The sequence below is a fragment of the Ochotona curzoniae genome, unplaced genomic scaffold (assembly GCF_017591425.1).
Source record: "Ochotona curzoniae isolate NIBS_2020 unplaced genomic scaffold, NIBS_Ocur_1.0 scaffold_4701, whole genome shotgun sequence".
Lineage (NCBI taxonomy): Eukaryota > Metazoa > Chordata > Mammalia > Lagomorpha > Ochotonidae > Ochotona > Ochotona curzoniae.
Window position 1 is genome coordinate 54,480,546 of NW_024467122.1, and position 144,179 is coordinate 54,624,724.

Below are 144,179 nucleotides of genomic sequence, written 5' to 3' on the forward strand. Positions count from 1 at the left end.
CTTCAGCTTGGCCCATGCAAGGCCACTGTGGACACATAGGGTATTTCCATCTCCATTTGTCAAACACTTTTAAAAATTCACAATTCTAATACTTTAGTCTCGTTTTTACTTAGAGATGCTTTTGAGGCATTTTTGAACTTTATACTTCCCAGGGCTGTGAAGAAGCCTGATAGTTCAGACGGTGTCTTAATCCCTCTGGATTGTTACCCTAGGGCTCCATAGACAGCAGAACTCCAGGGTTCTGCAGGCTGTGAAGTACCATAAGACTCATTGAGTGGTGAGCCCATGCCAGTCCCCGGTAGGAACTTCCCACTGGGTCCTTGTTGCATGCTGAAGGGGTGAGGGTACTTTGTTTCTGAAGACCCTTTTGTAAGGACCTAAATTGCTTTTGGAATGGTGAAGCACCCATGATCTGTTCATCTTCAAAAGTCCAACCTCCAAAAATGATCTCACTGGGGATTAGGGCTCAACGTGAGTTTTGAGTGGTCACAAACACTCTGACTTTAAAATTTGAAGTGACAGGCCTGGCGTGGTAGCCTAGCGGCTAAAGTCCTCTCCTTGCACACACTAGGATCCCATATGAGTGCCGGTTCTAATCCCAGCAGCCCCGCTTCCCATCCAGCTCCCTAACTGTGATTTGGGAAAGCAGACAAGGACAGCCCAAAGCCTTGGGACCCTGCACGCATGCAGGAGACCCTGAAGAAGCTCCTGGCTGCTGGCTCCTGGTTCCTGGCTTCAGACCAGCACAACTCCAGCCATCGTGGCTGTTTTGGGAGTCAATCGATGGACAGAAGATCTTCCTCTCTGTTTCTCCTCCTGTCTATATATCTGACTTTCCAATAAGAAAAAAAATAAATCTTAAAAAAAAAAAAGAATTTGCAGTGATCCCTGACAGGCGACATCCCCATGGCCAAAACACTGGGAGGCTTCCACACATGGGCAGCTCCAAGAATGGAAGTGTTTTCTTTCTTTCTCCCCACAGGCTGATAGTCTATGCCTATTCTTCCAGGTAAACATTTGGTTTCCTTAAAGTTTTTAAAGCCAAATACAAGTAATTAAAAATTTCAGCAAGCTTGTTGTGGAGAATTGAGTCCATCATAGTTGTGTATTTCTTCCTAAAATTACTTCAAAATACCACCTGTACTGAACTCCACTGACTTGATTTCTTCTTTTATAAGCACATGTTCTGGAATTAGCTCTGCTAAAACAATAGTCTAAAATACTATGCAGCATTAATGACTTCCAAACAACTTGGATCAGTTTGTTCTTCGCTATATTATAAACAGCCAGCAGATCTCAGCCTGGAAAATATTAAGACTTAAAAACAGTTCTGATCTATTCCAGTCTGACTTAGACAATGAATTTTATAATGTATATACTATTCCAACATCCTGAGTATAAAGAGCTGGGTAATATATGGGCTGTATTCCGTTTCAGGCTGCTTGCTCTAGCTTCATACATCTCAGAAATTGCAAAATCAATGAGGTAAATGCCACCCAGCTGCCCATCCCCCTCTCTCCACACGCTCCTCTTCAAGATACCTACAGCTCACTTGAGCTTACAGAGTGAGACACTCTGGAGATTGGAAAGGAAGCATTTCCTTCAAAACATTCAGATTACAGTTCCATAACCTCCTGAGTCACTTCCTTTTACCACCTGGGGCCAGTCCCTCTCTGCCTCTTCCTCCCCAACACTGCGTCCTCCCCTTGCCTCACAGCTGTAATCATCCTGGCTTTTGTAGTTTGAGTTCTGCCCCAAGCCAAGTCTTGCCTGGATATGCTTGTCACGTCTCCTCACCAGGGGCCCTTCCCACCATCCAGTCATTCCTGCACTTGCAGTCCCTGTTTCCTAGCAGGAAATGACTTACAGTGCAGTTCTCATGGCAAGGTTCCTCCTTTTGTTCTCCACCATTTTTTATTTATTAAAATTCTGACTTACCAACAAGCAAACTAATTACATCAAATGCCTGTATAGATTTGCAATTCATTATTTTTGCAATGTTTGGCATTATCTGTATCTTTCTGTTTAGGCCAATTTGCTACTAAGAATGATTTTCCATCCCTATTTGGACAAGTAACAGCTGATAACATGAATGTTTATAAGTATCATCTTCTTGAAAGTCTTATTTAGTTTCTTGGTTTGAAAGGTAGACAGAGAAATAAAGATATATTCTACGTACTGGTTACTCCCCAAATGCCAGCAATATCCAGAACGGGACCAGGCTGAAGCCAGAAGCCCAGAACTTTCTTTGGTTCTCCCATGTGGATGACAAGAAACTAAATAAAGAACTGCATTTTGTAAGGTCTGCCCGGTGCCTTTTCTGTCCACACAAAGAAGCTCAAGGCAGGCATTTTGCCTAGTGTTTAGTCATTTGGGAAATTGATCATACATCGGAGTACCTAGATTCAAATCCAGCTTCCTGCTAATGTACACCCTGCTACAGTGGTTCAAGTTGGTGTATTCTTGCCACCCACATAATAGACCTCAGTTGAGTTCTCGATTCTCAGAATTAGCGCCAGTTCTAGCTTCAGCCATTGTAGACATTTGAGGCATCAACCAGCATGTGGGAGCGTTCTCTCTTTCTATCTCTTGGCTTCTCAAATAAAAAACAATTTATATAAAATTTATTATATAAAAATCTTCTTTTGAGCTTCCCACTCTACCTTTCTCACATATGTACCTGTATCTGAGAACCTCTAACCATTACCTGCCTGAAATTATTTCATGTCTGTGTCCTCTTGATCAATTGAGAACTCCTAAGGACCGGGCTTTCTTCTGTTTTTCTCAGTGTCTGGCATATGGCACATGCTGATTATCCTAACCAAATAAATGAATGGTGCAAGGATTGTCCTCTCTTCTTTTGGTCCTTTGGTTTTTCCATCTCAAAACTCCAAATCTCCCCTCCCTCTGGGCCCTTTACCATCTGCTATGTGTGCTTTGGTCATCCACTGGATTTTTTTATCATTCTCCATGGCTGCCAAACAACACTGCCATCATTCTCTTAGCCCAGACTTAGGACCCATTTACTCTCAAAAGATGACCCTACTTGATTCTACACACACACACACACACACACACACACACACACTAAATTTTTCTGTCAACATCCTTCTCTCCCATACCTACATCTGTCCTTTAAAAAAAATGTAGTATTTATTTTTATTTTTATTTAAAAGCAGATTTACAGAGAGAAGAGAAATTTCATTTTCTGGTTCACTCCCCAAATGGCCGTAATTGCTGAAGCTGAGTCGGTCCATGGCCAGAGGCCTGGACCTTCTTATGGGTGTCTCACATGGGTGCAGGGACCCAAAGACTTGTGTCTTCCTTTGTTGCCTTCCCAGACCGTCAGCAAGGAGTTGGATTGGAAGTGCAGCATTCAGGACTCAAACTGGTACCCAAAAAAGGTACTGGCACTACCGGCTGGGGCTTAACCTGCTATGCAATGTCACCACCCTCTATCATTTGTTTGTAGCTGTTTCTGAGAAAGAAGCATCCTTTACCCTTTGTTGATCAACACTCATATATGTGTTTGATCACATCTGGATCCATGTGGTACAAGCAGCTTTGCGGTCTAATCTGGATTTGAATCCTAGTTCTGACCCTTAGAAACTACACCAGTGTTCCTTCTTCTGAAAGATGCAGATGCAAGTACTGTTCTTGAAAATTATCTTTTTTCTCTTCCCTCCATTCCACCTTTCCTCCCTCTCTCCCTTCGTTCCTTCCTCACTCTTTCTTTAGTCCTCACTTTCCCCTCTTTCTATGTATCTCTGAATTATCTACATCTATCCTTTCTTATTTCTTTAAAAGGTGGAGGGGAGGAGAACAGGAGAGATCCTATCAGCTGATTCACTTCCAATGGCCCAGAACAACAGAGGCTGGGCCAAGCCAAGCTGGGAGCTGGGCTCTTTACCCTGTGTCCCATGGGAGTGGCAAGAACTCAACCACTGGAGCAAGCACCTGCTGCCTCCCATGGTGTTCATTAGCAGGAATTTGGACTCCAGGAGCCAGAGCCAGCCTTTGAACCCTGCCACTTCAATGTGCTATGCAAGCATTTTGAAAAAAAATCTTAGTATTTACTTTTCTTTTTTTTTTTAAGATTCATTTTATTTATTTGAAAGGTAGATTTCTGGGTATTGGAAAGATGATAGAGATCTCCCATTTATTGATTCACTCCCCCAAATTATTCCAATAAGGCTGAAAACAGAGGCTAGGGGCTTTATCTGGGTCTTCCACAAAGATCCACTGGCCCAAGAATTATACCAGCTTCTGCTGCTTTACCCAGCACATTAGCAGGAAGCTGCATCAGAACTGAAGCATCCTGTACTGGAACTGATGCCCATATGGGAATGTTGGCATCTCAAGCATCTGCTTAAATCCATCAGGCCACAATTCTGGTCACGTATTCAGGCATATTAACTGGCTGTTTAATTTCCTCATAAATTTTCAATGAATTTTGTGGAACAACTCCTTCCTTCCTTCTTTCCTTTCTACTTTCCTTTCTTCCCGAGAACATGTCAAACTCTTTGAATCAGTCTGCATCATTGTAGTCTGCCCAGATATATTTTATACTCCTGTAGCTAGCAAAACTCTATACCTCCTTCATGAGCTTGTTCAAATGGTACATTCATGGTGAAGCATATCTGAAAAATCACTGCCTCCTCTTGACAAAGGCATAACAGTGTCAGTCTATCCCTTCCCTATATTCCTTAACCTTCCCTGATCACCATTAGGAGATACTAGGATGCAATGTAGACATTTGTGGGGAATTTGTCATGTTCCACATGCTGTATGAACTGTGGAATCGCTTTAACTTGCATTTTATATATCCTAACTTGACCACCAAGAGTGGGAAACTGAAAAATAAACATTCCTCCTGAAAGTGAGAAGGGCATGATCTCAGTAAGTCCATCCTTGCCTTCTTAATGTGTCTGATTCCAGAACTACGTTGCAGACTCCCGGGGAACCCTGGTCAATGCAGAACAAATGGTAAGCAGGATGCAGGGAAAATGGCATCCAGTGAGGGCACTGAATTATGGACTCTCTCTTCACATGGTCAACTCCTTCAAAATAAATTCCAATAAGTATTCTTTCCTGTGGTGGGTACAAGGTAGTTTTTAAAGGGATAATAGTTAAGGAATTCAAGTTTGGAAAACAGAAGGGATATTCACACCACTATTCCTATCCACACACTTCCAAATGTCGTAAACCTACTTGCCTCCCTCTCTCCTCATTTGAAAAGGCTGCTGTTAAGCTCCCAAGTCCAGTGACTTTACTAATGGATATCCGCTCTTTCCTCTTTTCCTGGTAGTTACCAAGCATTAGCCAGTCCTGTTTTTTTTTTTTTTTTGTTTTAAGAAGTACTTTGCATTTGTGTTTTGTACAGATTTTTGTTTCCATTTAATTACTTTCAAGAAGTACATTTCCTAAACCATGTTTACATTGTTGGAAAAACAATGGTATTTTCAAGATGATAGCTTTGAATTTAGATTATATTTTGATAATAGAACTCAGAAAAATATCTGTTTTTTATTCCATTTTCAAAGAAATTGGTGGCAGACTTTTTCCTCCAATTTAAACATTTCCCTGCAGTGTTGATAACTCAGAAGAAAATCTCATTATATATAGTACATAAGAACCAGAAAATTATTCTGAATTGAGTTGGAAAAATGAAACAAAGTAGTTTTAGATAGATAAGATTGTTGTTCTAAGAATTGTTGAAATACCTACCAATTTGCGTGTCATCATGTGAGGCAACAAAGAGTACGTAAGAGAACTGTCAGCAGTCAGCAGAGGCCCAGGCCCTCAAGGGTATATTTAAAACCTAGACATGGTTAAAATATAAAATAATGCTCTACAGCATTTGTTCCTGTTGCCAAATATCTAAAAGGTTCACATGAGACCTGTAAGAATCAGCAAAATGAAAATTGTCTGAGGGCTTGAAAGGGAACCTTAAGTGGGAAATCAGGTGGAATTTAAACATTTAGAACTTCAGGCACAGGAAAAATGATCATGATGTAAGCTTTTTGGAAGCACTTGGAATGAAAGCATGAGGGGATGGAACATATTTGGGCCTCGAGATGAAATACTTAGAGTGACAAGGTAAAGGATGCAGGCGATGGAGATGCAAGCAGTCAATGGGCAGAGAAAAACATGTCTTTTAGTGCCACAGAGTACATATTGTTCAGGGAAAATTTTGGCATCAGGAATAGCAGTTTGGAGGCTATTATAATATTTTAAGTTCAAAAACCTGGTAGTGGTAGCAATAAAATGGGATCAAAATAAGTGAATGATGCAGCTATAAGACTAGTAAGCTGGATCAATAAAAGGCAAACAAAAAAAGAACTTGAATGACAGAGAGGAAGGAAGGACTAATATTTACAGTGAAACAGAAAGCAAGGACACTGCTTTGTGGACATACGTGAATGCCTCTGTTGGTAAAAATAACTACTACTGTTGAGCATTTGCTGTGTGCCAGATAGTCTGTTAATAATAAGAGCAAACATTTACCTTTCTAGGACCATGTGCCAAAAACTCTTCTAGACCCGTTACCTGTGTGTATTTACCAGACTTCCAACAGCCCTATGTGATGTGATGGTCAGCTATAATACTGATAACTTGCATGAAAACCTTCTGCTCATTTACACATGAAGAAATCACGGCAAAGAGAAGTTAAGCTTCTTGCCAAAGGTTGCAAAGAAAGCCAGGTGGCTTGGTTGGTTTGACTGGTAGTCTGAACTTGTGACTGCACTGTTTTATTGGCTACTGAACTTGGTACATGCATTAGATCATCTTCCGATGCCAAAGTCCAGCAATGAGAAACAGGCTTCCTGATTATCACCAATTTCCATGTCAAAAATGGACACTTAGAATGAAGCACTGGTGGGAATGCTTGATACTCCGTTGACCAAAAGCCACCAAAGTTTATGAAACAAGGGGAAACCAAAAGGGACACAGAAAAATCAATCACTTGGAGACAGAAACCCAAAGAGAGCACTGAGAGTGAGTAACACAGTGCTAAATTGTTTCAGGAAGAATATATGCCAATAATATTTTAATTAACTCAAAATGATTACATTATTGATGTGATTTATTCTATTACCAGGTTGTATTAAAACTTTTATTGGCAATCCCAAGTACAGGTATCAATGACATCAATAAAAACACTTGGACTGGGTTTTATTTTCCTAATCACATCCAGCTTCTCTTTCTGGTTCAGTAAGGATAATTATACAAACATCAATATGAAAATTCCCTTCAACTTGAAGTTCTCTCTTCTATTTTCCATTCAGGGCACTGTATTAATTATTGTCATAATAATTCAGTGTGACCTAACAAATATGTCCTAATAATATTTAACCACATTAATAATGTAAATGGCTAAAATTAAATGATATTCAGAAATGTCATGGAAATTTTAGCTAATTGGTTGGTTTATCAAAACAACAAGGGACTTTCTCAAATGAGACTTTTGTTGCAAGCTGACCGCTTCAGCCTCTGATGCCAAAGGCAGAAGGATCCCTCATGTCCCTAGGAGCTTTCTAAAATGCAAAGAGCCCCTATTGTGAGTTTCCTCAGGACTGGAATGGCATGTGCCCCTATCCTGGCAACTCATCTCCCACCCCCAGAGAAGTCCCCCAGTGTCCAGCTACCTGTTTGGGCCACATCCCTCCGCTTAATGTTTGCAAAGGCAGTGGAAGAGTAAATTATTTGCATGAGTGATATCTGTGCCCATCTAGAGTAGACCTAAGGCTAAATATCTGTTGTATACCTTTCTTCTTTCTGAAATAATATTAAGCTCAAGCATATATAATTATACAGGAACCACCAGGCTGTGAAGGATGAAAAAATATTACACAATTAACTCTTCACAAACATAAGCTGAAATCTGACAGAAATTAACAGAAATCACTTTCTCCCCGTTTCCCTCTCCAGCTTAACCCCTGCCTTCCAGTGGTTCCTACCAGAATCACAACTGGGAATGCTGCCTAGGCCCATCCAGGAAGCACTCAGTGGGAGATGCCATGTTCAATCCAGGAATCAGGTTCACACTTTGCTGTTTTGATGAAATGGAAACACCATGAGCTTTACCATCAATAGATAAACCCAGTCGGTCTAGGGGGCTAGGCTGCTCTGCTCAGCAAGGAAAGTGAAGGGGAGGGCCCGGCGCGGTGGCGCAAGTGGTTAAAGGTCCTCGCCTTGCACCCCCGGGATCCCATATGGGCGCCGGTTCTAATCCCGGCAGCCCCACTTCCCTTCCAGCTCCCTGCTTGTGGCCTGGGAAAGCAGTCGAGGACAGCCCAGAGCTTTGGGAACCTGCACCCGTGTGGGAGACCCGGAAGAGGCTCCTGGCTTCGGATCGGCATAGTATCGGCCCGTTGCGCTCACTTGGGGAGTGAATCATCGGACGGAAGATCTTCCTCTCTGTCTCTCCTCTCTGTATATCTGCCTTTCCAATGAAAAAATAATAAAAATAAATCTTTAAAAAAAAAAAAAAAAAGAAAGTGAAGGGGGGGGCACTGTCACCTACAATACAGGGAGGGAGGGGGAGAGTTAGCATTAGCATAAAGAGAAGAAAGGTAATGAAGAAGAGGTGGAAGAGTCATGCTTCCAGATCAGCCTCCTGCCTGCAAAACTGCCCACTGCTGGCGGAACTTGCCGACATTGGGTATGAAGGCCTTTGCTGGAGACAGAAGTCCAAGTGCTTCCGCTCCTTAGGATGAGTCCTCGGCCTGTGGCGTTAGTACAGTGCTTTCTCAAGCTGCTGTTTCCTTCTCATCTCATTGTCTCAGATGGGCTTTGTTCTTTGCATCCTCTCTTTTGGCAGTTTCAGCTAATGTTGTCTCCATTTGGTAGTTCTCCTTTCAACCTGTACAGCCTGTGGGACAGGATTATCTTAACACAGAGTCTGCACTGACTGCTGGAATCCCATCATGAGTCAAGAGCTCTATACACTCATTGGTCTGAGCCCATGTGAAGTGAAATAAGGAAAATACCCTATTGACAATAGAATTATTTCCAAATAAAAATTGAGTGTCTATTTTTAAAAGACTTATTTTAGGAAATTTTTCAAATTTCTGATATGTCCTCAAGTCTAGCGGGGTGAGTGACAAGGTTCAGTAGAAGGGAAAACATAGGTTGTGAGAACAGTTCCTGTTTCTACATCATCGTTGTCATCAGAAGTCACTTAAGCCATGTTAAACCCTCATAACTAATGTTGAATAAAACACAGTCTTTAGAAAGCTTGATTGATGTTTGAAAACATCATCTACAAACTGTTCTTTCATTAAGACGACAGCTTAAGGGCCTGGCATGATGGCTCAATGGCTAAATCCTCGTCTTGAAAGTGCCAGGATCCCACACCAATGCCAGCTTGTGTCCCAGCTTCTCCACTTCCCATCAACTCCCTGCTTTGGAAAGCCTGGTAAAGCAGTAGAAGATGGCCTATAGCCCTGGGACCCTGCACCTGTACAAGAGACCCAGAAGAAGCTCCTGGCTCCTGGCTTTGGGTTAGCTAAGCTCCAGCCATTGCAGCCACTTAGGGAGTGAACCAGCGGATGGAAAATCTTTTTCTCTTTGTCTCCTTTCCATAACTCTGATCTATCTTTCCAATAAAAATAAATAAATCTTAGAAGGAAGGAAAGAAGGAACGAGAGAGAGGGAGGGAGAGGGAGAGAGAGAGAGAGGAAGGAAGGAAGGGAGGAAGGAAGGGAGGAAGGAAGGGAGGGAGGGAGGGAGGAAGGGTCTGGCACTGTAGCCTAGTGGCTAAAGTCCATGCCTTAGGAGCACCACCAAGAACCCATATGGGCGCTGGTTCATATCCTGGTTACTCCACTTCCCATCCAGCTCCCTGTTTGTGGCCTAGGAAAGCAGTAGAAGAGGCCCCAAACCTTGGGACTTTGCACTTGCAAAGGAGACATGGAAGAGGCTCCTGGCTCCTGGATTCAGATCGATTCAGCTTCATCCATTATGGTCACTTGGGGAGCAAATCAGTGGATGGAAGATCTTTCTGTCTCCCCTTCTTTTTGTACATCTGCCTTTCCAATACAAATAAATAAATCTTGGACAAAAATAAAGAAATCTATATACTCTGAAATAGCATTGAGAATTAAAAAAGAGAAAAAGACGCCAGCTTGAACTGTCTATGTAGGAGATGCATTTTTTTACCTTGCTACTGCCTCTGCTTCCTCCTCTATTTGCAGCTATTTTTTTTTTTAACCAAAATGCCCAAGTGCATCTTCAGAAACAGAGTAATTCAGCCAAAAGCAAGGTCAGAGAGGAGAGATGGCAGCTGGGTAAGGTTGAGCCTCTTGCAGCCTCAGAAGGAATCATGTGCATAAGGATTGAGGTGGAGCTAATTATAGGAGCAACCTCTTGCAGCAACACTATTTGCAGCTGCCCCTTGGTTGAAGTTTCCCTGTGCCTCTGAATAGCTTCCCCACAGAAGTGGGAGTTCCTGTTAATGGAAGGATTATCAAATAATTAGCACCTGCCAAATTCTAGGCCTTTTGGAAGACCTCTTGGCCCAGTAATCCAGGTGAAAACTAGTGACAACCCTCAATGTGAGCAAATAAAAGACTAAGTTGCATAACAGCACATCCACAAGACAGTATTGAAAGCAAGACTGAGAGGAGTCTAATTAAAGAATGAGCACAGTTGTATAAAGCTGTATAAAAATATTTCTTAGATTATTGACACTTTGGTATTACAAGTACTATTTCCTCATTAGCATGCATAATGTAAGTTGATTTAGATCCCCAATTTTCTGGCACTTTTCTTTACCATTGTTATAGAGAGAATTCACCTAAAATCATCACCCACAGGGCCTGATAATGTGAGCATACTTGGAGTTAGAGCCTTAAAGAGATGATTGGATTAATTTGGCCCCTAATCCACTCTGTCAGATGCCCTCATAAGAACAGGGGATTTGGATGGACTGTAAGACATCAGGAATGTTCATACATGGAGGCAAGAGAGATCCTGCAGGACACAGAACATGTGGCCATCTGTAAGAAAAAGCATAAGGAGGCCTTCAAAGGTAGAAAGCTGCTGATACTTTGATCTTGGACTTCAGCCTCCAGAACTGCGAGAAGATAAATTTCTGTTTAAGTCACTCAGTCTGTAGTATTTTATCTAACCACATTCTATGCTATGTAAGAAAAAAACTTAAACAGAATGGCAACTTCAGAGTTGTATATGTATTTTGCGTGGAAGCTCCATGACCCTCAGATCTTAGTCTTTCCATCTTTGTTTGACCCATTCAGCACTGGCTTCTGTGATGGTCCTGAACTTCATGTTGGGTCTCAAGCCATTCTAGATACTTCCTTGAACTTCTGCGTACTGCAGGAAGACTGGAGTCTGTCGCTTGCTAATTTCGGATTTCTGACATAGCTGATTTCCTGCTGAGTGTAGTCAAGGGAGAAAGATAGAGGTTCCCTCCTCAGTGGACAGCAGGAGCTGAGTGTGAGCCAAGCCAATGCAAGGAATTAGGAACTCAATCTGGGTTTCCCACATGGAAGGCAAGAATCCAAATGCTTGAGTCATCACCACAATAGCTGGAAGCTAGGCTTTAGAAGCATAGCAGGGACTTATGGTACGTGATGTTGTTATCCCAAATCATTTTCTAACTGGTAAGCAAAATACTTGCCACCTGAAGTTTCTATCCTTGTGGTCCCCTCATTGCTCAAGCTAGTTGCTCCCATTATACCTAATTCTTGGAAAAGAGAGAGAACGTGAAGTTGAAATAAAAGGCCTTGCCTCTTGGCTAACTCAGTTCCTTTTCAGCAACCTTCCAGAAAATTATGCACAGTATTGCAATCACTTCATTAGCCAATATGCAGCATATGAATACCCCTAACAGTGAAAGATTGAAATTTCCCACACAAGCATAAGGTGGGAAGTAACATGTTAATGTAATCTGAGGAATTTTGACCTCCAGTGAATCTCAGGTTAATGACTGTCACTTTCAAATATGTGCAACAATGGACGTCAGAATACTAATAATACTCAGCTAATCCCTTTCTGAGTAAATAGCTTATTCAAAAACAAACAGCCAGCATGGAATCTGCTAGCTAGTGAACCATGGAGTTCTACGCAGATTACAAACCGTTAAAAAAACCCAGCACGTATCTTGAGATACATATCCATCATCCCTCCTGGGCCTGTGAGTGGATTGGACCCAGAAGGCGAGCTCTTTCCTGGGATGTCTCATAGAGTCATAGATGAGATCTGGAGCTTCAGTCTTCTGAAAGTCAGGAAAAACTTGAAAACTGGGTTTCTTTCTGCTGCTGTGAGAACATGTAAAGCATGAAAACTTATAAAGAAGGAGATTGATTCGGGTGCACAGTTCTAGAGGCTGGTAGTCCAAGTTTGGACATCAGTGTCTCGAGAGGATGATGTGCTGCTTCCTAGCATGGCAGAAAAGCAGAAGAGTAGGTGACTGCCTAAGAAAGTGAAAAGCGGGCTACATTCCCTCTACTAGCCTTTCCGAACAAAAAAAACACCATTCTTTTATGAGGTCTCTATCTTTATGACTCAAACACCTCCCACTAGCACCTACCTTCCGTCACTACCCCTCCAAGGAATAAAGGTCCCACTGCATGCATTTTGGAGCACATGCTCAAAACATCCAAGAAAACTCCCACTTTAGGAATAGATGCTAGTTTGGAGATGGGTGCTCAGAAGGGGCATCTTGCTTTCTTGCCTTTACAGGGCCTTTCAACATGGTTTGGGTTTGTCACATAATTGGGCATGGTGATGGCCTAGGCTGCTACTTATTCAGGCAGATTCAAGGAAATAGGAATTAGCTTCCATCTCGTAGTGAGAGAGTAGGGATATCACATACTAGACAAGCATGTCGAATGGAAGGTAGTGTTATAAACATATCTGAAAAATAAATTGTCCATGGTTACTAAGGACCAGAAAATCAACAGTCTATTCCAGCACCATCTTGTTTTAGCTATTTTCCCTCTCTGAGTCCTATAGGAATGCAGTAAAAATCTTGAACCGGATACTTTGTTTTACAGTTGATTCACCTAAGAATGTTCAGCGTTGGTCTCCATGTGGACAACAACATCTGTATCTGTCTTGCTATAAGTCCTAAAATCCAAGACATCTTATAAAAGGAAATACTTCCATTGCCTGTAGTTCTCATGATGTAGCTTTCAGCCAGAGAATGTAAGAAATCAAATGATTCAAGAGTTCTCACAAAAGCACACCCATGTTTGAGAACTGGAAAGCAGTGGAGAAGCATTATAATTCCACCCAATTAAAATGCTCAATAGAAAAAGGAAGTGTGGAAACAGGGAGTATCATTTCTCAACAAGCACCACCCTGTGAGCATTAATTCCCCCTACCAACTCCAGTCACTAGCCTAAAGATTTACCATTTTCTTTTTTTTGTTATTATTTTTGGACAGGCACCATTGGCACAGAGAGCATAATTTTATTGTAGAAGATTAGAACTGAAGGGAACTTCAAGGTTGCCTGAAGTCGATACAGTGACTCTGGGCAAAGGGGATAACATATGTATCCACTGAGATAGTCACCCAGGGATGAGCTGATTTCCCCAGCTTTGAACATGAATCTGACTGAGCTCTGGTAAAAAGGGAATGTTGTTGAATTTTCAGCAACAAACTAGCAGAGACACCCAAGTCAAACATGCTTTATGATTTCCTAACATTTTCGTATCACTGCCTCCTTTTCTTCTTCCCTTCCCTTATCCCAGCCCTTCCTTCCTTCCTTTCTTGTCCCTTCCTTCTCTCCTTCCAATAGATTTTGCAGATATAATACACATTAGGATACCCTAGTTCACTGATGGTTTTGTCAATCCTGAGTTACTTCTAAATGTTGTCTTCTACATTTTACAAGTGAGGTCAATGAAGTCCTTGTAAAGATGATTACCAAAGATCACATCTAGTAAGTAGCCCAGTGTGGTGGATGCAAAGGGAAAGCACTGCACTGATTCACACTCCTAGCCTAACTCCTAACTCTCTTTTCAGCACACCATCTCTTCCCAGTTGGTCATCATTGTTGTTTCAATAGATGGGAGTTACTGAGTTCTTTCTTTGTGGTGGGTTGTGTTAGATGGTCTGCATATATGCACTTATTTACATTATATCATTTAATATCTTTTGTATTTATTTGGTTCTCATAAAATTGTTATGGGGTAGTTGCTATTGCTTTTTAATTAAATTATCCATTTATTTATTTGAAAGGCAGGAATAGACAAGAAGATCTTTTCCGTTGGGCCTGGCACAATGGCTCAGTGGCTAAATCCTTGCCTTGAGTGTTCCGGGGTCCCGTATCAGCACCGGTTCATATCCTGGCTGCTCTGTTTTTCTTCCAGCTCCATGCTAATGGCCTGAAAAAGCAGTAGAGGATGACCCAAAACCTTGGGACCCTGCACCCAGATGGGAGACCTAGAAAAAATTCCTGGCCCCTGGCTTCAGATCAGCTCAGCTCTGTCTGTTGTGTCCACTTGGGGAGTTAACCAGTAGATGGTTCTTTCTCTCTGTCTCTCCTTCTCTCTGTAAATCTAATATGCCTTTCAAATAAAAATAAACAAATCTGTTCCATAAACTGGTTCTCTCACTCACCAAATGCCTTCAATAGTCAGTCTAGCCCAAGCCCAAGCCAAAGCCAAAGCCAAGAGCCGTGAACCCAAACTGAGTCTCCTGTGTGATTGGCAGGGATACAGGATTGACTCATCATCAACAGCTGCCTCCTAAGATGCCCGTAAGCAGGAGTGGAGCTTGGACTCAGACCCAGGCACTTCCATATAGGATGGGGCATCCTAGAGGATGTTATAACAAAATGCCCAATTGATATTATTATTATTAACTCTATTTCCAAATCAGTAAACTGGTGTTAGAGATCATTTGCATTTCCAAGTTCTTGAGCTTACTCAGCAGTAAAACAGGAATAAAAATCAGCATATCTGACTTCAAATTTCAGCTTTTCATAAGACATTTTCTAATCATTGTGAAAGCTGGTTATCTGAAAAGATTACACCTTGTACATCTCCCAGCTCTTGAAAGAATGAGGATGTTATGTTAAAATCCCATCTGATGTCATAGACTTGTGTATTGACGTGTGCAGGATTAGTTTACAGTTCCTACTGCTGCTGATGCAATTATGTGGTCAGAGTAGATGCTGTGTGGCAGAGTGTATTTTGTTTTACTATAAATTCAACTAATATGAAATGAAAACATTCAATGAAGAATTGGAAGGCCCAGAACTGGAACTAAGCTGTGCCACAGAAGAGCCATGTGACTGTCAGGGAGTTAACTGACCTCATAGGGCAGTTAGGCAATTGCCTTCTATATAAAATAAAGGGTTTGGGCTAAGTAGCGATGAAGATGACTCTGAAATCCGAAACCATGAGATTATTATCTATTCGTGTGTTCTGGTTGGAAAAAGCATTCACCGTTAGCCTTAGTTCTGTTTTTCCCAGCGGGTCTCTCCGGTTCTCACTGGGAGAAGAGATGAGTCTAGTTTCACAGCCATCCTCAGTCCCTTCTCCCACTGATGCAGCCTTGCCAGAGGGGCTGCATCCTGTTATGGTTTTGGCTGCACCACTTCCCTGTCTGCTTCCCAGAAAACATCTCAAAGGATATTTGTAAAAAGACATCTAACTAAATTCACTTGAGTACGAACAATTTGAAATCCATGGCTAGCTTTTTGATAATATGCATTTTCATGAACTTTTGAAAGACCTTTCATATACATGGTTTTCAAAAATTTTGCACTCACATAAACACAACTTTTAGTTCCATTTATTGGGTATTCTGAAATGCTTATGTATTATTTAAATTACTAGAAATTAAGATGAATTTATCTATGAGAAATTTGCAATGTGGTGACAAAGGAATAATAATTATAATAAGCATAAATAATATATCCATAACATTTTGTAGGGATCAAGTTGAGCTGTTTTTCCAAACCATGACATGTTTGACTCTCATGGCAATCCTGGTTTCCAATTATGAAAAAAATTGGGGATCTGGGTGATTTAAGTTATTTGCCTAAGTGATCACTTAGACTGAATTTATCTCCAAGCTGTGAAATATCAGAAATTAGTGCCAATAGTCACAGAATCCATCGTGAGTGTATATTTCAAGCTTCAAAGGGCGTAGAATGACCAGATCCTCCTTCCCATGAAGTCGCCCCATCTCCTGCAAGAGGTGATGGCGCACCCTGATAATACAGGACCGTCATGAAATAATTGGACAGACATGTGACCTCTGCATCCCAGAGTGAAAAATGGCAAAAGCTCACCCCTATCACTCATAGGCCCTGCTAATTTATATCTAGGTTTTTCATACTATTGTTTGTGGTTCAAAGGCCCTTTTTGAAATGCATACCCAAGTCCCAAAGCGTGTCCTCTGCCGTATACATTTTGCTCTTTAATTTTATTCTATAGTCTCCCTTCTTTATGTCCTATGGTTTCTAAATCTTGCTTTTAACTAAAAAACAGGATGAAAACTTGACCAATAATATTTTCATATTTATCTATTCATTTATTTGGAAGGAAGAGTAATAGAGAGAGGGAGAGATAGAGAGAAAAGTAGACATCCCATCTACTGGTTCATTTCTCAAATGCCTACGACAGCCAGGGCTGAATCGGGTGGAAATCATGAAACTATAACTGCAAACTTGAGTCCCACATGGCTGGAAGAGACTCAGGCACTTGGGTTGTCATCTGCTACCATACCAGGCCCATTAGCAGGGAGTTGAATTGGAAGAAGGGTAGCCAGGGTTTGAACCAGGACTCTAATATAGTAGTGGCCTAAGTGGCAGCTTAACCAGCTGTGCCATAATGCCCACCTTAATAAATTTACTGTGATACAACAGCATAGTTCCTAACTGGATCATCTATTTTCCTTTCAAGGCTTTGTGCCTTTACCCTCAAAAAACTGAGGCTAATGATATAGATGTAGACACCTGGGCATGTCAGAAAGTCAGACATCTTTTGACAAGAAAGAGCCTTGCCTCCTGCTCAATGACAAAGTGAACAGTTTCTAGATGCTATGATAGAAACAAAGAATATTTGCAACCCATGTATCTGATAAAGGACTAATATGTAGAATTCATGTGATTTGATAGTAAAAAATCTGATTTAAAATGAGCAGAAAAGCTAAATATATCTTTCTTCAAAGAAGACATACTAAAGGCCAATGATTATATGAAAAGATGCTCCGTATCAGTAATGTAAACTGCAGAGAATTATCACCTCACGCCTGTTAGGAATCTACCTGTTATCAAACTACAGAAAATTAGTGTTTTGCTGGTTTAGAGAAATTGGAACCTGTTTCACTGCTGGAAATGTAAAGTTGTGCTGCTGCTGTGCAAAATAGTCTTGCAATTTCTCAAAAAATAGAAGCAGTACTACCATAAAATTCCACAAACGCACTTCTGCACATTTATCCAGAGGAATTAGAATCAGTTTGCTGAATAAACATTTGCACTCGCATGTTCATTTCAATTGTTATTCCTACCAGCCAGGAGATAGAAACAATCTCAATTTCCACTGTCAGATCAGTAGATAAGGAAAATTGTAGTGGGCATTGGGATGCAGCAAAGTAAGCTGCTGCTGGGTGTGCACATCCCATATGGGAGTGCTGAGTTTGGAGAGGCGTCTCCACTTGTGATCCAGTTTCCTGTGCTCACTTCAACAACACATATACTAAAGTTGGAACGATCCAGTTCCCTGTTCTTGTATACCCTGAGTGGAAGAAAACAGTTTAAGAACTTGGGTCTCTGCCACCCGTGTAGGAGACCCAAATGGAATTCCAAGCAGCTGGCTTTGGTCTGGCCCAACCTCTATTGGGAAAATGTTAGAAGTGAATCAGTGAATGGACAACCAATCTGTTTTTCTCTTTTTCTCTCTCCATCCCTCTCGCTCTCTCTCCCGATCGCCCTTCTTCACCCCTTCCTTTCCTTTCTCCTTCTCTCCCTTTAAAATGAATAAAATTAATCCTTACAAAGGGAAAGCATTATACATGCATATACAATAGAATATTACTTAGCTACTAAAAAGAAAGAAAATCTGTCATATCTTACGACATGAATAAACCTTGAGGAGATGGTTAGGTAAAATAAACCAGCCAAAGAAAGGCAGATATCTAAAATGGACAATCTCATAAAAGTAGAAAGTAGAATGACAGTCACTAGGGACTAGGAAAACGGAAATCAACTGCTGTTTAGTTGGCCTAATTCATTAAATGTAAGATGAAAAATTGAATTAATGAAGAAGTTCTCAAATATTTTGCATACCATTATGCTTATAATTAACAATGTTTTTTGATAGGATAACAGGTGTCACATCATGTGTTGTTAACCACAATTTTTTAAAGAGGAAATGACTGATGAATAAATGGATGTTTACTTTAGACCAAGCATGTCTTCAATCACTAAATGACATTGGGCATGATATTCCCAGACAAAGGCATCTGCTATATAGTAGTCTTGTGAAATTGAAATGATTACTCCTACTATGATGCAGTAAGATGAAAAGAGACTCTATTATTGTCACCATATCGTGTACTAATATTTCTCCATCCAAAGGAGCGATCATTACAAAAATGTGGTTGATATTAGCAAAACTTTCCAAGTGCGAACAATAATGAAAGCACATTCATAATACAAATTACTCTAGAAGAAAAAGCTTGTAGGTCCAATGGCTTCATTGTTTCAAATAATATTCAGTTTTTATAAAACCAAGTTGCAGCACTATAACATTGATCTCACTAAATGTCACTGAGTAAGGCGTGAATTCAGAGCATACAGCAACCCCCAAGCACAAGCTCAGCCTTTGAGTCCCTTCACCAACAGTTATGTCAGGAGAGAAAAATATCATAACCTGATCCAAACACTGTCACTTTGCCCTACGTTTGGCCTTGACGCTCACACTGTTCTAAGATCATATCTTTGAAACACAATAGAAATTATGTTAAGAATTGGTGAACTCAACCAGGACTTCTCTCTTCATACCTGCATTTCCAGGACGTTTTTTCCCCTCCCTGCATGCCAAACGTTTGATGCTTCTATACTATAATGATATTTCCGAATCACTCAAGTTAAAGCCCAATTAAACTATCGCAAATCATCTTGATGCTTTACTCAGAACAATTTAACTTCAGTTAAACTGACAGTTAAATCGTGTTTTTTTTTCTTTTATGTGAGTGTATTTGTCTTGCGAAGTACATAAAACTTTCATCTCAAAGCCCACCGATACAGCTGCAGACAGGAGCCCTATCTGTTTCACACCCACAGTTGGAGAAAAGGCATACAGATTTCCCCAGCAAACGGGCTTGCGAAACACTGATGCTAAGCACAAAAGACTGTTGATTGATTTCCTGAATGCAGTAAACACACACAGGTTTAATTCCATGTCTGCATCAAGACTCAGAGGAGCAGAATGTGATAAGAAATGATTGGTCTGTCCTCCTGAAAGTCGTGATGTCCACATTTTTTTAAAGATTTATTTTACTTTTATTGGAAAGTCAGATATACAGAGGGGAAGATCTTCCATCTGATGATTCACTTCCCAAGTGGCCACAATGGCCAGAACTGAAAAAATCCAAAGCCAGGAGCCCACAGCCTCTTCTGGGTCTCCCACGTAGGTGCAGGGTCCCAAGGCTTTGGGCTGTCCCCAACTACTTTCCCAGGCCACAAGGAGAGAGCTGGATGGGAAGTGGGAACCAGCAAGCTTAGAACCTGTGCCCATATGGGATCCTGGGTGGTAAAAGGAGAGGATTTTAGCCACTAGGCTACCGGGCTAGACCCGATGTCTAAATTTTGAAGATAGAAAAGTGTAGTATAAGCTGCTTGGTGTGACAGACGGTGTTGGAGTCTGTACTAGCAAACTCACTCAAGAATCAGATCTGGGATCATCTCAGATGAAGTTTCTTTGGAGATCCCTCCAACTGAACTACTGATCTTGGAACCCCAACCATTAAGAGACTGTCAGCCAGTGGACTCTCTGAATAGGTTTCATTGCGATTGGAACTGGGAGATTGGCAGCAATCCAGAACTGATGAACTATCAAAACTGTTTGAGCAGGACCCTTGGTGCGCGCCTCACATTGGGGATCGGGGATGGGTGGGAGGTCGGGTGGGGCTTTTCCCTTTGTTACTCCCCCAACCCCAGATACAGGGAAAAATGATTATATTAGCGTGGAAACAATGGTATTACCCACTTTCACCCTGTAGCCCTTGACCCTTTGTACCCTAATCAACTAAGATTATTTAAAAAAAAAAAAAAGAAAACCTCAAAATTCTGAATTCGCATCCAATTATGAACTCCTACCTGGAAGGCACAGCACTGTTTTGTATTTTATATCTACTGTTAGACCTAAATTGGATGCTTTGTTATGGATCTTGCTTGCATTATTTTCAGATAAAAATCAGTTCTGCATATTTTATTTAATTTGTATTGATAGTTCCCATTTTCAAACACAGGCATCATAAATCACATGTTCAGAATAGCTGCTTATTACCAGTGGATGGTTGTACTTGCCCAGGAATGATTTATTCTTCCCTGAGTTTCCAGGCGTTGAGGCCATCCACGGCTGAGTGAAATATTGACTCCACAAAGGAGGAGCGTTGTCCTCATGGAGTGCATATTTTGTAATCTATTTCTACTCTTACTGTTTTGTCTCAATGAGCATTCAGTGGCCCTCTTAAAACAGTATTTCATGATGGCAAAACCCAAGTGCTGCTTAAGGCAAGCCCTGCTAAACAGGCAGCAACTTCACCAGGTTGTAATCAACTGTTGGGATTTAGCTTCAGGGTGGCAGATTCAGTGGCCTTCATCCTTATGCAGTTTGAACAGAATGAAAAGCATCATAGATCTCACTTCCCTCTCCCTGCAAGGTGCAGATGCGTTCCTAAGGCCACTCTAGACCCCCTACAGCAAATGGAGTGTTCGTGTTTGTGTTACCATCAAGGTGACTGGAATTTTATAGAATGTATTTCTGCCAACTTTGTTGCCAAAGACAGTAATGAAAAAGAATCAACAGTAACAATTGTAGGAATAACATTTATGGAATGCTAACTACATGCTTGATACTGTCTTAAAGCCATGAACATAAATTAACATTGATGCATACACACACATGCGCATGCACACATATTATGATATTGCAAAAGGTTCATGAAAAGTGAAATTAAAATAGGCGTTTACAAGCAGGTCTTTGGGCACAGCAGGTTAATCTGAAGTTTTGGATGCCCACTTGCCACATCAAAGTGCCTGATTTGAATGCTGGCTACTGCATGTTTCCAACCTAGCTTCCTGCTTATGTGCCTTGTGGGCAGCGGATGATGGCCCGCATTCTTGGATTTATGCTTTCGACATGGAAAACCTACAGAGGTCCTGGCTCCTGGCTTTGGCCCAGTCTAATTGACTATTGGAAGCATCTGGGGAGTGAACCTATAATGGAAAATCCACACCCTGCCCCCCGCCTCTGTTACTCTGTACAGCTGCAGGGGGCAGCATATCTGGATAGAGCAGAGATAGTGATAAGCCAGTCATTACTTTACCACTATTGGCTTGGGGATCATGGCTTTTGGAAATGTAATGTGTGTTACAATAAAAAAAAAAATTCACCTGGAAGAGAAAAGAAAAGAATTTGTTTTTTAAATCTGACCATGAAAGGCCCATTGAGATGGTTCAATGGCTAAATACCTTGCAAGCACCAGCATCCCACATGTATGCCAGTTTTTGTCCCAGCTGCTCTACATCCCATCCAGCTCCCTACTTGGGTCCTGGGAAAGCAGTAGAGGATGGCCCAAACACTTGGGAGGCTGCATCCACGTGGAAGACCTGGAGGAAACTTTTGGCTTCTAGTCTTAGATGTGCTCAGCTCTGGCTGTTGCGACCATTTGAGGAGTAAACCAGCTGGGTGGAAGATCTTTCTCTGTCTCTCCTTCTCTCTGTAAATGGTCTAAATCTGATCTGTGTTTTCAAGTTAAAAATAAATAGATTTTTAGAAAAAAACCTAATTGAAAATAATTCTATTTTGGTGCAAAAAAATGAACTCTGTACATGATTGATTTTTTAAATATCTGTTGTCTGTGCATTTTGAAAAAAGCACTAGCATGGACCCATACTTCCATTTCTGCTTTTCCATGAACTTCTGAAGTTCCTTCAGACAAACAAGTGTGCTATATACATGACTCTATTTTGCAGCGTCACTTTTTCTTGAAGAAATGCTGAGATAGGGGCTGTTCTCATTTTACGATTAAACTGAAGCTCAAAGACATGACATTGAGTACAAGCTCTATGAAACCAGGAATGCTTGACTACTTATTTAGTTAATAGTTATATTTTCTGTAATAGCTTTCATACAGTAAGGGTTCAATAATTATTGAATACATTAATGAATGAGCATCACTCATCTAAGACTACTGTGCTAGCAATTATCTAATGATATTTAGAAACTAAATATTTAGCAAATTATAAAAACATTTTAATATAGAAATTCTCGCTTTAAAAATTTGTGTGAATTGGCAGATCCCTTATAACTATCATCAGTTTCAATTATTCAGCATCTACTAGTCTTGATAGAAAAAAATTAAAGCTCCATTTATAAGTGAGTGAACAAATGTATTGATTTAAAAATACTCACCAGATGGATTCTATATTCCAAACTAATAAGACATAAGAATATGTACTGTTAAACTGGGGCAGAAAACATAAGTGATAAGTAAGGTAATATAATAACTGTAGTATAAAAGAAGAGAGAAGAGAAGGAAGAGTGAACTGAAGTTTAAGATTAAAATGGTATTGAAAACCATGCACTGTTGTCCAGATCTCCTCAAACATTTTGCTAAAATGTCTCTCAAAACAAATGAGAACAAACCTGTGACTCCTGAGATTCTGGTTTTTTTAATCTTTAAAAATACATACTTATTGGTTGATGTATTTATTTACTCGAAAACAGAATGACAAAGAGTGAGATAGTGAGCTGCCACAACCAGGACTGGTCCTGGCCGATGACATGAGCCAGCATCTCTAGCCTGGTCTGCCATATGAGTAGCAGTGGCCCAGGTATTTGAGCCATCATCCATTGCCATCCTCTAGGCACACTAACAGGTACATGAATCAGAAGCTGAGCAGCCAGGACTCAAGCTAGTACTCTGACATAGGATGTGGTCACTTAACTCATTGAGCCACACCACCAGCTTCTGGTTCCATATCTTGAAGAGGCCATTGTAAGTGCTAAATATCATTGAAGAGCTAGGTTCCATAATAAAATTTGTGTGGAAATGCTACTATTTCCCAGCATCCCTAGAAAACAGAATCTGAGATGCAGGAGGGAAAAGGGAGGAGTCAGAGAAGGAAGTAATGCGGGCACGAGGGTCATGGCTCAGTTAACTGTCCTTTTGTAGAAGTTAGTCTGTAGAGTCTGGCAGGAATTATTTGATGAGGCCACCTGAGGACTACTGGGATGCTGAACAATCCATCAAAGGGTTGAGATAAGAGGTGGGAGAAAATGTATCCACTGGTTTCCTTCCATATCTTTCAGAATTTGCCTTCAAAGGCAATTAACTACCCTGAGTTAATGGCCCCTTTAACAATCTGGAGCCACATCACCTATGGGTTGACACTGGTCTTTGATTCTAGAGAGGTGCGAGGTTCCTGAGCCCGAGTGGGAGTCCCACATCAAAGCACCTGAGGTTGAACATGTGCCCAAGAGTCTTAGAGACAGGAGTGATCCAAGGATCTGGTATTGAACATACAAGAAATCTAATAGAACCTGTGAGGAAAAGTGATCAGAGAGTTGTGCCATGCTGCAGCTGTGATTTTGAATCTCCTGTAGACCCTATTCAATACCTCCAAGAGGACCTGAGGCCAAGAGCAATGTGGCCCAAAAGCAGTGTATCTGAAGAATGAAGTCAGGGATGAATGTGATTACTGACTCACTGGAGAAAAGGTGGGATTATATTTGTCAAGAGCAGGTGACATTAAAATATTATGAGCATTTACTCTCACTACTATCCAGCTGGAAGAAATGGATAATTCATTCCTGCACAGTGGTATTCTTGTTGTCTGCACAGATATGTTATTAAGAAGACATCAAGCCACTGGCTCATATTTATAATGTACACTATTTGTGCTATGGTAAGACGCAATAAGAAACTCATTTGCAGCAGTTCACAAGTAAAATTGAAAGTCATGAATTGAGGTCAAAAAAGAAAAATGTAAGTTTTTAGATGTCTTACAGGGGTTATTTCACTTAATTACAACCTTCTGTAATGTCCTTAAAGTACTACAATGACATTCATCTCCAGACCTGAAGGGAGAGAAAGAAGAGAAAGACATATGAAGACATCATGTGAGATTCCTCAAAAAAATCCATCCACTCCTCAAAGGGTTCTTGAAAGTTCTCAATAATTGTGCATTAAGAATGAACAAAAGAGAGCACACAGATTCACTGCCAATAAACTTGAAGAGGCCTTCAGCGTAGGTCTGCTTTCCTTTTCCTCCTCTCTTCCTGGTTAACCATTCCACCACCCCTTCCAACTCTCCAGTCATAGCTATCTCTCAGCATATAATTTGATCACCACTTAAACATTTGTGTCAAATTCCCCAGATAGATACACGAGACAGTGTTATCACATTGTAGGTAAGCTAAGACTATAATGATGTTAATTATGACATATTACCCCCCAAAAGAACTTGAAAGACTTAGCCAATGTAAAATATCTAGAAATAGGAGCCTTTAAAGAGACCAAATGGAAATTCCTGTATTTGCTCCCTTCTATGAATAATTTTGAATACCTGTTATATGCCTGCCATTTCTGCCAAACATAGGGGATACAGAGATGGGTACAACTAATGTGTCTCTGCCCTCAAAGTACTTGGAGTTCAGCTGGGAGAGCAGGTTATTATCCCAGCAGAATTATAATGTGTGGCTAAGTGTGGTGTTAGTGGAGGTAGGGTGGGAGCACCTAACTTACCTTCAGGATGCCTCCTGTGTCCCCAAGCAACATGTAGGCATAAATCTAAAACAAACAAACAAAAAAGCTGATTTGGAATTAGCTAAATGAGGCAGAAAGGTAGAATGTTGCAGACAGAAGCAAAAAGGAAGTGGTATGGCTTAGTAAGGAATTGGAAAATGTAGCAAAAGACAGATCATGAGAGGCCTCTTAAGCCATATTAGGTGATTACATTTTATGATAAAAGTAAAGGGAGCCCACTGAACAATTTTAATCAGTAACATAATACTATCAGCTATGAGCCCTAGAAGTACCAATCTGGGAGTATGTGGAAACACGTGCAAGAAAAGTCCAAGCTGTAGAGGCCGAGGATGAGTTACAGTAAGAAAGGAGAGCAGTAGATGATGGCCTGTTGACAAAAGCAGCTGGATGTAGCATATTATTGGATATGAGATGGGAGGGGTTAGGGAAGACTGTTGGATAGCAGAGATTTCTACTATGAGTACCTTCATATATGATGGTACTGTTCAGTGCGTTGACAATATTGGGGCAACGGTGATTTAAGCAGGGAAAATTACAACAAAAAATTAGGGCATGTAGAATCTGATGTTCTTATATCTATCCAATTACAGATGACAAACATTCAGTTGGAAAGAAGAATCTTAGACTCACAAGCAAGGTCTAACAGCTTGTTGAATGAGGCCCCTATGTGAGAGTCAACGTATAGACATATGTAATAATGAAAGAAAGCCATGGGAGCAAAACAGACCAGAGAATTGGAGATGGAAAATTAGAAATATACACAAAATCAATAATCAACAAAGTGATGTGGCTTTAACAAAAAGATAAAGTGATATAGCAAAATACACTTTTGGTCCTGTTCTTGTTCAGACTATGTTGAACCTCTATTGATCAGATTATTGTGAGCTTCATGTTCAACAACCTGGAAGCAAGTTCAGAAGAAAGCATTCAGGTGAGGATGACTAAAATCCAAGATAAAACTCAAGAACTATTGAAGCAATAAGTAGAAGATGCTTCACCTCAAATGTTACAAAAGCAACAATAGAAAGCTGAATTAATATAATAAATATAATAGTCAGCAGTGATCATTAAGAGCATAGAGGTATTAGGTTTCTTATCAAGGAGCATTGAGGTATAGGCTGGAAGAGGGGCTGGAAAGGGTTTTATGAAGCGAATAAGAAGAATGGGCAGATGGGGAGGTCAACAAACATTTAAGGTATTGTCCCACTTTGAGACTCCATGATTCACTCTGACTGGGAATGAGAGAGGAATTTCTACAAAACAACACAAATACAGTAGGCCACACTGAAGAAGTCATGTTTGGGTTTTGAATCTATCATTTCACAAGGAAACCTGACCAAACTGTGTACTTCCGTTTCCTCACTAAACACGAGGGCTGAGCTAAATGTTTGCTGTGGTCCCTAAGCTCTGTAAAGGTTCATATTCTGTAGTTAATATTCCTAATGGGGGTTTATCCTCATCTAACAAAGGCATCTCAATTATGCAGATTATTACATGCATATTTTGGTTTGATGAAAAGACCATTTTAAAAACTCCAGGGCTTCTAGGGAAGCGAAGGAAATGAGTCATGACTTCTTGTGTGAGTTGGCAAAGACAGTGTCAACTGATTGTGCATCGTGGACAAGCCATTTGGAATCTTACTTACATTTGGAATTGACTTAATATTCCTCAAATATCCACCCAGGAAAAGGAGGGTCAGGAAGGCAGTAGTGGGGTATGAATTACCGGTAATGTCTTTCCTGTGTCTCAAGGATGAGACTTGACACTGCAGAATTGATCGGAGATGTCTGGTCTCATGTTCAGCTATACACTTACTTACATAGAATAATTTATCATCGTAGTTGTGGTACTTTTCTGGATCTCATTTTTACATGGGTCATTAGAATATCTCCAAGTTTTGATGAGTTATTCTGAAAATTCAGAAAATACTACAAAGGCAGCATTGGACAGTAGGCAACCGAATTCTGTAGTAAAAGTTAGTTTGGTTCCTTCAAGAAAGAAAACATATAACATGATCCCAATCAGATGGCAGCTTCCAGGGAGTTTTGTCATACTTGGACAGTTGTCTGTCTCTTAGAACAGGTGCCCTGCCTTCCCTTATAAAGTAAGTGTCTTAATCCATTGTGCCACAATAGGTGCATCAAATAAGCTTCCCATCTCAAAATGCCTGGGATTGAGTCCCATCACCACTTCCCATCCAACCTCTTGTTGAGATGCCTTTCGGGCAGTAGATGATGGTTCAAATACTAAGGTCCTTGCATGCCATGTGGGAGACTCAGGAGGAGTTCCTGGTTACTGGCTTCAACTTGGCCTAGCCCCAGCTGTTGCAAGCATTTGACAAAGTGAACCAAAGGTAAAAGACATTCTTCGCTCCCCCCCCATATCTCTTTTTCCCTAGTACCCTGCATTTCCAATAAATACATAAACTATATTCAAAAGTCAGCTTCTAGCTCAGGGGTTGGGAACATCTGACTTATGGACCATACAAGACCCATGAAATCATTTGGTCTCGTCCTACCAAGATAATCTCAGGTGAAACTGAAACTGTAGTAAATCCATAACAGGCTAATTTTTAGGTTGATGATATTGTGTGGCACATGAATGATATTATAAATGTTCAAATGAAGCTTCACAGAAAAAAAATATTCCTCACCTCTGTCTAGCTTAATGGGGTGATGGGGAAAAAAGCAGATTCCTACATTTGTTTACCCAGTATCTCTAGTTTAACACACAGTGTAAGATCTTACTTAAACGTAGGGTAAAAAGAAGTGCCTCTACCCTCTTCAGAGCAATGAATACAGAGTTCCACTAAATCTGGAGTCTAGCAACAGGGTGAGAATTGGCCTCTAAGAATCCTAATTTTTCTCTGGCTCTGTTGGTGCACTATCAACTCACTGGAAATGGGGCAGACTGCATGTTCCAGAAGAAGTCCTTGCTTCCTTCCTGTCCCTTACCCTTGGCAGGCCTCTCCTCAGAACACTGCTTTCCACAATAGTCTGGCAAGATGAGCTTGCTGGGGCACATAACTTTTCACTATGTATGGATTTGCTCATTTTCATCCCTTTCGTATTCACAGCTCCTCAGGGGTTTCCTGGGCAGCAGGAGATCTGCTATAGGGTGGGGAAATCAGGGATTTATAGTAAACTGTTTCCCTGAGACATACTGCCTGGGCAGGCTTGCTCTACTCTCCAAACTCACCTCTGTGGCCAAGCCCTGGCATCTTTCTATTAAGGAGAGTGTTGCTACCATGCAGACAGCGGCTCTGGCTCTGTCCATCCGTCCTACCCTGTACTGCCCATCTGCAGACATGTTATTTTGGGCATTTATGAAGTTATAAGCCAACTGCAGTAGGAATCAAGTGCATCCACTGAAAAGTTGAGAAGCTTCCAAACACAGGTGATTATCTCTTACGGCTCTGAGAGGTCTTTGTAATTGGATGCTGCTCAGGAGTAAATTATTTTTTGGGTTTATTTCATGTGTGTATTAGGACAAGGAACTGATAGTATTCAATTCAGTTTCTCATGAGAGATGGAGGAAAAGAAAACTTATGTTAAGAGATACTATACTTACTAAGTAGGTGATTAGTACAATAGTCTCTTTTCACCAAGAATGCATCCCAAGAATATCTGAACACATCTCAATGGACATCTGAAACCACGGATAGTACTAACAACCCTATACACACATTCCCATGATGAATTTTGTTTCTAAGTTAGGTATGTTAAGGATTAATAACACAATAAAACAGAACAATGATGAAAATATAGTTACAGTTATGATGTGAATGGGATCAAACACTCACAGTATCTTACTGTATTGTACTCACCATTTTCTTTTCTTAATTTTATATCAAATTTTCCTTTCTTGATTTCCAAAGATTTACATGGTTATTGGCAATTAAACGATCAAATTCATACTTTGAATCAATGCCAATTTTACTGTTATACAGTTCCATAAAATGATAGTGCGATAGACAGGACAGAGGGCCAGCTCAAGTAAGCTGTGGGAACATGTTCCCTTTTTCTGCCCCAGTATTATCATACCAGTTATACAATGGGACATGATAACTACACACTGAAGTTTGGATTTTTTTCTGCAAGTATTGCTACTTTCCTGGAAACTAAGAGGAAAATAAAAATTTTAAGGGGTTCATGAATATAACTATGGTAAGTTCACAGACACACACACCTACATATGACTATTTAATCTCCTCAGATGTCAGGAGTTTCAGTGATCTATCCAGGCTGAAACTTTTGACCAAGGTACCAGCACAGATGATATCTTCTTTTATATTGTAGAGGAATATGTGAAGGTATTTTAGAAAGTTTGTGGAAAATGAAATTGGAAGTATTTTATTTTAATGCAAAAATTTGTGAAATCTGTGCACATAAAGGGTCCTAAGAAGTTCATACAAAATGTGTATTTTGAAAAGATGATGCGTAATTTCAATCTTTTGCAACAAAATAAACAAAACAATTTATTAATTCAATTTCCCATGAACTTTTTTTACAATCCATTTTTATCATTATTATGTCATGATACAATTCCATAGGCTCTGGAATTTTCCACAATGGCCAGAGCTGGGCCTGGCAGAAGCTGGCATGAAACTCCACCGGGATCTACCACATGGGTGGCAGGGCCCTAACTTGAGCCGTCTACCGCTAACTTTGCACGTGCTTTATCAGGGAGCTGGATCGGAAGTTGAGCACCCAGTACATGTCCTGGCACTCAGATAGGATGTTGGCATTACAGGTATCAGCTTAACTTGCTGTACTACAACACCAGCCCACATCCACTCCTCTTCTTGATTTCAGACTCAGTTGACTGACTATTCTCCACAAGAAATTCCACAGTTTTCCAGGAGTATGTTTAGAAATGGAAGAGAATCAAAAATTGTTTATTTCCACTAAGAGGAGAGATATTCAGTAGATTTTGCAATTTTTTCCTCTAATTCCTCCTCTACAGGAACACAAATATTATCAAGCATCAGCATATTACATCTTCAGAATGTTAGAAACAGCATTTGCACATCAGGGAAACGTATATAAAAATGACTGAAACTGAAGCTTTGCTTTTAGCCAAGCTAGAGTGGCTATCATCCAAAAATCATATGCTGGAGGATGTGGAGGAAAAAGGTACCCTAATTCACTGTTGATGGAAATGTAAGCTAACACAATTGCTATGGAGAGTAGTTTTGAAATTCCTCAGAGATCTGAAAATAAGTGTGCTACATGACCCAGCCAACCCACTCCTGTGTGTTTATCCAAACAAAATGAAATCCACATACAGGGGACTAATTTGTATACACACGTTCATTGCAACACCATTCACAATAGCTAAGATGTAGAATCAACCAATATGCCCATCGATAGATGAATAGCTAAAGAAAACAAGCTATCTATACGCTGTGGAATACTACTCAGCCATAAAAAAAACAATGAAATCTTGCTTATGCAACAAAATGGATGCAACTGGAAACCATTATGCTTAGTGAAGTAAGTCAGTCCCCAAAAGGCAAATATCATGTTTCGCTGGTCTGTGGTAACTGATACACAGATACAAAAAATGTAATCTATATGAGGAAGATTGACATTTTGAGATTTGGTTATTATTCACAGTCTTTGTCTACATTCTTGAGAAAATAGCAGCTTTTTGCCTGCCATGTGTTCCAGTCTTTACCCAATGGAATAATAAGCCTATAATTGCAAAGTGAAATGTCATTATAAAAAAAATCAGTAAAAAGAAAGAGAAGAATTAAATAAGAAAGGAAGAGGGTAGACAGGGAACATGTGCAAGAGAGAATGTGAAACTTGTTCACTTGGTATAAATAAAATAAATTAGAAAAAAAATTGGCACCACAGTGATTTCTAGAAGCCCCAAATTTGCACAATTCCAACTTACAAATGAATGTTGTAATAGGATCCAGCTGGAAAGTTTTTGTTTTTCGGTTAAAATTCAGAATTTTGGCTATTTTTTTAATGCTTCATGTTGTAATAATTTTAAATTTCAAAAAGTTATAAAAATATACAAAATTCTTTTATGCCCTTTGCCCAATGTATCCTCCATGCTAAAATTTTACATAACCACAGATCAATTATCCAAACCTAAAAGCTAATTATGAACTAATCTACAGACCTCTTGTGAATTTCATCAATTAAACCCTAGTGCCCTTCTTCTGGTTCATAATTTAATGCAGAATCCACCTTGCATTTTGATGTCCCTTTATTCTCCTTGTAATCCAAGGCTATTGATATAGCCATCATACTTCTGAGGTGTACTGGCTATTTTTTAGAGTATGTCTCAGTTGGGAGTTTTTTGTAATGTTTCATGACTAGAATTAGGTTATGCATTTCCCCAGAATACCAACTAACATTATTGAGCCCATTTCAGAGCATCCTGCCAAGGAATACTTGATATCGATATGTCTTATTATTGATGGTATTAAGACTGATCACTTAGATGACAGTTTGTTTTCCCCAGATTGTTGCTGTAAAGCCATTAATTTTCTCTTTGAAGCCCTGATGTTTAAAGGTTAAGGCTCCAGAATGATGCCTGAATGCTTGCGTAGCCTGTCTTAGTAACCAGTGTGTACCTCCAAGAGCTTAAGAGAAAGTAGGAAAGTCAAACTACATGCTTTCACTTGCTCTCACTGCCACACGATCTCAGGTCTGTCTGTGTTTATTGAAGGAAGTAGACAGCATGAGTACCTCTTCCATCTTTGCCATTGTCATTGATTGTTTTAATCTATAATCACAAGAGAACAGAGTGGCTCAAGGGATGATTGTTAATCATATGACAAATTGAGAAATCAGTCAGATCATCCTAGGCTTGGGTTGTACGTCTGAGGTCTTGTACAAGTATTATCCCTCTCTTGAACAAAACATGATAGTAGTTTCTATCCTGCAGGATTGATTTGAGCATTACAGATGTAAGTGTAGAAATCTCTTATAGAACCCAGCCCACAGAAGTCACTCAATAAAATTGTGACAGTATAGGGGGAAACAGTGGGAGAGGATGATTTAGAAGGGTAAATCCCTAAGTCTATGGAACTATATCATGAAAAATAAAATTTTTTTTAAAGGCAGTAAGCAAGGCTCATTAAAGATCAGAAAACTCCATTCTAGTGTAACATTGGTCAGCCATCTGTATTCCTGAACTGTTGGTTAGCCTGTTTATTCTGTTAGGTGCTTAAAATTCACCTGGTGCTGTCTGTGTAATCCTGAGCTTCTCTTAACTGTAGTAAGAGAAAAGCCAGTAAACAAGTGGAAAATCAGTAAGATGTGAAGTACTTAAGAAGCAACGTTTACAACGAACCCTAAAGAATGGTAAAGATTACACAGTGTCAGAAAAGAATGTTTCTTGCATAGGCAACAGTAAAGGATTTTTTTTTTAAATTGTAAAGTCAGAAAGCAAATTGGGAGCTTTGAAAAACTAGAGGGTTAACTAGAATGGAGCACTGAGAATAGTTTAAGAGTTAGTTATACTTAACCAAAATTACTGAGAAGGCTAACTAATTTCTTTGTCCTCTTAGCTAATGATCAACTAGATTCCTGCTCATTTTCAGCCATTTCAATTACTCATTGGTGGTCTGAGAAATTTATTGCCACATTGGTATGGGAGTGGTAGGAAGAGGCATACATTTACCTTAGTTCTGCTAATTGTTGCAAATGTAATTTTTTCTGTAGTTTTTCCTTCTGCCCTGTGAACGTGTAAGACCAATGGATGTGCACCCACTTACTGTCTTCACTATCCCACGTTTTCCATGCCAACTATGTCCTGCCAAATGGTAATGTTCTTGCTAAGGTCCACTTGCTGATCACAATTTTCTTTGCTATGAAACATCGCTGAACATACTGCAAACATAGCATCTTGTTCAACACGGAGAGTTAAGCTGTGAAAACAAGAATGCCTAGCACCTTAAATGTTGTCACGTTACATTAAAAACACATTATACCTGATTCCCCAGTGCTGAGAGCAAAGCAGCCATATAAACCTGTTGCAGAGTTCTATACCAATTAACTTTATGAGACGTCCATACTTGCTTGGGGTCTGTTGTGTGAATGGGACAGACACTATCACCTGCGCTGGTCTAATGCAACGTGTGCCAATGACCATTTGTTTCCGGTTCTGCTTCAATGCTTCTGGGACCTCATTATGGTCTCTATCAACTCTGCCTCAAAATTTGCATTAAAAATTTGCAGTCTACAATCATAGACTGAAAAGACAATGGTTACAAAACACTGATTATCTATGATTAGAAAAGGTTTGGGTTTGAATTTCAAATCTGCAAAAGCAGCAGAATATATCACTCTCCCACTCTCAGATCATTTCAGTTTTTAGAAAGCAAGACTCAGAGATTGAGTTGTGTCCCGGTCTACTTGCCAGCTCCAAATTAATATAGTGATGTCCTTTGTCCCCAGACCTGCTATGTGATCTCATTTGAACATAGGATCTTTACAGAGGTAATCAGTTCAAAGAGAAATTCTCAGAATTGTTTTAACTGCAGTACAACTGCTACCCATATGAAAGAAGGGTATTTGGGCACATCTGTAGGGTAGAAAAGGAGAACTGTAGCAGGAAGAACACCACCATCTCTATTCCAAGAGAAAAACCAAAGTTTTCTTGTTTAGCCACCCAGTGTGCAATACCTTATTACACCAGGTCAAGGAAACTAACACACCTGAGTGACAATAAAAAAATCAACTGGCTCAGTGTCTATCCCATCACAACCCATTTTCCTATCCCCGATTATTATGAATTTCCCTAAGTTCTAACACAAGGTTTGTGGTCCTGCCTGAGCAAGATTAGAATCACTTGGCAAGTTTTGTGAGATTTTGCATGCCTGGTTATCTCTCATCAAGGAGATTATGATTTGGGGAATCTGCAGATCACAATCTTCAACCTGATGTTTTCAAATCTTTTCAAATGACTCTAATGTGCTAATCTGTGTAGACATCTTACATTAGTTTAAGGCATTGATACTCAGAGCATATACCCCAGATATTACTGTCACCTGGAGGTTTGTTAGGAATGCATATTCTTGGGCTCTACAGCTAAAGAGCTAAAGAGTCAGAAAGACTTGGGGTGAAGTCAAAGAATCAGTGTTTTAGCAAGCCTCTCATGGTGATATAGATCTGCATTCACATTTGAAAATCATTGGGTTTACCACATTGATGACTTACATCCTGGAAAATGACTTACATTGCAAAAGAATCAGAAAGCTTAGTAGTCCACTTCAGTCTGCCCAGGACCATCTCAGGGCTCATGACCCCAGTTGAAGAACTTGAGGTTTCTCCCTCATCCTTCCAACCAACCAAATCAGGTGTTTGGAAAACAGGCTGTTACTTTTTATTCCTTAATCAAAATAAATTTCTAAAGAAATGGTCTCTTGTGTGCTCCATCATAAGCCTCTCTCCAGCTAATTCAGGGGCTATGTGAGTGAAACCTACTTTTCTTGCATATAGGTATCCATCTCCATGCTGACGTTTATAGGCCTGTGGCTGAGCTGTGAATTCACTCACCTGACACAAATGGCAATATTTTTCTGAGGCTCACATGAACACAAACAACCCAACTGTGAAAGAATCAGCTCGTGTGTCTGATGTGGCCAGTCAAGTGCAAATGATTTTTTTTTCCCATAAACCACAGGAAGAATAATGCAGTTTTTCTAAAATCAGAATCATTTTCCTATGAAAGTGATGAGAAGTCATGGCAGAAAAGGTTGGTAATTAAAATACATCTGTGTCCAGTTAGACTACATGACACAATAACAGACGGTGGTGGTGTATGCTGGACCCAAAAAGAGAATCCAGAGTCCTAAAAATGATATGCTTTTGAGCAGGACATTGCCTTGGGCAAAAATTTAAGTCAATATTGACAGAGATTATTTATTCATTGGATGGCAACACTGTGTGTGGAATATACTTCCAGGGCTTAAGAGCTAAGTTACATTACAGACAGGCAGATTGCCTAGCCACTGGGTGGTCAGAGCTTGTTTGGTGGGCATACTTAATAAGGTTTCTCATCTGTGCCCAAATGCAAATCAAACTTTTGTGGACTCAAGCTGATGTGTCATACCAACGGCAATCCTGAATCCCACCTTGCCTAGTGCAGAAAAGAAAAATAAAATACCATCTTCTGTTTATCTTTAGTAATTTCACTGGAAAAGTCATGCAAATTATGCTTCCTTCCATGAAATTATAGTTCAGGCCCTACCAGGTTATGGGGGTATACAACATGGGGACAATGTGGGTACTTTACTTTCCACAATGAATGCCAAATGCCCACAGTGTTCTCAGCTAAAATTGCTGCAAGAAGTTTGGTATTCCTTAGCCAGCCTTGCTAATTTGGATGCTAATGCTTCTGTCTGGGAAAGATGCAAGTGTTACAGTCATGCACAGTTTTGAACACACACGCGTGCATGAACACAAAAATCTATAACAACTGGTTTACAGAGTTCCTGATGTTAGTCATTTGCTGCTTCCCCCTTGTCAAAATTTCCAAGTGAAATAGAAACATGAAGATTTGTGACTTTTCTGTCAAACAAAATATAAAATAGAGTTTAATCCCAAAGGTAGTCCAGGAAGGGAAAGTGAAGAATCATGTGACTAAAAGTTCATATTGATGTGAGATTTGAATGGCCGCATGTGACAACAAGCTGATTCATATTGGATTTTGTATATTCTGAGCATGTAATGAGTTATTGATCTGCAATAAACTAAGCTGACATTTTTGTAGCCAGTACACCCACAGTATAACCAGGAAGCAGGAATTTCAGTAATGTCTTCTTGTAGTCAGGTGTATAAGTACTACAGACTTGCATACAGCTATGAGAAGGAACATACACACATGTACAAATGTGCCTTCTTCCAAAACACATTTTCCATTAACACAAGTGGAACTGTCCTCTTCATTCACATCCAATGTGCTTCCTTGACTGCACTCCATTTTCTCTGGCTTGGATAGGGTCTTAGAAACTCATTTGCAACCCACAGTTCCTTTAGATGACCCAATTTTCAAATCCTTCAGGTCCTATTATCTACTTCACATATTGATTGGAAATTTCTGGGTCACCACCCATCCCCAAACACAAAGTTGCCTCACACGGAAACTCTGAAAGTGTCCTGAGTAATGGGGTCTCTTGTTAAATTCAAACAGGACAAGGGACCTCTAGAATTTTCTCTGAGCCTAAACAGCACACATTAGATCTTACTCACAAGGGTTGCAAGGCCCCAGCAGCTGTTTTAAGAGGTGAAGGCTAGAGTAGGGATGGGTGGTTTCTCTGTTGGAGTATCTCCACTTGGCAAAAGTGCCCAACCACTTCTCTCGCTGCCAAAGATGAAAAGACAGAGGGAGTGGTGAGGACCAACATCTGCCGTGCAGCTTCTTGGCAGTCAAGCCTTGTGAAAGGCCCTTCATCAGCAGCCCTGCCATGTGGAAGTGATTATTGCCATTTTTATAGACAAGAAACCAAGACTTTAAGAATTCTGTTCTTTTCATGAAGTCACACATGGATAGTGATAGAACTGGCATTTGAACTTGTCCTCCAAGTGTCAGTTGCACATGTGGTTGACAATAAAGACAGTACTAATGATAATAATACCTGTCTCATAGATGTGTTACAAAGCACCTAATTTAGCACTTGGCACAATAGGAATTCAACACACAGAAACTGGTATTTTATTATCATCAATTATTGTCATTATTTTCTTCATCATCATCATCATCATCTTTAACATCTTGTAAGTCCTTCCCAGGTTCCCACTACTATGAGATGCATGGCACTTTGTTGGAGGCATTTTTATGAAATTATTGAGTAAGGGAAAGGGCTGTTTATGACTCTCCTCATCCTCCCTTCAGGGGCCAGGTTTTAAATAGTGTAGGCCATGTTAGCTTCTCTGCTCTTTCTGTAAAGGTAAAACTAGGGCTTATCTGTGAACCTGCAGGAAATGGAGGAGCAGGACCTAGAGATTGGAACATCTCACTTCACTGCCAGAGGAGGAAACCATAGGAAGGCCATGTTTGTTCACAGGGTACGCGTTATGAGATTTTGCAATTATAACATGCTTTGATTTTCCTAGTGCTAACCTTTATTCTTAATCACAATAACTTGCAAACAATTCAAACATCTTTTTTGTTTGTAGAATTTCTTGTTTTTTTTTTAAATTCTTTTATTTTGGTAATCTTACATAGTTTATTAAGGCAGAAAGGATCAAGGGCTACAGGAAAGCGGGTAAGACATTGTTTCCACATTATTATCATTGCTATTATTATTATCATCATCATCATTATTGTTATTATTTTCTGTATCTGGGGTAAAGGAAGAGATAAAGGGAAAAACCCCACCCAGCCTCCCACCCATCTCAGATCCCAACCTGGTGCGTGCTGTGAGGGTCCTGCTCAAGCAGTTTTGATAATTCAACAGTTCTGAATTCCTGCCAATCTCGCCTCTCCAAGCTTGAGGAACTCTGTTCAGAATCCACTGGCTGACATAGTCTCTCCATGTTTGGGGTTCTGAAATCAGCAATTCAGTTCCAGGAATCCCCAGAGAAACTTCATCTGAGGTGATCCCAGACCTGATCCCTGTATGCCAAACGCCTTTTTAAAATTTTTTATTTTTTATTATTTTTGTAGGTTTAGGGATCCCTCCCCCCAGCCTTAGTTCCTCCTTCCTTTCCTGTTTTCCTCTCCCACCATTTCTAAAGAGTGACTCTATCTTGTGTTGCTTTCTTAACTCTCGCATGAGCTTCTCACTGCACACAGCGTATGCACAGGACGGCTGGTTGCACTAGTGTATCTCTTGCCTCTTCCACTATCAAAGATCATGATAAGCTTTTTTCCCAGGGTTGACTACTGATTGGTATTCAATGAATTCAAGATGTGCTGTTTTTGCTTCTAACTTTGAAATATTTTCAAGTAATAATCCAACAAATTAATTTGTGTATTTCAGATGCCCACGGTTTTATTTTCAGTTCTTTTCAAAAATCCCTCTTTTTAAATGAAGGCACTCCAGTAATTTTAAGCTAATACTAACTAATGTAATTGTCCCATCAGTAACATGGAGCACTTTCCCATCAATCATTTTTAGGATCCATTCTATTTTAACTGTATCAAGAATCACTCTATCAATGAAGTAAATTTATAGGAAATAAGCTTGTTAGAGTATTCACTTTTTCATTCTCCTAAGAATAGCTGAAACATTATTTAATAAATGTAATATAATGTATCAGTATTATCAAAATATGGGTTTTAGTATTATGTATTTTAAATAATCTGTGAAATTTAATGTTTAAACAACACTCATGGTGACATGGGGAATAACCATTAAATAGTGAAATTCAAACTGTTTTAGATGTGCTGTCATTTATTTTTAAGGAATTGATATGAGAAGTGAGTGAGCAAATGAGAAAGCAATCCCATTGTGAGCTTCGGTATCATTTAACAGACAAAATGATCAAACTTTCTGATGACAAAAACAAAATCTCATAAATACATTTTTCTGTTGCCACAAAATCTGACAGTAAAAATAAAACTTCTCAGATTTCTTCAAGGCATAGCTATTAAGATCTTTCTATCAGGTAAAACTTTTCAAGAGGGAATTAGAACACTACACACACGTATCTAAAAGGTGAATTTACTAAATGAGAAGCATTTATAATCTGATTATTTCTTTATTGTCTAAAAATTAACTTTCACTTTGCACTTCCTCCATTTTTTCTCTACTGTAGCAAATTCAATGTATGAAATGGAAATTCATTGCACACAAGCATCCAGCTTTTGCTGTACCAATATCAGACACAAGTAATCAGTCATAGTACTCTTTGCCAATAAGTCTAGCTGCAGCCATAGAATCTCAACATCTCAAGCTGGCATTATCTGATCTGACACAACAACCTATACATACTTGCCTTCCATGAACTAGGAATGAGTCAGATCCCTAGCTGGGATATTTATCAGACATGTCATGATTTAGTATTACCTTAGGGGTAGCCCTAATTTTTCCCATCACATCATTCAATAAATGTAAATTTTCTTTTCTTTTTTTATATTTTTATTTTGAATTTTGAATTATGTGGTACATTTTTGTATAGGCTGGGATTCCCCCCCCCCAACTCCCACCCCCTGTCAGAGTTTTCCCATTTTGTTACAATAATGTAGTCCTTCATAAAGAATCATAATTCTATCAGTTTCTTATTTAAGTGTAGCCTGACATTGTTGCTACAGACAATGTCAGACAATCATTGTCAATGACTACAGTCGATGTCAGCATCCCATTGTTTACACATATCCAACAGTTTCATTGGGAATCCATCTTTCGTCTGGAAGCAGGGATGCATGTTCCATTATACCCCCATGTCTGTGTGTGATAGACCCCAGTACTCCATCACTATACATTACCCTAAGTGAGAAGCCATGAAACAAGGTCAACAACTGGTATGAGTTAGAACAGCCACATCAACAACAACAACAACAACAAAATCAACAACAAATTATAGCACCTTGGAAAAAAAGTAATGCGCCACTGAGTAACCAACACATGAGTGACAAAAAGGATACACAGAAGTCTCTTGGGAAAAATGATGCCATCATAGAATTCATGAGCACATGATGGATTTGACTAGAGAAAAGAGATTATTTGGAAGGAACCAAACTGAAATAAAAACATCAAAACACATGGGATACAGCCAAAAAAGCATACAATCAAAAAACAGTATGGATTGGACTATTGGAGTTACACTTTCCATGTCGGCTTTCTTATATAAGAGAGAATATATGGTATTCTTTTATATATGGTGTTCTTTTGTGATTGAATCATTTCACTGAGCTTAATGGGCTCTAGTTGGGACCACCTGGTTGTAAATAGAATAATTTCATTCTTCTCAATAGCTAAATAATATTCCATGGAATAGATATACCACAGTTTCTTTAACCACTCTTCCTTGAACTCATATCTGGATTGTTTCCATGTCTTTGCTATTGTAGATTGTGCTGCTGTAAATATAGAATATAAAGATCCCATTCTCACATGCAGATTTCACTTCTTTTGGGTATATTGCTAGGAGAGGGATGACTGGGTTGTATGGCAGGTTTATTTGCAATTTTCCAAGCACTCTCCATACTGATTTCCCCAGTGGTTGTACTAGCCTACATATCCATGCTAGCAGGTGTTGTTAGTTGAGTTCTGAATGTAGGCCAGTCTCACTGGAGTTAGGTGGTACCTCAACATGGTTTCCATTTGTATCTTTCTTATGGCTAGGGAGCCTGAGCATCTTTTCATAATAAATGTAAATGTTCAATGCTTTAGAAAGCAAAGAAAGGGAGACAGAGAAGTGACCTTGACTGTAAAAAGTGTAGAAAATGAATAATGGAATAATATCTATGTTGCTTTTCTGTCCCTATTGTCTATACAATTTACTGGATAATTACTGTATAGTTGCTAGAGTGAAGATGAGAAGGGTAGGCCTATAACAATGTGTTTCACTTATAAAATCAAGCTCCACTTAATAAGAGCATCTAGGTGAAAGAGCAAGAGAACAAATATTTATTGTAAGCCTACTATGTGCTAAGCACTGGCTAAAAGCTTTATTCTGCTACCATTTGGTTCTTTAGTACCTCCATGTAGATCATTATTATCTTTGTTTCATATATGAGGAAATTAAAATTTATCAAGTTAAAGTAACTTTTCTATGGTGAAATGATTATTAAAGCAATGTGGTTGAGACATAAACCAAGCTCTGTCTCTATGCAATGTTGTCTCCAAAACAAAAGCACCTCAAAAAAGTCTTTAGATTTTTGTACTCTGCTTAATTAACATAGCAAACTAGATCCTAGAAACAAAAGCTTCCAGCAATAAGCACAGATAAGTGGCTTTCCCTCTCTGTTACACCTAGAAATGCATAATAATTCTCTCTGTTGCATTTAGCATCAATTTAGGAGCAAAGGAAGGTCAATTCTTGGAAGAGGGAGAAGAAAACTCAGTTCAGTTCAAGATATTTTACTTTCCCCGCTAAGATCAGGAATAAGGGAAGAATATTCCCTCTCAGAATAGTTCTTTTGCCTAATATTGTATCTTCCAGGTAAGACAATGAAAAGATAAAACTGACTTTATTCATAAACAATATAATCTTCTTTGCAGAAAAAGTCTATCAGTGAAAAACTAAATCTAAACCTAGTAAGCAAGTATAGCAAAGTTGTAGGACGGAAGTTGATTGTTTTCCTAGATGCCAGCAAAGAACAAGCTGAATTTTAAATGAAAATGTCATTTACATTAGCACTTAAAAAGGAAATACTTAGGAAAAGACATACACCATATGTTCTGTAACTTTATGGGGAAAACTACGAAACTCTGATGAGAAAAAACTAAATAGGGTCTAGTGGTTCAGTTGGCTGATATTCTACTTTTTAGTACCAGGATCCCATTTGGGCATGGGTTCATGTCCTGGCTGCTCCACTTCCCTATAAGCTCCCTGCTTGTGACCTAACAAAGCAGTGGTTGATGGCCCAGTGACTTGGGACTCTGTACCCACAAGAGACATCTGGAAGAAACTCCTGACTTGCGACTGGTGATTGGCTCAGCTCAAGCTATTGCATCCACTTGGGAAGTCAACCAGTGGATAGAAGAACTTTCTGTCTCTCCTTTCTCTATAAATCTGTCTTTCCAATAAAAATAAATAAATATTTTAAAATAGTATTTTTTTAAAAAAAGAACTAAATAAATGAAAGTATATTCCATGTTAATGTGTAGGAACACTCAATATTTTCAAGCTCTTACTTATTGTCCAGTTTATAAATAAATTTGGTGCCATCTCAATCAAAATCCCAGTATATTCTGCTGTGGACTTTTGGAAACATCTGGAGAGAAAACTAGCAGGTGGAATATATTTATCTGTCTTTCAAAACGTATTAAATCTTTAGAAGAAGGGTTCCATATCATATTTCATCATAGAATTTCAAGTTACTATTGCACGCCTCCTGTTAGATTGGTCAAAATCCAGAACATGGATTGCAAAAATCCTGACAAGGTTGTCAAACTAGTAACTTTCATGCAATATTAGTTATGCAAAATGTACAGCCATTTTTGGAAAGCAGTTTTGTGGCTTGTTACAAAGCTGAACATAATCTGTCAATATGATCCAGCACTTACACTTTCTGATATTTGCCCAAAAGAGTTAAAAACTGATGCCAACACACCAAACAAAGCTGTATATGAATGTTTGTACAGCTTTGCTCACATTTGCTGCAACTTGGAATTAGCCAAGTTCTTCTTCAGTAGACAAATGGATAAATAAACTAGAATATATGCAGATAATGGGGTTTTACTCAACACTGGAATGAAATGAACTATAAGATCATGAAATAACATGGAGGAAAGTTAAATCATGTTATTAAGTAAAATAACCTAACCTGAACATGCCACAGACCAGATTATCCCAACATTATAACAAGCTACCCAAGGAACAACTATGAAGACATTTATGAAGACAGTAAAATGTTCAGTGGCTTCTTCATGGAGCACAGAAAATTGTTTTAGGGTAGTAAAGCTTTTCTATTTGACATACTGTTCAATACCATGATAAGTTTGTCTGTATTCATGGAATATACAAAACCAATAGTGAGTCTTCACATAAGTGCAATTGTATTTCTAAAAAAAAAAAAAGAATTGTATTTCTAAAGAAAGGGATACATGGAGAAAAAAAAAAAAAACTTTGCCAAGCAAGAATACTGTAGCCAGCAAAGCTTTTGTTTAGACATGAGCGAAAGATAACAACACTCCCAAACGTTAAGAGAATCTATCACAAGAAACACAAAAGGCAGTTCTTCAAAATGAAAGAAGAGGGTGACGTTAATACCCGAGAAAACATCAGCATGCAAAACATTTGCTGATAAGAATTGCTATGTCAGCATATTCAGATTGCTCTAATATTGTAAAAAGTTATAGAAACCATTTACATCTTTAGTGTGAAAACCAAAAAATAAAAGTACTGCATAAAAATGTGAAGAGACATGCAGTGTAGAGACAGGTAAAATATAACATCAAAAATTCAACATGTGGGGGTATTAACTTAGAATATGGCCTCTTGTGTAAATGAATTTGTTAAGAGAAAAAAGACTCATCTGTAACGTTTTCTTGTATAATGCCTCTTTTAAAATCTAGCTTATTGAAATAATCCTCCCCCAGAATTTCTGAATTCTGAAATGGGTACTTATATTGTTAGCAAGTATTTAATGTTTACTCTAGCTAACCCATTAGCTTTAGATAACTTTAATTTATGGTATGATGGAATTGTGTTTTTATAGGCTATACATTCATTTTATACTACTTTGGGGCCTTTTATATAACCTATAAAAATATTTGCATGCTTTTTTATAGGACATGAAATATAATTTTGCTATTTAAAGTATATACAAAGAAGCACATTTGCATGCTTGAGTTTGGAACATAGTTCTAACTGCAGTTTGTGTCACCAGTCGCATCATACATGTTGGTCAGACATGCGACCGTTCATGTATACCCCTGTCCTAGGGCAAGAGATAAGAACTCACCTTAACCCACAGTTTCCAGAAGCTCATACAGGGAAAAATTTTGTCTGTGAAAGAGGAATTTGCATTGATTAAAGGAAAGTAGAAAAGTAATTGTGGGGAATGACTCCAACATTGGCCCTTAAGACAGACGCTCGCCATTTTGGACTCAGTATCATTTTAGATATCTGCTTCTCCTAAATCTTGGCTTGCTTAAGATTCCTGTGCCCTTTAGGTTCAAATTTTGTTGTCTGCCAATCCACTGTAACTTTGTAACCCTGTTCCCACCAATCCGCTGTAACCTCACAACATCACACCTGATGGCCCTATCCACCAATCCCACCTCCTCTACCCCTAGTCCTCATCCACCGCCACACCTGCCAGTCCCCAGTGGCGCTGATATTCTGATCCACCAACCACTCATGGAGCAGTGACACCTGCTCTGGCCACAAGAAGACACACTCCCGCATGCATGTGGCCCTCCTTCGTCTTGATATGCCCAGTCTCCCTCTTCCCTTGAAGCCCCATCCTGCCACTATGGCAGGGGACATCTTTCTCCCTTTCTCTGCCTCTGGTCTGTTTCCAAGGCCTTCCTTCCTACTGGAACAAAACCTTGTGCCTGGCTCACTGCATCTGGTGTTTCAGGTTGTGGTGGCAAAACAAAAAGAGCTTATGCCAGAAAGATAATGCCAAAAAGAGCTCAGTAATACCATTACCTGTGCAACTGTGACAGAAGAAAACACAAATATTGCTCAAATAGTTAGAGCAATAGCGGATATAAAAACTCCCTCAAATATCTGGAGAAAAAGTGGGCAGTTGGGTCTAATGCTAAAGAATAGCACAATTCTCTCTTGTTCCCAGGACGAGGGAAGTGGAAAGGTTAACAATTGTATGTACCACCAAATGTTGGAACATTTTGGAAAGCTTTACCAAGTTGTAGGGGTTTTTTTGTTTTTTTGTTTGTTTGTTTGTTTTTAGGTAAGGACTAAGGGCTATGCTGTTAAAATTAATTTCTACCCAATGAAAGAGGAAAAACTTCTCACACCCATGAGTTTATGGAAGGAGGAAAAGTACCTGGGGAGGCCGATTGTCCCAGCAGTTAACATTGCAGCAATGTCTGCTGCCAGAGAGCCTGGGATGGAGTTCTGGCTCGTCTCCCAATACTAGCTTCCTACTAGCAGGGACCCTGGGAGGCAGAAGATGATGGCTTAAGTCGTTGGGTTCCAGCCATACATGTGAGAGACCTGGAATAAGTTCTGGGCTTTTGGGCTCACCTGACATCCCCGGCTGTTAGAGGAATTTGCAGAGTAAACTAGAAGGTGGGTGTAGGGAGGGGCTGAATGGATTGAAGATGTATTTCTCTCACACTTCCTTCCACTTGCCTCACTCCTTCTCTGCCTTTCAAATAAAATGAAAGCAAATATTTTAAGAGAGGGACAGAGAGAGAGACAAAAAGTTATCAATTTCAAACCCTAGAGAAATTTGAAGTTTTGTTTGTACTCTTACACAAACGCACACAAACACACACACACATCCCTTTAATTTGGCTTTGTTTTTCAAAACTAGGCATGTATGAAATAAGGTGTTCTATAACCTGTCTTTAGGTCTTAATGAATAGTGGATGTTTTCCTAAGCACAAAATACTAACTTGTACCATTATGTTAGTTTATTTATTTATTTTTAAATATTTATTTATTTTATGATCCAGTTCCATAGCCTCTGGAATTTTCCCTCCCCTTCTGCTTCCCACACTCACTTACCTTATATTATTAACAATAGTATAATCCTTAAAAACAGTCACAAGTCCATCATTGTGCTACTTAAGTGTATCCTAAGATTGTAAATATATTATAGACAATGGCAGAGAGTCCAGCATCTTACTGTCAAAATGTATTTAACAGTTTCATTGGGAGTTCATTTTAAATAGATTAAATATATGACAATTTTGAATAGTGAATTTTTGCTTTCACTTTCATTGAATATAAGTTTCTAATTCTCTAATTTTATTACTGTTATCATCATTTGTCCATTTTATTATTGGCATGTATTTTCTTATTGCAATGCATGGATTATATCAAGAGTGTTAGTTTCTCATATACAAAAGGATGAACTTAAACTCCTTATTTCACATCACATAAAATTTAACTCAAAATGAGTAAAAATTAAACCTCTGTTGTTCTTAAAAGAGAACATTAGAAATAAGACTTCATGACTTTGAACTATTAGTGGTTTCTTAAACATCAAAAATTCCAGCAACAAATTGCAAACTGAATATATTTAACTTCCAATTAAAAACATTAGTGTTTTGAAGTATTCCATCAAGCAGTTTAAAAGAAAACCCACAGGATAAGAATAAACATTTCTGAACATATATCCGCTAAGATGCTTGTATACATAACACTCATAAAGAAAGATGTCTTAAAATTCAGCAGTAGGGCCAGCATGGTGGCATACAGGTCAACTCTCCATCAGTGGCACCAGCCTTTCATGTAGGTGTTGGCTTGAGTCCCACCTGCTGTGCTTCTGATCCAGCTCTCTACCTTAAGCCTAGAAAATCAGAATAGGATGGCCTAAGACCGTGGGCCCCTGTTTCTACATGGCAGAGCTGAAAGAAGCTCATGGCTTCAAACAGGCCCAGCTCTGGCCATTGTATCATTTGAGGGAATCAGCCAGCAGATGAAGAATCTCTCTCTCATTCTCTCTCTGTGTCTCTTTATGTTTCTCTCCCTTCCCTATAACTTAGTTTCAAATAAAAATAAGTAGATCTTTTCTAAAACTTCAACAATAAAAACGTACATAATCCAATTGTAGAATAGGTAAGGAATTTTAGTTGGAAATTTCTCCAAAGAAGATACACCAAAAACCAATAAACATGTGCAAAAGATGTCCAAAATCTTTAGTCATCAGGGAAATGCAGAGCAATGCCACAATGCCATGCTACTCAGACTCAACAAGATTCCATAATCTAGCAGTCTGAGACTAACAATGTTGGCAAGGAAATGGAGAACTCAAAGCCCTCATACACCCGGTAGTCTCAAAAAGTTAAGCATTGGGCTTTATAAAAATTCCATTAGCAGGTCACAATTCCAAGAAAAATAAAAACATACACCCATACAAATATTTTTGTACAAATGTTCATAGCAGCATTGTTTTTTGCTATTGTCCAGTTCCTCCTTCCCTCTCCCTTTTCTCCCTTCCCAGTTTCACCTCCTGCCGTTTTACCTCCATATAATCACAGTAGTATAGTCCTTTAATAACAGCTACAAGTTTAACATTCTGCTATCTAAGTGTAGGTATAGGCAAAGGAACAGACATTGTAGGTAAGAACAAATACATTAAATACTCATCAAAATTAAACACCACTCTTTCAACATTTGACTGAATAATGAGAATATGGATTTGTCCCATCTCTACTCTTGGGTTGCTCAGTTATACATTCACTAAATCACAGTTCTAATAATGTCTGTTTGAAAGATGAGGAAAAGATCCTTTGTAGTTTATCCCTGCTTTTCGTTTCCTCTTAATTTAACCACAAACGAAACAGATTCATAAAATGTTTATAGAGGGTCATAAAGTGATATTTTCAACACAAAGGTTGCTTATGTAATTAAGTATACACTCTATGACACTCTGTAATTTGAAATGGTTTGCAAGAAATTAACAAATAGTTATATCTATTTTATTTTTCGCTCCATTAATGACAAATAATAAAGGAAAAGAAAAAAAGGAAGTTTCTGCCAACCCAAGAGCCTACAATTCGGAAATTGAAACTGCAGATACTGCTAAAGACTTTATCTTTTTTCTTGGAAATGTGCCATTAAATTTAATTAGATTTCTCATTTGACTTATTTCTCTCTCTCCTTCCTCTCTCTCAAGCTCTCTTTCCCCTAGACACTAGAGCACATATAAGTTGTTTTAAAATGGCCTACATAGCATAAGTGGGAAAAAAAACCATATGAAAAGTGTAGCTGCTTATTCTTATACTGCTATAATTATTATATTAAAAAGATCTTAAAGGTCTTGTGACTTCAAAACTGTCCTGGCCATTGAATAATACCATAATGCTTATGACATCAATACCCACTTCTTATATCTTTAAGTTAGTAAGAAGGGAACCTCATAGGCAGACACTGTGGTGCAACAGGTTAAGCTTGGGACGTCCACATCCCATTATCAGTGCCTGGGATCCAGTCTTGCATCTGCCTCTGACTGAGCTTCCTTTAATGTGCACCCTGGGAGGCAGCAAGTAACGGCTTCAGGAGTTGGACTCTCCCAGTCACAGAGAAGTCCCAGATGGAGGGCTCGGCCTCAGTGAGACCCAGTCCTGGCTGTGGTAGGCACTTGGGAAGTTTAAAATGGGAGTGAACAAGATCACTCTTTCTCCATTACTCTCCTCTCTTTGTTGCTCTCCTTCACTCTCTCCCTTCCTCTTTCCCTCCCCCGCTTTATCTTTCAAATAAATGAACAATGTTTAAAAAGGGAGAGTAATAAATCTAACAAAAGACATGCAAAACCATTTGAAGGATTAAAATCACATTTTAGTTTTTCCAATTTTGGGGGGTAAAGAGAATTGGAAGTGACCTAAAATTGTCTTCTCTTAAAATATTTTATCATCTGTATGTCAAAATGTGATTTCTTTCTCTAAAATAATCCATTTTTATATTTCATGTTAACATTTCCAGTCATGTAAAATGGCAGTGCTCACCTTGCACAAGATATTTGAGAAGAAGCTACTAAATTGCATTTCTTCAAGTTCACTTGGTCTTTAAAACCAGTATTGATGATAAGAGCTTAAGAATGCCTGATTTAACATGGGAAGAATAAACTAACTTTGAACATTGTTTCAACCAAAGAATATCTTTAAATAATGACTTTTGTATAGTTTCACAAGCGTTGAGATCATCCATCAGCATGTTCTAAACAAGCGGCTAGCTGAAAATGTGCCACTGAATAGCCAGCCCCAGAAGATACTAGATAGAATATTATGACTTGTTGGTCTTTTCCGCTGTTTGTAAGCCCTGGCTAAGCAGTGGGACAATCTCCGTAATTCCCCTATGTTGTGGTTCCGTGTTGGAGGACAAAGGCCGGCAGTGGGAAGGATGAAGGGTCTTTCCCAGGCACTCCTGAGCCCGTGCCACTCCAGCTGGCTGATGGCTCACCTGTCTAATTCCTCTTACTGCCTTGTAGATACTTGGCTCATGGAGATTTTGCTCTATTTCTCTCTAAGATTTATGTTTTCCCTGTCTACTAACTGTAATTATAACAGTAATTTCTAATTTTCTTCTGGGCATCTTCTTGTGGACACCATGCCAACACTTGAAGCTCCACTTACTCAAAACCAAACTGAATTTTCCCCTTGTGCAAATCTGTTCCACCTTCTATGTCTTTATATTGTATAATAATTCAATTGTTTTTCTGAAACTGAGCCAGACTAGGAAGCTAGGAAATATCTCCTGCATCATCTTACCAACAATGGCCTAAGAGTTCTGCTGTGTCTTCTCATGTATGTGCTTTTCTATTGTTTCCACCTCTACTAGGCTCACCTTTGAAAAACAAAAAAGAAAGATTTATTTTAATTATGTGAATGGCGCAGTTATAGGGAAAGAAGGAGAGACAGAAAGAGGACTCTTCCATCTGCTGATCACTCCACATATAACTGCAATGGCCAGGGCTTGGCTAGCCCAAAGCCAGGAGTTTCTTCTCCGCATCCTATGTGCTTTGGGGAGCCCAAGTATTTGGGTTATGCTCTGCTGCTTTCTCAGGTGCATTAGCAGAGAGCTGGAGGAGAAGTGAAACAGCTGAGACTCAGAGCAGTCCCCATATAGGATGCCAGCACCGTGTCCCGAGTGGTAGCTTAGCCCACTGGACCAAAGTACCAGTCCTTGAGATTGCCCTTTTATGTTGACCCTTGTACTAGGATCCTTACTGTTAAAGCTGCTTGCTTCTCTAAGTTGTTTCTCACTTTTCCTTTGAGCCCTGTCTCAAAAACACAGCCTAGATTATGACAATCTTTTGCTCAAAAATCTGCCTCGCTTAAACACCTGAAAAAAATCCATTCAAACCACAGCTCGTGCAGAGAAGCTCCAAATAATGACCGCATTCGGTTTTTGTCACATGTCTTACCACTTGCCTCCAGGAAGTCATTTCTCAAACACACCATGCCCTTTCTCCCTCCCTTGCCTGTGCTGTCTGCGCTAATGATGTCGTCAATGCAGTTTCCACCTTGGGAATGTGTGCCTTTCACTGTCTCTGATTCAGCTCATAGGATCCCATGTCAGGAAGTCTTTTACAACCCTCTCTATTATTCATTGCTGCAACTCCTATTCCTCCACAGCACTCTGTTCCACCTCTGGATTTAGTATTGATGACATTCTGCCGTGTGTAAGATTAGCTCCTCGCACATCTGTCTCTCTCGTTAGGGTGCATGCTCCCTCACTCATTATTCCATCCATCAAAAGTCTCCAGGGTTCCTGTGCCAGCCACTGTTCTAGACAGCAGTGATACAAAGACTAAGTTTACTCTCTGGAGGAGCGCAGACTAGTACGTGACAAAATACTTTCATACAACCATGAGATGAGGTAAATGTCCAAAGGGCATAAGGCTGAGATAAGCACCAGACGTAGATTCCTAAGGCCCCCAGCTTCTGGATCTGGCTCTGCTGTGTGACTAAGCTGTCATTAATGAGTCTTGCTTGCGAAAGGAGGATCTCTTGACTGTTCCTAAAAAACAGAATTAAATTGCATAGTGACTTCCCAGTTGGTTTACTGATCCACTCTCAACCCATTTCTCCCTACTCTGGTCCCCAGAGGCTGACCTTCAAGAACTACACCCATAGACCACTCTATTTTCTGGCTTCCATGAGGAGCACTAGCAGGAGATTGGAAAGAGAGTAGGTTGCAATGTTTGTTTCCTAAGCCCCTTCCCAATAGTTCACTCTAGGCGGACAGAGACCCAATGGGTGACAGCACCTGCAGCAGTGTGTGTCCAACCTAGTCTTGATGTCTCTGGGTTCACTAATTGCTTTCTCTTGGAAGGGTGAGAAGGCCCCTGTGTAACTGGACCCTATGGTCTCTCTCTGCCCACACCTTCACAAACACTGCCGTTATTAAAGGCTCCTCAAATGACCCAAGCCTGGTGTGCCATCTGCTCCCTGCCACAACTTGGAATGATAAAACTGCTTTTCAAATTCGAAGTTGCTGTCTACATGCAAAGTGCTTCTCATTTATCTCTACACAGTGCTTTACACAAAGCAGATTGCTACTATTAATAACAAATGGTGAAGTGAGTACATGCAAGAAGGAATGAGTGATCATCCTGCCCCCTTCCGCTTCGGTTAGTCCTGTGTTGGGGACACATCCTTTCACCTTGATCGGCTTTTATCACGTCTTGATTTGATTCGGGAGGTTCCAGGTCCCCTAGGAGATCGCTGTCACAGACTTGTTGCAGAAAGGTCTGCCTTCAGGTGTTTCTAGTGGTTTAACTTTGAAGCGGTTAAGTTTGTTTCCAAATTCTAGAAATACAATATACCCTTTCTGCAGGCTACACATTTAACTAATATCCGAATGGATTGCTTACTGGATTGCTTATTTATATTTTTTGTTCTTCAATATAGAAGCTGGAAAATAAGTCAAAAGAAGATGTGTTCTTTTTTTTTTCTTTATAGAATCCAAGAGCACATTTTAAAACAATTTTTAAATTACATTTACCTATTTGCTAGATGGTGAGTCAGAGTTACACAGAGATTTTCCATACCATGATTCACTCCCCCAAACACTGGTCGTAGCCAAGGTGGGGCCTAGCAGAAGCCATAAGCCAGGAACTCCATGCATATGTCCCCCAAGACAAAACTTGAGCCATTATCTGCCGCCTCCCAGGGTACACATGATCAGGAAGCTATAACACTGAGTAGAGACAGAGCTGGAACCCAAACACTGTGATCAGCAGCTTCATGGCTGAACCAAACACTGGTCCCCTAGGAACCTATTTCAAGAATCATTAGCCCAACCTGGGGTAGTGTTTTCAGAGCATCAGAAACAAACAAGGGGCAAATAAGTTTCTGTATTTCTCCCTTTTGTTCAACGAATGGGCAATAGGACACCCCAGCCAAATGATGTAAACTAAAATAAATTATAGGACTCGGTAGCTTGATGTCTGACAGCTGGAATCATGGCTGGTTAGGTTTTGTTATTAATTTATTACCAGCAGTTCAGAATTCTCCTTGTCTCTTGAATCACCACCTATCTCAATGATAGGAGCCAGGCATGTTCCTCTAATTTTAATATTGCAGTTTCTGAAAATTGTGGCTTACAAACAAGAAACTGACTTTAGAAAACATACCTTTGAATAAATATGTTTAATAGTATGCTTTGGTACTGAGTAGGTATTATTCATTTGCAAATAATTGCAGAACTGGAATTCTTAATTAAAATTTGCAATGAGAAATGAATCTGTTTACTTTGTAATTATGGTCCAGAAATTTAGAACATATTGGGGTAGTTTGTGAGCATAATTTCAAAGATTTTAATATAGCAAAAAGAACTCATAAAGCCTCCATACAGGAGCTCTTGGAAGAAAAACATCACACACATTATACAATGTGTGCGTGGATCTAAACTCAGTAAGATTTGAAAAGCTAATCACTGACTATGACTATGGCATTGAAAAATTATAATGTAATGGGTGCTTCGTATTGTTGTAACAACAAAAACCCCTCAGAACAGTCCTTCTGGTACTTTTTAGATTCTCCAAAAATGCTATCAGCAGTTTGATTTTTTTTTTTTTTTTTGGCTTTGAAATTGAAACACAATGGCAAATTCTGTAAGGCTCCTTTTTTTTAGGCTTTCCTTAAAAGAATATGTCTGAAGTAATTTTTCAACCTATATCAAACTTCAAGCTTCTAGAAGACTGCCACCAAGGAGCTCATCTTGGATAATGGTTACAATGAATCAGACAGTGTTTAAATCTTGCTCGGTTGTTGGGGCCGACATGGCCGGAAAGTTTGTCATAAGATGTAGAAGACTGAACTGTTTTTTTGATGTCTGCCAACTGTTGATAGGTTCAAAGCCAACAGGAATTGGAAATCTTGGACAGGACACTTTGTGTGTGGATCTAAACAAATGTTGAACAAACTTTAAATCTTTCCTGAGACTTCTTCTAAGGCACAAATGAAACCCTTGCAACTGGGAATGGCAGAGAGATGGTACCCGCTATCACTTTATTTGTGTCATTACCGACTCATGCCATGCCCAACACCCAGATTTAAACGCTTGTTAGTGTATCACCCTGTCTCCTGCTGGGCCTTGCCACTACATCACAGTGTAACAGGGCATTTTGGACTTTAGATGACTCCTGCTATTACACATGAATGCTAATAGTGTTTGTTATTGATTTTTCACCTGGAATATCTGCTACTTCCTGCCTCCCATCCACATACTACTCATCATTCTCCTTGTGTATTTGCAATATGGCTTTTTGCAAGTATAATCTCAGTATACTCAATGTTAACAAAAATGTCCCTAATAGTAAGCATCCTGTCTGGGGAAGCAAAAAAGGGAAAAAAAAAAATGTGTCTTTTGAGTGTCTTTATTTAGAAAGACAGAAATTACCCAGAATCCTATTTTTTCCTTTTTTGTAACCAGTATGTGGCACTAGTGGTTTCTATGAAACTGAACTTTTACCATACAAAGTACTTAGTGATTAACAGTTTGGGGAAGAGGGAAGAAACATTATCATATGGCTTAACCATTAAGGAAACACCTATAGCTTAACCAATAAGGTTTATTGTAATAAATTCACGTGATGTTAAATTGTTTTGTTTTTGTTAGTGTTCATGAGTGATTCTGGTTGTTATATGGGTAAAAGAATGTATATATGTATATATGTGTATATGTGTGTGTGTATATATATATATCTGAGATTTCAAGTATGGTATAAATCACCTCTAGAGATTCTGCAACTAGATTTTACTATCTCATTAAACTATCAAAAGGTAAAAAGTAGAACATACATTCTTAGCCTAACTTGGATCATCAGACTGCAGATTGTTAAATACGTTTGCTTCCTGTGTTATCTAAGTCATATTTACTTAAACTTCTGGTGTTTGTCTTTTTCATGGCACAGACTGTTTCTAGAAAGAAGATTAGGATTGAGTCAACAGATTTGTACTAGAATCTAGTCTTCACCACCTTCTAGGACTAAAAGTCCTTTCAAGATAGTTAACCAAGCATGGGGCACTTTGGTCTGACTCGGGGAGCTATCAAACATTAAACACTATTGTGTCTAGCCAGTTCCTGGGATAGAAAGAGTATCCAGTTAAGTTCCTTCTCCCTTTGTAGGTCTGCATTGTAATATTGGCTGAAGCAAAAATAGAAAGATTAGGCAGGCAGGTTTTCTTTTAAAAACAAAATTTAAAGTACACTTTTCAAAAGCAGATGAAATGCTTTAATTAATTCTCCCTCACTTTGTTTATTAAGACATTCTAGCAATTAACTACATATTTTTCAGGCTTAATTCTTTGACGTCACAAGCATGGTACCTGTAAATTTATGAAGATCACTCTGTCAGGACATTAAGCATCTTAGCTTCCTTTTTGCCAAGATGTAAACCAGCATGCCTCTGTCTTAAATACTCTTTCCCAAGGTACATATCAGCACAGTTAAGTCATCCTGACCAACTTGCCAGTATGTAAGTTAAGTCATACTGACACACTTACCACCTTCCTTCCAAAAAGTTTATTTTGCTTTTGTTTGCCTCAAATTGTTGAGAAGATAGAGACAATATTCGTGTCCAGTGTCAGTGTTCAAAAGAGCTCGTGTGATAAGTGGCTGTTGGCCTTCATCTTCCTGATGGGAGCATCGGTGCGTTGGGGAGGCCTGATCGGTTTGATTTGGCTTGAGCACTCGGGGTCCTTCCCCACCGTGGCACCTGTGGAGTCATTAGTGAAGTTTTACAAATAGCTGATTTATCATTCCCATAGATATGTGCTGTATTCTTTTTGCAGAGTGAAAAGCAAAAATTATTCATATTGTGGTAAAGTAATCAAAATGACTAAAAAAGCACATTTTTATCATTTCAAACATAAGCCTTGCTGTGGTGGTATACTATCACAGTACATAATAATAGAAATGAATTATGTCAGTAAAATTTTAAGGTTTAAGATGTACCATGATAAATATTTTTCATTAAAGTAAAATATCTTGGCAGAATCACTTTCATATGCAGACTGTTGACACAAGGAGGCCAGCTGTGCCTATGCAGATGCCGAGATTTGGGTCTGTATTATTAATGATTTATCATGTCAGGGAGAGCTCAGATTAGTTTTGAAAGCAATCTCCTGCCACAGAGGCACTTTCTGTAATGTGTGAATGCAAGGAATACTATATGTACATTCCAAATTAGAACAATCACAAAAGCTGCAGCTAACTTTTGAAATATCAAAACCTTTATTTTTTTAAATTTTGAAATATGAAATTTTACATCTTAAACTGTATCATTCATTAAAATATACACAAGATTTTATTTCATAGCAACCACATAGTTAGTAGTGTGTGTACCCAAATGAACAGACATCGACACACGGAGTAAGGAATGAAGGAAAAAGAATGAAGCGACATTTATTGCAAACCAACGAGGTACAGTGTACTTTTGTCCTAAGTGTCACATTTAATGTGGAGCTGGATGGATTAAGCTTTTAATCCAATTCTGTAGGATTCCGGGATTGCATGGCTTTAAGGACTAATGGAAACATAGGCTTCTGCTTATTGAGGGCTTGGAGTGCCCCGCCTCGGATGCTAAGCACTACGCATCTAGTGTCACATTTTGGCGTCATAATCTGTTTGAAGTGTTCTGATTATTACAAACAAGAAGACAGAAGCACAGTGTGGATAAATAAATTACCTAGTAAGTACTGTGTGTACCTGCATGGCACACAGCTCTAGTGAGAGGTCACACATCCAGCCAGTGCAAGAGCCTGGATTTGTGTCTGGGCCATCTAATATTCCATTGGCTTCACCATTAACCGCTGCTGCCAGCTGAGACCTTGCCTTTAGCTGTCAAGACCTAGGAAGAAGTAAGATTCAAATCCCACATAGCTGCTGTCTGTGTGACATTGGACAAGTCACTTAAAAACATCTCGAGCCCTCTTTTTTCATCTGTACAATTATAATGAAAGTACTTACTTGGTAGAATCCTTGTGAGTTAAAATTTGCAAAATGCTTAGAACAGACCTTGACACATATTGTACACTAGTGGTTTATTTAATAGCAATAATAGTTAAGGAGCTGTATTTTATATTGATAAATTTTTATCAACAGTTACACACAGGAGTTTTCTTAGAAATTTCAAATAACTTTTCTGCTTAAAACTAGATTATAAATTAAGTTACTACTCACCATTGATGGGAATATATGCAGATAGCACCAAGGCATAGTCTAAATTTTCTTACTGGACATGATAAAAGTCTAAAATCTCCATTTATTCATTCACTCACCCGCTTAACATTCTTATGCCAGCACCTGGCTGATGTAACATCCTATGTCACCCCCAGGACTCAGCCCTGGGGACACCTGGTTGGCGCCTCCCTGTTCCCTATTCTGGAGACACATTCCACCGAGAGATGAATGTGTTTTATGATGTAGCAGAGAAGCAGAGTAGAGAAGTTGTAGATTCTGTGAGTAGAGCCATTCAGATATTTGCAGAATACCTGTTACAGACCCTGTGCTAGGCCCTGGGCCTGTCCAAGGAGATAAGGTCCCTGCTGCTAAGAAGTGTACAGTGAGAAGACTCCCTCCACAGGTGTCACCCTCTCAGTTCCACACCTTATGCAAGCTAGTCCCACAGTGGGCAACGACATGTGTCCAACAAGGCTGCACCTAAAGCCATCAGGTAGGGAAAGGGCAAGGTGGCCACAGGCGAAGGGGAAAGTGTGTGTAGTCAGCTGATGAGACGAAGCACTTGCTGTAGGATGTCGCTGTAGGGCATTCGACGTGAACACGGCAGCAACCTTGTCTCACAAAGAAGAATTTTCATGCAGACAAATTCTAGTTTGCAAACTATTATTTATTTAGGAAAGGAAGAAAGAGAGCTCCTGCCTGAGTGACAGGAGGAGACTCCAAGCTAGGAAATACTCGAGGAAATGATGGAACTGTGTCTTTTATGCACCATCTCAGGGAGGGGGCTCACATGAATCACTCCAAGGGCAGAAAGAAAAAAGAAAAACTTATTTGTGATGAGCAGTAATTTCTACCATCTCGCCCAGAAACAAAAGGTGAGACCGGGCGTTTCCTTCCCCCATCCTGAAGATGATAGGCTGAGCCATCACTTGTTCCACAGTGACCAACATGGGCCAGTCTGCTTGCTAAGGGACAGGGATTGCTGTGTTGATTCTGTCCCTTTGTTCCCTTTTCCCTTCAGGTGGAGTATGGAAATAGGGACTCCTCCCCCCATTTTTAGAAACACAATTATCATCTTAAAGGTAACTTCACCAGACTCCCTAACTGTCTTCTGCCCACCTACCTCCTTCCCACGGAAGAAAACCATCAGCGTGGCAGTCTCATGAAGAGCCAGCCATCCTTAGGCTTCTTTCTACGGAAGATTGCATCATTTTCTCATGGAGAACCAGAGTCCTATTGCAGAGAAGGCCATCTTTGCTGTCTGTCATTGCACTGCTAGCTGCCCTACCCTCTCTTCTCCCACAGCCGACCACACATCGGGCTTGACTCTGAGGTCAAGACGGATATTTAGACTGCAAACACTTCTAACCCACGGCTAGAAAGGGCCGACCAGCATATCCTTCTGACACTTCACAGTGCTTTATTCCTAGATCTCAGAACTCAGTGTAGGATAAGCTATGGTCTCTGTAAAGCTGGCCAGGCTGAGATGTCAGCAAAGAATTCAGCAAACTCGAATAGTAACAACACCCCTCCTCTCCCCTCACTTTGCTGTTGACAGCAGATGTAGGACAATTTGCCAGTGACCTGTTGACAGGTGGGTGTTGATTTGATTGCTAATCAAGGCAAGGATCACTTCTTTGCATCCACATTCAAGGCACAGAGTCCTCTGGCTGCAACTGTGCTCTCTCCCTTGATGGAGAAAATATGGGGAAACGGGATGCCAGGAAACAGGCACAGCTTTCTGGGTCAGAAGTTGGCCGGGGAAGGGCCCTGACTGCCAAGTAACTTGCAGTGATGTCAGAGCCCAGCACAACCAGCAAACCCCAGCCAGCACACCAACAAAAGGCTGAACACAGGGCTGCCTTGCCAAAGCTGTTCTTTCCGCCCCCTACCCTTTTCTTCTAATAGGAGGAACAGCGGGAAGAGAGTTGATAGTTTCAAAGACTTTCCCCTCCTCCTCGCCCCTTCCTTTTGGCCACCAAGTGTTAAGGAGTGAGTTAACACGTCTCCGGAAGAGTCCCACCAGTTTCTTTGAGGGTGTCTTTGGGTGAATCGCTTTGCAAAGCTGGCAGAGAAAGTTTCAGAAACAGCTCGAGATAGCGAATGTCCCCTAAGTATGAACATGTAACTCTGTGTGAGATGGCAGGAAGGGAGAGACTTTTGTGCCCCCGTTCTCTCTCTAAAGCGAGTTAACCGTACTCGGGTGAAAGTTAAAACTTCGGATTTTAAAAAAAAGTTCTCTGTTTTTCCTTAAACGCTGCATCGTGCGCTGTTCCAGGCATTTAGAGCCCTCGGTAATTCACAGTTCAACTGGAAATTGATAAAGCACAGTTCATTCTTGGAAGTGAAGTTTGGATTAAATTTTGCTTGTTTAGTAGTATATGACTGCCCTCACTTTCATTTTTGACAATTTTAAATGATGTCACTTCAAGGACATTTTCATTTCTCCCACAACGTATTACACGAAACACTTGCCTGTAAAACCGGCTCATTAGCCTGCAAAATTATACTGTACTGAATGGCTTTCATTCAAAGTAGAAATGGGATTTTTTAGGAGGCAATTTCAGTATTTTACAAAGATAAAGCAATGTTTGATTGCTTCTCCCCAGCTGTTTTGCTTAGTGGTTATAAAGAGAAATTCTGGCGGGCGGGGGGGGGGAAGGTAATGTGGGGGCGGCTTGGTAAGGATGTGCTTAAAAAGATAAATCTTACAGCAGAAAACTAAGACGGAACTTCACGGAACTGCGCCCGCAGCCTGACCGCGCTGCAATGATTCGTCCTCTGGTGTCTGGAGGCAAGCTCTGAGAAGAAGTGAGAGGCGAGGAGCAAAAGGAGTCAGGGAGAGAAGCGAAAAGGCTGCTTGGTAGGCTGCAGCCGCCACGGCGCGCTGGAAGACTGAGGCGCTGAGTGGCTGGAAGCAGCAGCTCCTCCAAGGTGGGGAGGGAGGGCGCAGAGCGGAGCCACAGAGAGGAGGGACGCGGAGGCCACCGAGGGGTCAGCGGGGCCGCGGCGCCAGGGTGGGGGCCTCCAGGCGGCGCTGGCCTCGGTGCAGGGGCGAGGACGAGCGCGCCGGGCCGCCCGCGCCTCCTGCCGTCGGCTCCCGGGGGTGGGACCCGCGCCGGGAGCTGCCGAGTGCGTGGAGGGAACCCGGCTCGGCTCGCCTGATGGATTGACTTGGAGATGGATCGAATTACACCATTTGCCGTGCATCGGTTTGTTTTGCTCCTTCTCCGTCCCGCTGCCGCCGCCGCCGCCGCCGCCGCTGCAGCTGCAAGACCGGTGGTGGCGAGTTTGAGGATTCTGATGAGAACGCCTAGACCGAAGGAGACCGTGGGATAGCTCTTTCTGCATTTTTGTCTTGATTTGCTTTTTATTTTCTCCTGGAGCGTGAAAAGCTTGCTTTTTATTTATTTTTTTTTTTTCTAAACCACCTCCCTCCTCCCTCATGAGGTAAGACCGTCTTTTACAAATTTGTTGATGTTCTTGGGAGCTTGGTAGGGTCGGACCTAGAACCTCGGAACCTGGACGCAGCCCCCACCTTCGTGTGTGTGTGTGTGTGTGTGTGTGTGTGTGTGTGTGTGTGTGTTGTCACTAGGTAGCTAGCTGATTTCTTTTCCAAGCCGCTCTCTGGCCAGCCATGCAGGGGACGCGCACCGGGGTCTGGCGGAGCCGTCAAAACTGGCAAAACCCGGGGGAGGGGCCCGAAGCCCTTCCCCCATTGTGCGCCCCTTCCAAGAAGGGGGCGGAAAAGCGGAGGGGGTGGGGACCGAGAGGAAAAGTTTCTTCCAGCCAGGACCAGCCTGGCGCTGCCCCAGCACACTGTCAGGGGCAGCTGGGGCCGCCTCGAGGTCCGACACGGCGCTCGGGGCTGAGGCTGAAGGAGCCGGCTGCGGGCTCGGCCCACGATCGGGCGCCGGGGCCGCCGGGGTCGGGCCGGAGCGACACCCACCCCTACCTGTCAGAGAGCTCCCGAGTGGGACCGCGACGGAGTGGCACCCGCAGGCAAGGGGCGGGGGCTCGGTGACTTGGCCGCCTCCCCACCCACGCCCCCCGGGCTCTGGCACCCGCTGTTGCCCCCGAAGGTGGCCACTCTCCCCGGTGCTGGCCCAGCGCACCAAGGGCAGGCAGGCAGGCACCCAGGCCGGGAGCTACCCACCCCACCGCCCACCCGGCGCCCGGAGCTTTCTGCTCCTGGTCACTTCTCCCCGGCAACTTTCCGTGCTTTGTTCTCGGCTGGGAATCCTTCGCGGAAGCGCCTCTGTCAGGGTCTCCGCCAGGCGGCAAGAGCTCCTCGCAGAACTGTGTTGCGTCCTCGTCTGCCCATCAATTATGGATGGAAACAAATAAGGAAGAGTCAATTTTGCATGAGCCCCCTGCTCTGGCGGCGAGACGCGTCGGCTGCGCTGGCTGGGGGCATGGCGAACAGGAAGGTAGGGAAACTTTCTGGGTGGCGCAGAAACACAGACGGCAGCCAGCAATGGGTGCTCCCCCCCCCCCAACCGCCACCCCCAGGGGCTTAGAGCCCCCTCTTCCGTGTAGGACACCTGGATTGAAGTCAAAGGACATAGAGATTTTGGAGGTGTGCATGAGAACTGGGGTTGAAAAATTGCTGCGCTCTGGATTATCGGGGCTAGTGCTGTCAGGTGATTGTTTATGGAGCTTGAACCTGTAAAAGGCAAAATGTGGTGGACTTGGCTGTGTGTGTGTGTGTTCGCGCGCGCGCGCGCACGAAGAAAGGTGTAAAAGTACCGGAAAGAATCTGACAGTGCTGCTTGTTCTAGGGGACCAGTGAGGGCAACATCCCAGACCTCCCCGCCACTCGGAGCTGGGAGATGACTCCCACAGCTGAGCTTTATTAAAATGTATAGGCTTTGTAAGCGGGCATTGGACCTTGTGTCTGCTACTGCAGTGCCTGGCTGCCCAAAAATAACCCTACTGCTTCCGGTGTCTAGAACAATCTGTCCCCCAAACTTCTGGCTACTAAGAACCTTAAACATTCAATGAAACGCACCGGTGCTCTGTAGGGTTGTCCTTCCTTCTGTCCCATAGTTGGGCTATTTTGTTCTTCTAGGATGAAGTCCTGAGGAACTGGTTTAACCTTTTTCTAAACTGGTTGGGTCCCTGTCCCTGAGAACAGGAGAAATTAGTTGCTGGAGGTAAAATTTCAAGGCTTCTTCTTCCATGCAGTATTGAGAAATCTTATCTCAAGACAGTCGTGGGGGAGGGGGGAGGCTTTTACTATCCTTCTGGTGGTTGAAAACAATAGGTTTGGGTGCTAGTTTATTTCTGCAGTTCAATAATATCAAAAAGCCCTCATTTATGTATCCAGATCAGGAAATTAAGTTGTGTGTAGTCATGTTTAATGTAGTGAGTGACAGGCAAATTCTGTCAGGCTGGCAGCTATTACACAAACATGTCTTAGGCAAATAGAAATTGCCAGATAAGCTCTGAGATTTGGGTCTCTATTGCCGTGAACCTAAACATCCTGAGATGAATAAACTACAACTCTGTCATCACTGACTTTTGCTTTTCGTAGTTACTATCTATGCTTTTATTTGAGTCTCTAGAACATACTCTCAGAAAGCTGGTTTAATAGAATACCCTAAGATTTTTCAAAACGTGTAGTTTTCTTCCATTGGCACATTTAGATAGATTAACAGCTACTGACTCTTACTGGTTCCTACAAAATAGTGCCACCTGGCCTCATGCTGGTCTGTTACTAGAAGGAATCCTTTTTTGAGAAACGTTTCTGTGTGACTGCCTTACCCACTGGCAGCTGGTTAACCCTAACCTCTGCTTGGTTTAGATTTGTGGGCACTCAGCCTTTTTTGGGGTACCCTCTAATAGCGCCATCTGGTCATGTCTGCCCTGGTTTGATGGATTTGCAAGGTGGCTGTGATGTAAAGTTGTTAGTCATTAGAAGTGAGGGCAACTTGGGGTGCAGTTCCTTCACGTGCTGCACGTCCAGGAAGGCTCCGTCCAGTGCCTGTGACTGGAGTAAGTGGGTCCCTGAATCACAGCGAGAGTTTCTGCTGCTGGAGAAGCCAAGAAGTGAAATGCCCATCATCGTTAAGGACTTACTGAGACTGGAGTCTGTAATGAACCATGGCAATTAGCTTAGTCATTGTTCTTGCATTTGAGTTTCATTAAGATATAGAGTGAAAAATGCATCTAAACAGGGTCATTTTTCACCCTTCTGATGTGTTTTATGCAGAGTTAACAGCCAATCTGAATGCCTTGCCATTAGTAGTGTAACCATAGGAGGTAAATGCCTTTCTTAGCGTACTATAGGGTAAAATGTTATCTCTTATTTTGATTCATACACTTTAAGGTTGCACATTCCCAGTTCAGTTCGTGAGGAAGTGAGAGACCATAGGGTCATGCCAGTCTTGGCTGGGTACCTAACGCTTTTGCAAGGGGCTTTGTTAGCCAGTGTTCTGCACCGTGTGAGCCATTTCTGTTTCCAACTGTCCAACTTGAGCAAAAGTAAGGAGCAGAGAAGTTTGGTGAAAGGGACATCTGACAAAAATGTAAATATGCACCTTTATCTTGAAGTCTATTATTTTATCCTAGGGAGACTTTAAAGCAATGTCATCACACCAAATGTTTACAGAGACGCAGCCTTCCTACTTTTGACAATAATGAGGATAATTCACCCACTGAGTCCATCATTAGAGTGGGAGATCTCGTTTTCTGTAACTTAAGGGATTGGAGACAGCATTGAAATCCGCTAAAGCCAAGGTCTTAAGTTGACATTTATTTTGTGAACAGCTGCCAACTTGCAGTTGGGGAAAAAAAAAGTATATTTTGATTTCTTCCCAGGCCACATGAGAAGAACAAAAGTCGCAAAGCTCTGCAGAGCACACCCTGACACTGTTCTGTTGAAGTGGCTGTTGTTGCACTGAGTACTGGCAATTAAACCTGTCTCCATTTTTCCTAACAAGAAAACTACTGAACTTTTACTTTGAAAGGCAACCATTTACATAGCCAAGGGCGACCAAATCAGTGGTCCACCCGGATACCCCATGAGGTGTACTTATTTCTTAAACTTTCTTTCCTGGTAGGCTTTTGTTAATGCACCCAGATTAGCATTTTAACAACCCTGAAGTGAACTCCTGCCATTCTCTCTACTTGGCCACAGTGTGTAGATCATCCATCATCCTGTCCCTGGCTACAACAGGCTGCTGGCTCTATCACCATTTGGAGCTACACAGAATCCATCCGACTGTGAACAGCACAGCTGGCTACAGCAATTTTTTCTTCCACACCATTGGCAGCATTGTCTGGCTGTGGTAACTAAAGTTAACACCCAGAACAGGAAGTTCCCATTGTCTTGCAGCCTGTGCCAGGCCCTCCATCTAGTCTTGGAGTATACCTGCCAGAGGACCCTGCTGACTTGCCATGTTGTGTTTCCCCTAAGAAGGGCGTCGCTGCAGTCTTGAGTGATCACAAAAACTCTTCGTGCTTGATAACTTTAAACTATTAGACATGCAGAATAGGAAGGAGCCAGCCATTTAGACCCTCTTGACCCTATACTTTCAGAACGTATTCTGTTTGAAAAGGTAAAGAATAGAGTGAAACAGCCTTTGTTATGTGAACACAAATGACGGAAGACAGAGAAGATCCAGTCCTTGGATGAACTGAGCATCTTATTCCTTCATCTCTTCTCACGAACAATGTGTGTTGTACTTATTCCCATTATGGGTTCCATGGCTCAGTACTTGGCATCCCATTTTTATGTGTGTTGTTTCTTCTTTTGACTTAGTAAGCTATCCATTACAATAGCCATTGCTTGTTCAAGCAGAATAATGTGAACTAGATGGATGCATTTGTTAGGCGAGATGGCCAAGTTCTGTTATTTGTTTATTGTAATTCTGACTTTAGAGGTTGTGGTATAAAGCAGAAGCTACCTTGTGTTTTGGTAAGAGTTATGTAGAATTCTTGGTCCTCTACAAACCAGAAAACAAGGAGGAGGAGAAGAAGGATGATGACGGTGATACGTGGATGGGGAAAGATAAGAGATGATGGGGGAGGCCATGAGAAGGGTGATGATGATGAAAGGATGAGGAGAAAATGACAGCAGTCAACACCTAACATTGAATGTTTGTCCGCTTGTTAAATTCCAGACGTCATAAGAAAATTTTAAAAATCTTGATCGTGTCATGATAGAAACCCAGAAACAACTGTGTGAAGTGGGATCTGTCATTTTGCTTCTTTATAAAATAAGTAACTGAGGGATTAGGGAAGTGACATCGCTTTTCAAAGATCATGTGGTAGAGGAGCTGGGAATTGAGCCCTAGTTCCTAGTATTCAATTCCTAGTATTTCATTCTGCTTTTTCATCATGGTGCTGAACTGTTTCCAAGAACTTGATTCTCTATAAATAAGAGTCATATTTAGGGGGGAGCTTTATGCTGAACAAAATAATATGCTCGCTATGGGTATGCAATTGGATCATAACCTTTTTTCCTAACCTAAATCATATTGTTGTACTCCTCTTTCATTTTTATTCCTTTTGGGCAAATAATTATGACACACTTTTCTTCTCAAGTGTCCTAGAGTGGGATCTTGTATCATTTTTTTCTCCCATGTGAGATTTTCCTGTCCCGGATTACAGTGGCATAGGACAAATGGCAAGATCCATCACTCTCCACCCGAAAGTACTTCTGGGCCTGGGTGCTATTGTCATTAATATCCCCGATCTTGGCAGGTAAAGATCCATTATGTACTTCTGTCCCATTTCCCAGGTGTATTTATAGGCCCTCTCAGCAAAGACAGTGAGAGCTGCAGCTGTCCCCACATTGGTGGCACCGGCACTGGAACTATATTACTAAAGCTGATTGTGTTCATGTGGACCAATTTTTTTCTCTTGCTTGTGATTGTGGGAGAATCTTTTCATCTATATGACCCATTCTTGAGAAACTGTCACTCATACATGAGCAGGTTTTTTTTGTTATTCTTTTTTATTCAGGACTGCTGTGGGAGGGGGGAAAGAAGAACCAAATATATGCATTCCCAGTATACATAATGCTGAAATGTAAGGTTTTCAACATATATTTATGGGAAGGAAATGTGGGTTTTTAAAGTTCAATATGTTGGTACATGTATAATAAGACCTTAGGAAGATCTGCAATTACTTAGCCTATTGTTGGAGTCTGTACTTAAAAATAAAATCCGGGGTTCCTGCTCAGCCAGGGAATTGGCACGTAAGAACTGGCACAGCTGAAGTTCTTGGAGAAAATCATACTTTCATGTCCCAGCAATACACTGTCTGCAAACCAGGGACAGAGACTCTGAGCTGCCACGGCCTACATGTCACGTGTCATAAGGGTCTTTGCTTGCTTGGTCTGCAGACTCTGCAGTCAGCTACATTTCCATCAAGTCTCCAGAGCTCTGCTGAGTAATTAATGGATCCAGTCAAGATAGCCTTAAAAGCAACAGAAGGAAAGGCAGGAGAAAGAGTAACACATGTTGTAGTTGCTTCTGTCTGTGCCATTGCTGGCACAAACATTTGCTCATTCAACAAAGTTGATCAAGTGCATGCCAGGGAGGAGAGGGCTTCAAGAGGAGCACAGCCTAGCTCTGGAGCCTAAGGAGTTTATGGAGTGCCACTTGAAAGACTAGGTAAACAAATCACTGAAATCAAATGATATGTGTGTTAAGTGCCAGAGAATATAGATACAGACCTATGGCAGTTGAATGGAGTGAAAGGTTATTTCTGGCTAGGGTGGTCAGGGAAGACTCTGTGGAGCCACTGATATTTGAGCTGATCCTTGAACTAGGTAGGATTTGGACAGGTGGACAGTGAGGGTGGCTGGGGGGAGGTGTTGAGAGGGAGAGCATTCCAGGCATAGAGAACAGCTTAGGCCAAGGCCCATGGAAGGAGTGGGCTGGGATGCACTCAGAATCGTTTGCCTGTGTTATTCAGTCCTTACCTACAACAGCCTTGCATTTCAGGTGTGAAGAGACAGTTTGTCAGACACTCCTCAAGTACATACTGAGGGTCACTTGTCTATGTGTAATTAGCAATTCAGCAGATGGCCCCACAGCTTACGCCATCAGAATGAATGGGATCAATCTTGTAGCAGTTCAGTAGATTGCTCCGTGATCAGAACTAAAACCCCCACATTAGCTGCCAACTGGTTTCATGGCACATACAACCATTGCAAGGGATAACATGATTTGCCTCAAATTACCAATCAAGATGGCTCTCCTCACAGAATTGTTGATCAGCACCAAAGAAAGGATTGTTGTTTCATCATCTTTGTCTTTTACTTAAAGCTTGAAAAATTCCAGACATAAATAATGAGTATACTGAGTATGCACATCGGGATTCTGAAGGGGAGTAAAGAAGTGGAAATAACTGTAAAACCTTGAAATCATGATAACAGTATTGTTGCTGGTACTGTGAGGCTCTATTGCCTATTCGCTGCAAAATAGTGGAGAGGCGGGCACGTAGTAGGTGTTCAGGAAATATTTTAAAGAAGTGTATCGAGTTGAACTTCTTATTACATTGCATGACATGGCAGGTAAACTGTGCAAGGAACAGAGCTGAAACAATGACAATTGTATCCTCATAGAGAAAGGAGAAATGACTTGAAAAGCTATAAGTATTTCCTCTTGGAAAACTTGATCCTTCAGGATCCCTGGGTGTTTGGCCACCCTTTACAGGTCAGAACTGACAGAAGAACTCTTTTTGCCATCATCAGGTCCTCACGCCCACTTTCCCAATTCATTCACCTACTTCTAATCATCTTGCCCAATCCCCAAACTCAAGTGAAGGATTTTAGGCACTGAGGTTTCCAAACCATTATTGAACCCTTGATTGGCACAAATTGTGACCAACCTAAGGTTAGCAGTGAAGGTAATAAACCGTAAGGAAAAAAAAAAAGATCAGAAGTTCTGCGTAGTGTAAGTGTGCTTACTAAGACGCATACATAAGAAAGGGAAAATGAAAACAGTGACTTTATGGAATAATCAAGGCAATTCCTTTGCCAAAAACTGCTCCTGTGGTTCAATTTTCCATGCTATATTTAAGTCCCTTATAAGCTAATGATTAAATGACAGGCAATCTCAGAGAAGAATCAAAGTTTGAAATATCACTGTCAGTTAGGGATCAGTCAGAAATCATGAAAATTGGTCAATAGGGAAAAGAGATTAAATGCAAATAGATGCAATACTGGGAACTTTTCAGGAATATTCTGGTGACATAAAACAGAGAACCTGTTTAGTAATTGGTCTGGCTTCTACCCAGTTCTGTTGAAGTGAAGGTTGCAAGCTACCTCCCCCTGCGTGAAGCAGTTGCCTCCAGACAGGATCTAAAATAAACTGGCCTGGCTCAACTAGACTAATAATAACAACTAGCACTTACAGTGTGCTTGCCCTGTGCCGTGGCACTGTGCCGAGCACTTTAAATATGCTATCTAATTTAATGGCACCCCCGAGAGTATAGGACCAATAGTTAACCAAAACTAACATATACTGAGCACTTCCTGTGTGCCTGATACTTTTCTAAGTACTTATATTAAATCCTTTGATCAGGGTTCAGTAAGATAGATACTGGTGTTAATTATACTGTACTTATTTTACACAGCAGGTGACTGAGGCATGAGAGACGAAGTGACTTTCTCAGGCTCACACAGCTAGTGAGTAGTAACACTTGGGTGCTTGGATCCATGAGCGGTGTGCTGGTGCGGGTTAGAGCACGGATTCTGGAGCCAGCCTCAAAGGGATGGGGAGGGGTGGGAGGTGCATCTTGTTTGTTTGAGTGCTGTGCTACATGATCATGGGCAGATTCCTTAACTGCTCTGTGACTCATCTTTATCATTGGGAAGGTAGGTGATGATGGTAGTACCTACCTCAAAGAATTGTCATGAGACATAAATGAATTAATATTTGAACAGCACTTATAATAGTGCTTGGCATGGACTAAGGGCTATAAATATATCACTGTCTGTTAAACAAAAATAAATGTCGTCTGGCTCCAGAGTCTATGCTTTTAGCCCTTACACTGGGCCATCCTTTTCATGGGTAATTTTTATCTTCCCTCTATAACTGATATATGGACCTTGAAGCCAGTTTCACAATTGCTCTTTCCCACTCCCACCCACAGCACTTGCTACATATTCAGCCACACTAGAAAAGGGAATTGTAGGCTTGGTGGGAGTAAGGAGGCTCTGCTCATTTATAGATTTACTCCAGACCTTGATGTCTGTTTCGGAGTCCCCTACCTCAGCTGTCAGCACTCTAAGTATTATGACGTCAGAAATCTGGCTCCTGCTGTCAGTGGTGTCAAAGGACAATTGCAGATAATTGGCATGCACTGTGTGGTGTTGGTTGCCAGGCTGGTGGAAACCTGAACAATACCGTTAAAATCCATGCACACTCCTAAGCCATCCCTGTCATCACCCACATCTTTGATCTCTACCAGTGGCCCTAACACTTTAAAACTCATTACAATCACATGGGATTAAACATTCAGATTCCCAGAGCTAAGAGATTTCTTGTGCTGGACCTGGAATGGAGCCCAGGAGTCTGTTTGTCACAAGTACCCCAGGTAATTCAGTGTCCACTGCTCCTGCAGCATGCACTGAGCAACATCAATGTGTCTGCAGATTTTGCCTGGCGTCTTGTTAAAATGCAAGTTCCCCTACAACATAGGGAGGATGACTGAACTGAACACATCCCAGCCAGCTCATGAAACAGTGAAGAAAGTAATAAAATCTGCTCAAAGCTAAAGGGAGTTTTATTTTCCAGTTTGCAGAGGATCTTCATAGTGAGCAGAAATTATGAAAGCAAAGGGCACTCACTTATTTCTGCTGACTGGCCTATATCATTTCATAAATGGAGTCCTGGGCCAGTATTCATATCAACAGTTTTTGATTTAATGATAAACTCAGATAAGGATAATCAAACTTCATGCTTCAGGGCATAAGGTGATTGCCTGCTGTGGTCAGGATGGGATTTTTTTCCCCTGGTGCTTTGTACAATTGACTAGATGCATTAGCGAGAGTATTCAGGCTGTGCTTGAAAGAGTGGGGGCTGGAAAACCTGTCCAAAAACAAAAATACTCCTCTGTACTCCACTGACTGAGATCAGATGGGGCATGCTCTGCTTTGTGATGAACAACCCATCAGCATTTGGCTTTATCCTGTTTGTTTCATGGTAAGATCCTGCAAGCTTCATGTATGTACTTCTGTAAGCTACCCAGGGAGGCTGGAGCTGACTGTGCTCAGAGGCAGATGCTCTGCACTCCAGCTGGAGCCAAACCTCAGTGACCTGGCGGGGAGCATCAGCCCTTGCAGATCCAGCTTCCTCATCTCCCTTTGAGCCTCAAGTCAGACAATGCAGATGAAAGCGCTTCAGTTAGGTGTGGCTCTAACGCAGGCATTAGCATGATACAATGAAATATTCTTTATGGGATCACCATTTGTTATCATCAACAATGTATAAATCCATGCTCTATGTGATAATATAGTATGCATAATGACAGTGGGCGTCTATTGAGTTCTAAATCCATGCCAAGCAATGAAGTCTTTTATTTACATTCTTCCATTGAATGCTTGCATCAGCCTTTTGTGTCTCATTCATTTTGTGTCTCTTATGTTGTAGGAGATGCACAGATGCCCAAGGAGTAGCAGTTAGTTTCCCATTGCTAAAGTCAGAAATCTGACAGGACCTCAGCCCTTTGCAGCTTGCACTGGCTGTCTGCCTTCCTCCACTGTGTCCCCTTCCACTTCTTCAAGGCCAGCAATACTGGAATCTGACTTCTCTTCCATAATTTGCAACTTTTGTCTTGACTCTTCTACTTCTCTTCTTCCATCTCTTTAGGGATCCTTCTGATTACATTGGATCCATCCAAATAATCCAGGATTATCTCCCTATTTAAGATCCTTTACTTAATCAATATACAAAATCCTTCTTGCCGTTAGAAGCCCATGTGTGTTCACAGGTTGCAGGGATTGGACATGGACATCTTTCATGGGTGAGGATGTTATTCTTCCTACACAGTTAAGTGCCTTGCTAGGAACACACAGTAACAGAGTCATAATTCACACCCAAGTTTGATTTCACAGCCCATAATCTCAACCTCTCACTGTAAACTTCAGCTTAATCAGTGGAAATAAACAGTGCAATCATACAGGTTAAGAGGGAAGGACAAGATGATTACTCAAGGAATAGTCAATAATCAATGTAGTTATAATCAGTATAGTAATAACAAAATGGGCATGTCCTGTACTAAATATGAACTCATTGTTTGATTTATTCTAAGTGTGGATATTGTTTACCTGATCAACTTTATTTACAGGGATCCCTAAAACCATTTGTCTTTCTCTGGCTGACTTAATGAACAAGGAGCATTTGGGAGCTTGATAGGAAAGAATTTTACTAGAGCTGCCAGTTCAATGAAGGCATGATGGCATGATAAAAGAGAGAAGACAGACACAGACCTTCTCTTGCTAGCTCTGGCAATTTCTCTTGGCCAGTTGATTGTGGCTACTCAGACAAGAGCATCCCTCAGCATCTACTGAAGGCCATGACCATCTACAGCTTGTGAGGCTTATTACCCTCAGATAAACAGGAAAACCCGGAGCCCATGTTCTGCAAGGACTCCAGAAAGCTGTAACAAGTTATCAAAGGCCTCTTCCTCATGCTTACCCATCCCTCTTTCTTATCTCTGTATGAGGGTTAGTTTATTTGAAATACCCAAAATACATACCCATCACTGACAGCGCTGTCAGAGCTGTTTTAAATAGGTGGGAGGATACAGATTTGCACATCTGGAATCTCTTTGGTCATCTACTAGTCAACCAAAATAAGGCCTCGCTGGGTTTATTGTCTTTGTGGAATGGAGTGAGCTGGGAATGGGCATCAGAAACAACCTAGTTGAAGTCCAAATTCTTTCTAGTCAAGGAATTTTGTAACGCTGTATTTAGCCACATATATTAATAACTAGGCAGCAGGATCAAATACAGTGGTGATTGAAAAAAACACTATGAATCCACTTAGTGAATGTGGGTATACCTATCTATATAAAGAGACAAACACATGGATAGGTTCAACTTCTCAACTGTATTGTTGCCATTTCCATTTTACAACATCTTGCCCTTTCTTACAGGATCCCTTAAACTTCACTATTGCTAATATAGTTTTTAGACTCAATTTCCAGAAATGCATAGATAATATTTTCAGTTAGCAGTAATTGCACATCATCCAGCTCTCAAGAGTTGATGCATTACTTTTGCACAATCTCTCAGTAATTTTCAGTATATCCCCAAAGAGCCATCCCCCAGTGAACATGCAGAACTGAGCAGACAAACGAGTTTCCAAACAGAGAGCTAAATCTGACTTATTGGGAGAGGTTATTGCCATTTGTGTTGCAGAAATCTGTAGGCCTGCTTCGTAGGTCAAGGAGGAAAAGGATGCCTCTATTGATGTGCAAGTCGCCTCTGAAAAGGGAAGGGTGTATGGTAGCCCCAAATGACAAAACTGGCCATCTTCGAATTTGTGTTTGCTTTAGAAGTACATATCATTCTCAAAACACTCATCCTGTCTAAGCATGGTCTCTGTGTAGCTTGGGAAGGATTGAATGCAGACATCATTGGAAGTGAAGTCTTTGCTCATTGTTAGCATGGAGCTTGAGCTGCCTGACCATGAGAAGGAAGATATGTAACTTTAGATGCATAAGCATTGGTAATAATCACCCAGTTCTTGCTATTTGATATATTCTATTGCATATCTCTTCAAATATTCTCACTATCTTTAACATTTTATCAAAATTTCAAAAGTGTGAAAAATTATAGATATCACCTTGTTATACTTTTATAAACATATAGTATAGATGAATGTGCATATGAATACATATTCTAATTTATGTAGATGTATGTACCCCATAAATATGAAATGAAGATGTTCCAAGTCTGACGGACATAGGTTAGAACCTTATCCCATTTGCTTGAATGGATGTGGGAAACTGAGTATGTCACTCCTTTCGCTAAGTCTTGATTTCATTTTTATGTAAAAGAACTATTCTTACAGATATGTGAAATCCATTAGAGATGCTGTATAGAGATTGGCCACTGCCATATTTGGAACAGTCACGCTGGACTTTCCATCATTAGAATGCTTCGGTCCTCATAAAAGAGAATCTCAATTCAAAATTTGCTTGAACCGTTAGAACCTTACAGTGTCACATAAGATGTCCTGAGAAGTGATGTTTCTAAGGTTGATTAATTCTTTGGCTGTCTTAAGTACTTTCTGTGTCACTTAGCTAGCTTTCCTCATGTCCTCCTTAAGTCTGATACATTCCAGTGACACTCCAATAGGTTAAGAGAACAGTGCTTCCCTGGCAACCTTCCCTGGTGATAAACTTTCCCTCTCAGAATAATGTCACTTTCTGGGGGCTGACACTCACAGCAGTCTTATAAGGGGAAGTGGATCACGGCTGTTGACCTATCTGGGGAAGATTGGCTTACCCATTGATATAAAAGACAAGTCAATATTTTGCTAGCAAGTATTCATACACTGCTATATGTGGGATAATGTGTCCACAGTATGTACTACATAAGCACCATCGTGAGTACACTCAAGCTATACATGTAGCTTGGTCACAAACTTATTTCTGGCCTTCTTGAAAATTTTGCATATACAGAACAGATCTGGCATCTATTAAGGCAATTTAAAAACTGAAAGAACTATAGCGCTGGAGAAAATTATTCTATACCAAATTTTCTGTCACTGTGCTCACATGTTGAGTTTTTCCCCCCTCTAGCTTGTTTTAAACGAGCAACAAGATTCTCCTCCCAGATTAACATTTTGAAACATCGTCGTAAATATAAGCCATAATTATGAAGGCACTTTGATCTCTTGAGAGGTAGAAGCTGAAATACTAACTCAATTCTCTTCAGTCTGTAAGACATTTCATGGATAGAAACTCATGTTTTTTGGTTCCTGCTTGAAAAAACCATTAACCCTTGAAGTTACAGCTTCCTGAGTTCTTGTTGCATGACAAATCCTATATCCACTGAGAAAAAGCTATTCTCTTTATGTTTTCTTTTTTTTTTTTTTCTTGCCACTTAATGAAATATATTGCAGGCCATCTGAGTTGAAATCCTAGCCTGATGTGGAGTCTTCCTTCCCTCTGCGCTAATATAACCTCTTTTCCTGATACAGCCGTACAATAAATCAGTTCTAAAGCACCATAAAATGTGGGTGAGGAGGCTCCTTCCTTATTTTTCTTTGTTCAGCTAATCTACCTTTGTATGAAGCCATAAAAATTAACCACCTAGATTTTCAATATCTGAAATTTCTACCTTAAGTATTTCATAGTTGCATTTTTTTTGTTCACCGAGGTGAAACTTCTCTTGAATTTCATTAAAAAAAATCTTATTCCAGAAGGATAAAAATAAAATAAAACAAACAATTTTTAAAAACCCAGCCCTTTATTTGCTATCATCTGCATATTCAGCCTAGATCATTTTCTTTTCCAAACGTTACTCCCTCTGTACCCAAATGGTCCTGAGGTCAAAACCTGTTTCTCCACTGAACCTCTTGGAGGCTTGCTTTCCTGACTGAGAAGTTAGGATGGTATTTCCACCTGATAGTGGTTCACTCTGACCCTGAGTATTTGTAGTTCTGAATCCTTCATTCATTGATTCATTCACTTATTTATTTATTTGTGTAATAGGCATTCTTTGAAAGTATGTTCACTGTTGGAAAATTTGCCATTCTTTCTTTTTGCATTCAAAGAAGTCATGGATGACTGCATACAAGATCAGTGTCATAGTTATGTGGCCTATGGGGTCACACCTGGCTCCCAGTGTGCCATGCTCAGCTTTTAACATTGTGATATTTTAAATCTTTAATGCTTTTTCATCAAGAAACCCTACATTGTCATTTTGCACGGAGTCCCACAAATTGTGTGGCTGGGCCTGATTATGCCTTATCATTTGATCTGTGTTAGTCTGAGTGGGCAGACATGAGTTGGCGTCACACACCCTGAGTCTGAGTTCCCACTGGGTCCCTTATTCTAGCAGTTACCTAGCTCCCCCAAGGCCTTGACTTACGAAGTTAAAAAGCACAGCAGTACAGACACAGTCCCCGCCTCATGGCTGTTAATCTTCACCTCAGGAGAAGACATACACAAAATGGTGTCAGACTGGGAATTGGATCATAATACCATACGTTCAAAACTAGAAGCTAAAACATGGGGATTAGAAGAACAAGAGAAAAAAAAACTAATTGAAATTAGGACTGTCGGGAAATATGGGTGGAGGATCAGAAATCTTTGACTTCTAGCCTGCATCTGCATAAATTCAAACTGATTGAGCACTGGCATTGTTTTGCTCATTTCATTTCAGATGGGTCTGTCCCCTTTTTCTCTATAGATTTAATGCTAATTCCCCAAGGAGACTTAACTCACTCCTGTACTTTTGATGCACATGAAAAAAAAATCTATATCCAAGATCTTAAAATGTGTATATATATAAATATTGGCATCCCTGAGATTTTTCTAATTTTCAGCTTGAGAAGCTTTGTGTATTGCAAGGTGATAAATATCTCTTTCTCTCTCTCTTTCTCTCTCTCTCTCTATATATAGCTCATATACAGATATATTTAGCCAGCTCTGTGGCATGAACATGCACTGATCAAAACAGAACCCACGATTTGGTGTCACATGAGTGGCTGAGTGCACTCCAGGCTGAGTCTTCCACTTCAACATTAACTCCTGAAAAAGGTACTCTTGGTCCCAGGGCACAAGCAGGAAGTAGCAAAGCTGAGTCTGCATTCACACTGTGGGATTTGAATCTCTCTAGGCTCTGTTGCTGAGCGGCCTCCCTAAGCACTTTTGCAAATTCCATATTAAAATGTAGACATGTATGACTTCAGATGCACTGTGTTTCAAGTGGAGGTCACCAACAAATTGCAATGATAAAAGACCTTTCAAGGAAAATAAACAACTCTGAAAAATTAGCAGAGATTCAGTAATCCTCATTTTTAGATGTATCCCGGTTATGCCTGAAACCACCTTTTACTGGGCAAATTTGAGATCGCAAGAGAATCGGATGCTCAAAGTGTCTTTAATCACCCACCTAAACATTTGCATCATTAAGCTGGCCGGCCTCTTCATTTTAGAAGGACACTTGTTTCAGCAGCTGAGAGATTGGGAGCCTTTCTGTAATGTTAAAAGCCACAAACAACTCCAGTGCAAGTCACAGTGTCTGGAGCCAATTAAGATCAAAGCTGTGATGCTTAGTGCTACAAATTTCATCACTTAAATATTAAGAAGCAGTTTTTACTTTGACACTGATCAAGAGGTGTTAATGTAGATTCTTTCCAACAGCTCAAATAATTTAGAGCATGTGTGTGAGAGGGAGAAAAATGATAATCTTTTTGAGAGAGAAAATGCAAATCTTTTCTACTTTCAAGAGATATTAGTGTTTTGTCTTCAGGCTTTCTGAATGTTAAGCAGTTCATGGAGTTTGTCTACTTGTTAATTCATTTAATCTCATTTAATTTTGGCGGAGAACATCTTCACTTCTGCCTGTTTTTATTGTGAAGCAAAGACTTAGAGTCTTTGGAGCCAGATGGGAGTTTATATTGCAGTTCCCAGGATATTTTATCTGCCCCTAATGGTTGGCTAACTGGTGTGTTTATATTTTTGCTAGCATCCAGTGGGCTGGTTTGAAAAGGGTCACAGAGATAGTGGAAGTTTGACTTTTTGTTGTTTTCAGGACCAGAGGCACAATTACAAATTGTCCCTATCTACTACAGAAGTTATTTTATGACAAAAAAAGAAAGAAAGAAAATAGGCCAATGTAATCAAATTCTGACATTGATGGCCTTCCAGCAGCCATTTATCTTCAAGTAAAATGTCAGCAACACAGCTGTAAAAATCAGTTTATTCAAATATCCACTTAATGCTTTGCTACACATTGAAATAGAAGTTTACTTAACATTTACTTTGCCACATATTTGTATCACAGTGAAGTGGGGTGGGAACTCCAGCAAGGAACAAGAAAGTTGGCAGAGAAAACTTCCTTACTTCCTGCCCCCACACTCTCAGAACTTTAAGGGGAAATTTGGGATTTGAATGAGCCAAGTCTTCATTTTCTTGTGCATGTTTTAAAGCAGAGAAAGGAGCTCTTAATTGCCACCGTTTCAACAACTGGGGTACAAACACTTTTGGCTTTAAATACCCAAGTCGGCAGTCGGCTTTCCATTTGTTTTGTTGCTGTAGATTTGACCATTGGGAATCTAAGCCATGTTTTCTTTTCCCTATGTGACTGTAGGTTTTTTTTTTTTTTTTAATCAAAGACAGTCCCTATATTGCCAGCACCAAGAGAACAGCAGTGACTTTGAATTGGCACAGATCTTTGTGAAAACAGATTAAAGTTCACTCTAAAATTAGAAACTGTTTTTGCAGGTTTTATTTTAGCACTTTATATTTGGAAACTTGGGAAGGAAAAGGTAGGAGGTAGGAAGGGGAAGAGGGGCAAAGCCTGAACTACGCTAGGCTGTATTCACCAAGGTCTCTGCATTTTCACTCACTGCACACCTGCAGTATCAATAAGACATGGAAAACGATAGAGGACTTTGCTCCAGGGAATTACCATCTGAAAATTTTTGATAGTTTAAGAAATATGTCCCTTAAGATCCTAACTACATCTTAGTTCTCCGTTTGATTGGACACGCAGGTGATGATGGTCCTCACCAAGAACACGGCCTGCTCCTTTGATCCAAAGCTGACTTTATATTCTTCATGGAGTATCTCTCTTTCCTTACATTTTTAATTGTTACAAAAAATTACAAGTCTCTAAATACCTTTAAAATAGAAAAAGCAGACAACTCACTCTTATTTGTTCTTTTCTAAATTTCTAACTTTATGAAGTGGTAGACCAACATACAGTTTTAGCTGTGATTTTTCTGCTGTGTAACTGTTACATCATACGTGGTGTATGCTGTACTGTGTTAATGGTTGCATGATATTCTATAAAGCTGATGGAATGTTACATTTCACTATTTCTCCCTTGGCAGGAAACTTACACTGTCTCAAATATTTTCACATTTTAAATAAGCTTCTTTCTCTAAATTTTTCCCTTCCTATTTCGCATTATGTCAGAAGGAAAATGATTGAGTCAAAAGGTATTGGTATTAGTGCCTAGGTATGTTGAACACATTATTTTGTCGATTATATTAATCTACCCCGCCATGTGCAACTTCAATCCAACTTCATTAATACTGTCTTTAATGAAATAATCAAAACAAAGGAAACTAATTTTAGCAGTGTAAATTGTTCTTCCTTTATCTGACTGCTAACAAGAAACCTGATCTTTTTTGGAAGACTGGGGCCAGACCTATTAGGGACGAGTCTTGTACTGTTTGACACATAGAAAGACAACCTGAAAGCTTGCTGGGGAATTGTCATAACATCTGTGTTCTGACCAAAGGTTCCACATCTCTGCCATATATCCAGCTGTGACAGCTAATTCAATCTTTAGCTGGACCAAGAGGAAACAGCCAAGGAAGCAATATTTCAGCATAGAGATAGTACTGAAAAGACACAGGAAGGGATTGTTCCTCCAAGTCCAGAGAATATCACTGATCCAGCCGCATATGAAATGATTCCAAAACCTAGTGCATAAGAGTACTACAGCTATTTAAAAAGCGAGTTTGTAATTGCAATATTGATTAGCAGAGATATGCCCATATCATGTGGTATCAACCAAAATGACTCAGGACCAAGGGTATGCAGCGCTGAGGTGATTGACCTGCAGGGGAGGTCCATGGGCACAGCCCATCGGCCAGCAGCTCAACTAGGGCTCGGTTCCTGGTCTGAGCTCCCTTTTGTGGACCTCTTTCAGAAGGCTTCTGTTTAAGCAGCTTGGGCTTTCTCATGCTAGGGCAATTAGGTCCCAACAAGAGGTCAAAGACATAGGAATTGGAAAGTGATGTTTATGAAGTCACGGGCCCAGAAAGTGGAACTGACTCGCTCCCACAGCATTTCATTGCTCGGTAATATTCCTAGACTCCCAAGTGTGATTTCTAGAACATTTGGGTACTGTAATTTTCGACTGTCATCGGTATTCCCAGGCCTTTTCTACATACCTGGGACACCATTGTGTGGGAGTTGTGACAGGTCTAACTTCCACTCCCACTCTCCAGAGAGTTCAGGGGTTGGGCTCTTCACTTACCTGTTGCACTTTTTCCACATCAAGGAATCCAGCCCAGTTTCTCTTGGACTAGTGTGCACGCCATGGAGAATCTGGCAATGGTCTGTCCTCACCCCGATTGACCCCAGGGAACCAGGTCTCCATGCTTTACACCGACTGTGCCATTGCTCTTTTCCACTGAAATGGATTAGAGAGGTGGGCGTGAGTGTGTTGATGCATCATGAGAAGAATAATGACATGAAGTATACTTGGTGCATTTATCTTGGCAAAACACTTGGCTACCAATGTACTAACAGCCTTATTGATGACAATCCCACCTGATTACTGAGTGGTTGGCTTAGGTGTTTCTCTCACTGGTTTCAGGGAAAGGGAAATTATTTGAACTGTGCTTTCTTGGGTCTGTTTTCCTAGGAATAGTCTGAAAGAGAATTGAGCATATAGAAGACAACACTGAGATCATCAGAGGTGGTCATCAGAATAGATTGAGTATCACAGTGTCGGAGATGCAACTGGGAAAGTATGCTAAAAACACCATCAACAGCAAACATTATTAAGAATAGCTATTACACTTATTTGAATAGTTTTGAAGTGGTGCGTGTGTGTTTGTGTATGTGTGTTTTAAGTCTGCCACCCTCAAAACCAGCTATTTAAGATAGCTGTTTAAATGTTCTATTTTTAACAGACGCAAGGTGAAGTAGTTCTTGCAAGGTCACACAGCCAGTGAGAGGTAGAATCAAACTGTTCCTATAGCAAGCCCTTTTTCCTGGAGGAATTATAGGAGAGTGTTTATCTGCAGGTGTGGTGAGGTGGGTTGTCATCCAGTGACTGTCACAGGGTGTCATGCTCACACACTTCCTTTTCAGCCACTCCGTGCAATTGAGGTAGGGTGGGGATGAGAACTTCAGCCTTTACTGTTGAAAATAGAAAGTAAAAAGAGCAGATAAGCCTTTCAGAGATGGGGACCTGCCTGTGCTGCCCCCCCTCCCCACCAGTTTCTCTGCCTGGCCCACCAAGCAATCAGAGGAAGTCCTTCCAGAGGGAGCCTCTCCTTGCATTTGAAGGACCTAGGAAGAGAAGGAGTGATTTGTTTCCTTACAGGGGAACTGGAGCAAGGAGGCACCCAATGTGCAGTCTTACTTGACTGCAGACAACTCACAGACCTTGTTGGCTTCAGGACAGTGGAGCGGAGGCTTCCAAACCCTGCCAGCCTTTCAACTTCACAGATGGAGGTGGGAGGAAGAGATGGAAACCACTTCCCAACTCCTAAGAAGTCAAGATCAAGATCGTGGCTCATTTTCTGCATGGATTGCCTCTCATTATTTTTATGCATAGATATATTTATCTTATTTTATTTTTCTGATAATTACCTGCTGGATCATTAGCCTAGGAGAAGGAGTGTAGGGGAGATATTGCTATTTGCATTCCAAAATAACATTAATAAAACAAAGCTTAAAATATGACAGTACTCTTAAGAAATGATCAATGTCACTGTTTCTTTTTCTCTTCTTTCCCACTAACTTTGTGGGAGTGTGATTACCAGACCGTGGACGTTGGAGACAAACTGAGTTAAGCCTGATTTTATGACTGAAGGCAGATGATCTCTTTTATATGTGTAAAACAATAACATCCTAGGGAGTGCTTAGCACCATACCTAGACCTTCCTTGGCTTTCACCTTTGACCTGTGATCATCATCTTCTCCACTTTTTCAGTCTCTGTTATCTGCTATCTGATATCTGTAAGCGCACAACTCCAGGTGCATTGCATGAAAACACAATGAGAATGTTATCAGGCAAGCTCTCCTTTCTTAGTGAAGTTGGCACAGGAAGTATTTCATGTATTGGTCTGTGAACTAAACTCTACTAATAAGGCATGGATTCCAGGAACTCTGATCAGACAGATAGGTGAGTGGAGAGACGGCGCTGTTCACCATGGCAAAGCCACTGCAGAAATGAAAGGTTTGTTGTGAGAGGAGATTGGGAAGAGGAACAGAAAAGGTTTTAAAGTGGTGATGAGTCCTAAGGAATGGTTGGGGATTTGCCCGCAGTTCGAGAAGTTGTGGAAGGCATTCCAGAGCCAGAGGACAGCAAGAGCAAAGGGCTGGCAGACGTAACACAGTTGACACCAAGGTGGAAATAGGAATGTGACTGTTGGAGCATAGGCATGAACCATGTCAGACTACTGAGTTGAAGTCAGCTGTGACTAAAGAAAGCACTGATAATAATACCATTTCTTCACACCTGAACAGCACCTTTGCAATTTGCACAGTATTTTTACTCAGATTTTCTCACTTGGCCCTTTGAAAAAACATGGTGAGGTAGTCAGCAGAAGTGCTTCCTTATCTCATCTGTGAGAGGTGAGACAAGGAGGGAGCAGGGAGGCTGTAAGTGCAGGCGGTGCCTTGGCATTTAGGATCCTTCCATCATGCACTGTGGCCCCCATTTCTTATCCCTAGGACAGCTGGGATGCTGTGAGGGGACACTGAAGCAGAAAAGGTGTGACCAACTCACTCAAAATAGAGTTCAGGGCTGGGATTTGTAGTTAGTGCATCTTTAAAACCCAAGAACTCCTATTGGATTGTGAGTTGTGTCTGTTTTTCTGGCTGCTACTTGGGTTAAATCCCCACCAACCAAAAAATACCTATTTTATTGTCATGCACAGCATGCAAAAAGCAGCCCTGCTTCTCCACCCAGCTTGGCATAGACACAGCCACTGGGGAAGAAGCCCACAGGGTCCTCCTGTCTTTTCACCAGTTCTGCTAAAGTTTCACCTTAACCCTGTATTCTCTAGAGCAAATGACCATATAACTTCCACTTTATCTGATTTTTAGTAATTTCTTTTTATCCAAGAAATGCAAGTGTATCGTAAGGGGAAGGAGGGAAAGGAAACAAATCACTCTTTTCTCTCCAAATGCATTTAGAATATTTTCCCTCAATCTGCTCACCACTGTATAGCTTGTTTGCATGTCTGTAATTTTTTAAAATACAACCCCTAGAATGCTTCCTGTGGCTAAGGTAGAATTTTGAGCCCCACATCAGGCTTTGCTCATTATAGGAAATGGGCAAGAGTATATCACTGGAGTATTCTAACTGCCCTGCAAGGTCATTTCAGCCGTTGAAAAAAAAATAGAAACCCAAATCTTCCTGTGGTCATATCTGCAGCTCCAATGCAAACACCTGCACAGTGCATATCACACTGTATTTAGTGTGTGTCTGTGTTCATTACCAATGATCGTGGAAGATCTATCATTAGCAGTGTTTCATGAGTGACAAAAATACTCTGAAGATTTTCCAAATTTTTCCTTAGTAAGAATTGCATACAACTATGAATTTCCTGCAGGTGCAGGCATTTAGATTGGTGGTTAAGGTTTCCAGAGTCCACATCTGAGTACCTGGGTTCAATTCTGCCACCGGTTCCTGACTCCAGCTTTCTGGCAATGCAGGGAAGGCAGCCGTGATGTGGTCGGGTTCCTACACCCATGTAGGAGGCCTGCATTGAGTTCCTGGCTCCTAGACGTTTGAGTCTCTTTCTCAAATAAATAAACACCTGCATACCAAACACAATTTTAGAAACTTATTTACCAACAGTCCCTGAACCCAAGGTGAAGATATTGAGAAAGTAAGGAAATGCAGTATTGTATAGAACGTGTTCTGATAAAGTGTGCACACATTTTGGTGGTAGTAGAAGGAGAAGAGTGGGGAGAGGTCTTTCTGGGAAGTGACTTCTCGTTAGGAATTCACCATAGAAAGGAAGAGGGAAGATCACTGAGCATTCCAGGCCCTGGAACAGCACTTGCAAAGGAGAAACCAGGAGAGCCTGGAATGAAAGGCCTCCTTACATGCCCATGAAATACCATGGGAACAAAAGGGCCCTCCATTGCTGTCCTTGGGTCCTTCTTGGGCCTATAGTTATATGACCACTGCTGAATGTCACTGTGTAACCTCCTTGTCATTTTTGTCTCTCTCATGCATTCCAAAGCTGTTTAAGCTTAGCCATGGAAATGACAGGGAAGAACCATAGATTGACTTAAGGTATGTCACAGATAGGACACCTGCTATGAAAAGTAGAAGGCCCATTCAAAGCACACGATCAACTCCAGCTCCTGGTCTAGGCTGAATATGATTGACCCTGGGGTCCCTGACACTGTACTTCAATATTTCTCAAGTAGGGTTATGAAATGTTTCTGTCAGCTACAGAGTACATTTGGGGGATGCAGGGAGAAGCTGGGAAGACTAGGCTGAGGCCCAGAGTGTAGGAGGAGCTTTTCAATGTATCACACAATATAAAGGAGAAATTAGACAAGATGTGTTCACTTGTGGGGGTCCTGGACACCAGCCCTGGGTAAAGAGAAGCCACAGGTGTTACTTGCAGGCTGTATATCCCAAGGCCATGTGGTTATGGGGGAAAGAAACACACCCTCTGCCATTCCATCTGGGGCACCGTCAGAATGCCAAATGCGCATTTGTAAGTGCCAGGCGAAAGCTACTCTGTGTCCAGCGCATCCATCAGCTTGCACTACAAAGCTGTTTGTGACTTGTCCTTAGAGATCAGAGGCAGGAACTGCAGAGCTGTCTGGGCTTCAGAGGCAGCACATGCACTTTGTATCCAAGGCAACCCCAGTGCTCTATGGAAAATGAGGAAGTGTGAGTTGGGAATCATTTCACTTTGAGTACAAGGCATTTTACAAGCAGAGTACTGAACTCAAAATCACAAAAATCTCCCTCTGGGGAGGGGGCTTTTGAGATAATCTGTATTCTCTGTCTACTTTTCATTGTCCAGGCGAGGACACTGAGGATGGAACAGGAACCCTGGCTCTTGGAGGCTGAAGCAGGAGTAGAATGCAGGTTTCCTAATGCTCCCTGTTATCTCCAGGTGTGTTTAATGTCTGGCATAAGATTAACATCCCCCGTGGTGATTCATAAGGAGAGGCTAGAATTAATGTAGATAAGAATGACAGAATGTTTTCCGCCTGATTACCTCTGGCAGAAGAACATGGCCCTTCCCCAAGGTTGTATCTTTAGCCTCGAATAGGCTACCCTGAGCTCACCCCAAATAGTTCAGAGTGATTACGGTGCTTACAATGTGCCTGGTAAGCTCTTTAAGGTGAGGGAGCTTTTTAAAGGGCTCATTCAAGGATGACTACAGACAACAGAAACGTACTGCATGTTTCCACCGTAGAAGAACAAGTTTGGATGCCAAGTGTTTGCGGAAACAGTTGTTTACTCCGATTTGAACTTAGCCCAGTGTATCCAGACACCACACTGCACACTATAAATATGCACAGTATACATTGTTAAAAATGAAATAAGAACTCAGTTTTCATTGGAGCTCTGTGAGGCCCGTGGCAGGATCATTTGCAGCTTACAAGGATAAGGAGGTAAAAAGCAGTCGGCCTCACTCCGGAACCCACATCCTTCACCCCTGGCCTCCAGTTCCCAACTTCAGCCAGCCTCTTTCTCCGCAGTAGGAAGCCCCACGCTTTGCTCATGTCCCCTGACCTTGCACTCATCTAATAAACACTGATAAGTGAGACTATAAGGACTTGTGTATATTTGCTTAAACTCCCATTTTGTGTCTGTAGACTCAGAGATTCCAAAGTTTATCAGCTATGGATCCTAGGCAAAGATCTGCATGTGAGTCACAGGGGTCCTGACTCGGGTCCAGAATGGTTCTTCCGTTTACTGGTCATAAAATTCACTTGCTTTTTGCTCTTGGTCACAGCTTCATTCTTACCCCAGAATTATGTGGCTGAGTGTGACTCACTGGAGACCTCATTTCCATGGTTAGGATAAAATGTATTTTTGAAAAAAAAAAATGATCATTTTGACAAAAATATACAATCTCTTGAGAAGTCGCAATAATTCAGAAACTCACATGTCCCCTTCATCCAGGAAGTGATTTTTAGAAAACAGCAGAAGTAACTTTGGAATCCTGATAATGGTAATACTTTGGATGCTTCTGAAGCGATTAGTAATCCTCTACATTGACCATAGACAAGCAACTTTCACTGTGTTTTCAAACGCAGCGGACAAATTCGAAGTCCGTATTTTTGGAGATTAGGAAACCAAAGAACTTGGAATCGGAAGTCTTTGAAAATTTACAGAGATCAGTTTTTATTTCTCTGAGTTGTTAAGAGTTCTAATCCTCTGAAAACCCTGTAACAGCTGTTTTGAAGCATGAACCTCTAGTGAGGTATGTTTTATGGACTACCAAGCATGAAGACATGACTGCTTAAAACAGAGTGAATCCCATTGCTGTTGGCGATAGATTGCTGGGTTCTGTAGGGACACCTGGGTTCTGCCTTGGAGTCATCACTCAGGGATCACCTGATCTTTAATTCATCTGCTTCTTGCCTCTCTTTGTCATACTGGAACAGAAACAGCAACCGTCCTCAGCCTTCCTTGTCTGGGTATTTGGTCATATTCTTTGGAAACCTGAAGAAGCCATGGAGGATACTGAAAGTCAGGGCCTTTTAGTAGTTGCATCAGACAAGTCAGTGGAATCAGAGCAAACATGCTCTACTACTTTCATTGCAGCCTAAAGGGCAGAGCCAGGCATAGACCCAGGCCCTATTACCCTGAACAGTATGTGGCATGCAAGCCATATGGCAATCCCAGCAGGTCATCTGGTGGGAAAAGCTGATGTTCCAAAGATAGGCTGAGTCTTTTGGCATCCCTTTCCTCTCTCAGAGCCTTGAGTCCTGCCTTTGTTAGGATGGCTCCTCTTCCAGGAGGCAGAAGGGGAGCAGCCTGGGCTGGCTGTGACTACGTGCATGGGGAAGATAACAAAGGAAGGGCCTTTCATTCTTCTTGTCACAGTTAACCTTGAAAACCCTTCCATCTTCCCCAGCAAAGAAGACAGCATTGTTCATTTCTGCCACAACAATCTCTTGCTTTGTTTCTTTGTTTTTTTTTTTCAATGATACAAGGTTCCTATGCTTTATATTTTACAAAGCCAGTCCTCATCTTGATCTCTTAAGAAGTTAATGGAGAAGTGGGCATGTGTCCTAGTTATTAAGATGCCTGCATCACTCATAGGAATGCCTGATTGCCATACCCAGCTAGACCTCCCTGCTCCCAAATCAGCCCAGTCGTCAGTCCCTGAGCCACTAAGCACATTTGGAGAATGAACCAGAGATGGGAGCACATTTGTGTGTGAGTGTGTGTGTGTGTGTTTCTGTCTCTGCTTCTCAAATAAGTTATTAAAATGATTAAAGTTATGAAATTATTAATCACTAAATCAAAATCAATAACTTAATAATTAATCATTTTTTAAAAATAAAGGAATATTATTACATTTTAAAAAAATGTATTTACTAATTTGAAAGTCAGATTTTCCATCTGCTAGTTTACTCCCCAAATGCCCCCAAGAGCTGGGGCTAGACCAGGCCCAATCCCGGAACCTGGGAACTCTATCCAGGTAATCCTACAGGGAATGTAGGAAGACAAGTGCTTGTTCCTACGTTAGCACAAAACTGAATCTGAGGCAGATTGGGAACACAGTCCTAAGCTGTGGGACGGATGTGGACATGCCATTAGGTGGCTTGACATGTTACACAACGCGTGTCCCTGAAAGTTAGTGTATTTTATCTCTTCCTTAAATAGCAAACTCTGTACTTATATATGAAACTCACTATTTCATGAATGTCTTGGGTGGTTTACAACTGAAATGAGGGTTGTTTCTAGAAAAATATAGCGCTTAAAATGTTACCTGATTTGAGTTGGGACAGGCAGGCAGAAACTTGCAAGGCAAGTCCCAGGAGTTATTCTCCCTGGAGCAAGGGTTCTGATGAGAGGTCAGTTTCATGGAGCCCTGGACAAGTAGGCTTTGAATTTAGCAACAACAGGTTAGGTCCTGTTTTCTGTCCCTTCCTGCCCAATTCTCTTTAAGTTCAAATGTTTTTTTTTTTTTTTTAATTTATTAGTATGTGATCGGAACTATTACTGGTTCAAATATTAGTGTGCATTGTTTTAACAAAATTCAGATTTGAAGTGAAAATCTTGGCTTTAAACCAACTTTAATTTTCAGAACACATTTAATTTATTAGCTTTCTCCTGCACATAAGATCTAATGAAAATGGAGGAAACAGATTTCCCTTTTTAGGAAAATACTGGTTTTAAAAGCAAGGCGTGAACAAGGAACATTTGTAGCCTGCAACAGGCTCTGTTGTTCCTTCCATGGTATTTACTGCCACCTTTCTTTCTTTTTTCGTCTATATAATCTATCCATAAGAAAACATCTTATAAATGTATTTGTAACAATTTCCGGCTTATGTTATGCTTTACTACCACTTATTTTTATAACTGGAAAAACAGGCTGTCAATCAAAGAACAGAGATGTCCCACTGCGGAGTTTTTAGGCATTTGCTGGTGAGTGAGTAGGCAAGTTTTTATCCTGGTTTGTTGGGCGGTGGTGAGCCAGGTAGGCTTGCCCTCATTTGCCAATCCCTGATACTGGGCTCTCAGATCTCAGGTGCAGCTTTTCTTTCCTTCCCTTTGTTCTGGAAAACACTGGAAATGGAATTTCAGCAGCTGGTGAGAGAAATCACTTAGTTCTGTTGGTTGTATTGCCCATTTCTCCTGAATCAAAGGGGTTTGTTGAGCACTCCTGTTCAGGTGTGAAAAGAGACATCTGGTGCCCTTTGTGTAAAACCTCTTGGCTTTGCAGCACCCTCAACTTCTCCACCACAAAAGAAGTAGCATGTTGTGAAGGGCGAGTTGAGAGTAGGAGCATCTACAGACTAGTTTAGTTGGATGAGCCAACCTGAGCAGAGCAGAGTGCCTGAAGAAGAGGGATTTGGGACAAAAGGAAGAACGGGCATGGGTAGGTGAATAAATTTCAGGAAAGGGAGTGTGTGCAGAAGGCCCTACTTTGGGATCATGGAAAAATTATAGCCCTTGCAGCAGAGAAGTTGGCCAGACTCAAATTGCAGAGGGTCTAGTAAATCTGGGAAATGAATTTGGACTTTACATGTAAGCCATCAAGACCATGACTGTGCTCTCAGATAAGAAGGTAGCATGGTCCTAGTTGTTCTAGAAAGATCATTGTGTTGGCTTAGTGAAAGATAAACTAGAAATCTGGGAGAGCAGAAACCCATAAAGCATGAATTCTAAAACAATGAAGAAATGCAACTCTTCTGGCAGTTCAAGAATCAGATTGACTACTGGGTTTAAGTTTTGAGTGACTGGGCCTAGTGTGATAGCATAGCAGCTGAAGTCCTTGCCTTCAACATGCCAATTTCCCACATGGGCACCGGTTCTAATCTTGGTGGCCCTGCTTCCCAATTAGTTTCCTGTTTGTGTCCTGGGAAAGCTCTAGCTGTTGCGGCCACTTGGGGAGTGAACCATCAGACAGAAGATCTTCCTCTCTGCATATCTTCCTTTCTAATAAAAATAAATAATAAATCTTTTTTAAAAAAAAAAGATGTGACTGAGTAGGATGTGGAAAACATAGTAACAATAGTAACTTTAATAGTTATTAGTAGTTATTGGATGCTTCCAAGGTCCTCAGGATTTGGCCCTAGGTTTTACATGAATTATTTCATTAAATCATCATAATAAAGACGCTCTTATTATTTTAGACAGCAGAACTTTGTATCTGGAGAGGTTAAGTCACAGGTCCAAAGTCAAATGGTTAGCAATGATGCTTATGGGCTTGATCCCAGGCACTCTAAGCTCTCAACCTGTACACTCTGCGACATTTAGCAGGATGAAAAGTCAAAGCAAAGGTATCTTAAATACGATTTCAGTCCCAGTACTTTAAATTACAAATAGAGTTAGACAGCTGGATCTAGAGGTAAAGGATGGGGTTTTTGCTGGACATGTGGATTTGGGAATCAGTTCATGGTACTAAGGAAGCAAGTGTGTGTAAATAGGAGACTATCTCCGGAGTCCCGAGTGGGAACCGTTTTGGAATGCACTTGGGAAGGTGGCTGAAAGGAGTACTGGAAAAGTGCGTAGAACCTGGTGAGCCAACTGTGGTGTTTCCAGATCTGATGGAGTGGCAGCATGACTCAATGCCTCTAGGACACGAAGGGGAATTTAAAATAAGGATTGTCTTCCCTTTGAACCATGAGGGGGTTGGTGAGCGGAAGTTAAAGTTAGGCAAGGGTGGGTTGAAAAACGTAAAGTGAGAAAGTGGAAGCAGTGGCCTTAGATGTCTATTCAAAGAAATATGGTTGGGAAAGGTGGGAAAGAGGGAACGAACAGAGACAGACTCTGTATCTGGGGAGGAGCTGCTGCTATGATGGAGCCCTCATAAGGTGTTCAGGTATACGGGAGAAGAGACCCAGAAGCAGGGAGCTTATACCAAGGTGTTTATCCAAGTAAGTAGAGCATAGAATCCTAAAGGACAAAGCTATCCCGCGCATTTAATGCATTTTCCCCTTTTATTGCCTGGAGAAACAATCACAGGAGGCAGAGTAACTTGTCCGTGGTCACTTGGCAATGAGTGTCCATCTGGTACATGGCCTTTTCTCTCCTGCTGCCAGCATCACTGGGGCAGGAAGAGTCTCTGATTGTCCCTTGTGGTACCAAGGCCTCAATCCTCCCTGTTCTTCAAAGCACATATCCTGCCAAATTCTGATGTGTCAGCAGAGCTGCAGCTGTGTGGAAGGTGAGTCACGGGGATGCTTTGTCATTTCCTCGGCACACCGCTGAGCAGAGTTTTTAGTGGCTAATTACAAAGTGTTATTTTCACACCAGAGAAGAGAATGTCTTCCTCCAACTTGGACAGTCAACTCCTCAGAGAGTGGAAAGACCTCTCAGCCCCTCTTCCTGTATCAGGGCAAAAAAGGATTTATCTGTTTGTAAATGGGCTCCTGCTCCCAAGTCTCCATGTAGACTTGGGTGGAGACAGGGTGGGTAGCAATAGAGATTTGTTGTTTGGAAAGTCGATGTTCTTCCATGGTGCTGTGTTAGCAAGTGTCTCCAGTGAGCCTGCAGGCAAGTGGTTTACCCATGCGGTTTTGAAGAGTCCAGAGACCTCTACCCAAGCTCTGCTTAGGAACCCTTGGAGTCTGCATATATTTAGTGATGGTATAAGGTCCTATGTTCTCACCACATGTGGAAGGCAAAGAGCCCTACCATTTGGTGTGCTTTATCTTCTTACACATCAAAGGTTATGTGCTCAGGCTAGTTGCCCCACTGTTCTGATTAAACCCTAATGTTGATCACTGATTAAAACCCAAACTCATTGCTTAGAATCTAGACAAGTGAAAACTTCATAAACCTAATGTGTCTTTTGCAGTTAACTTTCAGTTACAATCCTCTGTGCCTCAGTAGGTTCTCAGTAAAAATAACAACTAACTTGCCTCTCTTTGTTCCCCTGCAATCTACCTAAACCCATGGCTCCTTTTCCATTTTTGTCATGCGGAGTTGCCAAGTGGTAAATCTATAATTCCTCTCCCTGCCAGGGTTATCATTCTCATTGCCTACATTGTGAACACTACTCCCTGTAACTTCATAGATGACAGAGTGAATGGCATCTCTTACGGTGCAATTCTAGTTCCATTCTCTCCACTTCCTTTCATTCACATTATTCTCAGCAAGAAGAGTTCAGACTGTTTGAGAGTAGAATCCCTGGATTCTGCTGCCCTTCATTACTGTTTATTTAACAGTATTGTATAAATCTGAATTTAATAGGAATCCAAAACGCTAATCTCATTCTGAGAGATTTAGTTGGGCTGTAGTGATTCAGTGTACGTTGCTAGTTCTTTTGTTTGCTTCTTCCTTCACAGTTCATTCACATTTGTGTCAGGTACTGATGACATGAGAAATATCTGTCCCCGGGGATTAGAAGACATCCTTAGGCTCTAAACAATTAACAGGAATAACTAGGCCAAGGATGGGAGGCTAGAGGGGCCACCAGAGGGCAAGTAGGAGTGAGGTCTTAGATGACAGAGGTGGCATGACTCATTACAGGATGGAACACATCATGAACAGAGCCATGGTGGGAAAGCAGAGGAAAGGGGGATAGAAGCCCACGGTAAGACTGGAGAGGGAGACAAGACTCAGAATGTGAAAGGGCTAAAGAGCATGCTCCGAAGGTTCTGCCATTGTGCTAAGGGTAGCAGGATATTACTGGGAGAGTAAGCGCGTATATGACCAGGTTTATATTCTAGAAAGGTAATTTTGTTCAGACTAGAACATGAATGACAGATGGTCATGAAGTGAATGGAAGTAACAGGTCAGAAGAGTGTGCTGTAACCAAACACAAGGAAGGACCATATTTTTAAAGTGTGTAAAGGAATTGTGTCTAAGACTACTGAACAAACATATACAACAGTTTCAGAAAATGCCCAATGCATTTAGGTACTCCACAGTCATCCATGTCTTTCCAAAGAGGTTATTGAGAAAGGAGCTAAAACACAAAAAGAATGGGTAGAAGATGAGGAGATGACCACAACAAGAGCAGAACATGTTTTCCAGTGTCTGTGAGTAGAAGCAAAGAGGCGATGGTGGCAGGAGGAGTCTTGGGGACATGGGAGTTTGTTGATTTTTTTCTACCCAAGATGAGACAGGCGTGGGCAGATTTAAATGCTGATGGGTAGTGCTTAATTAAGTAAAATGCTGGTGGGTAGTATTTAATTAAGTCAAAGTAACAGAATATACCAGAGCAAGAGAGCAATATAATCATTGTCTTTGTATTCATGGAAGCAGCTAGGGGTTGTGTTGAAGGTACAAGGGAGGAGCTGGTGTGCTTGATGGTGGCAAGGAGAAAGGATCAGGGATGTTCCTGTGTGACCAGCTGAGGGTAGAAACAGAGTGTGGAGAGGCAGCCTATCTGGGCCATGAGGAAAAGTTCAGAATTTAAAGTTACTGATTTGGAAAATGGCAGATTTGGTAGAGAGACATGGAATCTCATGGAGCTTTTACAGTGCTACTTGTACCTGGTGTTGGAGATTTCTGTTTGTTGCTATTAGATCCCCCAGAAAGGAGTTGATTTTCCCAGAAGTCAGCTTCCCTTGAATAAGTATAGAAAGTGTGAGGAGGAGTTGGCAAGAGAGTCTGCCAGGGCTGCAGAGTATGAGGGAGACCGAAGCAGGTGTAGAAGTATTATGGAAATCCTTGACCACTGACTGTAATCTCTAAGTGGTATGTCAAGATCTCAAAAGCTCAGGTTTGGATGAAAAGGTTGATGGCCCTGATGAGAAGGAAGAACTGCTTAGGAGAGAGTGATCAGCTATGCAAGTGAGACCAACAGAGATTGGCATCCAAGCATAGAATGCTTGGCATTATGGATTTTGAGGTTAAGTTCCAGTAAGGTAAGCGTGGTTTAGTAACATTGCTAAAACCTTTGCAGTGTTAGAAAGAATGGCAGGTTATCAGGTTATCAGAGAACAAGGGCAGAATCTCCAGTATGCAAAACCCTTTGTTATCTAACACCATATGGACTCACGGTTGGGAGGAGTCACTGGAACTTGAAAAGGACCCTAATGCGGAACCGCCCTATCACATCCTGAGGGAAGTCAAGTAGGAGAATCTGAACAGCTCATCCTTGAGAAGAAAGATAAAGGAAAGAGGTAAGGGGAGCTTCAAACCAATGTGATAAATCTGTATTCTTTGAACTAAGACAGCTTTCAGAGACAAAAAATATTCCAGTTTGGAGTGGGCTGACAGCAAATCTTTGAATTTTTGTTTGTCTAAAACATCGATTTTACCTTCACTGAAAAGGAAAAAAGGAAAACAATTTCATTGGTTGTAGAATTTTAGGCTGAAATTTTTATTTTCTTTGAGCACCTGAAAGTTTGATGCTATGATTAACAAATTTCCATTGTTTTTACTGGTAAGTCAGCTGTCAAGACTTTTCCTGCTCCCTTGAATGTAGTGTTTCAGCTTGTCGTTGTTTTCAGCACTCCATTATAATGTTTCTAAATGTGATTTTCTTTGTGTTTAGAAATTCTTAAAGTTTCTTGGATGTGTGGCTAAGGTCTTTTGTCACTTTTGCAAAAGAATGTAGTCTTTATCTTGTCAAATACTGCTTTTGCTCAGTTTTGACTCTTCACTCTCAGGGGCTGTAATATGTCACATCTTTTATCAAGGTCATATATGTGTCTTACTCTTTCATTTTTAAGCTTTTTTTTCATCCCCATGGTTTTTTTTTTTTCTGATAATATCCATTAACCAATTTTCCGGTTCAGTAATCATTTCTTCAGCTATGACCAATAAGTTACCAACCACATCAATTAGAAAATTTTACTTATTATGTGTTTTGGTTGCATAATTTCCATTAAGCTGTTTTTATAGATTCTAGTTTTCTAGTAAAACCCTCATCTTGTCATCCTTCTTCCGTATATAAAATAAGCATAGTTATTTTTAAGCCATTTGAGAATATTTCAGAAAGTTCATGAGACATGTCATCCAAATATAAATTTTTCTTGGTGCAAAAATTCTGAAATCCCTGCGTACAGGGGGCCTTTCAAAACATTTATGGAAAATGCATGTTATGAAATTTCATGCATGGATTTCACAATTCTTTTGCACCAAAATAAGCATAGTTCCATTTATCCATGAGCTTTTCGAAAAACCAGTAATTTGGTTGCTTATGGGCCAAGTTCTGTGTGTTTTTCTCCAAAGTTTTAGAGTGGCCAGTAATGTGGAGCAATGCACGTAAAAAATGTAGTTTCTCAACGATATTATCTTCCCCTGAAGGGGTTTCGCCATACCTTTTCTGGTAAGCAGGTATCCATCTAATGTGCGACTTACCTTCTTAGAAAAGAGGTTGAAATTTTTGTAAGGGTTGGTCTGTTTCATGTTTTTCTTTTTCTCCTAAGGTGGAGCATTACAAAGGTTCAAATAAAGAGCCTTTGGATGTTTTACTAGAAGTACTCCTTGGTGAGTCCTAGATTTGATACTGCCAAAAGCTTGACTTTTCCTTACAGTTGCACTTCCATTTTTTATAGCACTTAAGAATTATCAAGTCCCACAATGTAAAATCAAGTGTTGAGTGTAGGCTCAGCTCCTTGCACCTCCCTTCTCTTAAGGAAGCTGCTGCTCAACTCCTGGCCCTCTTGGAAGCTCTGGACCCCCTTTAAAAGCTTTCCTTTTTACAGTTATGTCTTAGCATCAGTAGTATATGGGAGATTGTAATACGCCTGCTCTCTGACTAAAAGAGCTGACCTCCTTTAGCTATGTTCTTTACAACAAGCTTATGCACAGCAAAAGTGGCTCACCATTCCTGCTTGGGGGCATCTGCATCTAGGAGGTTGTGCTTTATCCTCTAAGATACTACCACCATCATCGCTCTGACCTCATACAGAGACATTTTTGCAAATAGTTTGGCCTTTCCTACCAGTAGGATTAAGCAACAATAGTCAGCATGATATTTGCTAAAGATTTACTGATAACCATATTCTGTATTAAATGCTTTATATAGATCATCTCATATAATTCTAAAATAAGCTAATGATAATTATTTATAATAAAGATGACTTTTCCCATTTTGGTATTGAACAAATTGAGGTTCAAAGAGGATAAATCAGGTACAACTTTCCCGAGCCAGGAAGTATGTGGAACAAGCAAGAATGATCTTGGATTTTCTAACCCCAAAGTTCATGTTTTTTCCCACATACAACCCTGCCCCTTGGCTTGCCTTCATTCAACAAAACCGTTTTGTGTGTGTGTGTGTGTGTGTTTCACTGAACTGTGGAATATTGAAGTACCCCTCAAAAAAGTGAGAGCTAAGTAGTCTAAAAGCATTACAGAAACATCTGTCCCCTTCCTTCCTGGTACATTTGCCTCCCCTACCCATCCTCCCTTTGAAACATGTGTAACATTAAAGACTTCCATTTATAACTTCTATTGCAAATCTGAAAATAGGTGATTTTTTTTTTCTAATAAAGCTATGCTGGGACAGGAAGCAGTTAGTGGAAGGGCTTTATTTTTGGAGAATTAGATTGGGGGTGTTGTGGGGAGAAATTGCTTTCTGCAGTGTCAGATGAATGAGTTATAGGGAATGATAGCTCTGCCAGCAGCTTGATGCTTCTCAGTGAGTCAGCAGCGTTTTTGTAGAATCTCATGCCCTGATCCCAGCTGAGAGCACTTCTCCTCCAGAGGGCCTCTCCCTGCCCTGCCCTCTGGGCTGTGGAGGTTCTGCCCACCAGATGGGGGTCCAGTGATGCAGGGGAGGAGGAGGAAGGAGTCACAGAACTGACTCCTTGTTTTCATGCAGGCGTTTCCGTATTTCCTTAGAATTCTCAGGTGTCTCTAGCACTTCTTCCTCTTACCTGGCAGAAAAGTCCCAATGGCTTTCCATTTGAAGAGCGAAGTTTGGGATTGCTGCCAGAGTGGGCTCTAGTTATCAGGGTAACATCCTTAAATCCTGCCTTATGTCAAGTTTGGGGGAGAACATCAACAAAACAAGACAGGGAGATGTTGCTTCATAAGCAACAAAAGGAAAGCGATCTTGTCACAATAATTGAAAATATGGGCATGAGGCACAGAGACTAGGATCAAATCCTCCACTGTTGGGTTAGGAGGTACAGAGCTGATTGTTTCTTACTTTGTTTTCTACACTGGATGAAAAGGTGCAAGTTGTAAAATTCATCCTGAAAGTAGTTATTTAGTATTTTTAAACTATCCAGTTGAGTATAAAAATGACTGAGTAGTCTGAATATTTTAGCACATCTTTTCCCCAGAGCTCAATCAGATTCTTAAATTCATTCTGCTCGTGTACAAGATTGTCCGGGAGGAAATGGGTGGGGAAGACTAATTTTACTCAGAATCTACTATGTACTCGGCGTTTAGTTCCAGTCACAAGAGGAGAAATGCTGTCATCCACATTTATAGATAAAGAAGCTAACACTCAGAGAGATTAAAGAAACTTTCCGGGGTCAATTAGCTACTATGTGGTAGAATTCCACGGAAGCCCAAATCAGGTTGACTCTAAAATTTGATACTCTTCCCACTGAAATTTGGAGTGATGCCTTCACAGGTTTCCTTCCTCCATGCTTATTGGTAAGACATTTAAAATGTGTCAACTCTGCTGGATTCATTATCCATTAAGAAAATTACATTACTATTGCATACATATAATATATATATTATATTATTATTCTCTCTTTGTTTAGACCTAGGATTCTAAAGTTCATATATACTTGATTTCCACTTACATTAGAGGAGGATTTAAAACATTGCCTAGCTTGAATAGGTGCATATCTGTGTATCTAATACTAAATGGAAACTTAGACTCCCATGAAATTTGAAGCAATTTTTATGATTTTCCCCAAAGTCCTTAAGAATAGAGGATAAAGTCCCTTGAGGATAAAGCTGAATGTGGAACTTTTCAGTGCAGCAGCTGATGGTGACAATGTTGATTGAAGAAAGGATAGTGTTAAGCACAATTGGTACAGGTTTGCAAAAAATACTGGGAAATTAATCTTTTCAATGTTTTAAGAACATTTAAGGATCTTTTCAATGTTCTTACTGCTATTATGCAACCCACATTACATTTTGTAGCTTCATTTAGATATTGATAAGTATCTCTACATATACATGTGTCTAAACTATACATACTTGATGTGCAATTTAACATCTGTGTAACTTTCAGAAAGATGGATACATTCTTTTCCTGAAAAAGTTTTGTTTTGTTTTTGCAATGCTTTATTTTTGAAGGAAAAAAAAAACTACGAGTTGCTTATTTTCTGCATGTAATTTAATGAAAGGAAGCTGGACAGGGACTCAGATAACTGGAATCTGGATTCCAATTTTGCCGTAACTAGCGCCATGAAATCCAGCAAGTTCCTTAATTTTTCCAATCCTTAAGTTCCTTATCTGAAAAATGAGGGGCCTGGACTAGATAGTCCCTAAGGCCCTCTTCAATTCTAAAGTTAAATAAAGCTATGAGTACACTTGGGGTATTAGATTTGCATCCAAATGGTTTCTTGTAAAAATGTAGACATCCCTAGTGGCTGGGTGTCAGCTGTGATGCTTCTCTTCTGCCCTGCTTAACTTGATTGGTTATCATGAAATCATTTCATTTCTCCTAATTCCCTTTCACCTCCATTCAAGGTCACTTTGTGTCGTTGTTTCCATGTTGTTCTTAATGAAGCAAGAACTCGGGGTGAAGAAGCCTTGGGCAACACTGGGCCTGGCAAAGAGCTGATGAGGGGACACTGAGACCTCCGGTGATTTGGATTTTTTTGAGGCAGCTCGGGCATTTTGTAGGTGGCACAGACAGGCTGTGTCAGATGCTTTTCAGGACTGGGGGAAGGGAAGCAGATTGGAGCTTAATTAAAATTCTAGTCCCAACTTTGCCCATCTTCTTGCCAAGTCAGCAGCCAGCTTTTCTGTTTGTGGTTCTGGTGATTTTGCTGTGATGACATACAAGGTTCCCTCAAAAATTCTTGCAGATTTGCCTCAACTATCAATATGCTCACCAAAGGCTTTCACCAGGTCTGGCATGGTGCCCATCTTTTGCCTGTGTTTTTGGAGATACCTGATCCACCACCACTAGTGTTCCTGGTGGGAGGGAGGCGTTGGACAGAGAAAATTAGACTGGTGCAAGCGGAAAGTTTCATTGCAGTGTTGAGATCTTTCCAAACCGATTCTGTTTTCCAGGTAGCCAAGTGGGATTTCTGAGAAGGGACTGCTCTTCCTGCACCTGGCCCACCATGAGGTTCTTCCTACATTGTGCTTACATGTTGCTCCTAATGGTATCACCACTGAGGGCAGTCAGCTTTCCTGAAGACGATGAACCACTAAACACAGTTGACTATCACTGTAAGTTGCCAACAGTACTGTTCCCTGTTCTAAGAAGAAAGCTGTTTGTTTTTCATTTTCTTAGCATGTATACTTTCAAAAAGACTACTGTTTTGCATACAAACGTATCTATAATCACCCTAGTGTTTGGAGAACAGGGGACAGCTATGTTGGGTATTTTTTGACAGCTACCCATGCTTAGATTATATATTTTGAGCTAAAACAAAAAGACCATTTGCTGACATTCACCATATTTTATTCATTTACATTCAAGGCCTTAAGAAGGGAATTTAGTTAAAACCTTTCTACAACTAGTATATACAGCTAATCAATGCTGTATATTGATTCTTCAGCTCCATAATCCTGACTGATGGTTTAGCCCATTTTCACTTGCAGATTCAAGGCAATATCCGGTTTTTAGAGGACGCCCTTCAGGCAATGAATCGCAGCACAGGCTGGACTTTCAGCTGATGTTGAAAATTCGAGACACACTTTATATTGCTGGCAGGTAATTTTCCTCTCGTTGGTTTATTAGATTAAAATTCTTTTCTCTTGTGGTGCTTGCATTAATGTGTCTAGTTCATAAAAAACTAATATGTGATTGTGATCAAGGATTGCAAGTAGCCAAAAATTTTCACCAAAAAAAGAGCCTGTGTTACATACCAGGAACAAAATGCAAAGCTAAAGTCTTCAGCAGTGCTATTTTATTACTGCCATCAAGAAATCATACACCATGCTTTTTCCCTAAAGCAGCAGGGGAGAAAAACCCTTTCTTTATTCTTTTTCAAGTTAGAATTGTTCAAGCAAACATTAGAAATATGTCTATGCTAATACCAAGTAGCAGTTTGACCTATGCCTGCCGAGAAGTGTTTTCTTTGCTCCCCGAAGACAGTGATATAGACAAGCATTTCACTAATGAAAAAGTACTCTTTGTTGACTTTGTTTGAGATGGAGAAAATCCAGATGATCTCCAAAACACAATAAAGGCAGATCTGTAAAAATGAAATAAGAAGCAGCTTAACATTTTTATGCATTCACATGACATGACTTATTGCTTGGTTTCCAACAGGGATCAAGTTTATACAGTAAACTTAAATGAAATCCCCAAAACGGAAGTAATACCAAGCAAGGTGAGCAACTATGGTTGGCAAATTTATTTGCATTCACTCAGAACTTGAATAATATCATCTGCCCTCCAAAAATGTTCCCAGTTAAAAACTAAACTTTGGTTTCACTTGATTAATTCAGAAGCTGACATGGCGGTCAAGACAACAGGATCGAGAAAACTGTGCTATGAAAGGCAAACACAAAGTGAGTTAAACAGTCATGAGCCTGCCAGATTTCATATTTCTGTGGAATTGATACTATGATATCAGCATGTGTAATGTCAACGTCATTCTCATTTTTCTAGGATGAATGTCATAACTTTATCAAAGTATTTGTTCCAAGAAATGATGAGATGGTTTTTGTTTGTGGTACCAATGCATTCAATCCCATGTGTCGATACTATAGGGTAAGTATGTTTTATACGATTGGCTTTTTTTTTATACTCTTCCTCTTCTTCTCTGTAGCTGTAAGAGTTGAATCCTTTCTGCTATAAACCAGTAACTTTTTTTTTATCTGTAATGATATAAAAGAATGAAGGTAGATTCCTTCAAGTAGAATTTAAATACAAATAAAGCAGTACTGCCTTCAAACAGGTACCTTGAACAGATGTGACATCAGTCATTTATTTTTCTTTTGTAGTTGAATACCTTAGAGTATGATGGGGAAGAAATCAGTGGGCTGGCAAGATGCCCATTTGATGCCAAACAAACCAATGTTGCCCTTTTTGCTGGTAAGAACCTTTGCTGTAATGAGTATAAATGATTGATGACACTGAAGGTGAAAAAGGATTTTAAAGGAAAGGAAAAAAGTTCATAACTCCAACCGGCTTCTTGATATAGGTGTTTCCAAGGCTGAAATCTATGAACAAATATTTTTAAAAGGGGAAAACGGAGGGAGGGTATTCCAGTGTACATTGTAGGTATTGTGCCACGTGACCCTCCTGCTGGCTTAGCCAGTAACCGTGAATAAGATGCCTGACTTTCTGATGCTTACGCTTTCCATCTGAAAAATGGGGTAACACCATGGGCCAACCAGTTCACCAGTCGATTATGAACATCAAGTATATATTTAACTGAATCAAATGTTGTTAACACAGGTGAAAGCGCTAGAAGAGTATAGCCCACTACCTAGTCTAACACACCACGGGAGAATTACGGTTATCTTACCAAAATGATAACTTTGGTTTCAGATGGGAAGCTATATTCTGCCACAGTAGCTGACTTCTTGGCCAGTGATGCTGTTATTTATCGAAGCATGGGTGATGGATCTGCGCTTCGCACAATAAAATACGATTCCAAATGGATAAAAGGTACCTTCACGGGTGCTGGGGTGGAGTCCCAGCAATAGTGGCATGGCCTGAGTGTGAACGGCCATCAAAAACTTCAAGAGGTTCAGTGCCTGGATTGACATGAGGATGCTTCCGAAAGTTCATGGGACAGTGAAGCCAGACGGGAAGATTATCTTGGTGCAAAGAAAAGTTGAAATGCATAATATGTTTTCACAACACATATTTTCCTTTTTGAAAAATACCTCATTGGAATAGATTTCAAATTTTTGCACCAAACTAAACTTTTAATTAAATTTTATGGGAACTTTCGAGGTGTTTTTGAACAGACACACTCTATCTGATTGTGAATATGATCATTGATGGCAATGCCGAGAGCAGTAGTCAGGTGTTTATCCTAGGCGACCTCAGAAACAGAAAGAGCTCGGCTCCGAGGGCACAAGTCCAGTACTGCTTTGCTGTTCCCATCTGCCTAGGTTGGAAAGTTAACAGAAAGAATCAATTAATCCATATCTGTATCCGTAGACATTTTGTTCTATAGTGTCTAGGAAGCTGAGATTTTCTAATTTCAGTATAAGAAGTTTTCTTTGCAAGTTAAATAGGTTAATGAATAAATCTGTTGAAACAAGGACCTTCGCTGTAGTTCAATTCCCTGCAGACTCCTTTACAGTCCATTAGCTGACTTTAAAGACGACGGTTCCCCAGAGCTTGAGCACACCCATGTTGAGACTGCTCAAAAGCACTGGAATATCAGAATTCTCGTTAGCTTGGAAGTAACTGTGACACCTGTCAATCATGCACACTAGCTCAATGTGGGGGGTGGGAGAATAGCATTTCACGTGGATTGGATTATCGCTTAGGTGCCTGTGTATTTTCCATTTTCTTTCAGAACCACACTTTCTTCATGCTATCGAATATGGAAACTATGTCTATTTTTTCTTTCGAGAAATTGCTGTGGAACATAATAACTTAGGCAAGGTGAGGACATGCGTCTGATTTGTATTGTGGACTTTCACCTCATGGGATGGAGACCACTTTGGCAGAGTTGTGGATACCTCCTTGGCTTGTTCCTTAGCATGCAGTTCAAGTGCAGCGAAGTGGATTGCTGATCACAAGAATACTGGCTGAAAAACACCTGCACTGTGGTCAGAGTGGGAAAAGTAGCCTCAGGCTTTGAGAAGCTTTCTTTTTGTTCTCTGTCACCATAGAGAATGTTCTACAGGTCCCCTTGAGCTATGGAAACTGATTGTATTTCTTAGAAATCCAAGGGTACTCTATGTTTCCCAGTGCCTAAAAACAGGTTGGAAAAAAGCGACTCCTGTTCAATGTGGAAAGCTTCAGTAAAAACCCATGGACTGCAGCCGTTCCATGCCGAGTTTAAAGCAGCACATTTCATTAACAATATGAAAAGCCAAGTTGGAGACTGAGTACAGGGATGACTTTTGTTCAGTAGGGCAGCAAGGTAGCCTGTATCTGGGGAAGCATGCTGGTAGAACAGAAAGAGAGCCACATTTCCACAGGGTTCTATCTAGCTTACATTTCCACCATCCCAATCCCCAAAGAGAAGGCTACAAGATTATTTTGGGTCTAAGTATCTCTCATGTTTGGCCTTCCATGAAAGGGCAGCATTTTGTTGCTGTCCCTTTTCTGGGTTCATAACGCCATTGCTTTGCTTTTGTCCCTGGGCAGGCTGTGTATTCCCGTGTAGCCCGCATATGTAAAAATGACATGGGTGGCTCGCAGCGGGTCCTAGAGAAACACTGGACCTCGTTTCTGAAGGCTCGGCTTAACTGTTCCGTCCCTGGGGATTCATTCTTCTACTTTGACGTTCTGCAGTCCATTACAGACATAATTCAGATCAACGGCATTCCCACTGTGGTTGGTGTTTTCACTACCCAGCTCAACAGGTGAGGACGGATCCCTGGCACATCAGTGTTCTGGGCTTGCCTGTTGAAGCCGGACACGGGCCCATTGTCAGCAACCTCTTCCCAATGGCTCTGCCCTTTTGTTTCAGCATTCCTGGGTCAGCAGTCTGTGCGTTTAGCATGGATGACATAGAAAAAGTATTCAAAGGACGATTCAAAGAACAGAAGACTCCAGATTCTGTTTGGACCGCAGTCCCTGAAGACAAAGTACCAAAGCCCAGGTAAAAAAAAAAAAACAAAAACAAAAACAAAAAAGGAAGTTGAAAAGGATTTTGTTTTGAACAATGCTGTCTAGTTCCTGAAAGCTGTCCATTCTCGAGAGCTGCTGGACCACCCTGTAAGGCCAGAAAGGGCTCCTGCCGAAGCATCTCAGACACAGTCTGCAAACCTAACCCATGACCTGCCACCCTGTGCGCTTGAATGTGGCAGCCCTACCAGGTGCAGCCAAGCAGCATCACTCCTCTGGTTTTGCTCACTCTCCTTCCTCTCTTGACTTCTTTCAAAATATGCACTTACTCCTCAGATAGTTTCAAGGAAGTGGATGGATGAAAGAACACTGTTTTCCTTGCAGGCCTGGCTGTTGTGCAAAACATGGCCTTGCTGAAGAATACAAAACCTCCATCGACTTCCCGGATGAGACACTGGCCTTCATCAAATCCCACCCCCTGATGGACTCAGCTGTCCCACCCATTGCTGATGAGCCTTGGTTCACAAAGACGCGGGTCAGGTGAGAGGTTTGAGGGATGCTGGCGCACTCCCACCCAAAGTATTCTTGTCCTGTTGGCTGTCCAGTCTGACTCACCCCACCTCCTCTGATAGGTACAGATTGACAGCCATCGCCATTGACCACTCCGCTGGGCCCTACCAAAACTACACAGTCATCTTCGTTGGCTCTGAAGCTGGCATTGTGCTTAAAGTTCTGGCAAAAACCAGCCCCTCCTCTTTGAATGACAGCGTATTACTAGAGGAGATTGAAGCTTACAACCATGCAAAGTAGGTGTATTTAACAAGAATACTTCTCAGCACTGCTCAGACATTGCCTTGTGTCAAGCTTATCAGTCACTGCTCTTCAGCTCTCTGAATTGGTTTGGTTGGCACATTTGAGTTTTATTTTCTCATGGATAAAAATCCTGAACTTTTTTCTCCCAGAGTCCTCTACAGCAAAGAGAGTAGACCCCTGGTGAATTTAAAAAATGATTTTGCCCTTGTTTTTCACCTGTGGAAAATGAGAATATTGTAACACCACCCCTCTTATCTCACAGATACAGTTCAGGATGCTACATGTGGCAGACAGAGGTTGTAAGCACACATAGACACGGGAAATAAAATTCTCATTAAGCATTTTCTTCCAATCATTGATAAGTAAGAGATTATTTGGAGGCATTAGCGCTAATACAAAATATATGAGGGAAATGGAGTAAAGGAAACTAGAAGGAAATCCAGAAGCATCTAGCCAAGGAAAGCTTAAATACAGTTAAAGCATCCTTTTTAATTCCCTATAAATTTAATCCTTATAACAGGAAAGCAATCCTAAAATGACAACTTTTGTCCATGCTAAATTAAAAAAAAAAAGGATTTGTTTACTTATTTTAAAAGCAGAGTGGCAGGGAGAGAGGATGAGATGGGAAGTTTCCATCTACTTCCCCAAAGCCCAACAACATCTGGAGCTTAACCAGGTGGAAGCCTTAGAACCAAGAACTCCATCTGGGTGTCCATCTGGCTGGGAGAAGCTTTTGTGCTTGGGGCATCATCTGATGCTCCCCAGGATGCTTTAGCAGGAAGCTGTGCCGTAAGTGGAGGAGCTTGGTCTCAAAAGATACTCCATCTAATATGGGTGTTCCAAGCCATGGTTTAACCCACTGTGCCATACTACCTGCCCACGAGCTTCAGATTTAATAAACCATGCAGTGAAGTAGGTGATGCATTTTGCAATTGCTCTCTAACTACTAATCTGGTTTGCTACTAAGAATATCCCTTCAGAATTCCCAGGCTGTCTGTAATTGCAAAAGCAAATCATACTTGGCTAGTTCATGTGCCGTGTGATTGCCTCAATGTGTGATTCAAAATATATCCCACATCCTAGGTGTAATGCTGAGAATGAGGAAGACAAAAAGGTCATCTCATTACAGTTGGACAAAGATCACCACGCTTTGTACGTGGCATTCTCCAGCTGTGTGATCCGCATCCCCCTCAGCCGCTGTGAGCGTTACGGATCATGCAAAAAGTAAGCTTGTGTTTCTTCCCTTACCCTGGGCCTTGTAGCATGGACATTCCTGATGAGGAAACAATGCAAGTCACACTTTGGTTACCTGCAGGTCTTGCATCGCATCTCGTGACCCCTACTGTGGCTGGTTAAGCCAGGGAACCTGTGGGAGGGTGACCCCTGGAATGCTGTGAGTATACTTTGTCACTTTAGCCTCAACTTCTTATATTTCCAGAGTCTCTAAAGCCAGATGTTTTTGATGACATTACTTTTATATATATTTTTTTGATGTGGGTAAAAGAAGAAAAATGCAAACCTGAAGATGTGCAAAGGAAGGGAGATGATAAACAATAATGCTTAAGGGGAAGGGATGGAAGAAAACCAATTCTTTTTTATTCTCTTACATATTCTAAGACACCTTTTGCAGAATTGGTTGTTTTAGCGAGTTAGTTTGAACTATGGATGTTTTTCTCACCTGTTTTTACTAACCAGTCTTGTGTTCTTGGTTCTGCTTTGGTTGTCACTTGTTTTTCCTATAAAGGCTCTTAACAGAAGACTTCTTTGCTTTCCATAACCACAGCACTGGAGGATATGAACAAGATGCAGAATACGGCAACACAGCCCATCTAGGGGACTGCCACGGTGAGACAGCGCCTTCCCTCCTTCCTGCCACTTCCTTTGGACTACATTTGCACGTGAACATGATTTTACAATCAGCCTTTTTGTAATGACTTGGGGCACATACCACCTAGCATTTAACTTAAACTTCGCAAAAGCTGAGCTGTTTGGTCATGGGGATACATTAGCAAAAAAAATCTTAATTTTTCTTTTCCTTCACCAATTACAATTTTATAGGAAACCTAGAGAGAGGTAGCCTAACCAGTAGGTTAGTCTTTTCATTTATGGTCTTTTCTTTAAACTTTTTTAGTTAATTGGAATTCATAAATTTTTACTTTCTTTTGGTTACTTTTCACTGATTACTTGTTCCTTTAATTCTTTTAGAAATTTTGCCTACTTCAACTACACCAGATTACAAAATATTTGGCGGTCCAACATCTGGTTAGTTTTTTTAATTTTTTTGAATTAACAACCTTTTCTTTCCTTCAGTCAGCATTTTCAGCCCCTTCTCCCCTCCTTTTGCGCAGTTTGGCAGCCCTTCATTTTTCTGCTTTGACTCATAATCGCACTGGTGGTACCAAACGACTTTTTCTTACTCAGTACTTCTCCCCTGTGTAGCATGTTAACAGTTCATCATTGACCAAGGCACATCCTCTAAGAAAAATCAAATGGGTCACATAGGCTGCATTCCAGCTGCACGCACGCCACCCTGCCCCAAGCTTTCCTCTTTCTCACCTGTTTGCATTGTGAATGTTCCCTCTGACCATCTATGTTTAATGGATGGCAGAATTTCATTATGTTGCCCTTCTCTCCTCACCTTTCCTTAAACCTAACCAACAAATACGCATTTTCCAAAAATGTGTATTTATAACTTTCAGAGGTCTATTTTTGAATGGTTTGCAGTAATCTTGGAATCTTTGAATGCCATAATCTCAGTGTGGAACTGGTCTTCATGTGCAAAAAGCTTCGGTCAGATGAAGCCGAGTTTTGATGTGTTGATGTTCCTTGGACTCTCCATGCTTCTCTGTCTGTATCTCTCTTGGAGCCCTCATCCGTCAACTGTTAACCCGGACTGGATCAGGGTCTCAACGGTTTTAGCTTAAAAGCAAATGCTTACATTTTGAGGGAAATCTGCTTCTTGGAAATCAGTAACAGGCACACTAAAAAGCAAACTGAACTTCCTGTCCTGTTGCTACTTCCGAAATTCACCAGCAGTTTCATCCCTCAGCAGGGAGAAAAGAATGACATAGCTAATGTATCCAGACATCCTAATGCAGGATGTGAATGCCATTGATTTTCCGTGAGTTGCTGCTAAGCCTTTGGGAGTCACTCCCAGGGCGTTTTAGAGGTCATAGAGAAGGTTTATTCATGCTGCAGTGCTTCAGTGCAGGCAGTAGGCCCTCAGTGCACTGAAAAAGCTACAAAGGGATAGGAGGCCTATGTTGAAGCGTGCTAAGCAGGGTTGGCTTGTAGCTTCCAAAATCAAGTGTTTACAGTGCTCCTTCTCGAAAGCATGTATGAAAGTACTTTTGCAAACAGTCAACACAAAAGCTACTGTCTCACCGGAGGATGAGAAAAGAGTAACTAATCTGCATTGCATTTAGGTTACCTTTCCCATGTATCATAATAACCACAGAGACCTCCGTAGGAGTGTTTTGAGTAATGCTGAAGTCTGCTAAATATGACTTTCTGGTTAGTTTTTATCTTTTATTCTTCCCTTGCAAGAAAGGGACTGGTGTAGACTCCTCAGGGTTGTTTGTATGAAATCCTAGAACAAAGTTTTCTCATAAAATTCACCTTGGCTTTCCTTAAAAAAAAAAAAACTGCCACAAACCCATCAGAAAAACCTTCTGAACCTACCCACGTTAATAAAAATCTGTTTGCATCACAGACATGGAGGTATTTTCATCTTCTGTTACCGCAATGGCAAATATCCCAGAGATTACACCTAAAGTGAGTGATACCTGGAGACCTAAACTGACGAGCTCCCGGAAATTTGTAGTCCAAGATGACCCAAACACTTCTGATTTTACTGATCCTTTATCAGGTATCCCAAAGGGTAAGGCCTCCCCAGGGAACTCATCTCTTAACTGCGTGGAAACCTGATTCCCTCCATCGCTGAGCAGTGCGTAGTTCTTCAGAGGTGAACCTGCCCGGACATCCTCCCCTTGGGCTTCCACCTCCATCCGTTACAGCCACTTGGGTTTTCTTGCAGTTGTGTCTGAGTACATTCTTTCAGAGATGAAAGAAGTGGAAAGCTGTTACAGGCAGGATTGGTGAAACAGCCACTCAGACAATCTAATCTGTGTTGACTTCTGTCTGAAGAAGCTAAATGCTTTCTGAAGATCAGAGAATTTCCAGGGTCACCCTCGCGAGATTAAAGAAGAATTCATTAACTGAACGCACTCTGATATCAGATGTTTCGTCTGGGAACTTTTGCCAGCTTCTTGTTTAGCTTCAGTTCAAAATACGGCATGAAAAGGATATGTGGCAAGTTGCTTAAATGCCACAAGCAATAAAACCGAACTGAGTGCTTGTCCATAACTATCATGCTCAGCCCGTAATAGAAGCAGTTATCAAATAGCTGCCTGTTGAGTTAACTTATTAGATCTATTACTCTGTGGAAAAAAAAATCTATTATTTTGTGCTTACTAAAATAGGGTATCAGGTTTCCAATCAGTTTTTATGGCAGTGCCTTGTCATTTATGATTTACTTCTGTTGATTTGGGTTTTATATATTTTCCTTGTAAGCAATTTTATAATCATTCTTTTTACTATGTTTTCTTGAGTAATTCCATTTCTTTCTGTTTCACCAAACTTACCCTTTCTTTCTTGACCTTTGTCAATGCCACTGAATTCCAGAACCCAGAACATGGAATTAAAACAACTAATTTCAAAGCCCTAGCACTAACTTAAAGCTACCAAATCTTCCAAATCGCTTGTGCTTAACCTTACACTGGGATAGCTCTATTTGTAGAATGTAACAGACTTGGATACCTCAAACTAACATTTCTTTGACTGTTAGATGTCTGTGATTGCATTCAAAGTTCCAATAATTACAAGTGTATTAACTCTTCTTTTAGGTCTCACGTAGACATTTCTCAAGTATCTACAGATAATTTTAGAGATGTTATGTAACTAATCCATAGTATGTATTTACTCACAATGTTTGGTCTTCTTACCTAACATGGCACTCAAGGGTAGTTCACCCAAAGATGGAATGTAAAAGTGAATCAAAGGAAACATTAATGTCTGTATTTGTAACCTAGTTATTAGGCAGATGATTTCTGTTTTTATTCTAATTAGTTAAACTATATTAGCATCATTATTTTAATGTATGTATTTGCATTAACATCTATTTCCCTAGTCTGTAGTTGCCCTTTTAACCTGATTTACGAATTAGAAGAGAAATAGAGCACTTCATGAACTTAAAATTGGCTGTGTAGAAGACTCACACTCTCTAATTGTATTTTAGCTAGAAACTCTTAAAATCTCTAACATTGTTTAACAACTATTTATGGGGGATTGGAAGGATAAGGACGGAAAAAATAGAATTGCGGCAATCACCTCTATCTCTGGGGATTCTATTGTGATGAGAGAAAAAAGATGTGTGTGTATGAAATATGTGGTATACTTGACCCTGAATGCTAAGTAGATGGAACGTCCAGGAAGGCAGTGGTGGCTCAATGGAGGTCACTGGCTGTGAAGTTCTGGTTTTCAGAAGTACCTCACTCAGACCTTGCCTGTATGTGTGTTGCAGGTGTTCGCTGGGAAGTACAATCTGGAGAGTCAAACCAGATGGTCCACATGAACGTCCTCATCACCTGTGTCTTTGCCGCTTTTGTTTTGGGTGCATTTATTGCAGGTGTGGCAGTCTACTGCTACCGTGACATGTTTGTTCGGAAAAACAGGAAGATCCATAAAGACGCAGAATCTGCCCAGTCATGCACAGACTCCAGTGGAAGTTTTGCCAAGCTGAATGGCCTCTTTGACAGCCCGGTCAAGGAATATCAGCAGAATATTGATTCTCCTAAACTTTACAGTAACCTGCTGACCAGCCGGAAAGAGCTGCCACCCAACGGAGATACTAAATCCATGGTGATGGACCATCGTGGCCAACCTCCTGAGCTGGCCGCTTTGCCTACGCCAGAGTCCACACCTGTGCTTCACCAGAAGACCTTGCAGGCCATAAAGAGCCACTCCGAAAAGGCCCATGGCCATGGAGTGTCAAGGAAAGAAGCACCCCAGTTTTTCCCGTCTAGTCCTCCTCCCCATTCCCCATTAAGTCATGGGCATATCCCCAGTGCCATTGTTCTCCCGAATGCAACCCATGACTACAACACATCGTTCTCAAACTCCAATGCTCACAAAGCTGAAAAGAAGCTCCAGCACGTGGATCACCCACTCAGCAAGTCCTCCAGCAAACGAGATCACCGACGCTCAGTGGATTCCAGGAATACACTCAACGATCTCCTCAAGCATCTTAGTGATCCAAACAGCAACCCCAAAGCCATCATGGGAGACATCCAAATGGCCCACCAGACCCTCATGCTGGATCCTGTGGGACCTATGACAGAGCTTCCTCCGAAGGTCCCTAACCGGGAGGCATCCCTGTATTCCCCTCCTTCCACTCTCCCCAGAAATAGCCCCACCAAGAGAGTGGATGTCCCCACCACTCCTGGTGTCCCAATGACTTCTCTGGAAAGACAAAGAGGTTATCACAAAAACTCCTCCCAGAGGCACTCTATATCTGCTATGCCTAAAAACTTAAACTCACCAAATGGTGTTTTGTTATCGAGACAGCCTAGTATGAACCGTGGAGGCTACATGCCCACCCCCACGGGAGCAAAGGTGGACTATATTCAGGGGACACCAGTGAGTGTGCACCTGCAGCCTTCTCTCTCCAGACAGAGCAGCTACACCAGTACTGGCACTCTTCCCAGGACGGGACTAAAGAGGACACCGTCCTTAAAACCTGATGTGCCACCAAAGCCTTCCTTTGTTCCTCAAACCACATCTGTCAGACCACTGAACAAATACACATACTAAGCCTCAAGTGTGCTCTTCCTGTGTGGCTTTATCCTGTCCATGTTGTTGAGAGCATGATGTTGTAAGGGTACCTTAAGACAAGAGACTCGCTTGTATTTTAAGAGAACCAAGTGGCCAAAGAGACTCCTCCTCGCTTTGGCAGCATCAGAACTCGCCACATGTAGCTACTGCAGCAAGGCTTCTGTGTCCTTGCCTGAAAACAAAGGAAGGTGCTGGTCATTCCATTTCTTTTGTTTGAAGCTAAAGAGATGTGTAGTTCCCAGGAACTGCCTTCGCGGTATAAAGAGCTGATTCACTACTCAGAAGAATCTGTGAACAAATACTTGAAAATGGGTTCAATTGAGACTGCCATTCTGTGTGGTCTTCCCATTAAATGTGAACATTTTAATATGTATGCATTCACCTTGCCTCTTGCACAAATGTCGAAACAAACAAACAAAAAAAGATGGTTATGTCTGAAAGAAATGAACTTGTAGATTTCCATACAGATTGCTAAAACTTCAGTCTTTGACCCAAACTGTAGCATTTTTTTTCCCATGGGTGGCTTTTTTTTTCATGCCGCCAATAGTGTTGTGTGTCTGCATGTGAGTGTGTGTGTGTGTGTGTGTGTGTGTGTGTGTGTGTGTGTGTGTGTTCTGGGTGCACTAGAATTTGTGTAGATGCCCATTGCATCCTTTTGTGCTATGGCGTTGTTTACATTGAGCACGACTGAACAAGAGACAATAACTTTTCCCTCAGCAGTCCGTTGGGTTCAGCTTTGAGAAAAAGAGTAAAATCAAGGCTCGCCTGACCGTCAGAATGATCAGCTTGACCTATATGGTACCCAATGCCAGAATGTAAGAGTTCCAAGTAATTTTGTGCTGCTATTCGTGAAAATGTCTATTCCAGTTTTGCCAGCTTAAGGAGATAGAGCTATTAAGAGCTATCCTTGAATATCCACAAGTATTCAGTAGTGAAATTTACCTGTCCACTGTGAATCAAAGCCTGAGTCACATTATATAACCTTGGACACCAGTAAGATTTTATTTTGACTGTGTTCATTTTTTCCCTCATGTAGGAAATTTGCTCCTCCTTTAACTCCTTCTACCCTCCCAAGGTAAACAAATGAAACAGAAAACAAAAGAAAGGCGTATTAAGGGAATTGTAATTGGCCTAACAGAAATAGTCTGTGAAAACCCAACAATGGTGCAATCATATTGTCTATGTTGTGTTTCATGAGAATTCTGCCCTGAGTCATGCAGGTAATGACAAATATACTGTAAATACCACATGTGAGTTTACCTGAATCTGTGCATTTTGTGCCTTATTCATGAGAATGATAGAAGTACTAAAATATGTCACGTGTTTTCAATAGAGCACATCATTTACAGAGTGCCAGCGGTAAATGTTTTTCAACCAGCACCTGAAAAGACTTACAAAAAAAAAAAAAAAACCTAAAAACAACCTAGAACAATTCCATGTTAAACAGTCCACCCGAAGAGCAGCGTTACATTTTTTGTCATGATCAACATTCCATTCCCGCTGTCCTGAAGTTGACGCTGGGATAATGTGAAGTCAAATGGGGTTTCCAAGGGAATATGACAGCAGCGGAAGCCACAGAGAGGCAGTCATAGATAGCTTGGCAGAAACCACTCATATTTGATGATGTGCATCCCCGCCATTCCAATTAATATGCTGCATACCACACACAATTGTTGATTGAACCTCATCTACAAAGCACCAAGGCAGACGAATGCTCCTTAGATGATACGTTCAGCTGATGTCTTGTGCTAACGCTGATGGTATATATTACTTGGGGGAGGACGGGTGGCCGAAGACCAGATCATTTTTATACAGATTGTAGAATACTGAAGCAGTTACTCTTTTCCTTTGAGAGCGTTGTTTTATAAAGAACACGATTTCCTCTGAAATCTCTGGAAGCTCAAAAGCTAAAACTTTCATTCTTGAAACATTTCAGCTTTGCAACTAAAATATTACAGATTAATAATAAATTAAACCAACAAATGGTAAACACTTCTCAGTCCACCAACAACAAACGTGTTTGAATTTATCTTACCAATATTAATCCCAGCGTGTGTAAAACAGAACAGTAACTCTGTGTGACCCCAATAACATTTTGTAACATTGTGCTGCCTTGTAGTTTGTAATGTGAGTTCTATCAGTATTTATGTTGAATTTTCTAACATTAAATCTAGTCTCTATCCTGTTAATTTAATTTTAAATGCTTTATCCATTTGTGCAAAGGTAAAACACAGATTGTATCTTTTTTAATGGTACGGCATAAAAAGTAACCCTAAAGTGAAGTGACTCTATACTGTTTTATAGAGTACTTTAACATGTATAGATATCTTGTAAACTTGTATTGTGGATGTGTAAATAATATGTACTTGGGGTTTTTAACACCGCATGTAAAATCAAAATAAAATATACAAATCATGATACCTTGCCTTTTGAAATTGAAGAGGTTATTGATGTGTCACATATTTAAAATATGTTAACAGGGTTAGCACCAATAAGAGGTTTTATTTTTTCAAAATCTACCAAATACTCTTACCTGGAGTATTTGCCATGCAGTCACTGATGCTCTGCTCAGCCCTGCTTAGAAGGAGGATGCTGAAAGCTGGAACTCCTGGCAAAGGAGAGAATGTTCAGGAACCCAGATGGGCTGTTGTACTTCATCAACAGTTAAATGCTTCAGGCAAACATTCTAGCGCTTCGTATTGTCCACATAGCTAGCTTAACGTTGTTAAAATTCATGATTTGTAATCTCACATGAGATGTGGATGCAGTTTCAGTTCATGATTCCACTGGAAAACAGGGTTCCTGTGAGCATTTTTGCTCTTGGATATATGAAATTTCTCTATTTTTTTTTGTTTGTTTTCATTAGGTTCTAGCTATTAGGAGGTCTCTCTTAAATATTGAAATGGAAGATAAGTATATTCCATGTTTGTCTCAGCAGCTAATTAGTACATGGCCACGGTCTTTTTTTTTAATTTTTTTAATTTTTTTTTATTTTTTGGTAAATGATGAGGATGGCAAACCAACCCTTGGAAAGGCAGCAGACATATTGGTAACCATCCCTCTGGATTCCAAAGGCTACTCTTGGCTAAAGCCTACAGCTGGTATGTGGCTCCATTTTTTGAATCAGCTTCAGCAGAATTTTTACAGAACAACAAACATCACCATGTTACTGTCTTGCATCTTGTCCTCTTTTCATGGTGTCTTAGTAGGGGTGCTACATTTTGATGCCACTTCAGTCATATTGGGGTCATAGTTCATTCCTATGGTGACATGCTCTGAGAGATAGGTGGAAGAGTTTATGGGAATTCTGTGCAAAAAAGATGGCTGGGAGATCTGTTCGCCCCTCTACAAAACTAGAATCAGTACCTCTGTGTATGCTGCAAGACAAAGGCTGCACTTGGTGTCCCAAACCCTGCCTGCCAATAGAATGCAATTAAGTCTGCATTCTACCATAGTAAAGATGAGATGAGTGTGGAAAATGTCTCCCATCTCACTGACCTGCAAAAGTCAATTTGTAATTCTCTGAGTTTGGAAAAATTGATGAAGGAAGAGATGATTAAGGACAATGTGTATTCAACTTCGCTTCTTCCTGAACATTTTTGCATTGTACCGCATTATCTTCCATTTAGATTGCCTGTTTCTATTAGATTAGTGCTTATTATACGCATGGCCAGTTGGCCAGTTTTCTTGAATCAATTAATTTTTCTCTAAAACATGAATCTTTTTCTACCCTTTATAGAAATTCTTAACCTTCTTCAAACATGGGTATATTTGTTAATTTAACAAAAGCTATGGATTGAAAGGTGAAGTTTACTTTCCTTTTCAGGAAATATAGTTCCCTAAAATGACATCTATGAGTCTTTAGAGTAAAAGCTCAAATAGAATTTGAAAGAAATAGAGTAAGGGAACTTGGAATGATTTTATGGGAAGGACATTATAAAGCCAGAAAATAAAAGCACCAAATAATACAAATAAATAACCAAGACAGGACAGTGGTGCTCTTCATTCCAGAAATCCCACTGAGCATGAAAGTTACTTTGGGAAGTGGAAGCTTGTAATTCAGATGGGATCCTTGAAATATTGAGACAGGCTAAGAAGGAGGAGCATCTGCTGTGCCAGAGCATGACTGAGTAATCGATGCCAACCTTGATCCAGGAGTTACTCATTGTTCTGGTTTTCAAGAGAAGCCAGCTGTCTCTCCCTCCCCACTTCTCTCCCTTCACATCCTTATCAGACAGGGGCAGAAAACAAAGCATCCCAACAGCCCTCGGAGTGAATTTTTACCCTGACTACATCACATTACCTAGTGACTTGGGGGCCCTCCAAGTCTCAACTTTGGTTTTCCAAATTTTGAGAAGAGATGGCTTGACATCTATTTCTCTAATAGTTCTATGGTCTCTGTCAGCTCTATAATGCTATTACTTTTTTATGAATGCTGTGCTTAAATATTAGTCATCCAATAGCTTGGTTTGTAGGCTCTTCATGAATTTGTGAAGCCTGTTCTGTTAGATAGAAGATGTATGTGAGATTAGCAATAAAGTACAACATGATAAACAATGCAATTTAAGCCATTTAGCTTGAATCTATATCTGATGTTTTTCCTTTTTTGCATATATAACACATTAAACACTTAAATTTCTGCCACTGTTACATTCTCTATCAAATAGATGGGAGGCTGTAAACAAAGAAAAATGGGCCTATGGTAAAATCAATCTTTAATTCTTGGGGGAAAGGGGAGATTCAGGCCATGAATCAACTGGATTTCACATGCAAAGGCAAAGAGTGTATTTCTAGTCCTTGTCCTAACAGCCTTTTTAAAATTAGTTATTGACTACTGGTTGATAAATCTCTTTGTAACATCCACTTGAGTACATCCAAGACCCTTTTGGTGGATTTTGGTAAAGAAAAGCATAAATACAGTATTTTTTGCGTGTGTTTTATGATTTATAAGTGCTCTATGTTTGTGTGAGCTGGATCTACTCAGTGCTATTGTAAATATCGACTGTAGGCCAGTTAAAAGAGTGGTCGGAGGGAAGATTTGCTGGTGCCAGTGAGCTGTATGCAGTGGGAATAGTCTATGGGCTGCAGGTAGCCTAGCATATATGACCTCTGAACTCCTGAAGTATGGCTAGTGAGGCTAGCATTGTGGTGTGGTAGGTTAAGCTTCCACTTGTGACAATGGCACTCTATACAGGAACATGGATTTGTTCTCATTTACTCTGCTTCAGATCTAGTTCCTTGCTAATGTATTTGAAAAAGCATCAGGAAATAGCTAAAGAATTTGGATCGTTGCCACACATTTAGGAAACCTAGGTGGAGTTTCAAGCTCCCAGCTCCAACCTTGGCCAGCCTCCAGTCATTGTGGCCAATTGAGGAATGAACAAGCAGATGAAAGATGTCTTTCTTTTTCTTTCTTCTTGGCTCTCGCTTTATTTCCCCTCCACCTCTCTCTGTCACTCTACCTTTCAGATAAATCTAAATGAATAAATAAGAAACAAAGCTAGTGCCCTTAAGGTATTAACCATATTGGACCATGGCAGACTAGAAGATACCCCTGCGAGGGACACAATTCTCAACGATATGCCTTTGCTCCAATATAGTGATTTGAGGAGGGGCTTAACTTTGATCAAAAGATGAGGGATGCTGGGATCAACATTGTGGTTTAGTAGGTAAAGCTGCCATCTGCAATGACAGCATCCCATATAGGGACCCATTCAAGGCCCAGCTTCTCGATTTCCAATCCAGCCCCCTGCTGATGGCCTGCAAAAGCAATGAAAGATGGCCCCAGCGCTCTGACCTCTGCCACTTACATGGGAGACTCAAAAGAGGCTCTTGAATACTGGCTCCTGGCTTCAGCCTGGGCCATCCTGGCTGTTGCCACCATCTGAGGAGTGAACCAACAGATGGAAGATCTCTCCCTCTCTGGAACTCTTCCAAATAAAGTAATAAGTTTTAAAAAAAATAAAAGGGGGTCATGCTTGTGCATTTAGTGTATCTAATGTGCACCTCACAGAGTTTGCATTCAACTCATCTTTTGTTCAACCATAGATTTAATTGGAGGTTTTGTTTTCTTATTTAGAAATGAGAATAAACACATTCACTGGGAGAGTATCAGTGCTTGACTGTTGAGGAAAGGCCTCTCTTAAGTTTTTTGGGTGCCTTTGAGCTCTGTTCAGTTAACCACCAACATGCTTTTCATGGAAAGGGATAGGAGTTGTCATTCCCAAGGTCAGTGAAGCTAGGAACACTTTGGAAATACAAAAGAAAGCCAATTCACAAATGGCTTATTCTCATACTCCTCCATGCCCCTTGTATAAACTACACTCTGTGCTAATCTCTATAGGATTTTAATTTTGTCTGTTTTTAAAAGAAAAATCCTAGATACACTCTGACTGTTCAATTATTTGGTCTAAAGAAAAGAGTATCTGTTCACCAAAAACAAATCCCCAGAGCTTTGCTTTATCTATGAGGATGTCACTGAGCACAAGCAACCTTGATGATGACCTTCAGTTTCTAAAGGAGATCAATAGGATATTTCTTTTACAACTCAAGACACCATGGGCTGTGGAAATTGTGGCACAGAATTTCCAAAGCTGCTTGGTGGCGACAGCATTTTCACAAGCTACCAGATGGAAAATTAGTTTATCTCCTTCTCTCTCTCTCTCTTTCTGTCACTCTGCCTTTCAAGTAAATAATAATTAAAAGAAAAACAAGCTCCTTGGGGCACTTACATCCTACATCAAAGTGTCTGGGTTTGAGCCCTAGTTGTTCCCTATTACAATTCTCTACCAGTCTACATGGGAGGAGGCAGCAGGTGATGGCTCAAATATGTGACTCCACGCTACCTGTGTGGGAGACTCAGATTGAATTTCATGCTCTTAGTCCTATGCTGGATGTTACTCCCTAAGCATTTGGGGAGTAAACCAATGGATAAGATTTAATTTCAATTAAATAAATAAATAACTTGAAAACATTAATATGGATATTGTGAAAGTCCCTAAAGGTACTTAAGGGCCTTCTCCAGTAGAGAATTACAATCCAGGCAGGATGGGTTGGGCAGGATAGCTGGCATGGAACCCATCAGCTTCACCTTCTCTCTATCCAAAGGCCAAAGATTCAGAAAACTGTGAAGCTCAAGTTCTCCTTTGTCTTCTGTTCCTGGAAGCAGATGAATACAGAGCAGGTAGCTTTGGGGACGGTGAGATGATTATGGAAATGACAACTTGTGTAAATGCAAACTAATTAGCAGAGCAGACTCCTTTCCTCTGTGACAGGTACCAGTTATGTCTGTCATGAAAACCACACCCTTCTGCCTGAGTCCCTGGGGTTCCTCCCCTCCACTCACTTCTTAAAAATACACTGTGTAATCGAACGAGTCTTCCCTTGGAAGAAGTGACTGTGGCTCCGTGCATGGTAGCAGTGTAATACCTGGAAGAGATGACAGATGTACAGGATCACCTTTACGAACACAGCCCGCCAAAGTGGGAATGACCCGTTAGGGATGAGCTGCGATTTTTGTATTTTGTTTTCATGTTCTCACTGTTCCAACTCCACCAGCTATGTCAGTAACCAAAACAACTTAGTAAGTAGATCTTATTTTCTGATAATGAAATTGTAATAATAAAAAAGGAATAAAGTCACTACAGAAAGAAGTAGTCCATTGTTGAAAGGAGTATACTTATCATGGAAATGGACATGGGTGACCTAGTTTTAAATTGGACTATTTAAGGGAATAAAGAAAGATCTTGAGAGAGAGAATCATTTTCTTAGTGTTATATATACAAATGTTTTCCAGTTGAACTATTTTTAAGATGCATGTATATATTTGTTCAAAAGGACTGGAGGAATAGATGGACACAGACAGGGGGAAAGCCATCTCCGAACTGCTGGTTTATTGTCTAGATGCCTGTAACATCTGGAGGTGGTTCATGCCAAGGCCAAGAGGTAGAACTCAAAGCAAGTCTTTCATGTGGCTGGCATGTGCCTCCCCTGGCCCCATGGTGTTCATTAGTAGGAAGCTGGAATCTGGAGTGTAGCTGGGACTCCAACTCAGGCACTCCAATGTGAGATGCAGGCATTTTGAATGACATCAAATCACTGTACCAAAAAAATCTGCTCTGAATTGAATCAGTTCAATTCTTAAATGTTCATTAATTTTATCCACTTGGAAGGCATAGAGATGAGAGAGATGCTACTGGGAGGAAAAAATAAAAACCAAAAAAAAAAAAAACAACGTGATTTCTAGTCACAATGACTGGACCAAGCTACAGCCAAGAACTAGGAATTCTGTCTAGGCCTCCCACATGTGTGGCAGATACCCAAGTGCATGAGCCATCACCTGCTAGCTCCCAGAATGCATTAGCAAGAAGTTGGATCGGAAGTGGACACTTCAGTATGGGACATAGCTTAACCCACTGCACCATAACAGCCACTCCATGCAATTTTAGTTTCTAAATCTCCAATACCCTACACTAGGTACCCCAAGAACCAAAGAAGCACAATAGTCACAGTTCATTGAGATCCCTGATGTCTGGGCCTTAGGCAGCTTTTGTGAAATGCTTATCAGTGTCTGAACAATAAATGATGATGAAGAGCCACCATTTATTGCAGTACTCTCTGAATGATTTTTATCTTTTCCTGTTATCACCTCTTTTCTTTTTTTCTTCTTTTTTCAGACACCAGTACATGTAACAAGTCATTGTGTTTGACGTAAATCTGTAGGGTGAGGACACTCTTGTGGCACAGCATATTAAGCCTCCACCTACAACACCAGCATTCCATATCTGATTGCCTGTGCACATCTTGGCTGCTGCACATCTGATCCCTTCCAAGCTAATGAGCCTGGGAAAGCAGCCAATGGTGGCCTAAATGCTTGTACTCAATCCACCCACGTGGAAGGCCTGGAGGGAGTTCCTGGCTTCAGCTTGGCCCAGACCTCAAATCATTTAGAGAGTGAACCTGCAGACAGAATTCCCCCTCTCTGTTTCAAATAAATCAGTAAATCTTTTAAAAAAATCTTTAGGGTGATTTCTCTAAAATATGTCTAGTAACTATTTGCTTTTGCTCACATCTGATGAAAATAAAATGGGAGAATTTACAGTTGCTAAAAACAAACACCACTACCACAGAGCAAAGCAAAACTCCTTGGCAGAATGGTTAAATCTTTGAACTTTATGAAGAAAAAAAAAATTTTTCCATTGGTGTTGGAATAAACATTGGAAAAGAAGTAAGGGATGTGGGAAAGGGCAAATATCTTTCCAGTTTGCTGTTTGGAACTATACCCTATTTGGGTGGCAAAGTCATGGTCAAGTTTGCCAATTGCGGGATGCAAAGCATCATTCCAAGGTCTTGCATTTCCTTCAGGAAACAAGGGCACCTCCAAGAGCTTGGGAGGGAAAAACTAATTATAGGCTTTCATTGGGGAAGCAGAAAGAGAATACAGACTCTTTAAAACTAAATGGATTGGGCCCGGCGCGGTGGTGCAGTGGTTAAGGTCCTCGCCTTGAATGCCCAGGATCCCATATGGGCGCTGGTTCTATCCCAGCAGCCCCGCTTCCCTTCCAGCTCCCTGCCTGTGGCCTGGGAAAGCAGTCGAGGACGGCCCAAAGCTTTGGGACCCTGCACCTGCATGGGAGACCCAGAAGAGTCTCCTGGCTTTGGATTGGCATAGCATCGGCCGTTGTGCTCACTTGGGGAGTGAATCACCGGACAGAAGATCTTCCTCTCTGTCTCTCCTCTCTGTATATCCGCCTTTCCAATAAAAAAAATAATAATAATAAAAATAAATCTAAAAAAAACCTAAATGGATTATGAGGAAAATCAGAAAATATTCTTCATGTAAGAATCCATGCAGAGGATGGAAAAATACCTAGAGAACATGTTGTTTTCCAAATGTGTTACCCCGACATCCCAAACAACAAAGTCAGAGGTAGGCTGGTGGACTCTGTACTCACCGCTATTGGATTCTTGGATGGAAATTGAAGGCAATAAAAAGGGGAGCTGGAAGGAAGGTTATGCTGAGAAGCACACATTGTGTAGTAGGTGAAGCTGCCTCCCATGATGTCAGCATCCCCTGTGAGCACTGAGTGCAGTCCTGGCTGCTCCCCTTCTGACCCATCTCCCTGTTGATGCACCTGAAGGCAAGGGAGCACTGGGCCACTTGGGCTCATGCCACCCATGTGACCCAGTCCTTTGCAGGCATTTGGGGAGTGAACCAGAAAATTAAAAATCTCCCTCTCTACTCCTGCTCTCTCTCTAAATATGCCTCCCTAGTAAATAGATGAAAATCATTTAATTTTTAAGAATGATTTATTTGAAAGAGGTACAGAGCACTCCCATCGGCAGACTCATTTCCCAAATGACTGCAGTGGCTCAAGCTGAGCTCTCCCAGGCATTTGCAGTCAGCTGGTGGAATTCTCACAGTGAGGCCAGCTGGTCCTGGGTGGCCTCATGTCTCTTGGCCCACAGCTAGGATGACCAGCACAGTGGCACCAACATCATCGCCTGGTCTCTTTTGCTTTCTCAACATGACCACTCTCCACCAAGGAGACTGCCTATGCTTCTTTCAAGGCTTACGTGACAAGAGCGTGAAGGGGCAGGTCCCAGACCTCTATAAACAGAGTCTTGGGAATCACACAACGTCAGGTCTGTTGCTTTCTTTAGGTCACAGAAAGTCACGAAGCTAGTTTGGATTAAGGAGTGTGAAAAAAGATACTGCTGTATCTTTTAAAAGGGGAGCTGTAAAAGCACTTATAGCTATAGATATTGTGTCAAAGTGAGTAATCAATATTTATGATGATGTATGAACAAAGAGGTGGCTGGATGGTTTTAGAGGTGCAAAAAGCACTCCTGGAAGAACCTGAGTTATACTTCACTATTGCCCAACACATTTTGGTTAGTTGTGTTTAAGAAAATTCTCAGTGGCTAGCCAAACCCTGACCGCAGGGCATGACCCCAGGTAGCAGCTATTCAAACAGCAAAGAAAACAAAACAATCTGTTTCTACAAGTTTAGCTTTTCAAATCTTACAGCATCTACAAAATTATTCATTTTGATTTCTTGCACGACAACGCACCACTGGAATCAAAGGGTTTTCTTTCCAGAGGGATGTTAAAACAGAGATCGGAGCATTTCTCTTCCTTAGTTTGAGGATAGTCTTGTTTGCCATAGAGATTCTGGGAGTTCCTTGTGATTTGTACTTCACTGACATGATAACTAATTGAGCACATTAGCTGGTAGCAGTCTCATGAGGACACGTTGTCTTCTAAAGCTAGGCAACACCCTCAGCCCATGTCAGGTGGGTGAAGTGTATTTATTTCCTCCCATAAACAGAAGAATTAAGTCAGCAGCACCTGTGTTTGAACTCGAAGCCCTTTGTTCATTGAAGTGCCCATTGTCATTTTTTGAAAACAACAAAAGCTTAGACGTCCATCAGATTTATCACCACAGCAATCGATCTTCTAAACAACCATCAGAATCATCTTTCTAAAACAGCCTTGACCATTAAATCACTTCCTGATTGCTTAAAATGCTTCAGTCACTCTCTATACAAAAAAGGATAAATAATAAAACCAACGTCTTAGTCTTTTATACGAGATCCTTCCAACATGACCTCAGTGATGGGACCTCATTATCTCTTATCATTCCCTAAATCATGCTTGAATGACAAAATTGTTTATTCTGTGATTTAGTTATTTATTCATTCATTCAAGCAAGTATATCTTAAGGGCCTACTTTGGACTGTATATGGTCTCCTCGTAGACTGAGATATAAAAATGATCAAGGCATCATTTGACCCCTGAAATGGGATCAGGGCTTACAAGAGGGAAAAATAAAGAAAACAAATGACAATTAGAGTACATTTAGTGTGATAATGATGATGATTCATCCATCCGGATACCCTTTTGCAAACATGCATTTACTGAGTATCTGTTGCTAAGCCTTTCGAAATCATCTGAAGAAATTAGTGGGAATATATTGAGTTTAGGTTTCCTACTGTACACTTGTATGGGGAATAAAGAAACAAAAACCAATATCACAAAAAGAAGCAGGACAGCCCTTATATCTTTTCTCGAGCAGTGCTAGCCTACGCAGAGGGAGGTCCTCTAGTCTGAGTAGATGGCGTATCTGTGGGCCAGTGTGGCTGAACTGGAGCCGGTGACAAGGAACATGACTTGAGCATGAGGGTAGATCAAAATGTCTATAAAAAAAATTGGAATTTACAAGTAGGTTTCTTTTGGTGTAAAAGATTTTGAAATCCATATATATGAGGGGCCCTAAGAAAGCTCATGCATTATTGATTTCTAAACTGTTTTAACTTTTTTATGTCCCCTGGTACAAGCCAGGTTGTAGACGCTCGTGTGGCATTGTGACTCAATTATTCACTGAAGCTGGTAGAGGCAGACATCAGTGCTGCTCTTGGAAGGACAAAGAATCAACTAAAACATCTTCTGAAATCCATCTCCCTTCTGCTGCCTTGTGTTTTCTCCCGCTGGTTCTTGGAACAAGAAAAAAGAAGTAGGGGAATTGAGTTAACGAAATAAAGTAAATAGTCTCTGCTCTAGGGTCACTTGGTTTCTCTTTCCCATGATTTCCCGTCCTCCCAAGTGATCTCTGAACTAGGGCCGAGCTTGGGAAACCCAGGCCTAGCCTGCTTTGGCATTCCTCAGCACCCCACTCTACCCCCACTTCCCCTTGCACTCACATTCTCCTCTCCTAAGAGAACACACAGCAAAAGGAAGAGGAGAAATTCAATAAAAGAGAAAGAGAGGAGGATTAGGCTGAAAGAGGAGACCCAGTCCCAGGGCGAAGATTGGACAGAGGCACAGAAAGAGTGAGAACTAAATCCTGGTCATGCACCAGAGCTCGGCCACCTAATCCCAGGTTTTCCTACCAGCAGACATTTGCTTATCCCTTTTCATGCCCCCTCACTTGAAACGTCCTTCTGCCCTAGACTACGACACATCTAAAACCTCATTCTATTTCAGAGATCCAGGGCAAACACATCCATCTACCCTGTGGTCATTTCACTGTCATCTCGGGTAAGGATATCTAAAAAAGAAAGTTGATTTGTTGGGGGCCAGCATTGTGGTATGGCAGGTAAAGCTCCCCTCTGTGATGCCAGCATCCCATATGGACACCAATTTGAATCCCAGCTGCTTCCTTCTGATCCAACTCCCTACTAATGTACCTGGGAAAACAAAGGAAGATGATCCAAGTGCTTGGGCCCTTGTACCCATGGAGGACACCTGGATTGGGATGAAATTCGAGGTTCTTGGTTTCAACCTGTCCCACACCTGGCCATTGTGGGCATTTGGAGAGCAAGCAAGCAGAAAGAAGATCTCTCCTTATTTCTTAAGCACATACTTCTTTGCCAGCATGTCTCTCCAAATAAACATGTAAATATAAACATAGAAAAGAAATATCTACTTATTTGAAAGGCAGAGTGACAACTGGAGAGAGAATGGAGAGAAGTTCCGTCAACTGGAACACTGCCAAAAAGGGCCAGGCCAAAACCTGGTTTTCCATGTAGGTGGCAAGGACCCAAGTATTTGGTTATCTTCAGCTGCCTCCCAGATACATGAGTAGGTATCTGTATTGGAAACAAAGTAGCTGGGATTTGAATGGGCATTCCAATATGGGATATCAGCAGGCAAGCAGTAGCTTAACCCACAATGCCACACACTAGACCCCTGGGTATGGAATTTTTAAATATTCTCTTATCCCCCTGACATTTCAACACTTTAGTTTATTAAATGATCTGGCAATGGACAAAGCAATAGGTCAAAAAACCAACATCTATTAATGCATACAGAAAATGCACTGATGTAAATAGAACAGTAGAGAGGGTACTGAGGATTGCCACTACAAGTGCTACAGCCCCATTTGGCACCAAAACCCCGCACCCCTTTCTGCCAACCCACTACTGGGGCTCCACACACTAGAACTATCCAAAAGGACTACCAAAAGGACTATCCAAAAGGACTATCCAAAGTGATATAGTCACTTCCTTCACGTACGTAAACCCACTACTATCATGTAACTAATAAAGGGGCATCAGCTTGGGCAATATTCAAGTCCTACTCAAACTTTGCCTCATTTGAACACTCAAAACTCGTGCAGTCACTGCCTCCTACCATATTAAAGGACAAGCCTGAACTTTGTTAATTTCAGCATTGTCCCACGAGGTTGCCAACACTCCCTCTTGGCTGTGTACATTGTCTTTAAATAAATCTTGCTTTCCGGATCACCTTTACGCATGTCTTCCTGAATTCCTTCTCAAGTGGATGCAAAGATCTGAAATAAGCTTAGCAGCACCCCCCTACACACACACACAACAGAATTGCTGTGGGAAAGAGGCAGGAAATTTAGGTACGAACAGGTGAACTGGAATCACGATTTCTGCCTCTAGCCCTGCACTGTCACTCCACCCACTTATTTGTCAGTCTGGTATGTCCACTTTCCCTTAATGTACCTGTATCTCATGTAGTATAACAAAGGAGAAGATGGCATGGTATGGCCACATGGAAGGCGAGCTCCATGTGGAGCACCATAAAACTCCCAGAAAGCCTCATATATACACCAAAGTCCCCTTAATGTGGTTACCACTCCATATATCCTCAAAGGAACTAGCGTACGAAGGATCAGTTCATTTCACTTTTTGGTTTCTGAACTTTGCTTATGGGTCCTCCTCTGGCCTTCTTCCACTCTGTGTCCTCATGGGCAACTTCTCTGGTCCACGCTGATGGGTATCTCCCTGTGTGGGAGTGTGGGGTTGCTCACACTGCTGCATTTTTCACCGCTTTTCGATAAGCACTTCCTCAAAACCTCTGGTGTGGGAGGAGGGTATTATCCATATTAATTTCACTCCAGGTACTTGTCATGCATAAAGACATGCATTCTAACATGCTGACAAATACAAGGTACACACAGTGATAAAATTTATTGAAAAGCTGAGAAAATAGGCATGCATACACACCTTTCCAGTCATGGTTTCTAGTTCAAGAGGGACACTCCTAGTGTTTGGTCTTATGGGATTGGGGGTAGTGCCTCTGGGTGTGACATTATTTGAGGGATTATAGAGTGCCTCTTCAAGTCCCATTGCGAGCTCAACCACCTTATTTTCATGGAATCCCTTCTTAGGTCTCAGAGGAAAACAGGTGCATCCCAAGACAGGGTCATTGCAACTGACTTGTAGGTGGGTGGAATTACTTGGGGTCTTTGGCCTTCCAGCCACCTGTGTATCTCATGCCACTTCTTGTTTTGAGTTCTTATCTCTGTAGGGGGCAAGAATTTGGAATAAAACTAAGATACTTCTTTTTTTCCCATGGCCCAGTGAAATAACTGGAGGGCAGGTGTCTAGTTACATGATTAAGATGCTCATATCTCATATCATAGTGTCCACATTCGTCTCACAACTCCAACCCTGATTTCAGCTTCCGGTCACAGCAGATCCATGGAAGGCAGCTGTAATAAATCAATGTAGTTGGGTTCCTGCCATCCTCATGGGAGACTGCCTTTTCATTCCAAGCCTCTGGCTTCAGTTCCCACCCAACAACAGCCCCTATGGGTGTTTGGGAAGTGCAGCAGTAGATGAGACAACTCTCTCTCTCTCTCTCTCTCTTTCTCTCTCTCTCTCTCATTCAAACAACTAACAAAAGAAATGACTACATGGTTGGGTCTCCCAGAACAGAGAAGGGGGCAAGCCACAAAGGATTAAAGAAGGGAATTCCAAGACAAACAAATCCCGTCTGATTGATCAAGTTTCCACTAGCAATCCTTAGCACCTGTGCCAATCTCTGCATCAGGTGTCATACCCCCCCCATAACCTCCTCTGCCCACCTCCCAGCAAAGTTCTTCCCGAGGCAGATTTGACAAAAAGCCCTTTTCCATCCCGTGGTTACTTTACTAGTGTAGATACAAATAACTTTCTTTTTTACCAAAGGATAGCTTTTCAAAGCCATTCCTGCATTTGGAAAGATCTACAGTCTCTATGAATAATTAACTCAGAAATCTGTCACAGAAGTATATTTGGGTGGGATATTTCGCTCTCTCCCACAGTTGGCTGGAAGTCATCTAACCACCAAACTCCTTAGTCCTTATCTGAACTCCTCTTAGGATCCTTATCATCTCGTGTAATGCAGTTAAGTTATGTGCATATATTTCATTACAAATCTGTGACTGTAAACCTATTGGTGACAGTCTCCATATCTAGCATATTTTGTAATCCCCTCTTGTGCCTTACCTAACCCTGCACATAATAGACCCTCAAATGCATGAAGGCCTTGAGACAAAGGTTTCAGCTGTCAGCTGCTTGCTCTGAACAGTCTCCTGCATGTCCAAGGGACAGCAACCACATTTTCTGGCTTTAGGGTCTAGTACTGGGGTCCTTCTTTGCCCTCACTAGACATTGGAGACCTTCCCCTGCTTGTTTCCCTACATCCAGCCCAGTTCTATAGATTTGATTCCTCTTTACTCTGCTCAGATCATTCTGATTTATGTGTTGTCAGTATATTCCTTGGATCTTAAACTCAACACTTGTGCTTGGGCAATGGCAACAGAAACTACTGACACTGGACAGCTGGGAACCCACATGAGACCCCATGGCCTCAGGAGGGTCCTTGGCTTTGGTAAGAGACAAAAATTACTCATAAGGCTGCAGAGTGGAAGCAAGTGAGTTTTATTAAAGTGACAGTAAGAGGGCTTCTGCATAGGCAGAGCACCACCATGGGCCATTGGAGTTGTATGTTGAGGTGGTCCAGCAAATATATAATAATATCTGGGTGGATTCGTCATCTTGTTTCTGGGAAAATGGTAGTAGGGTAGTTTCCATAGGTTATTGTGGCATTTGTAAACCAACATGGAGCAAGAGCCAGGCAGCAGGTTATCTGCATTCTGCACTGGATCCAACTGATTTGAAACAGTTTCTTTACTTAAATCTCTCTCTCTCTCTCTCTCTCTCTTTCTCTTCTTTACCAACTTCTTGATGGGAGCCACTGGAGCTTGCCACATACTCTCTATTAGCTGTTCAATGACTTAATATTTCCCTCTTTTCTTGCTATAGTGAACTGAGAGCTAGAGACTTTTCAGCTAATTTTACTCTCAGGATATTCAGTGAATTTGAGGAACTTACCTAAAATTGGACAACTTGTAAAGTCTAAGGTCATAAGAATCCTTATTAGAAGAGGCCTAGCATTCTTAAAATAATCCCTTCCGCTAGCTTCTACAGCCACTTTTAATCCCCTTTACTGCAATTAGCACCTACAGATATTCTCTTATTTGCTGCTTATCGCCAGTTAACTGGTGGGCTCCGCCCTTAAAGGGTGCTGAGTTTATCCTTCTCTCCCTTTACACTGGGCTGTCTCCAGTGCCAGCCAGGAATTACTCCCTTTCCATTTGCACCCAGCACTTTAACCCCGGGTGGTATGGATTCAACTCTAACCAGATCAACACTTTAACTCAAATACTGGCTTTGATGATGTAAGATTTAGAGATCTAAGATGGAAGAGGAGAAAGAAAGAGAGGATAGGAAAAGACCTGGTAAAATTCTGCTGAGTTGAGGTTGTCCCAAGAGGCTCAGATGGAGCTCAGGCACAGGAGCGATAAGCCTGCCGCAGGGCCAAAGCTTGTCACACCATTCTCTGGTTCACATTTAGGACAGGAGTCTTCTCATTCTTTACAAGGAAATGCAAACACTTCCCACTTACTTCCTGCACCTTTGAGAAGCAGCAAAGTAAAAATAGTCACAATTTCGTAAATAAATAAAAAAGTGAAAGTTCAAAACTAAATAACCCACTGTTTTGAAAAAAAAAAAAAACCATCAAATCAGAATACCATGTAGTGCTTGTTCTGTAAATGTCATGCAGTCTATTCTCTCTTGGAAAATAAGTTCCACAGATTCTACTAAATATTCTACTTGTAATACAGTATACACCTACACAATTTCACATTTAAAATATTTTAAAATTTCAAATGATAAGATTTCAAATTCATATGATCCGTCTGTACACATAAGTAGTCCTCTTCTCTCCACCCCTCTCGCAATCAATTTTGCAGTTAAAAATTCTTGTCAGCTTTAATTTCTGCTCCGTACACCACACTCTCTGCACACAACTTGGCTCGCCTTCTGGGTGTCTGTGTGAGCAGCTTATCTGAGCTTTTCCGTTTAGAAACGACAGGATCAAGTACAATTCTCCTATCTCTGTTGTGTACTTGCCACTTTGAATTTCCTGTGAATGTCGCTATGATGTCCCTGTGATCTGTAGTTCTGCAGGTTGTAGGTCCTTAAGGTAAGCGAGTCAGTATAATAATGCCTAGCACGTTTGTGGAAACCAGACATCGTTGGCTGGCTGAGCCCTGGGTTTTCTCGGGAGGACCAATAGTTCACTTCTCTGGAATTGTTTCCCTTCCACAGGAAAAACGTTGCAGCCTTTGAAACCCTCTGCCAGTTACTCAAGTGTTGTGATAGCTGGGAGATGCAAGGACCCTACCAGCGCCATGAAACCAGATTCCCAGTGAAAGCCAGAGAGTTTCAAGCCCTAGACTTGGATGCACGTGTAGGTGTCGAGGGAGAAGACAGCAGGAATGATCATGGGGGACAGGAACCAGCCTGCTTAGAACCTCTATGGCCACTCACACCTGCAGCCATGAAGCCAATTGCGCTTAAAATGAAAACTAAAATTACAAGTATATAAGTCGTGTATTAAGTGTAAGTTGGCCCATAGTTGCATCATGATCTTTGTCCTTTGCTGTTCAACAAGCTATGTAAATATATCTTCCTCTAAAAAATACACTGAATTCATTTTTCACAGTCATTAAATGGGGAAATTAACAGCATCTAGTCCTCTTAGGGAGGTTATGGGACTAAACTAGTACTGAGGCAGCACTGATACTGGTTAATGCCCTCTGCATCCCGTCTGCGGTGTTCTAATTGTTACCGCATCCTCAATAAAAGAAAGCTAAATATACACGTTCTGTGAAAGAGAAATGCAAGTGCAATAGATTGGTTTTCACACAGCCATGGGTTCCAGTAGCAGGTTTTTTTTTTTTTTTGTAGAAGAGCTTAATTTTTATGAGATATGAAGGGTGGAGCTATGAATATCGTTGAAACTCTGCTCAGGCTTTCACAAATATGACCCTCTTCCTTTTTGGATAAACAAGCCGTGCCCCATTCACTGGAAGCACTCCAACAGTGTGATAGGAGCCTGAAATAAGCATTTCAATTAGATTCATTAAGACAGTTATTACTTGGTAATTGAATAGCAACAGATTGCAAAGGAACACTTACTGAGGCCTAATAAGTATGTAGGAGAGAAATCTTCTCCTTCTGTAATTCCATCAGCTATAAACCAGTGTAATTAGATTCTTACTAACACATTCAAGTTGAAGGGAATGTTGAGGCATATAATTGGCACTTAGGAAGATACCTGTATTACGTTAGGGTGCTTTCATTTACATACTTATTAAGTGTCAGTTTAAGTTGTTAAATAGCTGAGACTGGTGGACAGTAGTAGGTCAAGTGGCTAAGCAAGAAGTGCAGTCTAAATTAAGGTAAAACACATTTTAGGGTGCAAAAGGCAAATTCATTGTGTCTATAACTTTGTATGGATACTTGTAATATTTCAGTGTTTTCTCATGATTAAACTGTGGGCTCCAAACTGATTTTCTTAAGTCTGATGACTTCATTCATTCATTTGCAATTATCTTTTGAACAGTTCTATTTGTGGGAAAAGAAAAAAAGAAATCTTCAGCTACCAGCTTGATAATGGAGAAAAAACTATAATTTTGACACAAAATTTGCTGGAAATGCAAAAGCAGAAAAAGTGATTTTTATATATTCTATTTCTGATTGGATACAACATTTTGCCAAGGATTTTCTACCAAGAATATAACATTATCAATTTTCTATTAACTATGTTACCAAGTATTTTCAATTCTTAGATCAAAGTTCAGATATCAAAAGGCAGATTCCTATTTTTTTGTTTTATTTTTAATGCCAAAAGTTTACCAGGCATGGTATGAAAAACCAAAAGAAATTAAGTACTCATAAGATCTCAGATAACATTTTCTAATAAGAATGCAACTGATTTGTGCAAAAACTTACCTTTAATTTAAGATAACCAGCAAGCATCTATCATCGATATAAAAATTTTATTTTACTAATAAACGAGACTTTAGATAAGAATTTTTTCTATCAGAATTAATCATAAGAATTTTGTTTCTTTTTAGAGCACCTTGTGAAAATATTTCTTTCTTCTTTTCGTTCTTTCTTCTTTTTTTCTTTCTTTAATGGAAAGGCACGTTTATGGAGAGAAGGAGAAACCAAGAAATTCTATACTTGCTGCACAAATGACTGCAATGTCTGGAGCTGAGCCAACCTGAAACCTGAAACCAGGAGTTTCTCTGTGTCTCCTATGTGGGTACAGGGTCTCAAGGCTTTGGGCCATCCTCTGCTGCTTTCCCAACCCACAAGCAGGAAGTTGGATCAGAAGTTGAACAGCCAGGACTTGAGGCCGCATTGGTTTGGGGCGCCAGCACTGCAGGTGGGAGATTAACCTATTAAGCCATGGCCCCAGCCCCAGATCATTTCTTTTTAAATATAAGTGGCAAATTAGATGCAAGGTCAATGGAAAATTCGGAAGAAAATCCAGGAATATAAAACTAAAATTACTGTACATGTGTGGTTGCTGTGAATGAATCATACTACATGTATAAGGCAAAAGTCTTATTTAACTCATGGCAAAAAACGAAACACTTCTTACAAAAACCCTTGGGGGAAAAATTAAAGCCAACTACCACCTCACTCTTATGCTCAAACCAAAAATTAAGAGTATGTAGCATATACTTTTCATGTATTTCTAATGAGCAAATCTTGCCAGAATGCATACAGAGTAAGTAATAAAAGTTATTTGCAACAGTTTCTCTCTCTTTTGTAATCAACTTATCTAGGAGGGGACAGAGAGGAAGAAAAAATGTCTTTAGAATTCCAGCCCAACTTTGATTTTTACTCTCCAAGTCCTGATAGTACTCCCACCTTATATTATAAGCCCAACTGCTTATCTAGCAGACCCACCTCTTCCCTCTCTGACTTCCTCCGAGATGCCATTGTTCCCCTCATCTTTCATGCGAGCTATCGCAAGTCTACATCTGACATCACCCTTTTCTCCCTGTCACTAAGAAATGGATGCCACTAAGCCTTGTCAGTGTTCCTCTGCCACATCTCTAAAGCTCCGTCTTAGCTCCCCATGTCTCTAAAACCTTTACCCATGTTTTATCCAGTGTGAAGGCATCAAACAGGCTTATGTGACATCCAAAGGGATTTATCTTGAATCTCAGAGAGACTTTGTCGGCCATGAAACATAGAAAATGGCTCCGGAGAGAGAGTCTGTTGGGATGTTTCAGAATGCCACACTCACCTTGCACAGGAGCCACTTTGAGATTTCTGAAACCTGATTTAGTCATCTGCCTGTGTGAAATGATGCTTCTCTCCCTGATGTGGTCCTTATCCCATGCTTCCCCTGGCTCTTGTTCCTAACTTCATTATTTCTCTTTCATCTGACTCAATCATTTTCCTTGCTTTCTGATGCCAGGTACCTTCGCCTTTCTGTAAACATTCCCATAAACATTCACCTAAATAGTCATTTGGATGACAATTGCTAAAGAATCTACAGTTTACTACTCATTGATAAATAAGATAGTTATTATACGTTTCCCTATTTTCAACATTGGGGAAGTGAGACTCAAATAAGCAATTTGTCTAATTTCACATGACTATCCAGAATGAAATCTGAATTTCTACTGAAAAAAGTCTGATACTAGTCTGTTCTCTTAACTGCTATTCCATCCAGTCACTTCATTAAGTTTCAGATTTCTTTCTAGCAGAGTAGATATTTGCCGCTTATCTAGCTGACAATCATCTCCCAGCCTCATCTCCAAAAAAAAAAAAAAAAAAATTAAAAAAAAAAACAAACACTGCTCATCTTGTACAAGTGATGCAACACACAGCTCCAACAGAAAGGACTGTTGGTCAGTGATGATTAAGGCATCCTATTTCATTGGCCATATCAGCTCTACAGCAGCAGCCATGTGGCATGAAGTGTGAAAACCTCAAAATTCTTGGAAAGCTCAGGGAGAAGTGCTTCTTGCTGAATGTGAAAGAGGAAACATAAAGTTTCAACTGATACTGGCCACCTACAAACATATGGTTGATTTCTTGCAAAGACCACCCAACCTCTAGATTTCTTGCTAAGTGTGCCAGTGAACCCCCTTTGCTGCTTAATCCTTTTTGACTTGGGATAGTTTAAGTTTGGAAAGATACTCCAGTAGGGCTAGGACTGCCCAAACTACGTACCTGTTGTCATGTTGCAATGATTGATAGTACTTCTTTTTCACTGAGTTTCCTGGTTTGGATTATACATTGTTCAGTGTAGGAATCCAATTTGACATGAGAACATTTTGCTTTTAACTAACATCTAGGTCTTTAGATAGATCTTATGATCGTGCCAAAAGATATGGCATAAAGAATATCACAGAGAAAATGTGCTAGACTTTATTAGGAGGATGAGACTATGAAATGTTCCTCATCTGATGTTTGGAATGTTAATACTGCTTGAGAAAATCAGAACATGTTTAGTCATGGGCCACTTTTTCCTAGATGAGCATATCAACCCCTTACTAACATAGAAGAGGAGGGCAGGGGTCCCTTTGTCTCTTAGGGCTGACAACCGTCCTGCCCATAATTCTTCCTGACAACAGAAGTCTCTATGGTCCTGGATTTGTTCACATCTTTCTTGGACCTTTCATCACCTTCTGTTTTAGGTGGCTGGCTCTTTTCTACTGGTTTTCCTCCAAAAATTGATCACTTGAATTTTTCTCTGTTTCAAAATAGGTCCCAACTAACTCAACCAATTACTTCCTAATACAATTTATTTTTCTTTTTGGATTTTGGTAAATATTCTACAACTTGATGTGAGAGGGACAGAAAATTAAAAAGCTCCTTACTACAGAGGACATGACTGTGATATAAAATTCGTAAAACCCTCCTTGCTTTTACTCTCCTATCTCCTCTTTGTGTCAAGTGAAGGGTCATTTGAAAATCTGCTCCCACCTGCTGTAGGCCACACCTCTTTTCAACTGATGCCTACCAGCAATAGTGGCATGAATCTCAAACCGTCTCGCCAATTCATTTTATCAGCAGATGAAGATTAGACTGTTCTTTGCTGTTCTGAAAACAGTCAGATGTATCCCCAAGAATAGAAACAACTATGTGTAGTTGAGCATCGTGTTGCTGCCCCCAGCATGTTATATCCATATGCACCCTAGGAACCGGGCTGCAAAGGTGTTCTGTGTCTCTTGCTCAGAACTGGAGCAATGGGCTAAGTTAACCACAGAGCCAAGCTTGGAATGCTAATTTTAGCAGGGGGAAAAAAAAACTCTAATGGAGATTAATACTTGGAAACTTTCACATTTACATCCTGAAATGCAGCCCAGGGGTTAGATCATAAGCTTTGGGGAAGAGAGACCATAGTGATCATAAAGAAAAAATAGGAAGGATTAAAGTACAATATTTGTGCACCCCCACTCTTGTTTTCTTTTTCTCAAACTCTAAGAAAAAACTTTGATCACATTTCTTGCTTTTTTCCTCCTTTTTAATTCTAACCTTTTATGATTTTTGCTGTCACAATCGTGTCAAACTAGTAAAATCTTGGCTGGGCAGGGAATGGGTCTCCAGAATTTAGAGTGTATCCTGCTGTAAGCAGTAATTGTATCAACTAAAACTTGAAGCATGTTTGATGAGCCAGACTGGTCTCACCAAGATTTCCAAGATGGAAGGAGATCTGGACTCAGTGTAGGGCTCCTATGGAGGAGCTGTGGGGAACAGAGCTGAGGTCTGGATAGGAAGAATAGTTCTGAATTCAGTTGGAACACTTTTGTAGGATTTGCCCCCACATAAAACCCTAGCAATCTGCTCAGTGGATTCAAATGACCACCTTGTGATATGGGCCAAGAATTAGCTGCCCCATGCATTGTGTGTCACTAACGGGGAGCACTCAGTGGCACTTGACTGATGACGGGTACAGGGGCCTCACGGCTACATGCGCTGTCCTGGGCCCTATTCCTGTCCATGTGCATGCAGAGCCCCTTGCTGTGGTTTTTCCAGCATGATACCAGTTGGGCTTCCCTTACAGTGGCTCAGTGTCTCCAGAGGCCAAGGCAGAGCCCAGAGTTCCAGGAATGTCAGGTCCAGATCCAGCCTCAATTGACTTGCTGGCCAGCCCAGATTCACAAACATGCCTCATCTCCTGTGGGAAGCTTCTCAAGGAAATGGCTGTCATGGCTAACCCTGCCACATCAGTTTTGCGTGTGTTTTCAGACACTGAAATCCCGCCTTTCACCCTCCACAGTACCAGCCCCATGCTGCCTTTCAGTCTTTGCACGATTGATGATGAGGCTGTCTGATCCTGGAATTTGGCACAGGGTTCATTGACATCTCCGCTAGCTGATTTCCTTTTCTTTTTTTTAATTATATTTTTGACAATTTTTACATAGTTAATTAGGGTAAAAAGGTTCAAGGGTATAGGGAATTGGGTAAAACCATTATTTCCATATTGTTTCCTTCATGTATCTGAGGTAAACAGGGGTACTGAGGGAAAAACCCCACCCAGTTTATCACCCACCCCAAGTTCCAGATGTGGGGCATTGCTCAAGTGATTTTGATAGTTCACCAGTTATGAATCGCTGCCAGTCTCGGCACTCCAAGCACAATGAGGTCATTGAAGAATCCACTGATTGACACAGTCCATCATAGAGTCTCTGTTTGCCCAGTATTTCGCTGCCAACATATAGCTGAGGTGGTTGATTGACTTGTTCTGTCTTCTGTCTTTTCTTGGTTAGGGTTCTGCATCTGGCATTTCGATTGGGGAGATCCCCAAAGAAACTTTGAGGTATTCCCAGACCAGATTGTTGTGTGTTCTAGCAAGCACAGGGCCCCTCACAGTCCATCGCCCCGATCAGCTGGTGGTTGCAATTGCTTGGTTGGTTCTGTTTTCAGCCCTGACTTCCACTGTAACCAATGGATGTTGCAGTCCAGCCTGGTTCTGCTCAGCACATACTTGGCCCTCACATAAACCAGTGGGAGCTGCAGCCTAGTCAGGGCGACCCACAATAACCCCCACCAGGCCCGCCCCCTACCTTGGTTTGCCAGTATGTGTAGCAGACTAGTCCAGTCTGTCCCACATCCCATTTGGCTCTCATACATGTCAATGGGTATTAAAGCTTAGTTCCATCTAACCAGTTCAACTATCCAGCCGTCAGGGATGTTGTTGAGTGCCTCTCTGTCTAGCCACCCCAGCCCCATCCTAGTTTTTGTGCCCTCCCGTGGGAGTGGTAACCCAAGAGGGAAGAGCCCACTATTTCCCTCCCAGGTCTCTTTCACTCCTGGTTTATGCACTCTTCAGGTGGTTCTGTGATTTGACTTGACAGAAGTAGCCCCCAGTGCCAGCTTCTGCCAGCTGATGCTGTGGCTAAGCCCAAACAAACTTCACCCACTCTAATTTATGCTTGCACCAGTAAGAATAATCAACCCAGCCTGGCTTTGGCCTGATCTAGTCCACATGAGGCACACAGGTGTTGTAGCCCTGCTTAGTCTGGTCTGTCCCCATCCCAGCCCATGCTCTCTAGTGGGAGTAGCTGTCTGGTAAGGGGATGCCCCATATTCCCCGAGCCGGCTCTACCACCTCCCTTCCTGGTTCTCATGTCTGCTGGTTGGGCGCTGCAGTCCCTTCCGGTACAGACAACCTCACCTTGGCATTCCTTGTGCACTGGTTTTTGTCTCGACCGAACCTGGCCTGACCCACACTTTGTTCTGGTGTTCGGATTTGCCAGTGGATGGTGTGAACTGATTCATCCTGGTCTGCCTCCAACCCATGCCAAATGTATGCCAGTGGGAAACTTTCCATGGCCTGTTCTGGGCTGTTTCCTTCCATGCTTCTTGCGCTTACCTGCAAGGACTGTGTCCTGCCAGAGGAGTTGCCCAGGCTCCTCCATCAGAACCCCTCCCAATGCCAGATTTTGCGCATACCAGAGGGTCCATGAGCCAGCACCACTCAGTTCACTTCCTGTCCTAGCAGGAACAGGGGCTTTTCCTGACTGGCCTTCAACCCAATCTGGTTTTTGCTATTGGATGTTTCAGTCCAGTCATGGCTCGTCCATACCCACATACATATGGCTCAGTAAGGGTTGAGACCTAACCTAGTCCGTCCCATATCTACCCTGGTCCTCCAGGACACCAGATGGTGTTGGGGTCTGGCCCGGCCTGCTGCGTCCAGACCCAGTCCACACTAATGCCAAGGGAGACTACAACTGCTTCCTGATTAGAACGCAGTCCCCATTCCAACCCAAGTGCCCCTTGATGGGAACATCAACCCAGTTAGGGTGTCTGCTTAGCTCCCCAACCGGGCCTGTTGCCAGCCATAGATCACGCGCATGCCAGGGCTTGCTCTGACTTAGCTTAGCTCATCCCCTCACCTGTCCAGACCTCTGCCTTAGACACTGTGGCTTAGCATCTCTGACTCTCACAGACCAGTAGGTGCAAGAGCCTAGCTCGGCATGACCTGTGCTCCATGCTGGTTTCTAGTTTTGCTTGTAGGCTAAGGTTTGCTCAGTCCTGCCCAGTGCATCCCGTTCCATTACCAATTTACACATTAGCCAACTGTTGGAGCTACTTGCCCAGCTTGTGCGACCCCTAGGTCTGGACCACATGTTCACCAGCGGGAGCTATGACTCGCCAGAGGAGTTTTCCAAGTTCCTTCACTTGATCCACTCCCAGACTCAATTCTCATACATGCTAATGGGTTTTAGGCCAGTGCCCAGCGCAGTCTGGCCTTCCATTTGGCCTTGTATGAGCTGGTGAACATTGCAGCCTGGCCTACCCCACACCCTATTCAGGATGCACATTTGGGTGCTGCTGGCTTGACCAGTTCAGACTGTTGTGGGTTCCTTTACCTCTGATTGATGGCAGGCTCCTTGGTCACACCTAGCTTAGTCCATTATCACCCAAACTCTTGAGCTAACCAGTGGGGCTAGAACTTTCACAGGGTGTGGCCCACACATTGCCCACAGAATCTACCCCTGGTTATGGTTCTAGTGCTAGTTAATGTAATGGCCCTGCCTAATGTGACCTGTCCTCTGATCCATCATCATGTCAGGTAATAGGATATCCTGCTGGACAAGCCCTGACCCTTAGCTTTTGCATGAACTAGTGTTGGGTGCTCAGCATTGTTAAGTGATTACAAGTTCTTCAAAGGAAGAGTTACTGTTATTGGGAATCTTTAGGATTGACTCACATCCCAGAAGCACAGTGGGATCAACCTGGAGCTACCTAAGCAGTGATTCAATGAACCAAAACCCCGGAGCTCCCCAACTGGGCAGCACACAGAACCTGGCACCAAATGGCACACTGGCCGCCTGGGGACAGCTCACCACGTGCACGTGGTGGCTGGAGTCGGGATCTGAGCAAGACGCCCCGTCCTGAGGCCCACCAGTGGCCGGGAGGCTGCTGGAAGTTTTCTGATTTTCTTTTCTTAAAAAAAAAATATATATATATTTATTTCACTTTTATCTGAAAGGCAGAGTTAAGAGAGAGAAGAGACAGAGAATTGAGAGTAAGAGAGATCTTCCATCTGTTAATTTACTTCTCAAATGGCTGCAAATGCCAGAGCTGAGCCTATCTGAAGCCAGAAGCTTCTTCTGGATCTCACACAGGGGTTCAAGGGCCCAAGAACCTGAGCCATCTTTTGCTGCTTTTCATGACCCTAAGCAGGACATTGGATTGGAAGTGGAGTAGCTAGGACGTGAAGCAGTGCCATATGGGATGTTGTTGCTTTAATGGCTTAGTCAGCTATGTCACAGTGTCAGCCCTCCAGGTGCTGATTTTCAGTTGCTCAGGGCAGCAGTGACTAAGAGAGGTGCCTTATTGTAGATTCACAATTATCTATCTGTAGAAATATAAGAGAAAGGTTGCAAAGTTTCTATGAAAAACAGTGCACAGAATTGGAAAGTGAAAGAGCAGAAATACACAGGCCTAGTTTCATGCGAGGTAGAAAGGGATGGAATTATAAATATATAAAATTTGTTGAATTTTCTTTACTGGAAGATTAACCTTGTAATTATATAGTAAATTGAAAGTAAGTCACTGCCAAAAATTAAAAGAAAATAAGGAAGGAGAAGGAAGGATTAGAATGAAGGAGGGAAGGAGGGCAGCAACTGGAAGCATTAATAAGCTTTTAAAGCTATGTACAAGAAAGACATGAGGTCTGTCCCCTTGATATAAGTAAGCTTTTTTTTAAAAAGTCAAAAATGTAAAAGAACTTGATACCTTAAAATAAATGAACAGGGAAGCAAATAAATAGAACATCATCTACCACTGATACATGAGTTAACAAAAGGAGAAAATGACCACAGTGGGAGAGTGACACAAGGAACTTTCCCCACCCCCTCTGCTCTGTGCGACGTCCTTCTCGCACAGCTTGCTTTTCAGTCCTTGCTGGGAGAAGCAGTAAGCACTAGTTCTGAGTCTTTTGTAAGGAGCCCTGGGGCCTCACAAAACAGTCCTTCTTCTGGCTGGAAACTGGGGCTGAGCAACCCTAGAATTCTTTTTCTCCCTGGGTTACAAGTGCTTAAATTGTAAAACTGAAGCTTGAAAGGAATGAAAATTCTTACTGGAAATGCCATTTGTAATCATCTCTCACTAGGGCCGTCTTTTGGCTTATTTCTCAGAAATACAAAGACCATATTTCACCATAAGTGGTGCTTTCAAGAGAGGAAAAATTAGTAAAGAAAGAAAGGCTGTTTGATCATCTTATTTTAAACCTCAGGTTGGACTGTATTGTAACTCAACTGTTCCTTAATGAGATGAAAACTTCCAATAGCATTTGTTGTGAATTCCAGTGCACTGGAGGCAATGCTTGGTTAAAGGTTGCTTTCCCTTTTTCTTTTTAAGATGATTTTTTCTCCAGGAAGGTGAAAAATTAAGCTGTGATATTTAAATGTATTACTTAAGGATAAAAATTATAGCACTGAGAAGAATCTAATTTAGATTGAAAAATTTCAATGACTAAATGTTCCAGTGTATGAGAGGATGAACTGAGAAACTCCAAGTGTGTGTATGTGTGTTTCAGTGTATTTTATGCATATCTGTGTGATTGAAATAAATACATCAATATTCAGTTTTACCACCCCTTTTCTAAAAGTTAGTCTTTCAGCCAACATGATGAAAAGTTAAGCCATATGAAAAGAAAGTAAAACCTGAGTATACTATGAGTTACTGTACAAAGTAAACAGACACACAATCCCAAATGATTAAGTACTTTTTTGATTAAATAACTAGAAATACCATAGGTGTGTTATTTCTTCATCTTTATGCATCTGAAACACTTAACAAGTACTTTTCCTCTGTCTAATCATATGCTGAGTATGAAAAGTATTAGACATGAAAAGATAGCTAGAACCTAGCCCTTGAGCTCAAGCTAACAAACTATTATAGAAGAGGATTGTGGTGGTTAAAAAGATGAATGACCATATTTGGAACACCTGTCAAGTGTATCTGTGACAACATATGCTTGTGTTACTGAGGAGGAAGCAGAAGTCCTATGGGAGGTGATAGTTTCTTTAGGTGGCAAGTAACTTGTGGGAAGACCTTGCAGACATCCGCAGGATCTTGAAGTGTAACATACAAGCATGGTAGAGAGACAGAACACAGAAGACATGAGACTAATGATTAAAATAGGATGCTGTAATGACATGCTACAGCTATTAGAATGGCTAGATTGGGGCAGCCTTATAGCACAGCAGGGAAAATTATCACTGCCCTTTGCAGCTGTGTGGGGAATGAACTAGCCTCCAGGAGGCCTCTCTGTCTCTGCCTCTCTCTCTCGCTGATTTTTCAAGTAAATAAATAATCTTTAAAAAATGAAAACAATGGGGCCCGGCGCGGTGGCGCAAGTGGTTAAAGGTCCTCGCCTTGCACGCCCGGGATCCCATATGGGCGCCGGTTCTAATCCCGGCAGCCCCGCTTCCCTTCCAGCTCCCTGCCTGTGGCCTGGGAAAGCGGTCGAGGACGGCCCAAAGCTTTGGGAACCTGCACCCGCGTGGGAGACCCAGAAGAGGCTCCTGGCTTCGGATCGGCATAGCATAGGCCCGTTGCGCTCACTTGGGGAGTGGATCATCGGACGGAAGATCTTCCTCTCTGTCTCTCCTCTCTGTGTGTCTGCCTTTCCAATAAAAAAAAAAAAAAAAAAAAAAAAAAAAATGAAAACAATGACTAAAGTAAGAATGCTGGCCTGCGTGTGGGAAGGATTTGGTGCAATTGGAACTCTCATGTGCTGTCCCTGGAAATGTAAATTGGTACAGTCATTTTGGATAGCAATTTTAGAGTTTCTTTCAAAGTTAAATATTCTACATCTACACAAGAGAAATGAAATAATTAAAATTTGTGTATAAATCTTCATTGCAGCTTCTGTAACAGTCATGAATCACACACAATCCAATAACCTATCAATACAGTGGAATATTAGAACAAAAAGGAATGAATTTATGATATGCACAACTGCATGGATGAATTTGGAAATAATTATGTTGAATGAAAAAAACAAACAGCAAAGGGTTTACACTGAATGATTCCTTTTACATAAATTTGAGGATATGCAAAGTAATCTATGATGAAAATAGATCAATATCCACCTAAGGATGTGAGTAGAAGGAATCCTAAAAGGGCACAAAGAAGCCTTTGAAAGTAATGGATATATTCACTTTACTCATTTTGGTGATAAAGTTTTGCTGTTGTGCAATGAAGTAAATCATAATCTTCAAATATATGAATCTTATTATATGGACATTCTGACTCAATAAGATCATTAATCTTTTTTTTTAAAGATATCTTCCTTGCACGTGGAGATAAATGTGAAGCTCAGCACAGAGGTTTTAATTGGAGACAAAGAAATCGATGTGTTAATTGTCCTGAAAACTGTGGATGTGGGTGAATGTAGATGAGGGGAATGCCAGTGGAACCCTGCGGGAATGCCAGTGCTGGAGGGTGGCAAAGGAGAAGATTTATGAAGAAGGTAGGAAAGATACTCACACCAAATTTTCTGTGGTTCCTAGGTTGCTGTCTTTTTTATTTTGTCACTGCTGCTATTGTCAATCAGCAATTAGAGAATCTGCATATGACTTTTTTAAAAATTTAATAATTCATTTGAAAGGCAGAGTTTTTCTCTCTACACACACACACACACACAGAGAGAGAGAGAGAGATAAAAAGAGAGAGACATCTTTTCTCTGCTGGTTAACTCCCCAATTGCCCCCAACATCTGGAGCTAGGCTGAGTCAACGCAAGCAGCCAGACTGAAACAGGTCTATAACAGGGGTGACAAGGATGTAGGGACTTTGGTCATCATCTGCTGCCTCGCAGATCCGTCAGTATAAAGCAGGAGTGAAGCAGCCAGAAATGGAAACAGGAACTATGACAAGGGGTATAAGTACCCAAAGCAGTGGTTTCGTTCAGGAATAATGTTGAGACATATTCAAAGACCCAGCCTTTTAACCCTTAAGAATATATATAACATCCCCTCTTGGATCAATCCATTTACATAGGATACACAGATCAACCTATACTTGCAGCACATTAGCTATGATTTTGGATGAACTATATCCAAACCAGAAAAGAAATACCTTCTTAACTTGGACTAATTTTTTAATTTATTCAACCTTATTTTCTCCTTTCATGGAATGAAGTTGACTGATGTGTTGCTCTTAGCACATACTCTTTGAATTGGCACCTTAATCTCCTAAGACTATTCTTCCCACTGTAGCTCCTGGTACTCACTGAACCAAGCATGGTCCAAGCAGGCTCCATTGATGTGGAATTTTCCAATCATGCTAGTCTTTTTTCAACTGTGCCAGTCAATTTTTCCAACTGTGCATAATGTTTTTTAATGAATAAATACAGTTATATTTTTACATAATAAATATCATTATATAATAATGAATTAGCACAGAAATGAAGATGACTTTACTGTATCTCCAGCCTCCATCTTCCATAATTTATTGAAGGCCTGGCATGTATGAACAAAACAGACAAGATAGTTGTCTTCAAGAGCTTAGATTCTGGTGGTAATAAACATAGGCACACATATATTCATTCATAGCAATTCAGACTTTGATAGGCCTAGGGACACTAGGGACAATATTATAATATTATTAACTTGGCTTGAAAACTTGCTTCAAATAATGTGGTCAAGAGAGAGTCTCATTACAGATAAAAATCTCAAAATTTGGGTTTGAAAGAAGAAGGTAGCCATGCAAGCTCTGGAGTATCTGGGGTTAAAATGGAGAGAGGAGGCAGTGAGAAGGCACAGATGTGTGTTCTAGAATCCTGCTGGCAAGCAGAGTCCACAGGTGAGCAGAGCTGCCTAAAGTTGGTTAGGAACGGAAGGCTGTGCAGACAGATCACTGTGAACTCTGCTGCTGGGGGTGTGGGGGACGCCTGAGATCCTGCCCCTCTCTCTCATGATGCCACTGCTGCCTGTCCTACAGGCACAGCTCAAGGACACCCTCTGACAATTAGAAGAGGTGGCTCTCTTCACTTTTAAACATGCTTTTAAAATTGAGAAGTACACATTGGCGTGTTCATGACATCCATCTCGTTATCCTAGACTCTAAGAGTTCTGGACCGACTGAGAAGAAGGGAATGATAATGAAGAAAACAGAAAGTGGAAAGTAGAGAACTACCGGTAGTTATTCTGGATCTAGCTCTTTGTCCATAGGACTCACAAGGCCTATTTAAACAAAAATCTTTTTTTTTGTTATTTTTTTTTCTGTGATACATTTTTGCAGCTACAGGGGTTACTCTCACCTCAATCCCATCCCCCACCTCTTTTTCTCTTTCCGCATTTCCCTTCCATTTTATTATAATAGTATAGCCCCTTAGTATCGGTTACAAATATAACTTTCTGATATTTAAATCTGTAATAGCCAATTCTACACATTTGTTATGTCATCTCTGTCACTGCTTCTGCTATCATTATCATGATATAAAAATGTGAAAGAAAAATATGTGTTGAGGGGATCGGGACAAAAAAAAAAAAACTTTCCTAACACTAATTTTGTGATGTTGGAACAATGAGTTGCCTTCCCGGAGCTTCAGCTTTCTCATCTATAAAGCAGCCACACCAAGACTGCCTCTTCACTGAGTTGCTGCCTGAAGAAAATAGAATCAAAGGGATTAAGCAATAATGATTCCTTCAGCTGTTGAGTGTTGGAATTGCTATCCTCACATGTGACACTGCACAGAGACACTTGTTCCAGAGAAGACTTGGATGCCTTGTCCCTAAGCCGCAGTGAAAAAGCAAATCCGTGATAGTAACATAGTGATGTAACAGGTTAAGCCACCACAATGGTTTTAGCATTCCATTTTGGAACAACTGGATGCACTTTGCTTCCTATCTAGCTCCCTGCTAATGCTCCCAGGAGAGCAGCTGCTAATGGCTGAGTGCTTGGGTCCCTGGCACCTAGGAGAGACCCAGATGGAGTTCCAGGCTGATGATTTTGGCCTGGACCAACCCCAGCCATTATAGCCATTTGAAGGGCAATCAAGCATGGAAAAATCTCTGTTTTTCTGTCAAACACACCCTCATGCTCTGCCATTCAAATAAATAAATCTTTTTTTCTAAAACATGAATTGTAAGAAGAGCAGGGGAATTAGAACTTGGGGAATAAATGCACAGGCCCTCAATGAGATTTGGAGAAGAGTTTGCCTGGCTTTAGGTAATCTGACATTACAATTTGCCCTTTTATCAATTGACAAAGCCAAAACTGTCCTGTTATTTGCTCAATAACCAGAACCTTGTCCTGTGCCTGGTTTGCATTTCTGAACTGCACTGCAGTTCTGCACTGCATTGTTCATTTAGATGAAAGACACATGATGGCCTTAGACTAGCACTGGAAAGAGTATTTAGGAACTAAGAAGAAAGTGCAAACTCCAACTCACAAAGATCTCGCCCTTTCTCCCTTTCTCCTCTCTAAAGTTTGTTAACTTTCAGAACAAATGGGAGAAAGTCACAGAAATAAAATCTGATTGAACAGTTTCTGCAAGTCCACCATCAACACAATTTTCTGACTTAATTTTCACAACTATATTTTGGATTATATAAGATTCCCATAGTTTCAGAATTGAGAAAATTGGGGCTTGTAAATGTTAAATTGCATGATTGTCTAAGCTCATATAGCCCATCGTTATGTGGGCTGGGATTCAAACCTAGGTCTGGCCTGACTCCAGAGCCCCATTGTAATCCCATTTTAATTTGTTGCTTTCTGAAAAAGATTCCAATTTGGGAGATCAACAGTTGCTCTGCAAACGATGTTGACACAATATTTGTGATCCTCTGAAACCTTCCAAGACTTAGCATGCATCAGAATTGTGTAGAGGGCTTGTTATAACACAAGTGTCTGTCTGAGTCCCTACAGAGTTTCTGTCTCATTCTTGTCCAGGTTACGGCTAGAAAGACTTTGTGTTTCTGTGGAGCTTCCAGCCAATCCCGTGGCTGGTGGTCTCAGAATAATACTTTGCAACTCTTTAGCTTCTGACAACATTACTCAGACACATCTGGATGTCAAAATCACTTGGTGAGTTAGTTTAAAACTCCCAATGCGTAGTCTGTACTGTTTTTAAAAACTCCCTAGGTGGTTCCCATGCATGCTCAAGTTTGAGGATCACCAGCCGATGGTCTTGACATGAGGAGCCAATCGGTGCTTTACTTGTGCACTCGTTGGGTGCAAGCACTTGAGGAGCCTCCAAGGATTGCTTTTCTTAAAGTCAGGGAATTGTAGGAGGCTGTTTTTCTGGGGAGACTTCTTAGAGAATCCAGAATTTGCAAATATGGATTTTGGTAAGAAAAATTTCCACTCTACCATGCCTTGAATCTTGTTCCATGTCTGAGGAAACAGTAGCTTACCCGCCCTTCCCTGCCGCTGGGAGTGTCTTCTCTAACTACTTTATTGCCTGCAATACTGCAGCCCAGGATTTAGAAGAAACTGAACACAAATCAAACCTAAATTCAGTGCATAGCTCCTGGTGTAAGAGTAAGTGCATTTGATTATACTTATGTCATCCAGCGCAATGTGTTAGCACCCAAACTTTGTGGTGTGTGGAAAAGCAGAACTGGAC

At 41.1% G+C, this 144,179-nt stretch overlaps 1 protein-coding gene across 11 annotated transcripts; it reads left to right on the top strand.

Annotated features, from left to right (window-relative positions):
- Positions 1–59,005: 59,005 nt before the first annotated feature.
- Positions 59,006–110,044, top strand: SEMA6D (semaphorin 6D). 11 transcript variants are annotated; one of them, XM_040968608.1, is made up of 19 exons: positions 59,006–59,340; positions 96,617–96,778; positions 97,154–97,265; positions 97,827–97,887; positions 98,006–98,068; positions 98,169–98,270; positions 98,504–98,594; positions 99,054–99,173; positions 100,039–100,127; positions 100,839–101,056; positions 101,164–101,295; positions 101,646–101,801; positions 101,894–102,067; positions 103,158–103,298; positions 103,390–103,467; positions 103,858–103,919; positions 104,280–104,336; positions 105,787–105,954; positions 107,656–109,243. In XM_040968608.1, the coding sequence occupies exons 2-19, from the start codon at positions 96,670–96,672 to the stop codon at positions 108,942–108,944; spliced, it is 3,222 nt and encodes a 1,073-aa protein (XP_040824542.1). In that variant the 5' UTR covers positions 59,006–59,340; positions 96,617–96,669; the 3' UTR covers positions 108,945–109,243. The 11 variants fall into 11 exon arrangements, with proteins under 11 accessions (XP_040824542.1, XP_040824543.1, XP_040824548.1 ...); XM_040968609.1 differs by lacking the exon at positions 59,006–59,340 and adding an exon at positions 60,286–60,320 and having other exon boundaries at positions 107,656–110,044; XM_040968614.1 differs by lacking the exons at positions 59,006–59,340; positions 105,787–105,954 and adding an exon at positions 60,286–60,320 and having other exon boundaries at positions 107,656–110,044.
- Positions 110,045–144,179: the final 34,135 nt, after the last annotated feature.

What these genes read in the sequence shown, in the direction of transcription:
- SEMA6D (XM_040968607.1), top strand. Translation starts at nt 96,670, where the DNA reads ATGAGGTTCTTCCTACATTGTGCTTACATGTTGCTCCTAATGGTATCA. An exon ending in TTCACAAAGACGCGGGTCAG is followed by an intron (nt 101,802 to 101,893) that starts GTGAGAGGTTTG and finishes CTCCTCTGATAG; the next exon opens with GTACAGATTGACAGCCATCG. An exon ending in CGTTACGGATCATGCAAAAA is followed by an intron (nt 103,299 to 103,389) that starts GTAAGCTTGTGT and finishes GGTTACCTGCAG; the next exon opens with GTCTTGCATCGCATCTCGTG.